At 48.4% G+C, this 129,680-nt stretch overlaps 5 protein-coding genes, 1 long non-coding RNA gene and 1 pseudogene across 10 annotated transcripts; 4 read left to right on the top strand and 3 right to left on the bottom strand.

Moving 5' to 3' along the window:
• Positions 1–11,186: 11,186 nt before the first annotated feature.
• On the top strand, positions 11,187–99,560 carry BRD4 (bromodomain containing 4). Of its 4 annotated transcripts, XM_084885829.1 has the most exons (20): positions 11,187–11,431; positions 66,981–67,299; positions 70,924–71,061; positions 72,334–72,469; positions 73,753–74,033; positions 74,639–75,001; positions 75,788–75,916; positions 80,864–81,073; positions 81,621–81,820; positions 82,109–82,404; positions 83,621–83,731; positions 92,678–92,730; positions 92,861–93,230; positions 93,818–94,402; positions 96,541–96,653; positions 96,753–96,921; positions 97,031–97,161; positions 97,268–97,473; positions 97,551–97,794; positions 98,041–99,560. In XM_084885829.1, exons 2-20 carry the CDS (start codon positions 67,015–67,017, stop codon positions 98,107–98,109), a joined length of 4,089 nt encoding a protein of 1,362 aa, XP_084741955.1. In that variant the 5' UTR covers positions 11,187–11,431; positions 66,981–67,014; the 3' UTR covers positions 98,110–99,560. The 4 variants fall into 4 exon arrangements, with proteins under 4 accessions (XP_084741955.1, XP_084741953.1, XP_084741954.1 ...); XM_084885827.1 differs by having other exon boundaries at positions 96,541–96,921; XM_084885828.1 differs by lacking the exon at positions 11,187–11,431 and adding an exon at positions 11,800–11,882 and having other exon boundaries at positions 96,541–96,921.
• Positions 59,517–60,469, bottom strand: LOC311623382 (glyceraldehyde-3-phosphate dehydrogenase-like; annotated as a pseudogene). Its single transcript has one exon. The product of its transcript is annotated as a glyceraldehyde-3-phosphate dehydrogenase-like (transcript).
• On the top strand, positions 83,740–90,353 carry LOC311623709. The gene is made up of 2 exons (XR_014795199.1): positions 83,740–86,123; positions 88,170–90,353. It is a non-coding gene; the product is annotated as an uncharacterized lncRNA (long non-coding RNA).
• Positions 99,561–102,858: 3,298 nt separating the features above from the next.
• On the top strand, positions 102,859–106,795 carry LOC311623631 (epoxide hydrolase 3-like). The gene is made up of 8 exons (XM_084885979.1): positions 102,859–102,950; positions 103,054–103,698; positions 103,895–103,980; positions 104,275–104,432; positions 104,524–104,652; positions 105,395–105,498; positions 105,596–105,732; positions 105,823–106,795. The coding sequence occupies exons 2-8, from the start codon at positions 103,321–103,323 to the stop codon at positions 106,046–106,048; spliced, it is 1,218 nt and encodes a 405-aa protein (XP_084742105.1). The 5' UTR covers positions 102,859–102,950; positions 103,054–103,320; the 3' UTR covers positions 106,049–106,795.
• Positions 106,796–109,832: 3,037 nt separating this feature from the next.
• Positions 109,833–110,802, bottom strand: LOC311623671 (ubiquitin carboxyl-terminal hydrolase isozyme L1-like). The gene is given in 3 exon segments (XM_084886045.1): positions 109,833–110,134; positions 110,137–110,148; positions 110,151–110,802. Coding segments are annotated over 3 exon segments (666 nt in total). The 5' UTR covers positions 110,758–110,802; the 3' UTR covers positions 109,833–110,087.
• Positions 110,803–114,595: 3,793 nt separating this feature from the next.
• On the bottom strand, positions 114,596–116,017 carry LOC311623665 (MSL complex subunit 3-like). Its single transcript, XM_084886038.1, has one exon. It carries the CDS (start codon positions 115,744–115,746, stop codon positions 114,634–114,636), a length of 1,113 nt encoding a protein of 370 aa, XP_084742164.1. The 5' UTR covers positions 115,747–116,017; the 3' UTR covers positions 114,596–114,633.
• A 4,525-nt stretch (positions 116,018–120,542) lies between these two features.
• On the top strand, positions 120,543–124,781 carry LOC311623637 (epoxide hydrolase 3). Its single transcript, XM_084885996.1, has 7 exons — positions 120,543–120,899; positions 121,119–121,204; positions 121,504–121,661; positions 121,753–121,881; positions 123,061–123,164; positions 123,262–123,398; positions 123,489–124,781. Exons 1-7 carry the CDS (start codon positions 120,657–120,659, stop codon positions 123,712–123,714), a joined length of 1,083 nt encoding a protein of 360 aa, XP_084742122.1. The 5' UTR covers positions 120,543–120,656; the 3' UTR covers positions 123,715–124,781.
• The last annotated feature ends 4,899 nt before the right edge of the window (positions 124,782–129,680 follow it).

Raw genomic sequence — 129,680 nt, 5'->3', positions numbered from 1 at the left:
TCATCCAATAGTGGACACGAGTAGTTTCCACCTTTTGACCATTGTGAAGAGTGTTGCTATTATCAGGACAAGTACCGGTAATTGTTTTCAGTTCTTTTGGGTAAATCCCTAGGAATGGAATTATTGGTTCAAATGGTATTTCTCTGTTTAAATGATTGAGGAACACCAAATTTTTCCACAACAGCTGCCCATTTTACATTCCCATCAGCAGGGTTCCAATTTCTCCACTTGCTTACCAGTACTTAGTTTCCTTTTTCTTTTTTACTCTAGCCATCCTAGTGGGTATGAAGTGGTAATTCTCAGTGTGGTTTTGATCTGCATTTCCTTAACTAATGATGGCATCCCTTCAGGTGCTTGGTCATTTGTTTATCTTTGGAGAAATGTCTATACAAGTTCTTTGCTTTTTTAAATTGGGTTGTCTTTTGTTGAGTTGTATATTAGACACTTATCAAATGTGATTTGCAGTGATTTGTATCTTCTCCCCCCCGCCCCCCCCCCCCCCCCCGCCCTGTCTGGGCTATCTTTTCACTCCCTTAAGTGCCCTTTGATGCAAAACAGTTTTGTTTCTTTAAGATTTCCCAAATATCAGATCAAGTCATCTATGAAAAATGACTGTTTTTACTTGTTCCTTTCCTACATGGATGCCTTTCATATCTTTTTCTTGCCTGATTGCTCTGAATGGAACTTCCAATACAATGTTGGAATTCTTGTAACATTTCTTTTTAAAGTTGTTTATATCTCAGTAATATTTCTCCTAACTGTAAATTCCATTAAGTTTACATGGAAGGAAAATATTCTAATTCCAACCAATACACTTGAGCTGTATTCTTTGAATAAAGAACATAAGAATGCCCTAACCGGTTTGGCTCAGTGGATAGAGCGTCGGCCTGCGGACTGAGGGATCCCAGGTTCGATTCTGGTCAAGGGCATGTACCTTGGTTGTGGGCACATCCCCAATAGGAGGTGTGCAGGAGGCAGCTGATCGATGTTTCTAACTTTATTCCTCTCTCTTCCTCTCTGTAAAAAAATCAATTAAAAAAGAGAACATAAAGTAGATAAAATCTTCTTTTGAAATCTACATTTATGAGTCACAGGTCAACAAGTTGTGAACTTAGTGCCTGTAAGGCCCAGGCAATGTGGGTACATGTATCACATCTTTGCTTAGTAACCTGTTCAAAGATACCCACTCAGGACAAATCCTCAGCTTCCCAATGGGAAATGCCTGGGGATTTTGGCTTCTCAGATGCTCACAATGATTTGGGAACATCTCTAAATAAATAGGAGTGAAGATAACTCACAAACGCGTCACAAATTTCCCTTATTTGTTGCCATAAAATTCTGTGAATTTCTCTTTAGAGATAACCCCCAAAGGGCCAATTTACACCTTGTTACTAACCTGAGTAACAAGATGTAAATTGTTTTCTGCAATGGTTCCCATAAGGAAAACTACAGCCTCCTTACAGAGACATAAGTCCCTAATCACTTGTCACTGGAGGACAATTCATCGCAAATGAACTAAGACCACAGTTTCCCTCAGTGTTTTACATACACTTTGTCTAGCTCAGCAATGACAAAACCAGAGGAAGCTAAGGAAATATTCTTGGAGAAAAAAGAACTTGTTGCTAATTCATCAGCTTCAATAAGGCTGAAATATGTCTTCCCCAGGAAAAGGTGTGAGAATAAACATCTCATCTTTTCTATTAAAAAAGAAAAAAAAAAAAAAAAAGTTTAGACAGCCCCATTTTAGCCTGTGTGACTTGGCAGCCACCATGTTGGCCCTATGACTTGCAGCTCCCCTGGGGGTCACCATCTTGAATGGCAAAGGCCAACCCCTCTCCTTGGATTAGCCAATCACAAAAGACTGTGCGCCTGATCTCCAATCAAGAGATTGGATCCACAGATTGAGAACCGCTAGCAGGGTCACCTAAAACCATTGGAAAACAGATGTTTACATTACGATTCATTAACAGCAGCAAAATTACAGTTAGGAAGTAGCAACAAAAATAATTTTATGGTTGGGGGTCACCACAACATGAGGAGCTGTATTAAAGGGTCTCGGCATTAGAAAGGTTGAGAAACTGCTATAGAGCTTTAGCTCCTTGCTGGCTATAGACCAGAAGCCACCCTAAGTTCCTTGCCATATGGGTCTCTCCTATATGGCAGCTTGCTTTATCAACATATGCAAGCTGGAAAGGCAAGAGCCCAGTGAGATTAAAGGCATAGTTTTTTGTAACCCAACCAGGAAAGTGACATCACTTTCATTAGCAGCAAGTCTCTAGGTCTAGCCCACACTCAAGGGGATATTATAAAAGTGTAAATTCTAGGAGGTGGGGAACTTTGGTGGCCATCTTTGAAAAGTGCCTGTCACACAATACTACTATAAATCTAGATATAGATGCTGTTCTTATAAACTATCAGATTCTTTTTTTTTTTTTTTAGTATATATTTTTTAATTGACTTAAGAGAGGAAGGGAGAGGGAGAGAGAGGACTATCAATGATGAGAGAGAATCGATTGGCTGTCTTCTGCACGCCCCCTATTGGGGATGGCGCCAGCAACCCTGGCATGTGCCCTTGACCTGACCGGAATCGAACCTGGGACCCTTCAGTCTGCAAGCCAACCCTCTCTCCACTGAAACTATCAGATTCTAAGAGCCTGTTTCATCAGTCCTTGCTGAAATCAGTTCTATCAAGCATCCTTCCGCAACATTGGCTGGTTTCAACTACAGTGAAAAATCAGTCAAGACAAGACACCCTTCCTTAACTCAGCAAATGCCACGGAAAATTTTCCCGCAGCCAGAGCAGCCTGATTGCCACTCATTCTGATGCTGCGATGATTCCACAACGCCATCAGTGACTCACTGTCAACATTTTACCAGTAGCACTTTTCATGCTTAACGTGTAGGCCAAGGGTGGGGGACCTTTTTTCTGTAAAGGGCCATTTGGATATTTATAACATCACTCATGGGCCATACAAAATTACCAAGTTAAAAACTGTTACTATGGAAAAAAGGTCCTCGCTTTATTGAGTTCTGAGTCCCGCCTGCAGTTGCCGTGGCAGAGCCAGACATTCCCCAACCCTGCTCTAGGCTCTCAAATCACCATTTTCTGTGTGATCCTCAAACTAGAAGATATCTTGCAATGCTGCTCATTTTCTAGTGATAAATTCAGAAATTTGTCTATTCCAAGTTCACAAGCCTTTTCTATTCTCTCTCAAGATAGTTTTCCTTAAGTCTAAGATTCCTTTTTTCTCAAGGATTATATATACTTTTTTAATATTTTATTGATTTTTTACAGAGGGGAAGAGAGAGGGATAGAGAGTTAGAAACATCGATGAGAGAGAATCATCGATCAGCTGCCTCTTGCACACCCCCTACTGGGGATGCGCCCACAACCAAGGTACATGCCCTTGACCGAAATCGAACCCGGGACCTTTCAGTCCCCAGGCCGACGCTCTATCCACTGAGCCAAACCGGTCCCGGCTCAAGGATTATATTTCAAAAATATGCATAAAGCATAGGTAGAGTGAATAATTAACAAAGCTAATGCATATTCAAGAAGCAGAACAGCCGAAATAGGTTTGGCTCAGTGAATAGAGCGTCAATCTGTGGACTGAAGGGTCCCAGGTTCAATTCCGGTCAGGGGCATGTACCCGGGTTGCGGGCACATCCCCAGTAGAGGGTGTGCAAGAGGCAGCTGATCAATGATTCTCTCCCATCGATGTTTCTCACTCTCTATCCCTCTCTCTTCCTCTCTGTAAAAAAATTAATAAAATATATATTTAAAAAAAAGAAATTGACCGCCTCTATCAAATCCCCTTATCCCTTTCTGATCACCCTCTCAGTAAACCAGTGGCAATTACTTGTTTTTCTTTAGTTTTTTTAAAAAATATATTTTTATTGATTTTTTACAGAGAGGAAAGGAGAGGGATAGAGAGTTAGAAACATCAATGGGAGAGAATCATTGATCAGCTGCCTCTTGCACACCCTCTACTGGGGATGTGCCCGCAACCCGGGTACATGCCCTTGACCGGAATCGAACCCGGGACCTTTCAGTCTGCAGGCTGACGCTCTATCCAATGAGCCAAACCAGTTTTGGCTATAGTTTTTTTTTTTTAAAGATTTTTTATTATTATTATTACTGATTTTTTACAGAGAGGAAGGGAGAGAGCTAGAGAGCTAGAAAGAGAGCCATCGATCAGCTGCCTCTTGCACATCCCCTACTGGGGACGTGCCCGCAACCAAGGTACATGCCCTTGACCGGAATCGAACCCAGGACCTTTCAGTCCGCAGGCCAACGCTCTATCCACGGAGCCAAACCGGTTTCGGCTTTCTTTATAGTTTTATGTCCTTAAAAACTTATCTATTTTTATCTGTTTTAGAAATCTACATGAAAAAGAGATGATCAATCACATATGTACACATACCTCTCTTCTCTGGTTTCCCATTACGTTTGTAAGATTCATGTGTTGTGTGCAGCTGTGGTTTGTTCATTCTCATATCTGTTCCACCATGGATGGATGTTTAGGCTGTTTTCAATGTAGACTCTTAGAAACAATGCTATTTTAAACCTTCTTAATTGTGTCAGTGAGAGTTTCTGTGGAATTGGAATTAGTGGGCTATAGAGTATGCAGAGCTTAAACTTCACCAAAAAGGTCAAACTGTTTTCTAAAATGACTGAACCAAATGATGAGAAGTATATGAGTGCTCCCACTGTCATTCTTTTTGACCTCCAGACTCCTGCCTCTTAACCACTTTTATCCCATGTGTGACATTTGCATTTTCTTTCCACTTTGAAATTTTTCATTTTTAAAAAATGTATTTTTTAATTGATTTCAGAGAGGAAGGGAGAGGAACAGAGAGAAATTTTTTTTTCCCTCTCATCGATGTTTCTGACTCTCTGTCCCTCTCTCTTCTTCCTCTTTGTACAAAATCAATAAAATATATTAAAAAAAGAAAGAAATTAAAGAAAAAAAAGAGACCAAGACACAGAAATAGATTCAAGCTGGGACCGGGGTGGGGTGCAGTCACTCTGATGGAGAGACAGTCAACACCCACCACAGACAACACACAGCATTTATTTCCAAAGTGGGGTTTAAGGTCAAAGAAGTTTTGGTTGTGCCCAGGTCCTATTCCTTCCTCATTCCAAGCACATGGATAAAGATAAGATAACAGTCTCCCACATTCTGGGGAAACACATTCCCAGGGCATGGCTCTGCCTACTCCTTGCCTTGAGTTCAGATGATGATAATTAAAGGTCATCCATGTGCATTCCCAAGGGGCTCTCTACAGGTAAGTTCTTATTAGAAAGTGGGCCTGAATCCAGGCCATAACAAATCAAATACCTTCAGCTTTTCCAAAGTTAATCCACGCTATTTAGATTTATTCTTGCTTTTAAGAAAACACTATAGCCCAGCCAGCATTGCTTAGTGGTTACGCCCAGGGAGTCCGATGCAATTGCAGAAAGCCTGAATTCCATGTTAGCATGGGCTCTGTCCCACTTACTCGGACAGCCTGGCGGAAGAGAGACCGAACTTCGACAGGTCAACTGCTTTGGCTGACCCTGATTGGTTGGGTGAGGGCTAGAGTCCAGTTACAAAATGGAGGATAGCTCCACCCTGCCCCACAATACAAAATGGAGTCAGGAGTTAGCCTTGCCCCGCCCCGCCCTCTCATTTGAGCATTGACCTATGAAGCACGAGGTCATGGTTGGATTCCTGGTCTGGGCACATGAATGAGTTGTGGGCTCCAGTGTGGAGCATGCAGGAGGCAGCCAAATCAACAATTCTCTCTCATCATTGATGTTTCTATCTCTCTGTCTCCTCCCTTCCTCTCTGAAAACAAGAGAAAAAAATGTATTTAAAAAAACCCACACTATATAATTTTTAACCTAGAAAACATCCTCGCAAGTATGAAAAGAAAACTAGAAATGTATAAGAATGTTCACTGTAATTCTGATTATGATGGAAAACTGGAAATAAATTAAACATACAAAATAGGAGAGTAGTTAACAAATTATCATATAACTATATGTTATCTCCCAAATAGGCAGATCTGCAAGTATCCACATGGAATGACTTCAAAGACATATTAAATAGGGGGAGGGGGGGAAGCATGTTACAAATTAACAGGTACAGAATGATCCCTTTGTTTTATAACACAACTAGTTGCCTGGTGCATGAAATTTGTGCATGGTGGGGGTTTCCCTCAGCCCAGCCTGCACCCTCTCCAATTGGAGACCCCCTGGGGGATGTCCGACTGCCAGTTTAGGCTCGATCCCTTGCAATCTGGGACTGCTGGCTCCTAACCGATCACCTGCCTGCCTGCCTGATTGCCCCCAACAGCCCTCCCCTGCCAGCCTCATTGCACCCAACTGCCCTCCCCTGCTGGCCTGTTCTCACCCCTAACTGCCCTCCCCTGTCAGCTTGATCACCCCTAACTGTATCTGCCTCAGCTCCCATCACCATGGCTTTGTCTGGAAGGAAGTTGGACATCTGGAAGATGGCTGGTTGAGCCGGTCTAATTAGCATATTACCCTTTTATTAGTATAGATAGATTATATAGGATAGGATTGCTTAAATGGGGGGAAATTTTTTTTTCAGCAGGAGGAGATGCTCTTGGCAGACAAAAATACATAATCCCAATATCTGGATCGATAGCCAGCCATATGCACTATACTGTCAAACGGTTCATTAAGAAATTGAACTGCTTTCTTACACCTTGCTTACACCAAACAGCTGTTGCCCTTAAAATCCCTCCTCAGCCCCCCCACCTTAGGTTCTGCCTTCACAGTTCACACAGATTAAGTTCTGACTGGTTGGTTACTATGCCAGTCAGCATCAAAAGCTCTGCCTCCTAGGCAGCCAATCCTTGCACTTCACCCAGATTTGGTTCTGATTGGTCGATTTCTATGCCAATCAGTGCCACTGACTCCTCACAACTCACCAAGAGTTGGTTCTGATTGGTCGATTTCTATGCCAGTCAGTGTCTCTGGGCCTATCTCCTGGCCTGATTAGAGAGGTGGGGTTGATCAGCAGCCCTCCTGGAGGCCGAAGAGAAAAGAGAGGCACAACTGCTGGCCAGGCCCAGAGAGAGAGAGGCAATGGCTGATCAACAGCTGCCACGGAGGCTACGGATCAGACCCTGCTTCTCTCTAGGCCTCTCTCTGGGCCTGATCTGCAGCCCGCTCAGCAGTCAGTGCTGGTTCACCACACCCACAGTGGTGGCAGTCAGTGCTGGGCCACCACGGCAACCCAGGACTGACTTCCAATCAGTCGAGCCTTCAGTTATCTTGGACGTAAGGGACCATGGGTTTTTATATATTAGGACTATTTCTATATGTAGACATATCAATACTAATAAAAGGGTAATGTGCTAATTAGACTGGGAGACCTTTGGTATGTCCTTCCGGACAAAGCTATGGTGGTGGGGCCAAGGCAGAGGCAGTTAGGGGTGATCAGGCCAGGAACATAGGGCAGTGGGGGTGATCAGCCCAGGGGTTGGAGGGGGCAGTTGGGTGTGATCAGGCCGGCAAGAGGGGGCAGTTGGAGGTGAGAAGGTCAGCAGGCAAAGTGGTTAGGGGCGATCAGGCAGGCAGGCAGGTGAGCAGTTAGGAGCCAGTGGTCCAGGATTGTGAGAGGGATGTCCAACTGCCAATTTAGGCCCGATCCCGATCTCTGTAAAAAATCAATAAAAAATATTAAAAAAGAAAACACAGTAATAGCAAGAGAAGTAAAAAAGAGCTTATTAAAATGTGAACCATCCTGGCTGGTGTGGCTCCGTGGTTGAACATTGACCTATAAACCAGGAGATCATGGTTCAATTCCAGGTCAGCGCACATGCCTGAGTTGTGCTCCATCACCAATAGGGGGCATTCAGGAGGTAGTCCATCAATAAATCTCTCTCATCGATGTTTCTTTCCCTTCCTCTCTGAAATCAATAAAAAATATTTTTTAGCCGAAACCAGTTTGGCTCAGTGGATAGAGCGTTGGTCTGCAGACTGAAGGGTCTCAGGTTCGATTCCAGTCAAGGGCATGTACATTGGTTGGGGGCACATCCCCAGTAGGGGGTGTGCAGGAGGCAGCTGGTCAATGTTTCTCTCTCACAGATGTTTCTAGCTCTCTATCCTTCTCCTTTCCTCTCTGTAAAAAAAATCAAAATATAATATATATATATTTAAATGTGAACCATTAAGTAATGAGAATATTAAACTGATTCAACTGAATAAACACTTTCTGAGTTTGAGCTATCTGCGAAGAGTTGGGCTATGTAAGCATTATGGAAGACAAAAAGAATGAGACGTTGTCCTAAAATATTTTTGGAGACAGCTTTGGAACTCCCTTTACAGCTTCCATATTATCTTCAGATTGGATTTGATTTCTAGCAATGGCAAAAACTCTTCAGTTGGGTCCAGTAAATCAAGCTAAATATTTATGGTTTTGTCTAAAATGAACTGTGACTCTAGAGTCAAAAGAAAAATTTTATTATGTAACTTGCAAACTGGGAACTGCAAATTACTTCCGAAGACATTTATTGTCGGTAATAATAAATTAAGTGGATAATGCCACAAGGCAACTGTGGGAAAGGGCAGCTTAAAATGGATACAGTCTGGCCCTAGGCGGTTTGGCTCAGAGGATAGAGTGTTGGCCTGTGGACATTCTGGTCAAGGGCTCGTGCCTGAGTTGCACACTCCATCCGCAGGAGGTAGCCCATCAATGACTCTCTCATTATTGATCATTGATGTTTCTCTTTCCTCTCCTCCCTTCTCTGGTATCAATAAAAATGTATTTTTTAAAAATGGATACATTCTGGTTTCTTTTAAAAAATAAAAAGTTGTTTTCCATATTCACTTAGCCCTGTGTACCTTCCTATTCTTTATTCCATCTCCAACTATTTTCTGCAAATTGCCCAGCATGCAAAGTTAGGAGCCAAAAGATATTCACCAGTTTCAATATTCTATAATGCAGAATTAGAAGGAAGATTACTAATGAACCAACCAATGACTATTACTGCCTTTATTTTTTACTCTTAATAATTTGTTATCTCATACTTTGTTAAAATAAAGAGTAAAATTAAGTCTTTACTTTGTTCAGGACTCATCAGTGATTTATGATTGCCCTTGATGAAGAGTGAGCAAACATCAGGATAGGGACAAAACTATTGACTACAATCCTAATATATTGATATATTTTGAAAGAAGGGGGCATCAAAAATTTTTTAAATTACCTATATTTTTTAGAATAACGAGTCTGCTATTATTATTACTATTTTAAACTATATTTTATTGATTTTAGAGAGGAAAAGAGAGAAAGAAACATCAATGATGAGAATCATTGATTGGCTGCCTCCTGCACGCCCCCTACTGGGGATGGAGCCTGCAACCCAGGCATGTGCCCCAATGGAACCTGGGACCCTTCAGTCCCCAGGCCGACGCTCTATCCACTGAGCCAAACCAGCTAGGACGAGTCTGCTATTTTTAAAAGATTGGGACTAAAAATGCCAAGAGTAGCCGAAACCGGTTTGGCTCAGTGGATAGAGCATCAGCTTGGGGACTGAAGGGTCCCGGGTTCGATTCCGGTCAAGGGCATGTACCTTGGTTGCGGGCACATCCCCAGTAGGGGGTGTGCAAGAGGCAGCTGATCAATGACTCTCATCAATGTTTCTAACTCTATCTCTCTCCCTTCCTCTCTGTGGAAAATCAATATAATATATTTAAAAAAATAAATTAAAAAAAAATAAAAATGCCAAGAGTAAAGATAAGAGCAAAGGGGAAATGAGGTTATGTTTCTTCCCCTTTGAAAAATTTCTGAGAATCATTTTAAAAAATATTTTTATTGATTTTTTTAGAGAGGAAAGGAGAGGGATAGAGCGTTAGAAACATATTGTAGATGAGAGAAAAACAGCTACCTACCGTATCAGCAGCCTCCTGCACACCCCCTACTGGGGATGTGCCCGCAACCAAAATACATGCCCTTGACCGGAATCGAACCTGGGACCCCTCAGTCCGCAGGCCGACGAAACGGTTACGGCTCATAGAATCATTTTAAGCTGCAAACTACCTAAATAAACAATGTAATTTTCTTTTTAAATATATTTTTATTGATTTCAGAGAAGAAGAGAGGAGAGGGAGAAACGCCGATGATGAGAATCATTGATCTGCTGCCTCCTGCACGCTCCCTACTGGGGATCGATTCTGAATCCCGGGCAAGTGCGCAGACCAGGAATCCACTGGTGACCTCCTGACTCAACCACTGACAACACCGGCCGGGCAAACCTAATGTCACTTAATGGAGCTGACCTGTAGCTGAGTCCTAAGGACAAGAAGGAGGTCAGCTGGGGAACTGGAGGGAGAGTGCTCTAGGCCCGCAGTTCAGCACCTTCCAGTTTTTTAAAAAAACGTATTTTATTGAGTTTTTACAGAGAGGAAGGGAGAGGGATAGAGAGCTAGAAACATGGGTGAGAGAAGCCAGCTGCCTGCTGCACAGCCCCCACTGGGGATGCGCCCGCAACCAAGGCACTTGCCCTTGACCAGAATCGAACCCGGAACCCCTCAGTCCGCATTGCCGACGCTCTATCTACTGAGCCAAACCGGTTTGGGGCACCTTCCAGTTTTTACTTCTATCTTAGCCTCCGGTGGCTAGCCAAGACAGATGCCACTTCAGCCTTGTGACAGCCTCCACTCCTTCCCTCACCGCAGTGCTGGCGCCCCAGCACCCCCAAACTCCTCCTACACCCTTCAGATCCCCCTCCGGGGAGGGGGCTCCCTCAACCTGGGTCTCTCCTCGCCTTTGCCGTCCGTCTTGAAGATTTCTCATCCCCGGCCTTCCTCTTTGAGGGCCGATCGTCAGAACCTTCCTAAATTGTGGACGTCTATCTCCGCCTTCAGATCTTTCCCCTGAACGCAGCCTCCGGTCTCCCCGCGGTTCCTTCCGTCAGTCAGTCTGCACGGGGTTTGAGGAACGTCTCCTCAGCCTCCTCCCGGTCTTCCGGGCCCCGCCCTCAGCCTGTGGGCCCCGCCCTCCATCGGAAGAGTCCCCCTCGCGGAGCCTGCGGGGTTCCCCAGCCCCGCCCGCCCGCCTCGCGCACTTACCTCGCGGCCGCGGGCTCTCCCGAGCTCGCACGCTCCGGGCGCCATCTCGGGGGCGCGCACGCCGGGCGGCGGCGACGCCGGGCCGCGCGCACAGCGTGCACGGTGACGTCAGTGCGCTGGCGGCGGCGGCGGCGGCGGCGGCAGGGCTGTTTGTTCTGCTCTCCCGCAGCCAAGGTGCCGAAGCAGTGGCTGCGACGGTGGCGGCTGCCGGCGGTGCTCGCCGGCGAGCGGGGCCTGTGAGCGCGGCGGAGCGGCGGGCGCGACGGGCGGGCCCCGGCGCCGCATAACAGCTCCAGGAGGAGGCTGCGGCGGCCGGTGGGGGCGGCGTGCGGCCTAGCGTTTCAGGTGAGGACCAGTGCCCTTCGGGGCGGCGGGAGGCTCAGGGCGGCCGGCGAGGGCTCTCGGCGCCGCCCGCGTCACCTGCATTGCGTAATGGGCCGGTGCGCCAGCCCCGACGCCATCGGCGCGAGGGTAGGAAGGCCGGGGCGACGCGGGCTCGGGCCTGCGGGCCTCCCGCGTCCCCGCGCCGCCCGCTCGCGCCGGGGTCGCCCGCGCCGTTGGCGTCGGGGCGTCGGGCCGCTCGCTCGCCCGGTCATTGGCGCCGACGCCCCCGGGGTCGGGCCGGTCAGCGGGGCGGGGGCTCCTACGGGGGGCGCGTGCGCCGCGCCGGGGCGGGCGGGCGGCCGGGGGAAGGGGGGGCGGGCCAAGGCGCTCAGCACTTCCTGTCGCCGCCATTTTGTCAAGTGAGGAGGAGGAGGAAGCGGCCGCTGCGGGGCCAGCGGCGCGCCCGGCCCGGGTAAGTCCGGGCCCGGCGAGGTGCCCGCGGCGCCGCGGTCCTTGGAGCGGCCTTGGCCTCGGCCCGACCGCTCACGTGGGTCAGGTCCGGCGCGCGCTCTGCCCACCCCGGCGCCTTGGTCCTTACGCCTGGGCTGGGGCATCGCGCCCCCGCCCCCATTTCCTCACCTTCCCGAGTGTCCTCGGAGCTCTGCGGAGAACGCGGCTGCTCCCTCCCGGGAGGAGGCTGCCGCTGCCCTCCGCCTGGGGGGCGAGCTTGGCCCTCTTCACCCAACTCCTTTCATCCTGGCAGTCCTTCGCTGGGCGCTTTGTTTTGCTGGGTCGGTGCTCGCTTGGCGTCCTTGCCACTGACTGTCCCGTTTATTTGGTGGTTTGGAGTTGGGATGTGATGGGAGTTGTGATTCGGAGACATAAAATGACACCCCCTCTCTCACCCGCGCATGGAAATAGCACAGCTTTACCTAACAGAGACGCCCCCGAAGCTGGCCTTGGACGAAGATGGGAAAGCCCACTTTGGTGTAGTGGATAGTGTTCAGGCCGGTGGATGAGTCATGTGCTGAGTGGCTGGCTGACTTCCCTTTTACGCAAGACCACGCACTGTTTTTTTTGTTGTTGTTGTTTTTTAAGTGTTTTTATGTAGTTGTTTACTCATTTGATGTTTCATGCAACCTGGTAGGGTTTATATTCTTGGCCCTTGGGTTCGTTTTTACCTGTGTGTTGGATGCAAGAAGTGACCACTTTGCATCCTGTGCCTAATGAGACTTGGAAGTGTCTTTGCTTACCTTTGAGAGGGCTGTGGATGTCCGAGTTTACAAAAAACCAAGTCTCTGTACCTCTAAGCCAGTGGCTCTTTGGTGCTATAATACAGTTGGGAGATTTTCATGAATGAGGCTGTCAGGTTCCTTAAATTGTGAGCCCCTTGGAATTTGTAGTCCTTAGAATTTGTAAGATAAGCGATAGTCAACAGGATTTATGAATGTGCTTTCAATTTCAAGGTTTTAGATGGCACAGTTTTATGACTTTGCCAGTAATTTAATAAAACATTCCTTTCGTTATAATTTGGATGGGGAGTATCTTCCAGCAAGGCATTGTAGATAACCAACTCCTTCTCCCCAAAAGCTTCAGCCTGGGGCCGGTAAAACTCTGAGCTGGTTTCAGTTTAACAAATCGAGAAGGAAAAGTCTGGTCTGAAACAAAATGCATCCCCTAATTATCCACCGTGCCCCCTATCTTGGTAGGAAACATACTTAAGGACTGAAGAGGTGGAGTAATTGAGTTTTAGACCTTTTTTCCAAAAGTTATCTTTTTTTTTTTTTTTTTCGGACCATTCACAGGTTTATTGGTGCCAGGAGTCCACCCTTCAGCCGGGGAGCTCCTCGATGAGAGTCCGGGGGGCAGGTGGTAGGGGGCCTCCCCAGAGCCGCTCCAGCTCCCCAGTGAGGGCCGCCACCTCTCCCGCCGCCACCGTGTGCGCTCGGTGGGCCCTGGCACAGTCCAGAGCCAGCGCCGGGAGGGCCCCCTCATGTTCGTTGGTCCACGCCATCAGGAACTGGCACCAAAAGTTATCTTTTTGAGCCAGTTGTGATCTTTGTACTAAATTGCACTTCTGCTTTTGGTGGTGGTGGATATTTTCATGTTACACAAATCGGATTATTGATTGCCTTCTCTTTTTTTCTATTTTTCGTGTTTTTTTTATTAAATTAATTTTAAGAGACAGTAAAGCAACAAGCAGACTGTCAAATTACAGGGGGAGGGTAGGGAGATCTGGGGTAGATAAGAGATCAACGGAAGGACTTGTATACATGCATATAAGTACAACCAATGGACACAAAACTCTGGGGAGGGAGGTCATGTATGGGAGGGAGGAGGCAATGGTATATGTACAAAGATAATAATTTAATAAAAAATTAATTTTAGAGAGAGGATGAAACATCCATCGTTTGCCTCCCCCGAATGCATCCGATTGGGAATGGAACCTGCCACCTTTCAGTGGACAGTATGTGGGGATTCCTTGCTGATGATGACAGTTAACTATAAGGCATGACTGTCCTCGCTTTTTCTTAAAGCAAAAGCTTTTGGTGCCTCAGTAACTTGAAGACTCTGGGCTGTTAAATTTCGAACAGCCCACTGACACTCTCACAATTATGTGCATGTAAAATGTTTTAGTTTTTTATACTAAATAAATTTGTGAAGTAGGTTGTTTGTCTTTATGTGGTAAAAGTATAAAAAGAAAGGCTTGTCACTGAAAATTGGTACTAACATTACTGGACATTCACATTTGCACATTGAGGAATGTGGGGATTCCTTGCTGATGATGACATTTAACTCATAAGGCATGAGTTTATGCTCTGGCTGGTGTTCTCTCTGATTAGAGTGTTGTTCCATGTCAATTCCTGGTCAGGACACAAGCCCAGGTTCTGGTTGGGCCACATATGTGAGAAAACCAATGGATTTTGTCTTTTACATCAATGATTCTGTCTCCCTCTCCCATTCTCTGGCTCTAGAATCAATAAAAAGGCATATCCCTGGGTGTGGATTAAAAAAAAAACACAAAAAAAACAGGAACAAGTCTAAAAATAAAATTGTCCTAAATTATTTTCTTTTTACTGGTCTGCTAAGTTCCATTAAGACAGGGTTTTGTTTGCTTCGCTTTGTCTAATTTTATTCTATATTGTATCCTTAATTCCTATAAAAGCACCTAAAATATTCTTTGAGTGAATAAACTGAAGAGATAATTGAGCAAGAATTTGGGATGTCCAAAATACCAGCTGCAAATAATTCCTTTTATGTTAATAAATTATTGTTAACAGGAGACATAGTCAGTAGGACTTACAAGGAATGTGAATTTTAACTAAGATAACATTAAGATCTCTAAAAATTGCAGTAAGCTTATTAATAGTCCAGGCATTGTGGAATGTAGTATTTCTGTGCACTGTCTACTGTATATTTACTACTTAGCAGTTTGAAATGTGGTGGGTGGGTTTAGGCTGTTCAACTCTGACCTGAGAAAAGTGTCTTAGAGAGTGATAAATCGTGCCACAAATAATAAACAGGTATGGGTAGCATTTCTTAATGTGAATCTCATTGTCAATAAAAACTTGATTGAAAAAAAGATTGAGCACTTTCTTTGTGAAATTCTCATTTCATGTGTATGTGATTGGCTAATCCATATCAACAATTAGTTCCTGAGCTCTTACTATGCACAAGGGAAGACAAAAAGGTATTTGCTTGATGACTTTTGTTTGGTATATATATTTATTAATGTATTCATCCCCAAAGTATTTATTGAATATAAACTGTGTATAATGACAGCTTTACTTACACATAATTTTCACATGATACAGTTCACCAATTTAAAATGTACAATTCAGCCCTGGCCAGTGGGGCATTGTCCCTTGTACCCTATGGTCACAACCAATCAATGTATTGCTCTGATTGATGGCCCTTCCTCTCTCTCACCTTCCCTCCCTCCCATTTCCTCTCTAAAACTCAACAATAATAAAAACATTTAAAGTGTACAATCCAGTGTTTGCCTATTTTGTACATTTCAGGAATTATATAACATAACTTTGTGTCTAGCTGCTTTGATGCAGTATAATGTTTTCAGGGTTTGTACTGTAGTATGAGTCAGTACTTTGTTCCTTTTATAACTGAATGCTATTCCGTTATATGGATATACTACATTTTATCCCTTCATCAGTTGATAGATACTTGGAATGCTATCAGTGTTCATGTGCACGTTTTTGTGTGGACATATATATTAATTTCTCTTGGGTAGATGCCTAGGCATGGAATTACTGGGTCATGGTAACTTTTTGAGGCTACACAATAACTTTTTAACGGCATTGATTTTCTAGCGCTTTTACGAAAAGCTTAATGGAATACAGTATGGCCATTTAAAAGAATAAGGAAATGAGCCCTAACCGGTTTGGCTCAGTGGATAGAGCGTCAGCCTGCGGACTGAAAGGTCCCAGGTTCGATCCCAGTCAAGAGCATGTATCTTGGTTGCTGGAACATCCCCAATAGGAGGTGTGCAAGAGGCAGCTGATCGACGTTTCTCTCTCATCAATGTTTCTAACTCTCTTTCCCTCTCCCTTCCTCTCTGTAAAAAGACAATAAAATATATTTAAAAGAAAAAAAAGAATAAGGAAATGAAAGTGCAAGGATGTTAGCATGTTGTACAGTCTGGGTAGTTTGATTCCCATTTAGTTTTTTTAACTATCCATTGTTGGAGAACAGTTTGAAATTCTAATAAGGCACAGAAAACAGTTTGGGCCGGGACCGGTTTGGCTCAGTGGATAGAGCGTCGGCCTGCGGACTGAAAGGTCCTGGGTTCAATTCCGGGCAAGGGCATGTACCTTGGTTGCGGGCACATCCCCAGTGGGGGGTGTGCAAGAGGCAGCTGATAGATGATTCTCATCGATGTTTCTAACTCTCTATCCCTCTCTCTTCCTCTCTGTGAAAAATCAATAAAATATATTTTAAAAAAAGAAAAAGAAAGAAAGAAAACAGTTTGGAAGATGTACCCCAACCTCATACTGTTGTTATGAAGGGAGATTTTAGAAACATTTAGTTTTTTTCTTTCGTCTAAACAGGCTTTAAGTTAGTTAATTTGGTTTTAAAAATCTGCATCTGTATGTTCCAGCATAAATCATGGATGTATTCCATTCTAAAGAAATATAGTTAGAGCAAAGCAACTATCTGTCCCATTCAACCCTGAAGGGAATAGACTTGGTTGGTCCACATTTGAAAATGAGATTGTAGGGTTTTGTTTTACTTCTTCGTTTATTTGTTCACTTGTCTTTTATTGATTTCAAAGAGAGAAGGAAGAGTAAGAGAGGGATAGAAACATCAATGATGAGAATCATTGATTGGCTGCTTCCTACACATCTCCTACTGGGAATTGAGCCCTCAACCCAGGCAAGTGTCCTGATAGGAGGAATCAAACTGTGACCTGGTTCATGGGTCAGTACTCAACCACTGAACCACTCTGGCTGGGCTGTAAGGATTTTTTCTTTAAAAACAAAAGTAGCACATGATTATTTTAAAGAATTTGGAAAATAGAATATTAAGATGGTGTTAAATGTGAAATCTTTTAAATCTATTTTTCTAGTCTTTCTACAGGAGTAACAAAATCGGATGTATTCTCTTAACTTTAAAAAAAAAAAAAATTTAAGAAGCCCCAGTCGCCTAATGGATAAGGCATTGGCCTCCTAAAAAAAAAAAATTTTTACATTGTGAACATTTCCAAAATGCTATGTTTGAAATATTTGCCTAACCCCTGGTTGGTATGGTTTAGTGGTTAGAGTATTGGCCCTCACACCAAAGGATCTCAGGTTCAGTTCCTGGACAAGAGGAGTGCTTGCGTTGCAGGTTTGATTTCCAGTGAATGTGGGAGGCAACCAATTGATGTGTCTCTCACATCCATGTTTCTCTCTGCCCTTCCTCCCTCCCTTTTGCTCCCTCTAAAAATCAATGGGGTGGAGGAGGAATCCTTGGGTAAGGATTAACAGAAAGAAAACAAAGATAAATGGTTGTCTAATCTAACATGAAATACTATAGTTTAATTCTGCTATTTTTGCATGTGATTTTTAAGTTTTCTCTTTTTTTTCATGTCTAGAGTGGGAATTGCTAGACAAAGGGTATGCATTTTTGAAAACTATACAAATTAGTCTTCTAGAAAAGTTCGATGAATCCCCCCCCCAGTTTAACACAGTGTCTTGTTTATAAGGGTGAGGTTTTTAACATTATCCCCCCACACATAGCAATTGTGTGAAAACAAAATGTGGTCTTGAGTTTGTTCTGAGAAGCAGAAGTGTCTCATCTTGCTCTGTGACCTTTCTACTCCCTTTTGCCCAGAGCTGGACTTTGTTTCCTGAATTCCTGATCCTAAACTAGGAGTTCAGTGTTATCTGAGTGCTCTGGAGAGAGAGAGTGGGAGGGCTTGAATGGACTCTTGGTGTCCAGTCCTATCTTCATTTTCTTCTGGCCTGCTCTAACCATTGTGGCATAATTAGACCCCATTTTGAATCCTGGATCTGCTGTCCCTCAACCTTCCCCAAACTCCATTTACGAATCTTTCAGGTGACAGTAAAATGAGGCAGTGCACTCTCAAGGTTAGCTACTTGCTTGCTGTCATTGACCATAGCCAAAATTGAAATGCGATTAGGTACCAGGGTAAGAGTCACATTGATGAGGGCTAGGAAAGTGTACTAGGTGACACCAAGATCGGCCAGGTGCCTTTCTGAATGGAGAGAGGGGGTTAAGGTTGTTTTTAAGTGAGAATTTGTTTTTATCTGATAGATTAAAAGTGGTGATAATGGGATTGGTGGAAAAGTGGAAGCTCTGGTGACTGCCACCCAGGGATCCTGGCTGAAGAGTTTGGGGAAGTGACCCAGCAGAGGACGGTGGTCCAGTGTATCTTCAGGCCTAAACTGTAACGTGTCTGTTTCATGAAAGCCTGGTTATCTGGACAAAGGCAATGGCCAGGTTGCCAGAGATTGCTGATGAACTGAGGTTTTTCCAGCATACCTTCATAACTTCTCTGCTTGCTTTGACCTTAATTTGAATTGTGTTGACATCTGGCTTTGGTGAAAAGATTCTGGTCTCCTGGAAGATTTGTGTCACAAGTCAGGACCTCCCTAGAAGGGGGGCAAGATAGCTGAATATTCCAGGGAAACACATTTCCTGGCTGGAAGGCTGAGATCCAGTTAATGGACTTTGGGCCTATTGACCAGAAGAACCAGTCCATGCCATTCACCATTTCTAGATGCTGTTAGGATCCATTTCCGTGTGGAGATTCCTTTTGTGTTAAACCCAATTGGAGAACATATTTCTTTTAGGGATTTATCAAATCTGAGTATTTAACTGTCAATTAGAGTACTCGAATGCATATGCTATTTCTTTTTGACCTGTGACATATTACAAATAAATACTTTTTGTTGTTGTTCATGCTAGGTAATAGGGTATTCTGTGATCTTTTCCTTGACAGTGTTGGCCTGTTCTCCCAACGTAGAAAATTCCAGGACTTTGGGCTGTGTTAGCAGGGTTGGTTGGGCTTGGGTGGAACCGTGTACCAGAGAGGGAGAACTATGGAGTCTACCTTCAGGTTTCAGTCCCAGATGGACCCTCTTCTGGCCTTGACCTCAGGCAAGTTATGTAACATGCCCCATTATTTGTAAAATGGGTTCTAATGTGGGGGTGGGGGGAGTAAGGGGTGGTGTCTCATTTTTATTTTGTTCAGATGGGGAGAATAAGCAGGAGCCTCTATTATATTCTGGTGGGGATAGGGAGTGCTTGCTTTGCTCTGCCTGAAGAGCTTTGAGAAAAGCTATCCAGGCCCCATTTTGCCTATGGTCATCTTCTTGGTCTTGTTGTCCATTTTACAGCCGAAACTTCTTGTTTGTTCCTAGTTGCTGTTATGTCCACAGACATTGGCACACTGTGAAGCAGTGCCAGGGGAGGCTTGGGCTTGGGCTTGTGCAATTCCCAGAAACAGGAATTAGTAATTCCTATGTCCTTGTGGATGGCTGATGTCCCCAGTTGTCTTACCCCAGGCAATGACACATACATGCCTGTGGGTGAAATGGTATTTGAGATTTTGTTTGGTGTAAAAGAAAAGGAAGAGTGAGATAAATTTATGATTTTATATTTGAAACACTTTCCACTGTGTTTGAGGAAACACATATTTCGTGGGAGCAGGTTATTGTGAGAATTGAAATGAGAGAACTGCATGGAGTATGGAACCTGCCAGCACAGGTGGGGGGCAGGGGTGCTGGCTGTAGGAAGGAGTACACTATACCTGTCTTGGAACAGTTGTATACCCTCCCAAGCCTCAGTTTCCCATATGTGAAATGGGATAATAGATTTTTGGCTCTAAGAACTTTGACCAGAATCTAGATTTTTAAGAGAAAGTAATTCTTGTTTTATTATGTGTTTTTCAAACTGTGGGTAATGGCATGAATTAGGTAGATTGCAGTTACTGAATTAGGTAGATTGCAGTTATTGTGTAAGGAAAAAAAGAGAAATGTTAAAGGGTGTCAGCCACTCAAGGGTACTTTATAAAAACTTTTATTTCATTTATTGTGTACATAATAAAATGTGTCTTTTATTGTGGGTCATGTCAGAACAGTGTGAAATAACATTGTGTTAGATACTACTCAGTGGTAACTGGTTACCTTGATTTCTCCTCCCTCTTTGGCCATTTTGCATTCTGTTCATTAATTGCTGTCTGAGTAGGGGGGTAGGCATCCCTTGAGATCAACTTAACTGTGCAGGTGTTCATACATTAAGTAGTTGCTAGCAAAGAGACTAATAAGCAAGCAAGACTAAAGAAAAATTAATATAGTTAAGACTGCTGGAGGAGTTATGCCACACAAGAATATGCATTTGCAAATCACACAGCACACTTGATTACTCACAAGGTTCCTGGTGCTGTCGGCTCCTCAGACTTAATGGGGTCCCCAGGGAAGAGTGGCGTTCTCTGTGGACAGTGGTGGATCCATCTTTGGGTGGCTGGCCATCTGGTTGGGTCAAGTGAGCGTGTGGAAGGCAAGCTACTTGTTCTGTAGATACTGTCCTTGGAGCGTGGACCAAGAGGATGATCGGTGTCTAAATTGGGGACCCGTTTTTAAGCCTGTTCTGACCCATGGCAATCCAGGTGGCTATCAGTCACATATGTCATCACACAAGTGTTAATCAGAATACAAGCTGCTTATCAATCACAGTGTCACTCAGAAGGTGTCTATCAGGTTTACATATGTCATTCCTAAGGATAAGCATTCAGCTATGGTCTTATCAATAGGGTGCAGCTAGGGCTTGGCTAGTGTGGTCATTCTCCATGCTCTTTAATATTTCACAAGAAATAATTTTTCTACATTTCTTATAACACTTTATTTTCTATTGCTATAACATTGTAATACTCTACTTATTTCCTATTATTATCACTGTTACTATGACATTTGTCCAAGGGTGACCCCCTCCTGGATATGCTTTTTAGTAGCAGGTGAACTGCATTGATTTTTTTCTTCTTCCTTGTACCCACTGCTTGCTAGAAGCTCTGTAGGAAGTGGGAGTGGTGGTGAAGTTGAGAAGTCATGTAGTGGTGAAGATTGTCAGTAGTTTGCAACAGGCAAAACAGGCATATGTGCACGTGCGTGAGCGTGTGGAAGGCAAGCTACTTGTTCTGTAGATACTGTCCTACCAACTTTTAAAATAAGATGTCAGTTCTTTTAGGAAATGGTTGTATTGGATAGGTCTCTTTAGTATAAATATAACAAATCTAGTTACAACAAGAGGAAGTTGGTTGGCTGATTTGTCAAGAAGTTTGGAGTGGGGCTAAGGCACAGCTGAATCCAGGGGCTCTAACAGGGACATCAAGAGCTTGTTCTCTCTGATACCCTGTCCTCAAGGTCAAGAGTGAGTCTTCCCCAGTAGTGCTTTCTGATGGCAGGAGACTCTGAATCAGATCATTGCTCATCCCTGACCATGTGCAGGATGGAAGGCCGAACCACCTTGCGTTAAACATGGCACTTGTAGCCTGTCTCTGCCCTTCACTTGTTCACCTCAAGTAATAGCTCCAGCAGTATATTGGTTATTATTATGAAACATGCTAGGTGGGATTTTTTTTTTTCCTTAAACCATCTGTCTTTTACTAGAAGTAGAATGTACTCCTTAAAGCAAGAAATTTTGGATGGGTGAAATGCAAGTTATTTTTTCATACTGAGGTGGTAAATCAGAATTAGCTGAAGAAGAAAAGGGTAGCCTGGTAGGTGTGGCAGAGTTGGTTGAGTGTCTTAACATGCACCAAGAGGTCGTCACAGTTGGATTCCCGTTCAGGGCACATGCCCTGGTGGTGGGGTTGATTCCTGGTAGAGCGGGGTGTGCAGGAGGCATTCCAGCTGATTGATGTTTCTCTCTTATCAATGTTTCTCTCTTTCCTCCTTTCTTCTCTTTCTAAAATCAATTAAAAAACACATGCTACCTTTTTTTTTTTTTTTTTTTTTTTAAAGAAAAGAGAGTAAAAAGATATAATATAAAGAAAAAAGAAAAGGGTGAAGTGAATATATGTTGTTAAGGATGAATGTATAGAATCCTATGCTAGCCCTAACCAGTTTGGCTTAGTGGATAGAGCGTCGACCTGCGGACTGAAAGGTCCCAGGTTCGATTCTGGTCAAGGGCATGTACATTGGTTGTGGACACATCCTCAGTAGGAGGTGTGCAGGAAGTAGCTGATTGATGTTTCTAACTCTATCCCTCTTTCTTCCTCTCTGTAAAAAGTCAGTAAAATATATATATATTTTTAAAAGAATCCTGTGGTAGAGGAATGAAAAACAGTTTTTCTTACCAGGTCCCAGGTACAGGGGGAGCTGCTGTGGGGCTCTGGGAGGAGTCACACCAAATCTCAAGGGTCTCTTGGGTGAGTGAGAGGGCTTGGGCCACCAGTAAAAGGGCCGGTTTGGCCAGAAAAACATCCCTCAGGAAACAGAGATAAGTTGGGTGGGGAACTTCAGGCCGTAAAAGCCCCACAAAATAATTTGGTTTGGCCCTGCCAAGGCATTAGGGGTGAGTTAATTGTTTGACTAAATATAGCAAGCTAATTTTTAAGTTGATAGTTTTATTTTGCCTTTTAATATAAATATCCAAATGACCCTTGGCAGAAAAAAGGTTTCCTCACCCCTGGCTTAGACCATCAGGGAAGCATAGGGTAAGACTAGGATAAGAGACCAGGTAGATAAATTTCAGTAGACATTTACATGAATGAAGTTGTAATGAACATTTCAGTAGGCTGACTTCATCTTTGTCCATGTTTGCAAAAACTGTTGTCATTTGCTAAGCTGTTTGTGTACTTGAGTTCTTGTAGTCTGTTGCTTGGCATTCTTCTAGTATTACTGAAAGCTACTCAGATTTCCTTAGTCAAAAACAAGTGTTAAGCATTGCTAGAGCAATAATTTTTCTACAGTTTATTTTGCTTTATTTAGTCCTTTAAGGGGCTCAAATAATGGAGAGTCCAGTGGCCAAGGAAAAAGTAGCCCTGCTTCTCACTAGAGCATCGGTTCTTAATTTGAGGGGAGGTCTGAGGTCTCTTTGAGGATATGATGGATGCTGTGGATTCTTTCTCCAGAAAAATGTATATGTGTGAACATTGAATAATATTTGGGGGGGGGGGGGTTGAACCCTAAAGCCCAACCAACGAGTTTGTACTACAGTGAATTAACTAGCATGTTTTTGTTTTGTTTTTTGAGAATGAGAAATGTCTTATGTTAATTAAAAGGCTCTTGATGGTTTTGGTCGAGTTGGTTGGAGCATCATTTCTTAAACCAAATAGTTGCAGAGTTGATTCCCAGTAGGGGCACATATCTAGGTTGTGGATACTATCTCCTGTTGGGGCACATACAGCAGGCAGTACATCAATTTTTCTCTCTCTCCTCCTCTCCCTCCTTCCCTTCCTCTCTTTCTAAAAATCAATAAAAACATATCCTTGGGTGAGGATTTTAAAAAGTAATAAAAGGTTCTTGATGGTTTTGAAGACTTTCCTTTTTGCACGCAACCTGATTTGTCGGATGTTTGCAAATTTATGAAGCAGAAACAAAGTGGAGCACCCATTTTGGTTTGTTCTTGTAAAAATCCTCCAGAGTGCTCAAGTAACCCATGTGCCCACAGTGGTACAAACCTGCCCAGGACTCCTGTGCACCCCTTTCTTAGCTTGTTCTCTTTTCCTGGGTGTAAGGAATGTCAGAATATGCCAGAAAAGGCCTGTGGTGGCTGCAGATAAAAAAAGATTTGTATTCTGGGGCTCTTCACTGAAGCTGCCACTCTTCATAAAACTGTCTCTCAGGATTTGGTGTCAGCCTAGTGTCTTTGCAATAAGTAAGGTAACACAATAGGTCGATAGCCTGATCATTTGGTGGTATTGGGTATGGATAGACATATAAAGATGATGGCTATGGCTATGGTTCCTTGTGTGACTTAACACCTGCTTTCTGCTATGAGACATTTGTTCTTGCACTCCCTTGAACCTGCAGACTGAGGGAGATAAACTATTCTCCCTCTCCCTTTCCCTCTCTGAAATCAATAAAAATGTATATTTTTTAAATGACTTGGGGAGAGTGAGACAGGTATTAAAGGGATCTTCATCTCTAGTGATTGGTAGAGACTCAATGCTAAAAAGGTGATATAATTCAGTTAATAAGTGTGCATCCAAGAAACATTTTTATTTTGTTTTTAAATTTAAAAAAAAAATGATTTTAGAGAGAGAAACATCCATTGGTTGTGATTAAACACAAAACCTGGGTATGTGCCCTGAACAGGAATCAGACCTGCAACCTTTTGATGACACTCAGCCAACTGAGCCACACCAGCCAGAACTTTATTTTACTTTTAAAACCTTTCCTTTGACTTTGTAAAATGACAATTGATCTCATTGAATATGAGTTTGGCTCTGGTTGACTCGGGGGTAAAATTTCACTCAAGAAAATGGTAGAATGTTAGACAAACTCCACGCAAAACTGGACTAGTAATCAGATTTGAGAGTACATGATCAAAATACACTAGATCAGGGGTTCTCAAACTTTTTAAAGTGGGGGCCAGATCATGGTCCCTCAGAGAGCTGGAGGGCCGGACTATATGAACTACTAATTCCTACTGTAACACCTCGGCTGCGCTCACTGCCCAAAAAACCTGGCGGGCCGGATCAGACTCCTCTGCGGGCCGCATGTGGCCCGCGGGCCGTAGTTTGAAGACCCCTGCACTAGATGGATTACAACATAATTCTGCTGTTCTAAAATACACTGTATATAAAATAAAACACAAACTCCTATTCTGGGTACTCTGGGCCCCTGGCTTCTGTTCCATTCTATGTCTTTGCTCTTTGTTTCTCCTAGAATCCCCCACCTCACGGTCTGTTTTGGATTTTACTTGTTTTAAAGTGACCCGTCCAATTTCTAAAGCATTGCTGTCCAGTGGGATTTCCTGCAGTGATGGAAACATTATGTTTTGGGTTATCCCACATAGTGGCCACTACCCACATGGGGCAAGTGAACTCATAAAGGTGGTTAGAAAACTAATGTCTTGCCTGCTTTGACAGGTTTTAGAGAAGAGGCTCCTGATCTCACAGAGCTCCTGGGGCATCCTAGTCAACATTGCCCTTGTAAGCAGGTGGACGTGCAGTTCTGTAATGCAAGGGCTGATCTAGCCAGACTTTGGGGGCTTTGGGCTTTGCCATGAGGGTGGAAGAGGTCTCCCTGGGGTTTTGAAGAGGAAAGAGAGAGGGGTCTGGGCCAGCATTTAGGGTGAAAAAATAGTCAGGGACTGAATCCTGATTTATGTAGTTGGGAAAATGCCCCCTCTGGCCCATCCCATAGAAGGTTGGAAATGGAGTCCCTGTAGGGTCTCAGATTGAGAAAGCCAGGGTTCTATGGAATAAGTCAGGTGGAGAATTGGTGTTCATTTGGGAAGGGCTTTTTCTTCTAAAACCATCCGTTCTGGAATGAATTCCTGTTACCTAGATAAGTATCATGTTCTCTAGTCTCTGCCCTAGAAAGTTTCCCACCCTCTGGAATTTGCTTTATCTGACATCTTTCATTGCATTTATTCCATACATTCCCTCTCCCACCATTTTGAGAATAGAGCTTTAGGGGCAGTACTGGCCCATTTGGCCCATTATCTTTGTGTATAGAGATGGTTCAAGCAGGGACTGCGGACTGAGTTGTGGTTCTAGAAGGTACTACCATTTGTGAGTCTGCCAGGAGTGAATAACTGAGTGAGGTACTAGTAGACCTAGTCAGACACTAATGCCCATTCAGTTTTACTCCATGATTATAGGCTCATGAAATGAAACTATTTTGAAAGTTAATACTGAATCATGACATTCGCTTTTTAAAAAATATATATATTTTATTGATTTTTTACAGAGAGGAAGGGAGAGGGATAGAGAGCTAGAAACATCGATGAGAGACATAGATCAGCTGCCTCCTACAACACCACTCCCCCCCCCCCCCCAGGGGGGATGTGCACGCAACCAATGTACATGCCCTTGAGCGGAATCGAACCTTGGACCTTTCAGTCCGCAGACCAACGCTTTATCCACTGAGCCAAACCGGTTTCGGCGACATTCACTTTTAATGACACGATTAATAGTGTTGTTGAGTTCTTACTTTCTGTTGCATTTCATTTGCACCTCATATCAGCAATGTGAGGGTATATGTGTTTCAGAGTTGAGGAAATTGTGCTGAAGCCATCTGCCTACTTTTTTTTTTTTTTTTTCTGGTAAGAAACACAACATGTAATTTTACTGTCATAACATTTTTAAGTAAAGAGTAGTGTTAGCTATATACACATTGTTGTTGTGCAGATCTCCAGAACTTTTTAATCTTGAGAAACTGGAAATATATCCATTGAACAACTCTCCTTTTCCTCCTCCAGTCCTGGCAGCTGCTTTTCTACTTTCTGTTTCTAAGAGTTTTGACTACTAGAAATATCCTACCTAATAGAGGAGTGGTATGCAAATTAACCATCACTCAGCTACATCCACAAGCCATGCCCACCAGCCAATCAGAGCGAGTATACAGATAAACCCAACCAAGATGGCTCCAGCCACAGAGAGCAGGAGGGAGGCTTGAGTTTCCCAGGCAATGGAAGAAGCCAAGCTTTCTGCCTGCCCTTGCTGATCTAAACCTCCACTCAAGGCTACAAAGTTTCAATTATAGAAGGTAAACAAATCCAAACAGAAATGGTGGCAACCACAGAGCTGCAAAGAGCAGGAGGCTAGGGTTGCCCCTGGCAATGGAGGAAGCAAAGCTTTCCACACACCCTGGCTAGCCCAGGCCTTCACTCCAGACTACAAAGTTTCAATTATAGAAGACACATAAATTCCAACAGAAATGGCTGCCAGCCACAGAGTAAGCAGGAGGCTTGGCTCCACTCTAGGCTACAAAGTTTGAATTGTAGAAGGTAAATAAATTCCAGATACCAGGGCCTCCACTTGGGTCGCCAGGGAGCATGGCTGGCCTGCAAACCACAAAGGCCCCTCACCCTTCAGTGTAGCCTTGAGTAGAGGCTTAGACCAGCAAGGGTAAACCAGCTGGCCCTCACCTGGGCACCAGGCTTCTATCCTATCTAATAAGAGAGTAATATGCAGATTGACCATCACTCTAAAACACAGTATGGCTGCCCCCATGTGGTCAAAGATCCTGCCCCTATGTGGACACAAGATGGCCAGCAGGAGAGGGCAGTGGGAGGGATGATCAAGCCTTCAGGGGAGGACAGTTATGGGTGACCAGGCTGGCAGAGGAGGGAAGTTGGGGGCAAACAGGCTGGCAGGGGAGCAGTTAGACATTAATCAGGCTGGCATGGGAGTGGTTAGGGGGTGATCAGGCTGGCAGGCAGAAGCGGTTAGGGGCAATCAGGAAGGCAGACAGGCGAGCAGCTAGGAGCCAGCAGTCCTGGATTGTGAGAGTGATGTCCGACTGCCGGTTTAGGTCCCATCCTACTGGGATTGGGCCTAAAGGGGCAGTCGGACATCCCTTGAGGGGTACCAGATTGGAGAGGGTGCAGGCTGGGCTGAGGGACACCCTCCCCACCCCGTGCACGAATTTCGTGCACTGGGCCTCTAGTCTGTATATAAAAGGTTAATATGCTAGGTGTCCAAACTCTCTGACCCATTGCTATGACATGTACAGACCATCAGGTGGCAGATGCTCAATGCAGGAGCTGCTGGGACACAGGCCCTGCCACCAGCCCAGAATGACACCCCACCAAATTGCTGCCAATGCTTCCAGGACTCGGTGGCCCAAAATGCAGCCCACAGCCAAGCCCAGCCTGGAAATGGTCGCTGTGGGCTCCAGGTAATGTCATTCACATAGCAGTGCCCAGCTTCCTCTCCCTAGCGACTAGCCTCCTTGGAGTTTCTTCAGCCAGGAACATAGGTGGAAACATTTTACACTTTAACCAAATTTCTGTGAAGCATTTTTCCTGTGCCTCATCTCATTTTCACCTCATTTGATCCTCATAGAAGTCCCTGGAATAGGTAGATAGGAGACTTGGTGGAATCCTATTTTCTTTTCATTATCCATAAAATGGAGATTGATTGGTTGATTGATTTAATTAATCAGTATATTTCATTGATTTTTTTTTTTTACAGAGAGGAAGGGAGAGGGATAGAGAGTTAGAAACATTGATGAGAGAGAAACATCGATCAGCTGCCTCCTGCACACCACCTACTGGGGATGTGCCCGCAACCAAGGTACATGCCCTTGACTGGAATCGAACCTATGACTCTTCAGTCCACAGGCCAATGCTCTATTCACTGAGGCAAACCAGTTTTGGTCGGAAAACGGAGATTTAGAAAACTTAGAAACTTGACCTGACTGAAAAGAAGTAAGAAGTGGTGGACCTTGAAAATGACTTCAGGTTTTCTCACTGTGCAGAATATAGTCAAACACTGCTACAGTTAAATATTTTACCCTTTGTTCTCCCTGTGTGATCTACAATAATAATCTGCTTTGTGTCGATATTTACTGCTGTGTTGCTGACAGTTACCTGAAAGAGAGTTGGGGTGTTTCACTGGGCTGAAAAAGTTTAGCTACATCGGGAAGTAGGTCTAATTAAGCAAGTTTATTCTCTATATATAAAAGGCTAAGTTGAGCCGAAGCCGGTTTGGCTCAGTGGTGGAACGTCGGCCTGCGGACTGAGGGGTCCCGGGTTTGATTCCGGTCGAGGGCATGTGCCTTGATTGCGGGCACATCACCGGTGGGGGGTGTGCAGGAGGCGGCTGGTTGATGTTTCTCTCTCATTGACGTTTCTGGCTCTCTCTCTCTCCCTTCCTCTCTGTAAAAATCAATAAAATATATTAAAAAAAAAAAAAAAAAAAAGGCTAAGTTGACTCACGCATGTGCGATACATACAAAGCTCTTGCTGATGCGAATCACACACGTCTGTTTCAATCTGTCATTGTCGATCATGAATTTGGTTGATACTTCTATTATAGAGAAAGGGCGAATCGCAATGTTAAAATATTTCTTTTAATTAACTTTCTATGTGCACGTTTTTTGTGCACCGGGCCACTAGTCTAATATAAATTGGAAAATGCATTATTTGTCCTTTTGTGACTAGCTTATTTCATTTAGCATACTATTTGCAGACTTCTGTCACTTTGTCATTTAAGGTTCATCCTGTGGTAACCATAGCTCATTAGAATTGTTTTTATTGGAGTAGGAAGGGAGAACAGAAGAAGTGCCATTAATCATGTTTTTGTGAGCGTTCTTTTGTGTGTGCATGCATGAGATGTGTGCAAGTGTCTTAATAAAGTGCCCATGAATGGAATTACTGGGCCATTGGAGTTGTTGTAATGCCAAATTATTTTAAAATCTCTTGCATAAGTTTACCTTCCCACATCCAAAAATGTTGGACTGCATTTTCACTAGCATTGGCATTAACAGATTTTTTTATAATTTCCCGGCCATGGTGAATATAAAATGTCATTGTGGCTTCATTTATCAAGGAAACCTAAATTAATGAGGTGAGCATCTTCTTGTCTCCTTCATTGAAATAGCTGCCCCTTGTCTTTTGCTTATTTTTTTTTAAGTTTGGTTATCTTTTTAAACTAATTTTCAGGAGTTCTTCGTAGAATCCAGTACCAGTTCTTTGTGGGTAATTCATTTTGCAAATATTTTCCCCTAGTTGGGTGCTTCTCCTCTTGCTTGTATAACATCTTTTGAGAAACAGAGATCTTTATTTTAATGTAGGTGAATTTATGGATCTTCGTTTTATGGTTGGCGAGAACACCACTACCTAAAGACACATGTTCTGTATTATCTTCTAAAAGTTGTCTAGTTTTGCCTTTCAAGGGTATGCCCTGAATCATCAGGAAATGTTTTTTTGGGTATAGTGTAAGGAGTCATGCAACCTTTTTATCCCTGCAGGCTTTGTGACCTCAGGTAAATACACTAAACGATTTCTTCTGGCATTAGCATCCTCAACTGCAACAATAAGTCCTAATTCCTACTATTTCGAGGTCAGAATATAATCTCCCAACACATGGAGCCCTGAGCTCAGTAGGCATTTAGTAATTGCTCCTGATCAGAATTTAGCTGCATTCCCTAAGGGTGTAAACACCCAGAAAAAACCTGGCACTCAACTGGGAAAGTTATTCCTAGTATGATGCCTGCCAACCACTACAGTCATCAGGGCCAAGCCGAGTTTGGCTGCTGAGTGAATCTCCTGATGGCACTGGCAGCTTGGAGGATGTTCAGCGGATGTAAAGCTTGCCTGGTTCGGACAGGTGCTCAGTCCTAGAAATGATTGCTGTGATATCAGATGCAGTCTAGAAATGACTGCTTCATCCCTGGTGCAGTCTTAAGGCTGAGTCCTGACAACTTCTAACCAGGAGCTTTAAGCCTTAAGAGCTTATTTAGTGAGTGACTGCCAGTAACACAGACACACAGTGTGTGTTCATGTTAGCAAACAGATGGCTGGGGATCTGGTGGTCTTTGGCATTTTTGTCACAGCATACCTTCTGTGAACAACTTGTGGAGGAATTGAATGGGCTGGGATTGTGTGGTGTGGTACAGTTAAAGATGTCCATAATCAGAGTAATGACTGTGAAGGTTGGAGGGACATTTCTTTGTGAGCTCTGGCCAGATTAAGGATTTGAGAGTCTTTTCCAGTTACTTTCTCTGAATGTTGCTGGTATTTTGGTCAGGAGCAATTCCCCCTTCATACAGGGAATTGCTGAGCAAGCAAGTAATAAGCCATCAAATGTTTGTTTTTAAACAAACAGTGGGGTGTTTTTTGTTTTTAAAATATATTTTTATTGATTTCAGGGAGGAAGGGAGAGGGGGGAGAGAGATAGAGAGAATCATTGATTGGGTGCCTCCTTGCATGCCCCCTACTGGGGATTGAGCCCACAACCTGAGCATGTGTTTGACCAGAATCGAACCCAGGAACCTTCAGTCTGCAGGTCAATGCTCTATCCACTGAGCCAATGCAGCCAGGGCCATACATGCTTTTGTTTGTTTATAAAATATTTTTATTGATTTCAGAGAGAGAAATAGAAACAATGATGAGGGAATCATTAATCAGCCACCTCCTGCATGCCCCCCACTGGGTATCGTGCCCACAACCCAGGTATATGCCCTGTCCGTGTAGGAGATGGACCTCTGTGGTTGGCTTTTGATGGAATTTGCTGATTTCCCCCCATGGCAAACAAGAATGTAGGGAGGAGGGAAGGGGAACAAAGAACTGTGCATATGGGCCAGTGTCATGGTGAAAACCCTGGAGGCGTTTTGCCACAGCTAGACGGGGAGGTGGAGGCAGCTAGAAAGGCCTCAGGCCTCTCCGCCCCCCCCCCCCTTTTTTTTTTTAAATGGCCTAATGGGAGATTGCAAGATCTAGGTGACATATGAGGTAACAGGTCACCCCATAGTACTCAGCCAGTGAGGAGCCGGAGGAGGGACTAAATAGATAGCCTATGTTCCCTGTCCCAGGTGTGCCTGTACAATGGAATGGTCTCTGAGTCCATTATTTGAATTCAGACAGGTGAGAATTTTCTCATACCAGGAATCAAATTGTGACCTTCTGGTTCATATGTCGACTCTCAACTACTGAGTCATGCTGTGAGAATAAACAAGTAATCGTTCATGTCAAAGAAGGGAGTTTAGGCAACCACCATTTTGAAATGACAAGGTCCGCCCCCTTTCCTTTAAATTAACCAATTGGGAAAAAATGTGAGCCTAAGCTTTGACCAATCAAGAGAGAGGGACAGACATCATGCATCAGTAGTAAAACCCGGAGTGAGCTGGCTGCTCAGTGCTTGTTCTGTCAGACCCTGCTTTGGTATGCACCCTTCTGCTGGCTCTCAAGTATCCTTTGTGTTCTTCCAGGACCCCTGGTTTTGGGGCTCACCTTATTTCTAACAACGCTGGCTGGGCTACACATGGGTTTTTAAACAAGCTCCCTAAACAGTCTTCTGTGTAGCTATAGATGAGAGCCACCACTTTAGAGCTCTTTCCAGAGCAGCAGTTGCATCGTATTTTTAGCTTGAGAATCTTGGTGGGTGAGCTGCAGGAGAGAGTAGCTGGCTGCTGTAAGGACAGATAGCACCAGAATTTTGGAGCAGTAATGGCTGCCTAGTGGCAGCATGTTGCTACAGCCTTGCTCTGGGGGCGGAAGGAGGAAGCATGAATGTCATGCCACAGAGTACATTCATACATGGAAATGTGTCCCTGCTCTGTGTGCCTCTCTACATTTGTGGGTATTGGGGTTTCTGCTTGAGGCTAGGGTATTGATTGCTAGGGCATCACAGAAGAAACTGCTTTTTAGCAAGAATTGTCCATAGCCCAGTTGCCCCAGACCCTGCCCCCTTGTCCCTGCATCCCATCCCCGACCCATACCAAGGCACTCTGAGTTGATCGCATTGTTACTGCAAAAAAGAAAATGTGACTTTTTGTGAAAGGTGCAGAATTTAAAAGTGGGATTCTTTTTTAAAAGGGAGGGAGCACTCTGCCTAGCTATCTAGCTATCAAAGGTTAATATGCTAAGTGTCCATCTGAGCAGTAGCTATGACACACACACACACACACACACACACACACACACACACACACTATCAGGGGGCAGATGCTCAATGTGAGCTGCAGTGATTTGGCAGTGACAATTCTTGGGTGACGCACCCAAAACCAGAGAGGAGGGAGCCTGATTTCTTGCAAGGCCATGAGTTATGTAGTTGCTGAGGCACTGTTGCCCTGGATCTGGTTTATTGCACACTGTGTTTGCATTTCACACTTTGTATGAAAGCAACTTTGCAGAGTGCCCTCTCGCACTCCGGGGCCCCTTGGGCAATATTGGGGATCCCCACAGGCCAGGCCCAGGGACCCCACCTGCCAGAGGGACTCCGCTCACTCCGCAATGCCCTTCAAGCCACGGCACCACCCCAGGTGTGGCTCCAGGGCATGTCCACCCAGTCCAGACCCACCAGCCACCTTCTAATTAATTTTCTTTCAATGTGACCAAGTCACTAGTTTATACATAATGATCACCTAATAAAGTGGTTGGCCCTTCTGTTGTAAAACAGACACGGTGTCAAGTAAGTAGTGCCCAGGCCAGAGCCTCAGGCATTTGTGCGGGCACATTTGCTCCCCAAGTGTCTACATCTGCAGGTGTTTGTGGTGGCCTGGGCTCTGTGCCAACAGAAGAGAGCTGTTGATACAGTGCCCAGGGTATGATCTATAAAGGTGACATTATGATCCAAGTACTGGAATCCCAGGAAATTAGCCTGGACTGCTGAGGAATCTCTTAGCATGGGACTGACTTTCTTTCCTTGAGCCTCAGGTGGGTTTGGATTGACTGTATTTATGGGTGAATGATTTGGCATTCTTTCTGTCAAGCCAGTTTTTTGGTTATAGGAAGTGGATTATTACAAAATTGTTTTAGCTCACAAGTGTTAAAGAAGCTGTATGGAAATGACTCTTTCATCTTTGGGGGAGGAGGGAGTTGTGGGGAGAGGAGTTATGTTACCACAGGCTTTTACAGTAAGAATGCAAGGAAAGCATTTTGCAGTGTTTCTTGACAGCCATTCAAGTTAACCACAGTCTTGTACACACTTAGCCAAGGTTCAGGCAAAAAAACAAACCAAATATTCTGGCAGTGCTTATAATAAATACTTCTATTTGTGGACTCGTACCCATTTGTGTGTTTTGTAGAGCCCACCAATAAACCATTGTTTAATAATGAAGTCCAGATTCGCCTGCTTGGGGCACCTGTGAGCCTTTATCACAATTGTTGACCACTGTGTAACTCAGTGTGTTGGCCACCTGTTATGCTGTGACTTGTAGGGTACCCTGCTGGGCCTTCAGCTTGAAAATGAGATGGTAGAAATGCCAGAGATTAGGGATGGGGATAGGCAGGGTGTACCCCTTCCTCCCTGCTCTTCGGTTTTTCTATGCTGTTGTTACAATTCCATCCTTGAATTCCAAGTGAACCTGCTGCTTTCTGCCTCTTACATCATCCCTGTGATGAGGGCTTGCCTCAGATAGATGACATGAGGATTGCTTGTTAAGAGTCCACATCTATATTCCCTTTGTCAGCACGCGGGGTATCTCCCACTAGACCTCAGCCCAATGCAGATGCAGATCCAAAAGATGAAATGTCATCATACTCTAAAGGAGTGCAAATGGAAAGTTCTTGTACTTGTCTAGTAGACAGAACAAAGGAAGGGGCAGGAATGTGTCTGGCTTTAATGAGCCAAAGGCTTGTAAAGCAACTTAAGCCCCCATCTACCCTCCCAAGGTGATGTACAGACTTTGTGAAGACAGAGTGGAGGGGCCATAAATGCTTCTGTCTTGCTTGTATCTTGCTTGTCTGCAAAAGCGAGGTAGTAATATCTTCAACTGATGTTTTTTCTTAATGGCAGAACAGGGAAAAGCTCTCAGTAAACTAAGAACTACAAAAGGAAGGCATAGCAGTCTGTGCAGTCTGGTCAGCAGGAGGGCAGCAGGTCTCTGGCCTTTCCAATATTTGAAGGTGCCGTGACAGTGATGATGCAGGACCTGGGTGCTATGCTGTCTTTTCTGTGACCTAACTGAGGGCTGCTAGTGTTTCATATCTTGGACTTACCTGTTTGTGTGTGGGGAAAGGAAGAAACACACACACACACTGCATTTATTTATTTATTTTACTGTTTGCTAGAAACTACTGTGTGTTTTTTTGTTTCGTTTTTTCTTTTTTTTTAGCCCTTGTGGAAACAAAAGGTAGGTATTACAAAATCTCAATGTAAATATTTGTGTTTTCCAATGGTCTTAGGCTCAATGGCAGCGGTTTTCAACCTGTGGGTTACGACCCACAGGTGAGAACTGCTAGCAGGGTCACCTAAGACCATCGGAAAACACAGATATTTACATTACAATTAACAGTAGCAAAATTACAGTTATAAAGTAGCAACGAAAAAAATTTTATGGTTGGGGGTCACCACAACATGAGGAACTGTATTAAAGGGTTGAGAACCACTGGTCTAGATCTTAGGAAAGAAGCTAGTTTCTCAGTATTAGGTACAATCTGTGATTGTGATAATACAAAATTTGGCCATAGGAACCTTGAGAATGCCACTATAGCAGACTTGGGGTGAGCAGGGGACAGGAACTCAGGGAAGGCTTCTTGAAGGAGAGGGGTTTGCCAGGATGCGGTATTGTGTAGGACAGGATATATCAGGTAGGAAAGACCTAGTTTATTGAAACAAAGGAATCAAGCCCTATCCTGTTTGGCTTATGGCCATAGCATCGTCCTGCAGACTGAAGGGTCCTGGTCAAGGGCACATGTCTGCATCCTGGAAATCTTGAGTGTCAGCAGGTCCTAGAGCCCCAATATCCAAAGAAATCAGGTCAAGGGCACATGTCTGTTTTTCAGAGTTGATCCCCAGTAGGGGAAGTGCAGGAGGCAGCCAATCAGTGATTCTCTCTCATTGGTGTTTCTCTTTCCCTCCCTCTTCCTCTCTGAAATAAATGGGGGGGAAATTTTTTTTTAAAGAAACAAATCAAGAGTGTTATAATGGTGCATGTATGAGCCATATGTGTTATCATCTTGGAGAGAGACAAGGAATTTGGCTAGAATCCTTGGGTTTTTGTCATATGCCCAGTGCCCTTATGTGCCAGAGACACCGTCTGCATAGACAGAGGACCGTGGCACCCTCAGGCTGTGCTAATTCTGATGTGATGCAGCTTCCTTCAGCAAGCTGGTTTTCTTGAGTGGACAGGCTCCACCAAGGTTAAGCTTCAACTGGTTTACTTCTGGGCCACTAGGTAGCTGTCAAATTCTAGACAGCACAAAGTAGTATCATGGGGTTGAGTGTTAAGGCAATTGGGGATACAATTATAACTGAAGAATAGTTTTATCTGTTCCCTTTTTTAAGTTCAGCTTGTCCATCATTCATGGTTTTTTACTCCATGGCACTTCACCATGCAGGACCCCGAACTCCAGGCCTCACCCCACATTTGCTGTCTGCATCCTGGAAATAAATCTTGGGTGTCAGCCAGGCCCTAAAGCCCCAAGCTCCAAAGGGATCAGTTATTCTGTTCATTTTGGATGAGTCCTGGCATCCAGCCATCATTTACAACATTCTTCCCTGAGAACCTGGCAGAAAAGTCCCAAGAACTGGCTTGCTGAACCTTTGGAACATGAGTCTGTCTTAGGTTACTAGTTGCCTGTAGTATGTTGTAAAGACTTCTGCAAAAATAGTGGGAAGGGGAAAATTTCCACACCTAGAAATTAACCTTGGGATCATAACTAGGTTTTTATTGTGTTAAGTGCCAGCTGCAGAATCATATTTCATCATTTCTCTTCTCATCCCCGTGGCTTCTGGACTGGGAAGAAATAAGTGGACCCAGGAAATCTGGGCATGAGGGTGTTTTTCACTGAGCTGATGAAGATCACAGAAGAGTTCAATGCCTGTGTGCCAGATACGTATTTCAGAGATCAGCATGTTTCCTCCACTCTGAACTGCATATCCAGACCTTTATCATTTATAGCTGCACAGATGCAAGGGAAGGAGAACATTGCGCCTTGGTGTTTTCATCTGTATTTTTACTACACGTTTACAGAAATGTGTAGTTTCATATTATGAGAAAGTTATTGTGAATTACGTTTGTACAAACTCATATAGACTCTTGGCACAGCACACCATTTCTTGATTGTGCAGTGGATCAGACTTGGCTTGAATGTTAGAACATGTGGGAAGCTTTTGAAACTCCTAATACTTGGTCCCCACCCAGAACCCTGTTCATTGAAATCTCTGTGGGAAGAGGCCCAGGCATCAATATTTTTAAGGTTTCCAAGGTGCTGCCAACTGTACAGTTCTGTAAAGCACTGTTTGTATCAAAATTTCACTCTGGGTCAGGTGCTGAGTGTTGAGAATCTGGGAAACTGCACTTCTCCGGAGGAGAAACTTACTGGGCAAATTGCAGGCCCTTCTGGTCATGTTTGACTGAAATGCTTTTGTTTATATCCACCCATAGATTTTTTTCATCTGCTCTCTTTATTGTAGATTACTACCTTCTTAGTCTGAGGACAGAGGAAATGGTGGTCTGGTTTATTATCAAGGCCCATTTGACTATTTTGGCTACATTTGGGCTCTGCTGAAATCGGAACTGGAGTCCTGACCATTTTAAGTGCTGAAGCTACTTATTAATTTGAAATGGAAGACTTTCTGAAATGAATTACCAGAGTCTGCCATGAGGTAAAAGGGTTGTGTTTATAGCAGCAGTACTCAAAGTGGCCAAAAGGTGGAAACAACCCAAATGCCCACTAACAGATAAATGGATAAACGCTGGCATATCCATATACTAGAACATTACTGAGCCTAAAAAAGAAGAAAATTCAGACGCATTCTATAACATGACGATCCTTGAAAACATTGTGCTAAGTGAAAGAAGCCAGATACCAAAGGACAAATGTTGTATCATTTTACTTATATAAGATACATAAAATAGTAAAATTTATAGGGATAGAAGAGTGGTTACCAGGAGTTGGATGGAGGAGAGTGAGAGTCACTGTTTAGTGGGAATGGTTTCAATTTTGGACGATGAAAAAGTTTTGGAAATGGGTGGTGGTAATGGTTGCGCAACAATGTGAAAGTATATAATGCCACCGAATTGTGTACTTAAAAATGGTTAAAGTGGTAGCCCTGGCCAGGTTGCTCAGTTGGTTGGAGCATTATGTACACCAAAAGGTCACAGGTTTGATTCCTGGTCACAACAAGATTGCAGGTTCAACTCCCAGGAGGGTGCATGTGTGAGGCAAACGATCAATGTATCTCTTTCTTGCCCTCTGAAATCAATAAAAACATATCCTCAAGTAAACTTTATGTCTTGTATATTTTACCATAATAAAAAAAATTTTAATGGGTGTATGTTTGCCACCTTGCTAAATATTGATGTTACTCACAGGTCAATGAGGGGTACCCAAATAGTTTATCTAAAGCAGTTTCCTTCTGTCATAGCAGTTAAATTGTTGGCTGATTTTCTTTTGGTAAAACAACATAGTTGTCTTCTTGCCTGCTATCGAATTGCCGGCTATTGCACCTGTTACCTGTGCATTCAACTGCTCCTTTTCCCTTTCATTCAGCTGCTTCTAACCTGGTGTCCTGGGAACAGAGATAAGTCTGCCTTCATCATGCCAGACAGATTCATATTAGCAAATCACTTTGTAATGGCCTTATCAGATGCTACCACTCTAGTGTAGCTAAGCTATTGACTTTCAGGCTTATTTTTTTGCTTCAGTTTTTACATTTGGCATCTGAGGGCTCAACTTGTCTCATTTTGAATTAAAGTTGAGTTTATTATTCACCAGAGGCCTGATGCATGAAATTTGTGCAAGGGGTTCGGCCCTAGCAGCCCTGGCTTTGTCCAGAAGGTCATCCAGATGTTTTCCTGCTGTTTGGTCTAATTAGCATATTAGCTCTTTATTATATAGGATTGTTTTTTCCATCTGGATGTCACTGTTTTGAGTGGTACTTCCATTGTCCTTGAATTATTAGCTTCAATGGTAGATGGGTGTTGTGAGGATCTCAGATGTACACTGGGTCGGTGGTAGTCCGGCATAAGCCAGCCCTTCCAAGGGCCCTGAACTTCCTAGAGAAGGTGTCCTGCCTGCCTAGTGATCAGCAGAGAGCTGCTCTCCTTCCTTTTCCTGGAGTCCTTTAGGGTCTAAAAGGATGATATCTAAGACCTAGGACATTTTCAGTTTGCAGTATTTGGGCTTAGAAGCATCTCTAGATGGTTTTATCATATGCTCAGAGTGCTTTATTAGGCAAGCAGCTTTCTATATTGGTCCATTAGAGTGTAGTCCAAATAATGCCAGAGCTTCTGGGTCCTTGTTTCCAGCAGCAAAGAGAGATCCTTGAGGTATAGATTTAGTCACCTGAGTCTGCAGTCGTGAGTAAAGGTCATAAAGGTACCTTGCCAAGACTGTTGTGACTGGAGGTCTTTTGTATTTGGCACATAGGATCTGTGGGGTTTCTGAGAATTCTGAGATAGAAAACCAGGAGATGGTCAATAAAAACAGTGGCTTGTTGTTATAACAAGGGACTCTTCTTGGCCTGCTTTCCTAATTAAAGGTGGAATATATTTGTGAAATGAAAAATTGGTTAGCAGAATAGCTGTTTATTATTCAGCATTACTTACAGTTGTGGCTTTTATTTAGGCAGTCATTCTGTGACTACCAGAAGGAATTGGCAATCTTATAGCTGTAACAATGTAAACCTAGGGTTTACTGTCATTGTAAACAACCTAATGGGTGGAGTCCAGGATAACTGACCAATCCTTGCCTCTCACACTTGACTCTCTGAAGAAATATGTACATGTGCTTGTAATAATCAATCAATATTTATGTAAAAAGTGAAGTTGTAGTATGGAACTGGCTCTACGAGCTGTAAATCCTTAAAGGTAAAAAGTAATTGTCCTTTCTCATTATCTTCAAGATGACAATGTAAAGGTGCTATCACAAATGGAAGCTGCTATTTTAAGTAAATCATATGCCACCATGTTCAAAACAGAGATGTATGCCAGGGGAATGGTCTTCTGAGTAAATTACACATGAATGAGATGTTTCAGGGAAGAAAGTTTGTTCTCTATGTGGACTGTTACCCATTTGATACATAATGTAGAGGAAATGAGAAGAGATTAAAAACCATAGAGCCTCACTTGTGAAAATTTCCAAGAAGTGGTACTAAAAATGTCCAGGCTGGAATGTGGAACCCATAAGGGCAGGTGCCTTTGTGCTGAATCCCAAGAGCCTGCAGTGCTACAAGATATACAGTAAGTTTGTTGAATGATTGAATCAGAAATCCAGAGTTTTCACCTAAATCAGGAACATCTGAAATGACAGGGATTGCTGCTGCTTGACCAACCTGGACCAGTTGATTTTCAGCCTCTTCATTTCCACACGGTCTTACAGACCCATGCCAGACAGATACATATTAACACATACCAGTGAAGAGGGCAGCAAAAGGACAAGCCAGATAGATGCTTGATAGTGAGAAGAAGAAAGCTGTAATCAGGCCAAAACCGGTTTGGCTCAGTGGATAGAGCATTGGCCTGTGGACTAAGAGGTCTCAGGTTCGATTCTGGTCTAGGGCATGTACCTTGGTTGCGGGCACATCCCTGGTGGGGAGGGTGCAGAGGCAGCTGGTCGATGTTTCTCTCTCATCGATGTTTCTAGCTCTCTAGAAACATCGTAAAAAAAAAAAAAATCAAAATATATTTCTTTTTAAAAAAAAAAAAAAAAAAAAAAGGAAAGAAAGCTATAATCGGATCACAGGGACACAGTTAACAAAAGTAGGAGCAATCTGGACCCTTATCAGAACCCCTTGATTGGTGTCTTGCAGGTTCAAAAGTGCCATATGCCCACCTCTTTCAATCTAGGTCCTGCCTGGGACCATTACCTCTGTAGACTTTTTTCTTATTCATAAATACTTTTCTAAAACCTCTCAAGTCATATTTTTGGTTGAAATCTATCTTAATAGCTTTTATTCTCTATCTTTACTCACGAGAGAGAGTGAACCTCACCCACAAGGGATCTTATGTCTGTTGGGGTGGTGCTTGCATGTTTTTTTGTTTTGTTGTTATTTTGTTTTTTGTTTGTTTCTTTTAAGAGAGAGTGGAAGGGAGGGGGAGAGACAGAGAGGAAAATCAACATGAGAGAGACACATGGACTGGTTGCCTCCAGTACATGCCCCAGCCAAGGCTGGGAAAGGGAGCCTGCAACCTGCTCTTGACCAGAATTGAACCTGGCACCCTTCATTCTGTGGGCCTACGCTATGCTTTATCCACTGTGCCAAACTGGCTAAGACAGGAGCTTACATTTTAAATATGTAAACGGAACGAATCAGTAACATGAAAACTGTAGGCTCAAGAGAGAGAAGGGGGTTGTGTGTGCTGTGAGCTTTGTTGCCTCTGAATGTGCGTTGGTTGAGGGCAGAATATGTTGGATCTCAGCCTTGAGGGCGGTGGCCCCACAAACTCAGTTGTGTTTCCCTAGAGCAGTGGTCAGCAAACTGCAGCTTGTGAGCCACATGCAGCTCTTTGGCCCTTTGAGTTTTTAGCAAAGGCCTGCTTAGGAGTACCTAATTAAGTTAATAATAATGTATCCATCTATATAGTTTAAGTTTAAAAAATTTGGCTCTCAAAAGAAATTTCAATTGTGTACTGTTGATATTTGGCTCTGTTGACTAATGAGTTTGCCAACCATTGGCCTAGAGGACCCTCCATAGGGCTAGGTGTCTGTATAATTGTGTTGAGTGAAATTGCCACTGAGAGTGCTAATGTTGGTAAGGGTATGAAAGAAGTAATGATCACTGGCAATAGAAGAAATTGAAAAAATTGTTGTTGATTTGGATTAAAGAAAGGCTGTTAGCCAGCGACAGCATTTCGGAGGCATTGATGAATGAACACACGAAGATGCTGCATGCTGACCTGAAAGACACCTTTGGAACGAGTGCTAAAAGTGATTCATTTAAGGCTAGTAGGGGGTAGTTTGATAAATTTTAAAAAAATATGTATTTTACTTATTTTTTTTACAGAGAAGAAGAGAGAGGGATAGAGAGTTAGAAACATCGATGAGAGAAACATCAATCAGCTGCCTCCTGCACACCTCCTATTGGGAATGTGCCTGCAACCAAGGTACATGTCCCTGACTAGAATTGAACCCTAGAGCGTCTGCAGGCTGACGCTCTGTCCACTGAGCCAAACCAGTTAGGGCTGGTTGGATAAATTTAAGAAATTTTTATTTATAGATTAAGCAGTACATTAGACACATGCTGTATATAAGAAAGGTTAAAACGAAATTATTTGGGGCTTGGGAACAGATTAATTCAATGGTTTTTAATGGGGAAAAATGATTTGGTTTTTAAACAAATCACTTCTCTAAAAGCCTTCCAGAGCAAATTAGATTCTAGAACAGAGGTTCCACTGTATTTTTACAGAGTTTGAACTGGATTGAATTAGATGAAGATTTTTCTTCAACACCCATGGTGTGCTTCTTCACCTGAAGGTAGAATGCATTTTGAAGCCATTTCTATGGCAATCAGTGAACTCGAAGGGAACAAATTATATTTTTGTGTTCTAACATAACAGGATTAGTGAAGCACATTGAAATACCATTAATACCAGTGCAGCATTTTGAAGAAAATTTAAATAGTCCAATACTAATTTTTTTTTTTAATATATTTTATTGATTTTGTACAGAGAGGAAGGGAGAGAGATAGAGAGTTAGAAACATCGATGAGAGAGAGTCATCGATCAGCTGCCTCTTGCACACCCCCTACTGGGGATATGCCCGCAACCAAGGTACATGCCCTTGACCGGAATCGAACCCAGGACCTTTCAGTCCCCAAGCCGACGCTCTATCCATTGAGCCAAACCGGTTTCGGCCAATACTAAATTTTTGACATCGACTCCATTTGAGTACACTTCTAATAATCTGCATGTCACTCAATTAGTCTCCGTTTTGAATGTCATCAGGGAGGGGGCTGCTTAATCCCAAATAGGTTTGCTCACACACCTCTATCACTGGGAATTCTTGTGTTCGAGTATGTAACATCCTACCCCTACCCATCCTGGAGGTTTTTAGTTATCCATTCTTCCTTTAAACCCAACCTCCCCATGAGACCAAATAATAAGACAAAATATGAATTCCTTCTTTGTGGATCTGCAAAAGGTTACTTCTCAGAAGACTTCCTTGATCTGAGTCCCTTGCTGAGGCACCACTGGCACCCTGGGAGGTAGCCTTTTTTGCCTGCCCTCCTGTCTGAGAGAGCAGGGTCCTAGCTGTGGGTGACTCGGGGGGAGGGGGAGGGAGAGTGCCCAGTGTCCTTGCAAGCACACTTTGTTCATGGCCATCCCCCATGGTTCACATCTTTCTCAGCTTCCATTCTCATGGCTTCATCAGATTGAGCTATCCTGACACCAATTTTAATTCGATAAGAAGCATGGTTTTCAACTCGAGTAATTTGGAGACATTTTGAGTGAGTCACCTTAACTCAAGGGATATGGGAGACAAACATGAAGCAGTTCTGGTGTGGTTCTGTATTTTTGCTTCTCCCTATTATTATGGACAGTGAGATAGCGCATATGGTTTACATTCTTGTGCTCATGCCTTGCAGCCACCAGTGGGGACCAGGGCTGAGGATTGTTGCCCCTTTCTCTGACCTTCCTCTCGCCTCAGCAGATGGTACTGTTGCGTGTTCTTCTTTGCTAGTGAAAGAGCTTATTCATGCCATTCACTGAGGGTGGACTCAGAGCCCTGCCCTCCTCCATCTGCTGGGGATGGCACCCACCATCCTTCTCAGAGGCTACCCTCATGCATTGACTTCTTCACATTGGCCCAGCACCCTGCACTGTCCTGAGCAGCACCAGCTGCTCTGAGACCAGAACAAGGAAAATGCAAAGCTTCCCCAAGCTCTTTACACCCTTAGGGGGAGCCATCCCAATTTGGGGAAGGGGGCTCAGTGCAGCATCACTGCTGAATTTTTCATGTGTCTTACAAAACAATGTCTGGGAAGGAGCTACATTTGTAACTAGATCCTGTGTTCCAGTCCCCACCTTTGCCATGTGAGGAACCTGGTGCCCAGCCAGCTCTCAGCTCAGGCTCTAGAACCTTGTTCAGAAGTTCTCATCTCAGCCCTCCCTTTGGTGTGTCCACCTTGGTCCAAAACTCTCCCTTCAATATCTAATGCTTATGTACCTCACCTCATGGTTAATGTTTTCTAGGATAGTTCCCACTTCCTTCCCTTTGACACCAATTATTTGATTCTTGGAAGACAACTTACGTTTTCCCCAGTCCTCTAAATTGCCAACAGCCTGATAGAAAATCCAGGGAGTAGTCATGATACCATAAAGCCATGTGGCCCATATCTGTCACCTATAACCTGGTCTGTGGTGTCAACAACCAGGAGGCTACTGGTTCCCTGGTCTCTTTCTGCCTACCTTCCCGGAAGGGACTTTGGTTGGCATTTTTCTGGGTGTTCTCCCCTCTGGGTATACAACTTTCTTAATGGTCCCAGTCAGCTCTGTTACTCAGTTCTGTTCTGTCCTGCCCTTGTTCCTAGATAACCAACATTTTACCAGATGGTTTAGCAGTTGATTTTAATCCTAGGCTCCCCTTCAGGGTCAGCTATCAGGATTAAGCCTCTTAAATTATATTTGAATCTGACTCTGTCCTCCACCCACTTTTGGGATCTTACTGTGATCCTGTAATAGCTTTCATTCTGTTCTTGTTCTCTATTTCCCTCAATAATGTTCCCAAATTGTTGGATGCCTAATCCCTAACTAAGGTGACTTCATCTAGTCCTGGGACCAGCAATCCTCATGGGAGAACATACTTTTACCCTTAGTTTCCCAAAGTCCTTCTCACTTTGATATCTCATTAGACACTAATCTCCCTTTGTGCAAATCAAGCACAGCTTCAAATCTTGGGCCAGGAGTCATGCCAGCAACATTATTTTCATTGAACTTACTTTTGCACTGGCTTTCTCTTCATAGCAGCTGGTGCTAGTTTTTAAGTTACTGACTTTTTTTCTTTTTTTAATTTTGAAAAATTAAAAATTTTAAATCTACAGAAAGTAGACGCACCAATGAACATTTAGCCCTCTCTGTTTTATTAGTGCTCAGGATTTTTATCTAAATCCTTTGAAAGTAAGTTGCAGGTGTGATATTTTACCTCAAGTGCTTCAGCAAGCATCTCTTTAAAAATAAGAGCATTCTCTTGCCCTGACAGAGGTGGCTCAGCTAGTTGGACCCTCGTCCAGTACACCAAAAGATTGAGGGTTTGATCCCAGGTTGGGTACATACGGAAGGCAACTGATGTTTTTTTCTCGAATCAATGTTTCTCTCTTTCTCCTCCCCTCTAAAATCAATAAAAACATATCCTTGGGTGAGAATTTAAAAACAATAATAAAATAAAAATGAAGGCATTCTCTTGAAAGCAGGGTCTCCAACAGCATTTGTGCACCCATGTTAATAGCAGCATTGATCATAGTGGCCACAAGGTGGAAGCAGCAAACGTGTATATCCTTACAGTGCAGTGGTAGGCAAACTGCGGCTCTTTGGCCCCTTGAGTGTGGCTCTTCCACAAAATACCATGTGCAGGCGCGCACTTACAGTGCAATTGAACCTTCGTGGCCCATGAGCAGAAGTCAGTTTTTTGGCCTGGGCAAGTCTATTTTGAAGAAGTGGTGGTAGAACACTCAAGGGGCCAAAGAGCCATGTGGCTCACGAGCCATGGTTTGCCGACCACTGATACAGTGGAATATTATAAAAAGGAAGAGAATTCTGACATGGTTACCACATATGTAAACCCTGAGGATATCATGCTAAGTGAAAGAAGTCAGTCATAACGAGGACAAATAATTTCACTTCTATGGAATTAGAGTAGTTCAATTCATAGAGACAGAAAATAAAATGGTGGGTGCCAGAGGCTAGGGGGAGGGGATTTGGTAGTTAATGGGGACAGTTTCAATTTTATAAGATTAAAAATGTTCTGGAGATGAATGGTACTGATGGCTGCACAACAATCTACACTAATAAAAAGAGAACAATAAATATTGACCTGCCTTTGCAATGCCCAATCAGGAGTCGGTATGCAAATTAACAAAACAAAGATGGCGGGTTAATTTGCACAGGTAGGCACTGAGCAGCCAGAGGTGGGTGGGTTGCTTGCATCACCACCATGGCAACGATGCAGGCACTCCACACCACCCCAGCAGCTCAGGCCTCTTGGCAGCTAGGAAGGCTGAAAGGCAGCTCCACAGGAGCGAAGGCAGTGCTGGCAGCCAGGGGAAGGAAGGCCCATTCTTGCATGAATCTTAGTCCTCTAGTGTGGATATACTTAATGCCACTAAACTGGTCATTTAAAAATGATTAAAATGTTAAGTTTTATATGGTGTATATTTTATCACACTAAAAAAAGATAAAAAATAATTGAAGGGTTTATTCATTTAAAACAAAAAGGGCATTAGCCTTAAAAACCCACAATAAACTTTTTGTTATATACAAGAAAATCAACAGTATTTGCATGCATATTATATTTTTTATGTTGACTCCCAAAATGTCTCTCTTCCATTCAAACAGGTTCACACATCTCATATGATGTTAGTGTTTTCTTTTAAATAATTATATTTAAGTTTATAAAATGCAAGTTGATTTATAACACAGGTGGATCACTGGGTGATGAAGGTGGAGTAAAATGAGAGGGAGTAAAATTTCTTTTATTATGACTACATGTTGAAATGATATTTTGGGTATATTGGGTTGAATAGCATATACTATTATATATTCAATGAAATATACTCTTAACTTGACCTTTTTCTCATCTTTTGCCCTCTCCTAATATGAGAAATGCTTACCTGTTCAAATTCAAATAATGGACTCAGAAACAAAAGTATGGCAAAAAACGAAACTTTTAATACATTCTTCTTTTTAAAAAAATATATATTTTATTGATTTTTTACAGAGAAGAAGACAGAGGGATAGTTAGAAACATCGATGAGAGAGAATCATCGATCAGCTGCCTCTTGCACACCCCCTATTGGGGATATGCCCGCAACCAAGGTACATGCCCTTGACCAGAATCGAACCCAGGACCTTTCAGTCCGCAGGCCGACGCTCTATTGAGCCAAACCAGTTTCGGCTTTAATACATTCTTGAGAGCAGATGTCCGTCCAGGTGTACAGGTACACCTGGGGTAGCAAGCAGCCTATTTATTCAGTCCCCCCTCGGGTTTCTCATTGGCTGAGTACTATGGGATCACTTGTTTCCTCATACATTGTTTAGGGGTCTTATTGTCTCCCATTATACCATTTAAAAATACTATGCCGAGGCCTTTTCTAGTTGTCTTAACCTCCCCCTGTCTAGCTGAGGTGTTGTCTCAGGGCTTTCCACCATGAAGCTGGCCCAAGTGCATAGTGCCTTGTTCGTACATCCTCTTCCCTTCTCCTTACATTATGCTTATTTTGGGGAAATTCAGCAACTAGTTCCATCAAAAGCTGACCATGCTGGAGATGGATCACAGAGGCCCATTTCCTACACCTGTTGAAGCCGTATGCCTATGAGCTCTTGAACCCTGGGCATGCCTCTGCTCCTACACTAAATGTCAGGCCTGTGGAGGGGAGGGAAGGAGCTTGGTTTGGACCGGAGGAACATGCTGACTGTGTTACTAGATACATAGGAGAAACATGCTGACTTTGTTACTAGATACATAGGAGAAGACCTCTCCGTTTTTTTCTTTTTCTTTTTTGTATGTTTTTATTGATTTTTAGGGAGGGAGAGATAGAAATATCAATTATGAGAGAGAATCATTGATCGGCTGCCTCCTGCACGTCCTCTACCCCGGATGGAGCCCATAACCCTCATGTGCCTTGGCTAGGAATCAAACGAGCAACCTCTTGGTGCTTGAGTCAATGCTCAACCACTGAGTCATACTGGCCTAGCTCTCTCACTTCTGTCTAGTAGTTCCTTGCCCCAGGCCCTCAGACAGTTACAGAGGTGTGGGAATCATTGGTGTGAGGGCATTAGAACCCCAAAGAAGATAATGGGGCATCAGCTCAGCACTCTCAGAGATGTGGAGTCTGGGAGAATTCAAAATCCCAAAGAGGGAAGTGGAGAGCTGCAGAAGGGTCATGGGCTCATACTGCACAGTGGATGTGGGTCTCCCCAGCTTTCCTCAGCATGGCTTGCAAAGTAGTTATTAGAAACCACTTTGCTGCCCTGGCTGGTTTGGCTCTGGATAGAGCGTCAGCCTGCAAACGGAAGGGTCCCAGGTTTGATTCCAGTTAGGGGCATGTTCTTGGTTGCGGGCAAATCCCCAGTGGGGGTGTGTGTGCAGGAGGCAGCTGATCAGTGTTTCTGTCATCAATGTTTCTAGCTCTCTGTCTTCTCCCTTCCTCTCTGAAAAATTCAATAAAATATTTTTTAAAAACACACACAAAAAAACTATAATACTTTGCCCTTTTCACTCCAGGATATATGTGTGCGCATTTTTATTAATTCCTCTATATACCAGACCCTGGTTTGAAGCTTCATGTGGTGAATGTAGGATATTTTTGGCAGCTTTAATACAAAGGCATTGAGGAATTTCAGGGAATGCTCCAGGTTCATTGGGAATATGATTGTGCACTGGGGCAGCGGTTTCAGTTTCTGGTGGCCTGAGAGCTCCTCACCGAATGGTGCTAAGGACAAGCTTACAGAGTCAGCCAGGTAGTAAACTTGAACTGTAGGACAGAATCTAAAATCTGCTACTTCCCTGGGGCATAGAACCAGGGTTGGCTTTGCCAGTGGTTACCATCTGCAAGCAAGCCCTGGGCTGCTGAGAGGAGAGTGCAGGGAGCCCTGCTAGGAGATACATCACACTTTTCTCTCCAGTATCTGCATCATCCCCCTCCTGTCAAGCTTAACTTCTAAGTCGCTTACTTCAGTGGAAGCTAGGTGTAATTAATGACAAACAGGAATATTCATTCTCACAAGGCAGTTCTTTGCTTCCTTAGCTGTTCTTGAGAGGAGAATGATTATTTAAACCTAAGCATCCACCTCACAGTTAGATTATGAGGCAGAAGTAGACACTGAATATTTGGCCTCCCTGCAGTGCATGGAGGTAGCTATCTGAAGGCCTGACCCTAACATGACAGGAGAGGTGCCTTAGCTGTTTCGCTGGGGCTGCTTGACTGTCAAAGGGCCGATTTTTGCTGTACCCTTGGAGTCTCTCTCTAGTTTAAATGCTGTCATCTCTCACTGGATGGTTGTCTTTGGGCCTTGTGTCAGTCTTCCATTTCCTAGTTTGGAAAACGGGGACTCGGTCTTGGGTTCTTCAAGTTCTGACATTAACTTTGTCACTTTCTATGTTCCCTTTTCTTTGGGAAAAATAATGCTCTCCCTTCTCCCATCCGTTATTTGGGTTCTGAACCCAGTGGAAGGTGAGGCAGGCCCTGGCCAGTGTGGCTCAGTTGGATAAGCATCATCCTGTGCACCAAAAAGTTGTTGGTTCGATTTCCAATCAGGGGCCATGCCTAGGTTTGGGGCCTGCAGGACACAGCTGATTGATGTTCTCTCTCTCTCTCAAAGTCAATAAACAATTTTTAAATATAGTTTATTGATTTTTTTACAGAGAGGAAGGGGGAGAGAGGGATAGAGAGTTAGAAACATACATGAGAGAAACATTGATTAGCCGCCTCTTGCACACTCCCTACTGGGGATGTGCCTGCAACCAGTGTACATGCCCTTGACCGGAATCAAACCCAGGACCTCTCAGTCTGCAGGCAGATGCTCTATCCACTGAGCCAAACCGGTTTTGGCAACAATCTTTTTAAAAAGAAAAGAGAGAAAGGTAAGGCAAGGTGAGAAGAAAAGTCAGTCATCTTTCCTGGAGCCACTTCTTGAGAGGGCCTGATACTGACAAAAGTAACCTTCATTCTCTCCCCCCCCCCCCCCCCATCTTTAAAATTTAGCTCAGTGAAGGTCAGAGGGTAGGTAATATCTTTAAAGGGAAGGTCACTTCATTCATTAGCATGAACTCTTCATTAAGGTAACCAGGCTCCTGCATCTCTAAACCCTGAGTCAGTGTGTATTCTTATCCATCATGGATATGTCTGTTCCTGGCTCCTTGGAGTGTCTCCATGTGTCCTCTTAGCCATTGAAGGGCTGGTTTTAATTTTCCTCTCATTGAGGGCTTTTGGTGGTGATAGCTGAAGTGGTGTTCAGATGTCAGAGTTGTGGTGTCTCTCGGAACCCCTGTTGTTTCCAGTGAGCATAATTGGGTCCCAGGGAAACCTTTAGTTTCACTCTCAGCCACCACTCTGCTGCTTAGAGGCACCACATGCTTTTGTGGAGATTCTGCCCACGTTAGCTCTGCTTACTTGTTGAATGTTGTTTTCACTTATATCAGCCCTGTGTACCCAACTGATGCATTCTGCAACATTTCAGCCACAGGCAATGGACTGCTTCTCCCGGTGTACAGCTAGCCGTTGGCTGTGCAAGTTGTTGATTGCACTGCTCACCTCCCTCTACTTGGCCTTCCAAATCTCCAGACAGCTTAACCTAGATCACTTGCTTGGAGGTTGACACTAAAATGTTTCCCTCTGTATTTGGTGTACGGAAAACATCATAGTTTTTATTTTTACAGTTTTATATTTTGTTCATAAGGATTATCAACTTGATTATTATCTTTTTGTTGGAAATGGGGAGGGTCCTAGAGAACCAGTGTGCTTATCATCTTCAGAAGCTTTCCGGTCTACAGCAGGGCAGTCCCAAGACTTTTGTCAGCCTAATTCTAATTTCTCTCTCTTAGTTTTTCTCCTCATAATGTAGTTTCCTCCTACTGGGAAATTCTCATCTAAGTGGAGGAATTGCTTGTCCTTCCTGACCATCTCAGCTTTGTGATCTGCAAGGCTCTGTAGCCATCTTTGAGTCCACCTATCAAAGTAGAATTTTTCTTTATGAATTAACAGCCCTGTTACATTGCAGTTCTTATTATAGATTAATATCAGTGTCAGCTTTTTAAAAAAATATTTTTTTTATTGATTTTTTTTACAAAGAGGAAGAGAGGGATAGAGGGTTAGAAACATTGATGAGAAAGAATCATTGATCAGCTGCCTCTTGCACACCCCCTACTGGGGGTTTGCCCGCAACCAAGGTAGATGCCCTTGACCAGAATCGAACCTGGGACCTTTCAGTCCACAGGCCGATGCTCTGTCCACTGAGCCAAACCTGTTTTGGCAGTGTCAGCTCTTTTGAAAAATTAATAACTAAAGATAAAAAGTGAAGATAAGTAAAGGACTAGAGTAAATAACTTGAAAAAAGGCTATCAGAAGACAATGACTTATGAACCCAAAACCTAAATTAATGGCATCATAAATGGATATAAGTCCTCCACAGATCCACTACCATATCCCACATCGTTTTATTGTTCTGTGTACCTGCCTACTTGCACAATTTTACCTAATCTGTGATTTTTCTTTTCTTTTTTAGATATTTATTTTATTTTTTAAATCTTTGTGTGTTTTTTTTAATTAAATACATCTTTATTCAGATTATTACAATTGTTTCTCCTCCCCCCCCCCATAGCTCCCTTCCACGCGGTTCCCAACCCAACCTCTGTCCTTACCTGCCCCCCCCCATTGTCCTTATCCATAGGTGTACGATTTTAGTCCAGCCTCTCCCTGCACCTCCCACAGCCCTTTCCCCCTGATAATTATCAATCCACTCTCTTTCTTTGCCCCTGATTCTATTATATTCATCAGTTTATTCTGTTCCTCAGATTTTTAATTCACTTGATTTTTATATTCACTTATTGATATATATGTATTTGTTGATCATAATTTTTATCTTTACCTTTTTCTTCTTCTTCCTCTTCTTAAAGAATACCTTTCAGCATTTCATATAATATTGGTTTGGTGGTGATGAACGCCTTTAGCTTTTTCTTATCTGTGAAGCTCTTTATCTGCCCTTTAATTCTGAATGATAACTTTGCTGGGTTGAGTAATCTTGGTTGTAGATTGCTATTCATCACTTTGAATATTTCTTGCCACTCCCATCTGGCCCTCATAGTATCTGTTGAAAATCAGCTGATAGTAGTATGGGTGCTCCCTTATAGGTAACTAACTGTTTTTCTCTTGCTTCATGTAAGATTCTCTCTTTGTCTTTTGCTCTTGGCATTTTAATTATGATGTGTCTTGGTGTGGTCTTCTTTGGATTCCTTTTGTTTGGGGTTCTGTGCACTTCCTGTACTTGTAAGTCTATTTCTTTCACCAGGTGGAGGAAGTTTTTTTTGACATTATTTCTTCAAATAGGTTTTCAGTGTCTTGGTCTCTCTCTTCTTCTGGCACCCCCATAATTCTGATGTTGGTATGTTTGAAGTTGTCCCAGAGATTTCTTACACTATCTTGAACTTTCTGGATTCTCTTCTCTTCTTGCTTCTCCAGAGAAGTGTCCTTTGCCTCTTTGTATTCCAAATCTTTGACTTGATTCTTGCATTCCTCTAGTCTGCTGTTGGGTCTCTGTATAATATTTTTTATTTCCATCAGTGTATGTTTAATTTCTAGTTGGTCCTTTTTCATATCCTCCAGGGTCTCATTAAATTTATCAGCCTTTTCTAGGAAATTCTTGAAAAGCCTTATAACCATGGTTTTGGACTCTATATCCAGTCTTTTGTTCTCGTCCATTTCTTTTGTTTGAGATCTCTTTCCTTGTCTTGGCATTTTCGCTGCTTCCCTGAGTTGGTAGGGTGGCTTTGTGTGTTTGGTGTCCTATATGTTCTCGTGGTTCAACCTCCCCAGTTACCTGAGGTAGACACTCTTGGTGCTCCCCTTTGTGTACTGCATGTACAGCCTTGTTGTAGTTGTCTTGAAGTCTTGATTGTTGTTGGTATCACTGGGAAGAATTGACCTCCAGACCTCAGCACTTTTGACTCCTGATCTGATCCATAAGCCTCTCCTTCTTTCTAGTTGTGGATTTCCTGTTCAGCCAGCTTTCCTGTGGTTTTAGATGATGTTTGTTCTGTCTTTTAGTTGTTATTTTGAAATTGTTGTGCCAGGCAGCACTATAGGCGCTTACCTAGGTCGCCATCTTGGTTCTCCATCTGTAATTTTTCATTCTGCTTTACCTCACCTTGCCCCAAAGTCTAGAAATGGGTTGCAAACCACAGGCCAATCTCAACTTGATTGGCACCGTCATATCATTTGTCTAAGGATTTTTAGGGGGCTGCTTTCCTGATATAGCAACAGCAGAATGCAATATTGCAACAAACTATGTCTCACACAGTTGTCTTATGTTTACTCTCTGGCCCTTTATAGGAAAAATTAGTCTGCCCCTGCTGGAGATATACTTTAGCCTAGCACCGTGGTCGGCAAACTTCGGCTCTCGAGCCACATGCAGCTCTTTAGCCCCTTGAGTGTGGCTCTTCCACAAAATACCACGGCCGGGTGAGTCTGTTGTGAAGAAGTGGTGTTAGAAGAAGTTTAAGTTTAAAAAATTTGGCTCTCAAAAGAAATTTCAATTGTTGCACTGTTGATATTTGGCTCTTTTGACTAATGAGTTTGCCGACCACTGTCCTAGCACATTTTATCTTGTCCACATTAGAGTTGTTTTTGTTTTTGTTTTTTAAATTCTTTTTTAATATATTTTATTGATTTTTTACAGAGAGGAAGGGAGAGAGATAGAGAGCTAGAAACATCGATGAGAGAGAAACATCGACCAGTTGCCTCTTGCACACCCCCTACCGGGGATGTGCCCGCAACCAAGGTACATGCCCTTGACTGGAATCGAACCCGGGACCTTTCAGGCCGCAGACCAACGCTCTACCGCTGAGCCAAACCGGTTTCGGGTGTTTTTGTTTTTTAAATATATTTTATTGATTTTGTACAGAGAGGAAGGGAGAGAGCTAGAGAGCTAGAAAGAGAGCCATCGATCAGCTGCCTCTTGCACACCCCCTACTGGGGATATGCCCGCAACCAAGGTACATGCCCTTGACCGGAATCGAACCCGGGACCCTTCAGTCTCCAAGCCAACGCTCTATCCATTGAGCCAAACCGGTTTCGGCCACATTAGAGTTTTGTTTGTTTTTATTGTATGTCTATCACAGGAACATTTTACAAAACCAGATGTACTTGTCAGCACCAGTGGAACACCTTTTATTGTACCCGAGCTACTCAGTCCTCTTATCTTTTGGCAGCTTTCTCAGGGAAAAGATGGTATAAAATTTTCAGTGCCCCTATTTTTTATTATTATTTTTTTTTTTAATCCTCACCCAAGGATTTACTTTATATTGATTTTAGAGAGAGAAAGAGAGGCGCAACCGGTTGCCTCTCATACATGCCTGGTTTGAGGATTGAACCCACAATGGTATGTATTCTGATCGGGAATTAAACCTTTTGGGATGACACTTCAACCAACTGACCCCACCCAGCCAGGGATCAGTGCCCCTAACTTAATGACCCAACAGATCATTTTTATTGGTTTCTAAAGCAAAACGACTGGAATTCTGATTGGCAGGGTTGGGGCTTGCCTGGGGCCTGGCTCCTAGCCCTCCTAGCTGCAGGGTCTTTGTAGACTTGGTCCCTTCCTTGGGAGACCGAGAGCTTTGAGTGTATCTGTACTCCCCTATCAGGAAGACTGGCTCATCTGCACCATGAATCGCCTGGGTTAAGGCAAGCTGCTGGGTGGAGTCCAAGGTGTAATAGGCCCAGTTGGCAGGTCTTAGGGGTGTGGGTCAGAGTGTGTACAAGCATGAGGAAAAGGAGGATTAAGACTTCTAAGAGCAGCTTCGGCTCACAGCCACTGGCTAGGCTCCAGGCAGTGCAGTCTGGCTGATAACATGAGTGCTGTTTTCTCACCAGCTGCCTGAGCTGGTTAGATGGACAAGAATCCTGTGTGTGTGCTTCCCCACTGACACAGATCACACAGTGAAGCAGGCTGTGGTCCTGAATGGGAAGTAACTTCTGCTCTGGGACCATGAGGGAGCAGACCTTCTGATACTCATATTTTGCAACCAGTGTAACCAATGGTTCCGAGAAAGGTGTTCTTAGAACAGGGTAAGAATGGCTGCAAATTAACTAGCCTTGAGAAATTGGTGAATTTTTACCCCAAGTTAGAGTTCCCCACTCCCTTTCTTTTTTTCCAGGTATAATCTTGCATTTCCCCCAAATGATTTTTTAAAAATATATATTTTATTGATTTTTTTACCGAGAGGAAGGAATAGGGTTAGAAACATCAGAGAGAGAGAAGCATGGATCAGCTGCCTCCTGCATCCCTTTTCCTCCCCACTGGGGTGTGCCTCAACCAAGGTACATGCCCTTGACTGGAATTGAACCTGGACCCTTCAGTTCTCAGGCCAACGCTCTATCCACTGAGCCAAACCAGTTAGGGCCCAAATGGTTTTTTATAGTAGAGCCTTGTAGTGGTGGGGAGGTGACTTCTTTTTTCTGAAGAGTGTGTGCAGCTGTGAACTTACAACTTCTTTCCGGACTGGTGTCACCTGGTATTACCAGCATTTTGCTTGGCATGAAACAAGTTCAGGCCACAGCCCTGTGGGCCCCTTACTGCTTGGGATGCATAAATAACAACTTGGCTTCTGCTCCCCTCCACCTTGCTGCTATGGCATCAGCAGGACGTGTACTTCAGATTTCACCTGTGATGTGGGCCAGATAACATTGCAAACAGATGCCAGGTACTATGAGTTATCTTGGCTCTGATTTGTGTATGAGAGTGAAATTCCTTGGAAAGATCACTCCTGAAATCTCAGAGACTCAACTCAAGGGTCATGTGGTATTCTGCAAAGAGGGTAGGTCCAGTAATTAATAAATGCTGGGACTTTTTTTTTTTTTTAATATATTTTTTGTTTAAAGTATTACAATAGTAGTACATAGCAGCTCTGGTGCGGCCAGGCCTGGAGCAGCGGCTGCCAGGCTGGGAGCGGCCAGGCCCGGAGCAGCCGGGTCTGGTGCAGCCAGGCCTGGAGCAGCGGCTGCCAGGCTGGGAGCGGCCAGGCCCGGAGCAGCAGCTGCCAGGCTGGGAGCGGCCAGGCCCGGAGCAGCCGGGTCTGGTGCGGCCAGGCCCGGAGCAGCGACTGCCAGGCTGGGAGCGGCCAGGCCCGGAGCAGCCGGGCCTTGTGCGGCCAGGCCCGGAGCAGCGGCTGCCAGGCTGGGAGCGGCCAGGCCCGGAGCAGCCGGGTCTGGTGCGGCCAGGCCAGGAGCAGCGGCTGCCAGGCTGGGAGCGGCCAGGCCCGGAGCAGCCGGGTCTGGTGCGGCCAGGCCAGGAGCAGCGGCTGCCAGGCTGGGAGCGGCCAGGCCCGGAGCAGCCGGGTCTGGTGCGGCCAGGCCAGGAGCAATGGCTGCCAGGCTGGGAGCAGCCAGGCCCGGAGCAGCGGCTGTCAGGCTGGGAGCGGCCAGGCCCGGAGCGGCCGGGACCGGAGCAACCGGTCCCAGAGCAGCCGGGTCGGGTGCAGCCAGGCTTGTAGCAGCAACAGCCAAGTCCAGAGCAACTAGGTCGGGAGCGGCAGTGACCAGACCCGGAGCAGCTGGTTGTGGAACGAACCAGAGCAACAGAGGCCAGGCCCGGAGCAGCCAGGCCCGAAACAGCTCGCTCCTCGCCTGTACCTGCCCACGGCTGCCTCTCAGACATGGCTGGAAACTTTTGCGGGAACTTGAGGGTCTGCTGAATCAAGTGATGAAGGCTTAGATCTGGATGTGTTGAGTTAGTGTAGCGCTGGGGTGTTGATCTGTAAGTGCCTTGGGTGGGGCCTGGATGAGGCTGGTTGACCTATTTGGAAATGTCTTTTGTGTGAAGTGTATCATTGGGCATGTGGAGGTATTATTGATATGAGATAATGCAAAGTAACAGATTTACTATCTGAAAAGGGATTTACTATCAGGGAAAGGGAGGGAGGAAGAGACTGAACATAAACTGTGCACCTATGGATGAGGACAATGGGGGATGGGGAGGGGGCGAAGGGTGGGGTGGGAACCTGGTGGAGGGGGGAAGAAATGAGGAACCTTTGTAATAATATGAACAATAAAGATTGATTTAAAAAAAAAAAAAAAACAAATAAAGTATTACAATAGTAGTACATATGTCTCCTTCCCCCCCCCCCCCCCCCCCGTCTTCCCCTGGCCACTCCTACGGGCCCCCCCCCCCCCAAATGCCCTCACCCCACCCCAGTGTCTTGCAGTCCATTGGTTATGCTTGTATGCATGCATACAGTCTTTGGTTGATCTCTTACCCCCAACACTCGCCAGCCTTCCCGCTGTAATTTGACAGTCTGTTCTATGCTTCTCTGCCTGTGTCTATCTTTTTGTTCATCAGGTTATTTATTATCCATAAATAAGTGAGATCATGTGTTATTTTTCTTTCACTGCCTGGCTTATTTTACTTAGCATAATGCTCTCCGGTAAAAAGCCCGGCTGGGCCGAAACTGGTTTGGCTCAGCTGTAGAGCGTCCGTCTGCGGACTGAAAGGTCCCAAGTTCGATTCCGGTCAAGGGCATGTACATTGGTTGCGGGCACATCCCCGGTAGGGGGTGTGCAAGAGGCAGCTGGTCGATGTTTCTCATCAACGTTTCTACCTCTCTATCTCTCTCCCTTCCTCTCTGTAAGAAAAATCAATAAAAGATATTAAAAAAAAAAAAAAAAAAAAAAAAAAAAAAAGCCCGGCTGGTGTTACTCAGTAGTTGTCAACCCATGAACCAGGAGAGCACATGCTTGGGTTTTGGGTTTGATCCTTGGTAAGGGCAGCGTGCAAGGAGCAGCTGATCAATGATTCTCTCTCATCATTGATGATTCTATCTCTTTTTTGAGATCAATAAAAAACATTTTAAAAATAGATAAGTAAATAATAAATAAGTGTTGGGACATGAAAATGGGTGTCATTGGTCAAACTGCAGACCCACAAGGCCCAGCAGTGCTGGTCAACTGCCTCCACCCCTGGGTTTGGTTAGTGAGCAGAGGCTGCTATGGAACAGAGCACTCTAGACAAACAAAGCCCCAGGCGACCTCTGACAACCAGGCCATCGCTATTCTGCTTCCATGTTGCCATGGCGATGAGGATGATGAGGCCACCACAACAGTTTCTGTTGAAATTTGAAAAACATTATAGTGTATTGTCTGCTAAATAATGTCTGTCCTTAAAATGTATTCAGGTCACTTAAATGAGTTGGTATTATAGCAACCAATGTCCTTGAAACAGAAGGGTCTGTAAATTTAGGGAAATAACTTAATTTTCATTAACCCAGAAGTTACTAAACTTTTGTGGTTCACAACATTCTTAAGTATCTCAATGTTTTGCTTTATTCCTAGGCCAAAGCGTACAAGTAAATAAGTACTAATGTCCCAGCAGTTTGAAAAAAAAAATAAAGCACAGAAGTTGGAAGGAAGACAATACCTTTGGATAATCATAGTTACTTCCTAATGAAATGTGTGTGCCTGTTGCACAGCTCCTCACAGGCTTAGAACCAGATTGACCATCTGCTACCTGCATTTCTTATACCATGTAGATTTTTACATGGTGTCTGCTTTTTCTTGCAGTAACTTCTGAACAACAAGCTTTGTAAGATGACATTGTCAAAAGGAATATGCCATCTGATGTTGAAATGACTGATTGCCTTAATTCTCTAAACTGTGAACATGTAAGAATCTTTTGGAAGTATATTCAGAAATGGGGACACCCAGTTGAATCATACAAACTTCTTTGGGTTGGAAATAATAAGTGAAATTCTCTTTCCTTTGTCCTTAAACTAACTCAACACATGGTGGCTCCTGCCTCTTGGCCACAGGTCATTGTGAAAACAGAGGAGACAGCATTTTTGGGTCTTTTAGGTGTAAAACTTTGATTGAATTGGTTGAAGATTCTGTCTACTCTGTCATGAGAATCTAGACAATAAATTCCTCCATATATCTGTAGGTAGATTTATAAGTTTCTGCATTTCCAGCTTCTCTCACTATTGGGTCCAGGTGCTGAGAGCCATTTATTTCCTGCAGGACTCATACCCACAGAGAGCAACTCTGGCACTCACCCTCACTGATGTACCCTGTTTCTAAACATCCCTTCTTGGGTTCCCCATCTTTTGCATCTGTGAACAGCATGTTGAATGTGTGCAGGTATATAGTTGAGTATGGGATTCTCAACTATACGGTTGAGTCAGGGATGAGATTCTCCTATTGTCTACTTTCAGAATGTCCCTGGAATCTAGGTCCAGTGCACCTTCCAAGCCTGCCCCTCACTCCACACTATATTCCCAACCCTGCAGTTAGGGACTTGTGAAGGACAAAAAACCAGTGTGGTCACTTTGCCCCCTGACTGCCATCCCACCTGCCCTCCTTTCAGCTGCCTGTGTGCTCTGGTGTCTGTCCTGCCTCCAAACCTGTGTTTGTGTTACTACATTGGTCTTGCCCTCTCCTGTCCTGTCCCTCTCTGCTCCTCTCTGCCTCATCCTCCACAGGAGTGCACACAGTCCCTGTTTGTGGCCAGAGCAGCCTTGTCCTCCTCCCTTGCAGTACTCATCCAGGTATTGCTTAATCACTCACAGAATATTATTTCAACTGCAGTTTCCAGTCCTGGCATGGAGCTCAGATGGAAAGCATTGGTTGAGTGAGATTTCCTTATTCGAATGTGAGAGCTGCTTTCCTTTTCCAGAACTTTGGACTTGAGCTGAAAGGCCCAGGATGACAATCTGGTGTGGTCACTGTGGGATGCCCTTTATCCCAGGGTCATTCACTGATTACCTGCTTTGTACTGGGAGGACAGAAATGAAGTAAAGATGTCCCTGCTCTGGGGCTCCTGGGTGTGTGTATGGGGGGAGGCTGAGCTTCAGAGCCACAAAGAGTTCAAGGTAGCACCAGGTAGAGCAAATGTAAGTTCTGAAGGTGAAGGAAGGAGTCTATTGCGGCCCTTTGTGTTGTTTGGCGCGTTGATGGTAGGGGCTTGCTGGGGTAGTATGGAACGAGGGCGACAGCTGTGGAAAGGATTTACAACATTTAAATATGCAGCCTTTTGGATCTGTGCCTTAGTAAAGTCATCCTAGCTCTTACATAGAGGCTATCTGGTGCCTCTGTTCTCTGGCCTACAATAGACTGATTCTTTTCTTTTTTTTTGGGGGGGGGGGGGAGGTAGGGGAAGCTGAGTGCAGTGAACTTTATTGATGGTGGACGATACAGTAGGACTCCCTTCACTCCTCCCCTTCTTCAGGGGGTCTGGGATGGAAACGGTGGTCAGGAGATTCTCAGTGTGTTGGGAATTGATCTGGGCAAGGACTCCTCAGCAGCTGAGGGCCTCTCTTCCTCTTGCTGGGGCTGGTGGTCCAGGGGGCTCTTACTCCTTGGAGCCCATGTGAACCATAAGGTCCACCACCCTGTTGCTGTAGCCAAATTCATTGTCATACCAGGAAACGAGCTTGACAAAGTGGTTATTGAGGGTAATACCAGCCCCAGCATCAAAGGTGGAGGAGTGGGTGTCACTGTTAAAGTCGCAGGTCCTCAGTGTAGCCCAGGATGCCCTTGAGAGGGCCCTGTGATGCCTGATTCACAACCTTCTTGATGTCATCGTATTTGGCAGCTTTCTCCAAGTGGCAGGTCAGGTCCACAACCGGCACATTGGTGGTGGGGGCACGGAAGGCCATGCCGGTGAGCTTCCCGTTCAGCTCTCCTGACAGTGCCAGTGGAAGCAGGGATGATTTTCTGGGCAGCCCTCGGCCAAGATGCCACAGCTTCCCAGAGGGACCATCCACGGTCTTCTAGGTGGCAGTGATGGCATGGACTGTGGTCATGAGTCCCTCCACAATGCCAAAGAAGTCATGGTTGACCTTGGCCAGGGGGCCAAGCAGTTGGTGGTGCAGGAGGCATTGTTGACAATCTTGAGGGAGTTGTCATACTTATCATGGTTCACACCCATCACAAACATGGGGGCATCCGTAGACGGGACAGAGACGATGACCCTCTTGGCTCTGCCCTTCAAGTGAGCCCCAGCCTTCTCCATGGTAGTGAAGACACTGGTGGACTCCACAACATACTTAGCCCCAGCACCACCCCTTTTGATCTCACTCCTGTAAGATGGAGATGGACTTTCCATTGATGACAAGTTAAAAGCAGCCCTGGTGACCAGGTGCCCAATACGGCCAAATCTGTTCACTCTGACCTTCACTATTATGTCTCGGGGTTGTGGCTGCTGGCACTGGGAAGGAGGAAAGGCTGTCTGACGAACAGGAGGAGCAGAGAGCCTAGACTGATTCTTACTGGTTTCTCTTATGTTTGCTGAGTAGGATTTTTTTAAATTTTTTTCTCTCGCTTTTAAAATATATTTTTACTTATTTCAGAGAGGAAGGGAGAGGGAGAGATAGATAGAAATATCAGTGATGAGAGAGAATCATTGATCGGTTGCATCCCCCCCACTGGGGATCTAGCCTGTAACCCCAGCATATGCCCTGACCAGGAATTGAACTGTGGCCTCCTTGTTCCTAGATCAAAGCTCAACCGCTGAGCTCCACCTGTCGGGCTTTTTTCTCTTTTAAATGAATGGCTTCTTGGCCTTTTCTAAGGATTTTACTTGCCTACAGTCATGGGAGGGCTGAGCTGCAATGTGCAGGTTTTCTGAGCCTGGCATCTCACAGAGATCCCCCTGACTCAGTTGTTGCAGATGCAATCTCTGACATCAGGGTCATGGGTGTCACCTGTCACTGGTTGTCCTCAGTGCCTCTTTAAAAGAAACTTTGAGGTACTTGTGGCTCCCAAGTCCATCTCATCTGTTGAACACAGCTTTCTCCACATATCATGCCTTCATGCTTGAATTGAAAACCTCCAGCAGTTTCTTTCTTTATGGAATTGACCTTAGGCATTACAAGTGTGTGAGTTTTGTGCCTTGATTTTTTATGCCCCTAGACCCTTCTTTGTCCACTCTCCAACTGTTTGCTTTGGACCCTCTTAGGGGTGCATATTCAGCTCACAAGTGGTTCAGAATCATGTGTCAGATTCTTGGCCACCCTGGATAGTTAGGCCTGATCTTTGCACATCCTGTTTAATAATCACATTGCGGACCAATAGTTTTATTCCTAGCTTTACCCAGTGGCCAGATAAGTTTCTGTCGAATGAGTACAAAAACGTTTTACATAAATGTTAAAGGCACACCTTAAAATTAAACACCCATTGCATTGTGAAGTTATTTATTACATGTTCTTACAAGCTAATATCTTTTTAAAGTATGATACTTTGTAAAATACAGTGTAATATGAAAACACTGGTGATGCTTCAGCAATGTGTTTCTTCTCTGTGCCTTGGTTTCCTTGTCTTTAAAGTGGGGATGAGGCCAGATGCAATCTGAGAGATGTTTTAAGGATTTAGATATTACCATGTGTCAGATCTGAGCCAGCTGGCTAGGAATGGGGTTTTGGCTTTTGTGGTGGAGGTACCCTGTTTCCCCGAAAATAAGACAGTGTCTTATATTAATTTTTGCTCCCAAAGATGCGCTAGGTCTTATTTTCAGGGGATGTCTTATTTTTCCATGAAGAATACAGTACACATTTATTGTTAAATGAAAATAAAGGAAATTTATTACCTGTATATGGTTCGATAGTATGGTAGTTGTCAACACAAACCAGACAAACTGTGAATCATTATTTATTCAATGACAATCATGTCATCATCTTCTGTAACGTCATCATAACAATCCAATTCCTGAATTTCCTGGTGAATTTCTTGTGACTCCATTTCTTTCAGAATCAGTGGACCAAATCTCTCATGTTTAGCCTGCTCTCATGTTTAGCCTTGGGGGGGGGGAGGGCTTTTTTCGGGGGGGGATCCCTTATATTACACTCAGAAGGGAACCTGTAAGTAGGTCTTATTTTCGGGGAAACGGTAGGTAGTTTAAAGCACAGAGATCAAGCAGAATTCAGGATCAGGTTTTCTGTAGAAAAAGCTCTGTTCATTTTGTGAACGGAAAATTCAGTTTCTTTGCCCTTAAGGGCTTCCCATCTGGCCCTGGATTAAAGGTGAAGAAAAGTGGTTAGGACCAGAGCCCTTTACCCCTTGGCTTCTCCGCAGGTTTATTTGGAAAGAGAAAAGGTACAGTCTAGCCCCAATGCTCCAGAAATCAGTTACCTTGATGACATTTTGCCTTAGGGCATTGCTTAGAGATTTCCAGAATATCATTACTTAGTGGAAAATGTATGGGACTGCTTCATCCTCATGGGACTTGCGAGGTAGGGATCTGGTGTCCTTGTGGCTGACAGGGCTCCACTGCCTTGAGGCCAGAATGACTCCTCCAGGGTGGGGCCGCCCACTGCCCCTTGCCTGCAGGTATTCTATGTTTGTAATTCCTAAGCTTCTTTCTAGGGGGGAATGTAATAGTGGAAACGAAAGTGTACATCATTCTTTATCTTCATTTAATGCCCTCTCCCTCCCATGTTCACTTCTCTAGCACAAACTCAGGCCTTCCTTCATGATGGGGCCACTTGTCCCCTTTTGTCCCTTTAAGCACATTGGTCTGCTTTGTGGCCAACTATAGGCATTTTTAACCCTACTGACAAACTACTTCTCCATGGTGCTGCCCCTCTGTCAATATAAGCACTCCCAAAGGCATGTCCTGTACCTCTCTGTCTCATTTGCAAGCCGTGAACCAAAGGCTCCTGGCCAGCTGGCAAGTTGCCTAGTCATTCATCCGTCTCCTCCTGTCTCACTGGCCTGGATGTTATCCAGTAAATGATTACCCCATCCACTTACCTAATCGTGGAAGTCTGATGTTCTATGAATGCTTTTCTGTCATCCCTCTCTCTTCCAACAGTTTCCTACAAACTCTCCTGGCCCATTGGCTTCTTCACTTGTAGCTTTCAGTCATGCAGTCGGTCTTGGCTGGCTCCCCTCTGGAGAGAGTCACAAACTGAGGCCACAAGCCAGAGGCCTGTGCACATGGCCAGCCCTCCATTTCCCCCACAGCTCTCCTGTTGTCTCACCACTCTTGCCTCACCCATCTCATATTGCGTGCGTGCGTGCGTGTGTGCGTGTGTGTGTGTGTGTGTGTTTAATTTACTGTTTTATTTATAGCCCCTTTTTCTGAAAGAAAACCAAATCAGAACACACATGGATAGCAGTAAATGAAACCATGAGAACAAGACAACATTATTTTTTAAAATGTATTTTATTGATTGATTTTCTTTTTACAGAGAGGAAGAGAGAGGGATAGAGAGTTAGAAACATCGATGAGAAAGAATTATCAATGAGCTGCCTCTTGCACACCCCCCCACTGGGGATGTGCCCACAACCAAGGTACATGCCCTTGACCGGAATCGAACCTGGGACCTTTCGGTCCACAGGCTGACGCTCTGTCCATTGAGCCAAACCGGTTTCGGCAAAACAACATTAAGTTCTGTTCAGATAATAGTCTGTAAACTCTCCCCCGGCCTCACTCAAACCCTGGCGTGTCGCTCTGCAGATGACTGTAGACCCTGTTTCTTTGAGGTTGAGGTCCTATTCTTGATCAACTAAACCTGAGAACTTGGAGAAACCCCTTTCCTTGCCGCTCACCTCAGGATAAAGACACGCCTTTTGCCTGCAAGGTTCCTGCCCTTCCAAATGTAGCTTTCAGGGTGCTGCTACTCCCTCTCTCCCTTTCTCAGGTTACTCACGACACCCTGCTGCATCTTGCTTGGGTCACCAGTATTTGTTCTCTATTCTCTGAGCAAGCTTTTTCTGACAGTTCCATCCCTTACTCCCCGCCTTTGGGTGCTTCTCCCTGCATCTACCTGTAGGCATTTTTAACTCTACCGGCCCCCTTGCGGCTTTCATTGGAGTGCATTTTATTCAGGTCTTGGCTCTGGGGCACATCTCTTCTTGCCAAAACTCCCAGTCAGGTGCCTTCATGTGTCTCCTTCCTACCAGTGTCACCTCTTTCCTCATTGCCCTGCATTGATTTATGCTATAGCCACTATTTTTTCTCTATGTCACATGTCCATTAGTTCTAGCCACACTTGTACCACCCCAATGGGTACTTGCCTTGTATTCCCAGAGCCTGAAGCAGGCCTGCCCAGTTACATCTTCCTTTGGAAACTATTGTAGTCCAAATAGTGTTCCTGGGGCCCTCTGTCAGATAAAGTTATTTAATAGCGGAATGCCTTTCATGATTCTGCACTTCTGGCACACTGCTCTCTTAGTTTGGAGCTACACCCCACAAGCTGCTGCCCAGCTGATCTTCACTTCCAGTCTCAATCACATTCTCATGCCAGCACGGAGTGCCCCTTCCTTATCTCAAGCACCGTATGTGCAAGAGGTACCAGAAATCCTGGCACCCACAAAGGCCTCCCTGACCCCTCTTCCTCTAAGTGTACTGTCTGAGGTCTGGGCTCTGTTCTCCAATAGAACCCACACTTCTTAGAGATCAGCTTAGGAGCCATCCCTCCCTTCTTGAGCCTTAGGAGTACTCTGGGAGGGCACATACTGTAAATTTTTGCCTGATGTCTTAGACATAGTTAGATCTCATTAAATACTTAAGTTCAGCATGGGGTACAAGATTCCTTAGAGCAAGCAGCATGATTGATGAGAGCACTATGGAAGAAAAGCTATCTCTCTGGCCATGTCAGTTTTGCTAGCCTCAGACTCATCCTGTAACCAGAACCCCGCCTGCCTGCCTCAGGAAGTCCAGCTCTCTATAGCCCCACCAAGTTGCTTTTACATAGCAAGCTCTCTCCCCCTGGTGCTTTTAAAATTTGATCATTTACCAGAATTGCATTTGCAAAAATCTTTGTGGGAACTTTGGTTAAAATTACATGTGGACTGGATTATAAAGTAATTAACAGAGTGCCTGGCATGTGCTAAGAGTTCCAGAAAGAAAGTTATGACAAAGCCAGTCAGTTTTCCCTGTCTTGTTTTGTCCCCTGCCTACCAGAGTCCTGTGGTCCTAAAATAGGTCCTCTTTCATAAGCCCTTGCCTGACTTCCTCAGCCAGAGTTCTTTTATCTCTAGTAACTCTTGGGTTTACTAAAGGAGATGCTCCTGTGATGTAGGCAGCTGCTAGCCAACAAAGTCTGTCTTGTGCTGTCACTGGGTTTAAAGCTGATCATTCCTTTGTCTTGCTAGTAGGAAAGTGTCAGAAAATCAGTGTACAAAAAGAATGCAAATGGTCAGCACATGTTTGAGCAGTGTTTCTTCTCATTAATAGAATCTGGGAACTCTCAGCACTATGAATAAGGGTGCGTTTGTGTGTCTGGAAAGCGGTTTGGCAATAAAAACGTGTAATGCTAGCCCTAGCTAGTTTTGCTCAGTGGATAGAATGTTGGCTTGTGGATTAGAGTCCTGGATTCTATTCCGGACAAGGGCACATGCCCAGGTTTCGGGCTTGATCATCAGTAGGGGGTGTGCAGGAGGCAGCTGATCAATGATTCTTTCTCATCATTGATGTTTCTCTCTCTTCCCCTCTCCCTTCCTCTCTGAAACCAATAAAATATATATATTTTAACATGTATCCCTGCCCTAGCCATTTGTCTCTGTGGAGAGAGCATCAGCCTGTGGACTGAAGGGTCTTGGGTTTGATTTTGGTCAAGGGCATGTGCCTGGATTACAGGCTCAATCCCCAGTGGGGAGCATGCAGGAGGCAGCCGATCAGTGGTTCTCTTATCATTGATATATACATATATATATATATATATATATATATATATATATATCCTTTTCCCTTCCTCTCTGAAATCAGTTTTTAAAACAAAAACATATACCCCTGACCGGCAGTTGTCTCTTTAGAATAACTTCAATAGGTACACAAAATCACCCTTGTAAGGATGCTTTTTACAGAATTTGGTGTGGCTTGAAGCAAGGGTCGTTCAAGGATCCACAGGACAAGGCGTTTAGATAGGCGCTGGGCGAGGGTGGTGATAAATAAACTTTAAAGTCAAGTTAATAAAATGTTAGATCAAGTATGGATTCATTATTGTGTTATCAGCAGTTCCTTGTGGGATTCTTTAATCAACAAGCACATGTTATTTAAGTTGCCAGAAGATGTTCTTAGTAAGCATGAGGCTTTGCCTGGAACACTCAGTAATGGACAGTGGCCATCCAAGAAGGGCAAGCCAGCCTTTCTACTTCTTCCTGCCTGGCCTCTGCTTATCAAATGGAATTACTGACTTGGTTTCATGATTCATGAGCCATAAATACAAACAAGAATTTTAATATAAATGACATATTTGGGGCGCTCTCATACATGGGCAATGCCCCCTAAAAGCTCTCAGATGTTATAAAACTTGGTTTGTCTTTTTTATTTTGTGTTGGTTTTTTTGTTTGTTTGTTTGTTTTTCTAAAAACCTGATTTGTTGCTCATTGTCCCTCCTGCATGAGCTCCATAGAGCCACAGCTCCTGCCCCCTCCTGTTTGGCTTACCTCCATGCCCTGTTTCTCCCCGTTGTTACCTGTTCTCTCTTTCCTTTTGGATGACCAGTCTTTGAGAAGAGCAGGCCTTGGAGTCCTTTTAGTCAGTGCATGGAGTGGTTCCTTGGCTTAGCTGATCAACCAGTCTCTGTGAGAGGAGCTTAGTCCTTGGTCGTGGTGGTGGTGTGGAGACACATGTCATCATGGTGGTGCCTTTTCACTGACTGTGGCTTTTCTTTTCCCTTTTAGAGTGCCCAGTGAAGAATGTGATGGGATCAGTAGCATGTCTTCGGAGAGTGGCCCTGGGACGAGATTAAGAAATCTGCCCGTAATGGGGGATGGACTAGAAACTACCCAAATGTCTACAACGCAGGCCCAAGCCCAACCCCAGCAAGCCAACGCAGCCAGCACCAACCCCCCGCCCCCGGAGACCTCCAATCCCAACAAGCCCAAGAGGCAGACCAACCAACTGCAATATCTGCTCAAAGTGGTGCTCAAGACACTATGGAAACACCAATTTGCGTGGCCTTTCCAGCAGCCTGTGGACGCCGTCAAGCTAAACCTCCCTGTGAGTAGTTTGAGCAGGAACCCAGAGTAGCATCTTCCAGGGCGCTTTTTACGCTGCTCCTGGGGAGGATAGACTATACGGCAGGGTAGAGATATGCTTGAATTGTGAAAGCATGAGACCCAGCTCAACTCCAGCACCCTCGGCCAGCAATCCTAATGAGTAGTAATGAGGAAGAATAGAGGACGTGCTTATTGGCTTAAGCAGATTAGGATTCCAGGAAGTATTGTGTAGAGAGCAATTGAAACAAAGGTAAAGGAGTGCTTGCAGTTTTCCTTTCATTCCATGGGTAGCTGAAGTGAGAGCACTTCTCTGTCCCCTCTCTTCTCGGGTGCTCCTAACCTTCCCAGAAGTAGAAGCTGTTGGTCAAACCATGCAAGAGAAGGCTGGCTTGCTACAGGAGCAATCCTCTTCTGGTACTAGCACCATCATTGTCACTCAGAGCGTAGGGCAGGAAAGGTGGTTGATTATTTCCCAGGGAGCAAGTTCATGGAAGTGGCCTGGCTGGAGGCCAGATATGGGTGCATCTTTGTCCCAGCTGCCTCTCTGCATGCCCTCATGCCTACCCACCCCTTTGTGGCTATACCGCACTAGCTCTTGGTGGTTTTTTGTTGTTGTTGTGTGTGTGTTTTATTTATTTATTTTGTACTCTGCCTCTTCTCTCTTTAGAGAGGTTTCTGTTTGTCCACATTCCTAGCAAATGGTTCTGGAAACTCGACTTAGAACCTTAACTGAACCTCAAGGAACAAATGAGATAAATGCTTTAATATTATCTTTTCTTCAAATGCTTTAATTGTTTTTTTCTTCAAAGCATCAAGGACTGAATGTCTTTTAGTTGCCCTCTGCTGTTTGCTAAGTCCCATCCCTACACCTGCAACCCCTGAACCAGGAATTGGAATTAGATAACCCAGGCAGCGGTTTATGAGTGCTAGAACTGTATACACTAGGACCTCCACCTTGAAACAGGCATCCAGTCTCAAGTAGGATGAACATACTGGCACGATTCTCCTGGCTTAAAGGCCACTATATCTGGGACAACTGTCCAGTGCTCTCGCTGAGTACATGTCATGTGCACTTGAGAAGAGGGCACTGCAGGCCTGAGTCATGAACTAGCTCAGGAAAGAGGCTGGAGGCAAAAGAGGGTCCTCACCAAATTTGGACTTCAAAGGCCACACTTTTCATTGACGATAACAAAGGGTAGAGGCAGCTGACCTGTCAGTAGAGGGAAGCTCTTGGAAGAGCTTGCTACTCTGGTCTCTGGTTGAGCTGGTTGTGCAGTGTCCCTGATAAGGGTGATCTTCCTAGAACAAATACAAAAAACGGGGAGAAGAAGCCCTGGGGTGGAAACCAGGGAGGTGGAAGCTTGCAGAGGGGAGCCAAGAGACCTATCAACAGAGAGCAGTCCCCCATGTCTCCACATTGGAGGCTACAGGGGGGCCAGAAATGAGGATTCCTACCTGACCCTCCTGTTGGCCTTTAGGAAGGCATTGGTGACCTTAGGAAGATGTGACGCAGAAGTAGAAACCAGATTCTCGACGGTGTGAATGAGAAGGTGAGGACACGAAGCCATCATTCAAAGAAATTTGGCTTTGAAGGGAAACGCGGCAGGGTCAGAACAAAGAAGGGGTTGGTTTGTATAGGGTGATGCAGAGGGCTGAGAGGGTGAGGCAGAAAGGAGAAAGGACACTGGGGGACTTTTATGCAGCAGCATCCTAGCCACTGGGGGACAGCCACAGGAATGGGTTGTCTATTAGGTCAAGGATTTCCACTTGTCTCTGTGACTATTGACATCACCCTCAGCAGCTCTGATATAGGAAGGAGAGGCGGATAGACAGTGGCACTGATCCAGTATCTTTAGAGAGGTAGGAATATTGAGAAGTAGATTCAGAGGGGCGTGGGGGGGTGGTGGTGGTGGTGGTGGTGGTGGTGGGTGGTGGTGGGTGGTGGGTGGTGGTAGGCTGGGAGCAAGGTCATGCTAAAGCCCAGTTTTTCGGGGGACTCAATCCCCCACCCCTCCATCTCCCGCTTTGGGGGATATTAATAGGCTCACCCAAAAAAGGTTTCCTTTCCTTCTTTTCCTGTTTGCTTATACCTTCCAGATCTTCACCTCCATTTTGGTCTCTGGTTCTTGTTGGACATTTCACTAGAATGCCTGCCTCTTTCAAATTCAGTACACATGTATGGTTGGATTGTCATCCCACTAAACCCACTGCCTCCTTGTCAGACCCTTTTCCCTACCACCCTCTTTTTGTCTTCATTTCACCTCCTACCATGTCCTCTATCCTCAACCACTGTCCTGTTTGCCCTTGAGTCACTTGACACACTGTGGTCACTTCAAGCAGCTGAAACCTTCTAAGAGACCTCTGACCATAAATCTGAATTTCCATTGGGACAGATATATCTGGACTTGATTCTCTTGGGAGAGGTGATCAGAGCACAGTATAATGTAGTAGAAAAGTCTGGTTCAGTCTCCCCTTTGAGGCCTCTTGGCCAAGATGCCTAGAGCTGGGATCTATGTGAGCTGGTGATTTTTGTTCCTTTTCTCCTGGGTGTCAGAGCAACTCAAAACCTCACACCCTCAGCTTGCCTTGTCAGTACTGCCCACCACTGTTCCCAGCTAGGACATTGGCACATGCTAACAGGCCTTCCTCTGCCATAGGCTTCCACTTGGACTTGGTTCTGTTACCCCATTCAAGCCTAATTATGGGGTTCTTGGTGGGGCTAGGTGGCTGTATGCAGGTCCCCTGCCTGGCTCTCTGGTCCTTCCGCCTGGAAACCTAGGTACTGCCTATTCTGTCCCCAAATTCCCCTATGGTTGGTTTTTTGTTTTGTTTTGTTTTAAACATTTGGTTTTAGTATTCTAGACTTAGAAGAAAGCTGTGACGATATTGGTGTTTAATCCAAAGGGCTTGTGGACATCTATTCCTGCCATATGGCTCCTTCTAGAAGTTTGGCACTTGTAGAATAAGATCCAAGGGTTTGAGGAGGGTCTGTAAAGGCTGTGCAGATGCCTCATTTGACAGTTAACCTGCTTAGTGCTTACTTGTATCAGATACTAATGGTTCCTTGGTGGTAGACTGTGTACAAGTAAAAGAAGTGAAAGTCCGATGAATTTGACTGAAAGTAGAGGTCTGCTCCATGATTATTCAGTGTGACAAGTAAGGGATCCAGTTGTTCGGGGTGAGCTCCACTACTGGTTCCATTGGAGTCTGCATTTTATGGACACATAAAATTTCACATTGTGGAGAGAAAGTAGGACCTGCCACAAGTGGTTTTACTAGATAAGGATTGCTTTTGTAAAGGCTGTATGTTCTCCCCTTTCTTTATTTAAAATGGAAGATCACTATAACATACAAAAAAAAAAAAAAAACACCTCAGTAAAGACAACCTGTTCCCAGATAGGGCAGTTAGCAAACTTGAATGTTTTTCCTCCAAATTACCACCTAGCATTTGGGAATCCTTCCCTGGTCTCCTTTATCTTAGGGTCCCCTTGAAATTGTTCACTGACACCATGGAAGAACTTCAGGCTGTGCATCTGTGGAGTGACCTGTGAGATCTGTAGGCCCAGCTATGAGTGCTGTGTGACTGCAGAGGTGACACTGGCCTTTTACTCTCTCTGCTCTCCAGGATTACTATAAGATCATTAAAACACCTATGGATATGGGAACAATAAAGAAGCGCTTGGAAAACAACTATTACTGGAATGCTCAGGAATGTATCCAGGACTTCAACACTATGTTTACAAATTGTTACATCTACAACAAGGTGAGATGTTGGGGCCAGTGTCCAGCTGCCCTACGGGGAGGAAGAGGCGGATATGTCTGAAGCACATAGGTAGGGCTCTTGGAGTAGATTGGAGTCTGACAGAGGGCATTGTTAGAAGCGGGGGTAATGGAACCGTGGTTTTGCTTATGACTGTGTTTCTTTTTCGGGGAAAGGGCTGCTGTGTTTTCATTCTGAGCCGTCCTTGTTAGCTTGAAGCACATGCTTCTTATGCCCTTGGGATTTGGATTCTTGAATATGTGTAGTAGAGAAGGTGTGAGAAGAACAATGAGGACTTGCTAGAAAGTTCATTTGGATGATGTAAATTGTCAAGAAGAAATCTACAAAATGTATGCTCAAACAGAAACCTCAATGTGAGAGAGGGGGCAATGGGGTCCTGCCTCATCTGGAACTGTGAACATGACTATTGTCAACTTGTAGCGATAGAAGCAAGCGTCCCCCAGTCTTACCTGTAGACCTGAAGATCACTTCTTAATTCAGTAGCCAAACCTTAAAGCTTGGCTATGCCATGAAGCCGGATCATTTGTTTACAGTTCAGACCACACATGGGATTAAAACCAATCCTTTAAAATAGAACGACCCTGGAGGGAGACACTATACAGAAATCACCCTTTGACCTCTACTGGTATAGTGGGTAAAATTGCCCAGAAGAGATGGGTAGGTGAGTTTTTTGAAGTTTACCACATTTTTTAAAATTCTCAGCTCTCACTATTGGATTTAAGTTTAGATTTAAGCAAAATGTGCACAGATGAGGTTCTCAGTTTAGAGCTGAGTGGAAACAGCATATTACTGACTACGGGAGATTGGGAGTCCGTAAGGCAGTATGAGATGGTCATTGCCCAGAGCCCCAGTGAGCTGGCTTGGAATACACCGAGGAACATGGTTGGAGCTCTGCTAACATCTGCAGCAGAAAACCATGTGTAAATCAAGTACATCTAGTGAAGTTGAATAGTATTAAAAGAAGGGCCCCTGTGTCTGATTGATAGATTGCTAGATGTTTAAGGCATAAGGATGGTTTTTCAGATGGGCCAGAGCTTAAAAGGCTAGAGAGGGAGGTGCTGATTCATGCAGGTACCTGAGACTGTGATGCCTAGTGGTATAGCTGTGTTGTGGGCCTTTGGGGTTCATCTCGGGGAAACTGAATATGATGCTTCATACTTTGGTCAGAGGTGGTGGCAAAGTGTGTAGAATTCTTGCTCTGCTTAGACATTGGGGGTGTGAGTTTCTGATCCTCGCCCTACATGTCTCTTCCAGCCTGGAGATGACATAGTCTTAATGGCAGAAGCTCTGGAAAAGCTCTTCTTGCAAAAAATCAATGAACTGCCCACAGAAGAAACAGAGATCATGATAGTTCCAGCAAAAGGAAGAGGACGTGGAAGGAAAGAAGCAGGTAGGGGCCCCCACACTGAATTAACGAGGAAATGGCTTCATTTCTGACCCTTTTTTGCCCCTCTCCACTCCAGTAGGAGACTAGGAGTGGTAGGAAGATGGCTGCTGGTTGGATACGGTTGGACCAGGTTCAGTGGTGGACCTGCCCCAGCAGGTCTCATGACTGTGTAACCCTCCCCCAAAGGAACCCTGCCTTTTTTGATGGACTTCAGTTAAGAAGAAAGTATAACTTCTTTAAAATATTTTTAAATTATGTTCATTTTTTGCCCTGCCAGCACCATAGATAGGGTCTGCTTTTTCATTTTAGAGAAAAGAACTTAACCTGCCCAAAGGCATTTTTAATTAAACCCAATCTTAGAGTCTCGGGAGTTTGTTATCTGAGTTATCTTAATGTGCTTGTGTTGGAGCCCTGCCTGTTTTTTGGTGCCCGAACTTTTAATCTGCCTTGCCTATCTCAATGCCTATCCTTGCCTTCTGCATCTTGCCGTTCATGGTGATGCAGAATGGTGATGCTTGCTATGAGCTATTTGCTTCTTGCAGGAGCCAGCTATCACCTGGCTTCCCACTGCACTCAGAAGTGGTGATTTCATGGGAGCAATCAGAGTTAGTACCCTGCAATGCTGAGGGGTAGCCAAGGAGAGATGGTCTCAAGTCACCCCTTAGCCACAGAACCTGCCTGTGTGTGGGGGCAGACATAGGGCTTTGTATATCCAGGCTCACCCGCACAGCTGTAGAGAGGCAGCAGCTGGTCAGTCTCTCTGTGGCTCTGGAAAGTGGGAGCTTGCCAGTTTCCAGAAGCCTTGGCCATGGCTTCTAATGCCCGCCCCTTACCAGGAACACTTGCTCAGAGGAAGTGCTTCTGGAAGTGAGGACAGCACCCCCCAAAATTGCCAATAAACATTTTTCTGCTCTTGAGTTGCAGTCCTGGTGCTGACTCTCAATGTGTGTTTCCTCCTTCAGCCCAGGCCTCCCTGCTTATGAAGGGTCTTTGTGCCCAAGAGAATACTTGCAGCCAAGATCCCCAGGAAGTGTGAATGCAATGCACCCACCACTACTGAAGCAAACCCTCTCTCTCCACCCCATTCCACCCCTCCCCAGCAGGTTGACAGACTTAGCTGAGGTCTATGTTGTTTGAGATGTTTTCTCTTAGGCAGATTGCTATGGTGGCACTGTGTGCCACATATATGAAGATCTGTGCTCACCACATGTGGCAATGTCCCCAGGAGGTCGGTTTGCATGTGTCAGGTACAGCTTCTAACCACCTATCCCTTTTATGGTTGGTAGGGCCGGCAAAACCTGGCGTCTCTACGGTACCAAACACAACGCAAGCATCGACTCCTCCGCAGACACAGACCTCTCAGCAAAACCCTCCACCTGTGCAGGCCACACCTCACTCCTTCTCCACCATCACCCCAGACCTTATTGTCCAGACCCCTGTCACAGTGGTGCCTCCCCAGCCACTGCAGACTCCCCCGCCTGTGCCCCCTCAGCCCCCACCCCCGCCAACTCCCCAACCTGTACAGAGCCATCCACCCATCATTGCGGCCACCCCACAGCCTGTGAAGGTGAGTGTCCCTTATGTGCTTGTGTGTGGCCCAGCCCAACCACTGGTGGGCTCCTACCACCCCCTACTCCTTGATTTGTAGCAGTGAGCCTTGCAGGAGATAGCTACCCATCCTTGCCGGTGCTTTATGAAGAGGGTGTCCTGGCTCCCAAGGGCACTTGTGAGTGTTGGGGGATGGGGGAGAAGATTAAGTCAGCATAGTCCAGAAGCTACTGACCCAAAGATCCCATAATGGAGGCAGTGTCTCTTTAGGTTGTTGACTCCTCCCATTTGTGATTTAGACCATACATGTTGACAGAAGCTAGCTAAATGGTTTCTGAAACGTGCCTTCCAAGGTGGCCTACTGGCAGTCTCGGATCTGAGAATCCTCCAACGAGTAGGAAGCTGTGGTCAGAATGTTTTGTTGGCCTTTGATGAGCAAATACAATGAATTCTTCTACCCCTAGCAGGGCCTGTCCTAGCTGTAGAGCAGAGTGGTGGGACACGGACTCCTATTCCTTGGGAGGGTTGGGACTATAGGAAGGACCTGGTCTCAGCAGTGATTTTGAGGGCTCGAAATGCCAAGCACACCCTTGACTGTGCTTATCTCTTCTGTGCTTTCTGCAGACAAAGAAGGGTGTTAAGAGGAAAGCAGACACCACCACTCCCACTACCATCGATTCCATTCATGAGCCACCTTTGCTGCCCCCAGAGCCCAAGACCACCAAGCTGGGCCCACGGCGGGAGAGCAGCCGGCCTGTGAAGCCCCCAAAGAAGGATGTGCCTGACTCACAGCAGCACCCAGCACTGGACAAGAGCAGCAAGATCTCAGAGCAGCTCAAGTGCTGTAGTGGCATCCTCAAGGAGATGTTCGCCAAGAAGCATGCGGCCTATGCTTGGCCTTTCTACAAGCCCGTGGACGTAGAGGCGCTGGGCCTTCATGACTACTGTGACATCATCAAGCATCCCATGGATATGAGCACAATCAAGGTGGGCCAGCAGGTGTCCATGAGGCCAGGGAAGACCCCAGAACTGTGCCCCAGCAGCTCTATAGCCGCCTCACCAGCCCAAAGGAGTGCAGCTCCCCCTTCTGGGAACTGTAGGGACATGCTTCTAGACAATGTGGCAGTTTTGGTCTGACAGCAGTGCTGCTTCCTAGTCTTAGGAAAAGAGCCCTCTTTGGCCTTGGGGCCCAGTGCCACTGATACCTTGCATATAGTAGATGCTCCAGAGAGTGTAGGGGTTGTTGACTTTGTCAGGCTCTGTGTCATGGGGAGGGCCTTGCTGTCTTTCCTCAGTAGGAGGCACATGACAGGTGCTGTCATATTCTGAGGCCTTCTGGTTTTATTATAAGCGTTTTTGCATTTTTCTTCTGAGAGTGGAGTAAGCCTACCCAAACATGGGGTGGGCACAGCGGGGACAACTGTGTTCCTTTAGACCAATGTTTTGTCCTGTCACCAAAACAAGTTTTATACACCTAGTCAGAACAGGGCCCAGCCCCCCCTTTTCAATTCTGGCTTAAGCTCTGCCTCTGTGGATTCTATGTCCACTTCTCCCTTATCCTATGCAAAACCACATAGGTGGGTTTGCATCCTAACGGCAATTTCCAGCCCTGAGAATTGCTGTTGAGTGTTACCTTTTCCACCTGGCACTGAGAACTAGGGTAATGACCTCTCTCCATGGTCTGGGTTAAATCCCAACTTGCTCCTGCTAGCAGCCCTCCCTGTTGCTACCTTCCACCAGCAGGGGCAGACACAACCTGTCTTCTCTTTCCAGTCTAAACTGGAGGCCCGAGAGTACCGTGATGCTCAGGACTTTGGTGGAGATGTCCGGTTGATGTTCTCCAATTGCTACAAGTATAACCCTCCTGACCACGAAGTTGTAGCCATGGCCCGAAAGCTCCAGGTGAGGCTCTGGGAAGCTCCTGGGCAGGCCAGGCCTCTGTTGGCCTCGGCAGACTTTATCTCTGTCACTTGCTATTCGCGCATGCCACATTGCTTTGGAATAGTGGACTCTGGATAACACCTATATTTCATATTGAGATCGTTTCATTATGATTAAAGCAGGGGGCTTGGTTGGGGTTTGGATCTTGGGCATTTTGGGGTACCCACTGAAAGCACCCATCTCCCTTGCACTTGGTTGACCTTGATTAGAAGAGTGTGTGTGCTGTTCATGGCCAGTCTCTTCTCCAAAACAGACTTGTCTCAGGAGGGAGGTGAGGGGGGTGACACTCTTGCAAGGTAGACACTTTGTCACAGTTGTGAGCTAAAGTAACTACTTGATCTTGGGCATTTCTTTACTATAGTCCTGAAGCCTTGGCCTGCCTTCCAACTGCAGAGCCTCTGCTTTTAGATGTCCCATGTGTTCACAATGCCCTAATGGCATTCATGTTCCCTTCAAGTGGATCCTGGGCTGTGCACACTGTAGATGTGCGGGGAATGGAGGAGCAGATTACAGCATAAATGTGTGTATCACGTTGTGTGTGTTTAAGGGGAACATATGCACAAATAGCAACAATTAATCTTTGGTTAGAAAAATCAGAGGTTAAATTGTGAAGAATAAAGTCAATATTTAGTACTGTTATAAGCTGTCTTTTTTTTTTTTTTTTTTTTTTTTTTTTTTAATCTTTAAAATTACACATATAAGGCTCCAGGTTGCTTCTGCTTTTAGGGATAGACACAGCAGACCATGGGTTAGGCCACATGCCAACACAAGGTGCAAGTGTTCAGGTCCATCTCCCATCCCATGTCCAACCCTCATTTGGTGGCTGGATGGGGCTTCCTCACACTTGGCTTTTCTAACCACTTGTGAAATACTTTCAGGGCAGAAGTCAGGACTCGGAACTACTTTTGCGTCCTGTGAGTCTATTCCAGTTGAAGGTCACCTGAGCCCTGCTGCCACCTGCCTCCCAGATATGTTAGCTCCACATGTTGTTTCACTGGAGCCAAGGCACAGTCTCCCCGGTTCTTTCACTTAGCCCCTGTCCTAGTCAGGTGCTGCCATGGGTTCAATGTGTCCAGAACACTTGGGGTAGAAAAAAAAACACACGTATTAATATGGACCTGACTGGTTTTATTTTGTCTTAGTTTTGGGGAGGCAAAGGGACTCTCTTTATTGGTGGTGTTGGCTTTCTTCACATTTCTACTGGTTTGCTCTTTAGCATTTCCCAAGGCTTTATCATTTTACTGCAATTCTCACACGTGGCCACCAGATGGCAGTAGTGGCCGCAGTTTTGCACCATAGACAAACACCTCACCCTCCTCCTGGACTGGGGCAGCTTTTTCCCCAGATTGATTCCCACACACTTTATTTGCCTTCATGCAAACATAAACCCAAACAACTTCTCTGCCAGTACCAAAGGTTATCTTCCTAACTTTTGTGCCTGTTTTAAGGTTGGTGTTTTCTGTATTGTGCTTTTTTTTTTTTTTTTTTTTGCTTTTTGCTTTTTTTCCCCAGGGAGTGGTATAAGCATGCTTTCAGGGCCCGGTTTTTTGTTTGTTTTCCCCTAATATATATTTTTATTGATTTCAGAGGGGAAGGGAGAGGGAGAGAGAGAGAGATAGAAACATCAGTGATGAGAAAGAATCATTGATCGGCTGCCTTCACATCCCACACTGGGTGTGGATCGAGCCCACAACCCGGGCATGTGCCCTTAACCGGAGTGGAACCTTGACCCTTCAGTCCACAGGCTAATGCTCTATCCACTGAGCCAAAGCAGCTAGCATTCAGAGCGGGTTTTACCCAAGTAAGGCCACTGATATGTTTGCCACACAGCAGCCTCTTTCTAAACATTGATTCTAAGTACCAGGCTGGGCTTACAGTACACAGATGGGTAGCTCAACACAGGACCACCTCCACCCCCAGCCTGCTTTGTCTGATGCAAGGTATGGGTCACCTTATTGAAAGTAATATACCAGGAGGAGGGTGGGGTCTCTGCTGAATGGCAGAGTTGAAGTGCAAGCTCTCTGACATCTCTTAGAAAGGCAGTTGCTATTTGTATGGCATTGTGGGCTTTGTTTTATTTCTTTCTCTCGAAGCTCTTCTGGATCAACATGGTTTAGATCACTGGGTTTCTCAGCAGGGAGAGAGAGGAGAGAGGAACAAAGCCCAAACCCTTGTTTGCCTCTAGAATCGGTCTTGAGACCTTTATCTCTTAGGCTGTGTCCAAGGACTGGGATATACCTGGGAAGTGTGATATGGAAAAGGATCTTCTTTGTTTTCCTCTTCCAGCCTCTTAATTCTGGGCTTGGCAGCTATTGTCACAAACCTCTGGGCTTGAGGTTTCTCAGGAGCCTGAGGGTGACTTAGGACCAGAGCTATTAGTAGTACTGCCCTCTCTTCTCTGTTATGAAATACGTAATTTAGGACGTTTAGTACCCATGTGGATTATCTGTTTATTTCAAGAAAAAGTGCAAAATAAAGTAGAATGCAATTGTGTTTATAGTAAGAAAAAAAATGAACTGAAACCTGTTGGTATTCTATGTTAGATCCCAGAAACAGAAAGCTTTTGAGGGGTGTGTGTCTGAGGACTCACTCATGGCTGCATCCCTAGCACCTGGCACCTAGTGGGTCTCCCGCTGCCTGTATTCTGTTTCTCTCTTTGTGCCCTCTGTGCCTTGGACGTAGCCATACCCCACAGCACTATCCAGACTTGGCTGAGATGGAGCTGGACTATACTCTCCCCCCCCCAAGGATCTCCAGCTGCCTGGCTTTGAGTCAATTCACTTGGAGGTCTTTGGGCACTGCGGTTTCCCAGCATCTAAACATCTCTGCTTCATTAAAAAGGGGGATGGGTATGCTTCCTCCATGAATCTGATGCAGCCCGGTTAAGTGATCCTGGTCAACATTCTAGCAAGAGGAGGCACTTGTTCTGAAACTAGTGTGGTTTGCTGATGCAAAGAATCACAATGTGGTCCAGATTCATGGGGTAGGGTGCAGATGATGGCATGCTGGGCAGGGAAGCTGGGTCCACCTTGAGACAAACCAGGACAAATGCTGTCTCTCTTCCTGCCCCCCATTTCCATAGCAGCCAAAACCTGTGCGGAAGAACAGGGACATCCTTATGGCAAGAGTAATGCTGCCTGGCAGCTGCAGGGGAGTCTGGCCAACAGACAGGTGGCATGAAGCATCTCCCATTTGGTAAAAGGTTACCTCTTAGTAGCACTGGGTGCGGGGCCCTGCATGCTGCTCTCCCCATTTCATGGGGTCCTGATGCCCAGACACCTTGTTGGACACAATTCTCTCACCTGCCCCTACTTCTTGGCAGGAGGCCTAAATCTTCCAGATGTTTGTGCAAATCACTCAGGGTCCTGGGTAGAGAGGATCTTTCTCACGCCACAGGGGTCTCTGCTCTTGTGTGAAGCCCCCTTTCCCTGGCAGCCTGGATGGTGGTCTCTGTTTATTCATCCTGTTTTCTCCATATCCTTTAGACCTGCTTCGGGATAGTTCAGGCCTTCCTGGAAAAGGAGCTGCCTCGGGGGAGGCCACACTGAGTAGTCTGGAGGGGAGATGACAGCACCACAATTGTGTGGGATGCCTGCCTGCCCTGCTGCCCAGGGGGAGGGGAAACTGGAGCTGTGTTTCCAGAGACATGAGATGGCTCTGTCAAGTGCGCTCCAGTTTGAAACAACAGTCTTGGAGCTCAATCCCATGGCCCTCCTGGGCCACACTGCTCTCTGGGGGATCATTTCACACTTAGGGAAGGCCCCTTCCATCCTGTGAGATACCATGTCTGTCTTATTCCGGGCTTAAAGCAGATCCCAATATCCTGCTTCCATTGCTGTCCTCTGTCCTGGGTCATCACTGGATTTATGATAATGAAGCCCTCAAGGTAGGATGGGACCTGCCAGCTAATTAGTGAGGCAGCATGTGCTGGATTGCTAGGTGCTCAGGGAAGGCTGCTGCCCCCCCGAGCTATGACCTCATAGTCCCATCAGATTCCTGGATCTTTGGATTGTAAGGTATCAGAGTCTCCTGAGGTGTGATCTCAAGTTTAGCAGTCCCATGGTTTCTGCTCAGGTGCTTACACCTCACAAAGCTGGCACCCTCCTGTAACTTATCCTCAGCATGTCCACATCTACTATCTTGTAACTTTCTTAACTTGCCTGGCATACTCGAGACACCTTAGCCAGTGGCATGGATCTGCTCAGTTATGTGCCCCAGAGGTGATCTGATGAGTGGGGAGGCAGACCCAGCCATGTGCCTTCTGCAGCAGGGTTTGACCTCCTCACTGGCTGAGGGCTCTGCTGAGTGCACTTTCACTGCTGGACCTTTGCACATGCTATTTGCTCTGTCCGGTACACTCCCTAAAATTTCGGGTCCCACACCCTCCCTGCAGGAGTGTGAACTAGAGGTAGGCAGAGCCTCCTGCGCTGGTCACTGTTGTGTTCTGGTGCCCAGTCCCAGTATTTAGAAGGCTCCCTTGGGATGTGCTGACTGAGTGCCAATCTGACAAGAACCTTAAAGCACTCTTTCTGTGGGTCCTGGTCTCAGCCCACCATTTATCAAGGATCCTCAGTGGTTGTCTGCTTCCTGCAACCTATGTCCCTTGTCCTTACCTAGACTGTGTGCCAGGCTGTGTCAGAAGCACCTTTCTCCTCAACATGAAATTTGAGAGAGGAGTATTGGAATTGGTGTCAGGGAGCCCTAGCCAGCGTCTTGCCATAGTGGCAGGGAAAGGGTTACCATCGATCTAGCTCTCTGATCTTCCTGCTCACTTCCTATTGAGTTGTCCCCAGCAGCCAGTGAAGCTATGGTCACACTGGGCCACAGCCTGGCTATCCCTCCATGCCTGGGAACCCAGCAGCCCTGACGGGCTTGGCTTTCCCCCATCCCCACCTCCCTACCCCTCAGGATGTATTCGAGATGCGCTTTGCCAAGATGCCGGACGAGCCTGAGGAGCCTATGGTGGCTGTGTCCTCTCCTGTGGTGCCACCTCCCACCAAGGTTGTGGCTCCACCCTCATCTAGTGACAGCAGCAGTGACAGTTCCTCCGACAGTGACAGCTCAACTGATGACTCTGAGGAGGAGCGAGCCCAGCGGCTGGCCGAGCTCCAGGAGCAGGTGAGGGCACAACCACTTCCATCCCTAATTCCCCCAGAGTCCGTGGACCAAGCCGTCTCCCGAGAGGTCTCCATGAGATGATCATGGCTCTGAGTGCTGGCAAGAGCAGAATTCCCAGTGGTGCCATTGTGCCAGATCACGGGCATATTGAAATATACACATGTATGTCACCGGGAGAGATGGGGAGAGATGGCTGCTCTTCGGGCAGAAGGGAGGCTCCTGGACCCTTTTATTGTGTAGAAGGAGGCCAAGCCAGGAGCTGGATGGTTGCTCTGCAAGCTGGCCATTGGGCCTTTATTGCCCAGTGTGTCTGCACTCCTGCCCAATCTCCTAGGGATCCTCCTCCTGGGCCCAGTCAGTTTAGGTGGTTGCTCTGGGCACCTTTGGAGTCCAGGGCCTGGGTGGGCATGGGCACTTTAGAAATCTGATGGGATGGCAGGTCAGCGAGCTGTGTACCAGCTCCCGCCCTCGTCCCCGGGCCCTGATACCTGGGAGTCCTCGCCAAGACCGGTGTGATGGGCATGTGTCTTGCCTGTATGTTCCATAGCTCAAAGCCGTGCACGAGCAGCTTGCAGCCCTCTCGCAGCCCCAGCAGAACAAACCAAAGAAAAAGGAGAAAGACAAGAAGGAAAAGAAAAAAGAAAAGCACAAAAAGAAAGAGGAAATGGAGGAGAATAAGAAAAGCAAAGCCAAGGAACTTCCTCCCAAAAAGACCAAGAAAAACAACAGTAGCAACAGTAACACAAGGTCTGTGCCACCCTAATGCCCCATGGGGACCTAGCCTGCCCCAGTCAGAGGTTGATTACCTCTGCTCTTCTCCCAGGGACAGCCTTTGGCATTCTCCAGGTTTGGGGGGGAGAGCGTGACAGGTAGCATGGTGCAGATGGCACGGACAGGCCACAGCAACTCCCCTGTGCACAGTGAAGACCAGCAGGGTGGGGGTATAGAAAGGACCCATTCCAATGAAGGAGTGGAATAGGTCCCCAGCTTCCCAGGGTACCCATTCCTGACAGTGTCTGCATTGTCCCTACATAGCAAGAAGGAGCCGGTGCCCATGAAGAACAAGCCTCCTCCAGCGTACGAGTCAGAGGAGGAGGACAAGTGCAAGCCCATGTCCTATGAGGAGAAGCGCCAGCTCAGCCTGGACATCAACAAGCTCCCTGGTGAGAAGCTGGGCCGAGTGGTACACATCATCCAGTCAAGGGAGCCCTCACTCAAGAACTCCAACCCCGATGAGATTGAGATCGACTTCGAGACCCTAAAGCCATCCACCCTTCGGGAACTGGAGCGCTACGTCACCTCCTGTTTGCGGAAGAAACGGAAACCTCAAGGTGCCCTTCGGTTCTCCCGGGGCTTGAGGGTTGGAGGGGGGTCCCAAGTTAGAAGAAGGTTGGCCAAACTGCTTTTTCCTGCCCTTCCACCAGGGAGGCCCCTGTGGGCACCTCAGGTGACTCTCTTCCAGATGTGGCTTTTGCTTTGACATAGATACCTCTGGGGGATTGTGACATGGCCCTCGACGCTGGGCTCAGTGCCTTTTTTTTTTTTTTTTTTTTTTTCTTTTCTTTTCTTTTTAATATATTTTTATTGATTTTGTACAGAAAGGAAGGGAGAGAAATAGAGAGTCAGAAACATCAATGAGAGAGAGTCATCGATCAGCTGTCTCTTGCACACCCCCCACTGGGGATATGCCCGCAACCAAGGTACATGCCCTTGACCGGAATCGAACCCGGGACCTTTCAGTCCCCAAGCTGACTCTCTATCCATTGAGCCAAACCGGTCCCGGCTGTCGGTGCCTTTTTTGACCTCTCTGGTTGATGGTCACCTGGGGCCCACCTGCACCTTGGTATTCTAAGCCTTGCTCTGAGCAGCAGTTGTTTTCATCTTCGGCCTTTTGAAGTCTTTTTCCCCAAAAGCCACACACACAGTGCCCTTTCACCCCACCCTTTGGTGCCTCTGAGGGTTGAGGCTGGGAGAGTCTTAGGGTAGCTCTGTGCCTGCCTGCCATTCTCTAGCTCAGCATGGCCCCCTCTCTCTGAGTCTTCCAGGCAGCTCGTTCGTGTTACAAATGCCTTGTCTTGGCTCAGCGTTTATCTGAAGACCAGTAGGATTTAGGATCCTTAGCAGGGCTTTGTATGCAGTCTTCATTCCGTCCCAGACTGACTCCAGGGGTCCTTGGGCTGCTTCACTCACTGTCAAGAAAGTTAGTGAGGAAGCCTGAGCCTGACGGACCTTCTCATAGGGAATTCCTTCCTTCCTGTTTCTTAGTCCTGATGAACACTGCAGAGGGGATTCTGAGAGATTGGTCAGGGGCAGGGCAAGCTTTTTGAAATTCCAGTATAAACTGAGTTTTTGGCTAGCAGGCAGTAGGTTAGCATCTTATCGCTGGGGAACATGGGGCTGGTTGGGGACTAGGGTGCTGTCAGGAGCCTTCTGGCTTATGGGGCACAGACTGCCCCTGGCCCTTCCCCCAGGCAGCAGAGTAAGTTTGTGTTAAGAGCAACCCCAGGTTGGGCCTTGCCTGATGCCATTCTTATTGTTTTACTACAGCCGAGAAAGTAGATGTGATTGCTGGCTCCTCCAAGATGAAGGGCTTCTCTTCCTCTGAGTCTGAGAGCACCAGCGAGTCCAGCTCCTCTGACAGTGAAGACTCCGAAACAGGTTAGGGTCCTCCTCAGCATCTTGGCCCACTCCTCCCTGTGTTGAACACCATTTGTCCTATGTGACGGTCATAAGAATTGCCTGGCCACTATTGTAACTCTAACTGGGGTGTTGGGTAGCCTGGCATCCTGGTCTCCTCATGGCCTGGGCTAGGAGGACCCAAGTGGCTGAAGGTATTGGCAATGCAGAACTGGGGTGGGGGGAAACTGGTGAGGATATTGGGTGTTGGGGCCCAGGTGTTGGCCTTGATCCTAGTGTGACCCTACACAGCTCCACAGTCTTCCTGCATCAAAGTCACATACAGTGTGGCCATCCCAGGTAATGTGCTTCATTCGGCAGATGTGGAGCAGCCTACTTTCAGCCCTGCTGTCCCCAGACCCGGGGCATTGCCATCCTCCTCAGAGTGTGCTCACTGCCATGTTGGTGGCTCCTAACTGCCCACACTTGGACATGGGAGTCCTGTGCCTCTAACAGTCCTCCTCTTTATGCTCCATGGGCCTGCACATGTGCCCAACCTGAGCAACAGTTTCAGTATGGGAGGTGTGGGGCAAGTGGAGAAGCTGGGAGCTGCACAATGGCGGGAGGGAGGCCCTCTTCCAGCTGTGTGCTTTCCTGATGATGCTCAGGGGAGCAGAAGCTCAGACTTACCCAGAGAGGCTAAGGAAGAAACCTGGCAACCAGCCTGTGCTGTGAGATGGAGCCAGCTGTTTCCTTGGGGTGGCCACTGCTGAGCAGACAATCTACAGACTACCTGAGAGCTGGTCCTGGGGGCCTCAGCATGTCCCACCAGGCAAGCAGCAGTGTACATGTCCACAGTGGGGAACGTGTGTTTGGACAACAAAGCATTTTCTTTTGTGGACCTATCCTGTCTCTGGTATTTTATTCTAACTGGAAATAAACCATGAGCTCCACTTAATCAGTTCATATAAATAATGTGACCTTATTTTACGAAGGAGATTTGAGGATCATTCACAGCATCTGGGAAGAGTGATGCTGCTCTCAGGCTTTGTATGCACAGGTTCCTCGTGTGGGCTCAGCCTGTTTCTGTCAGGACCAGGGCCTCTGGTCCTTGTCACTGTCCTTCCCTGTTTAAGTAATGGCACCAGACTTTCCAAGTGAGTGGAGAACTGGCCTGCAGGGAAATTAAGAGGGTGCTGAGGGCTTTCCTGAGGCTCCAAATGCTGAATTACCTCATTTTCATTGGGCCCAAATGAGAAGGAATTCATTAGGCCATGTTCTGTATTTATTGAGGTATTACTGTATGCAGAGGCTAATGTGTACAGCTTGCAGGTCACCTTTGTCACCATCCTTTATTTTACTTTATTTTTTCTAGCCATCAACCCCCCCCCCCCCCCCGTTCCATTTTTATCCATTTACCAGCAGGGGGCGCCCACAGCCCATGCCTGCCCTGGAAAAGGCTGCCTAGCCAGGCTGCTGCCCTCTGCTGGGTGAATGGCTGTATTCCTGGGCCCAAATAGCATTCCCGGTAGCAGTTGACTTCTCACTTTGGGTGCCAGTCACACCTAGGGTTTGCCTTCACTCTGGGGTTCCTAGCAGGCTGCTACTCTTAGGGGTTTCTCATCCTTTCTCCTAAGGATTCAAGTGGTCAAAAGAAAACACTAAAGGCTAAAATGGTATGTGGCCTGGTCATTAAATCAGCCAGCTTGGCTGAGTGTGAACTACTTTGGTTGATGTGGTACCTTAGGGGGCTATGACTGGCCTTTGCCCTTGCCCCTCAAGCTTAGCAAGACCACTCCAAGGCTCCCGAGTTGTCCTGCTGCCGTCTTTATGGGGTGACCATGACGGCATTTTCAATAGCTCTCTCCTGTTGCCAACATGTTTTTCTTTCTTTTTCTTTTTTTTTTTTTCCCCTTCACATTTTCCCCTCCTTTAAAGAAAGTGGAAAGATTGTGCAACAAGTAATCTGAGAATCCTGGGAATAGCTGTCTTGGCGGGAAGGAAGATGAGATTTACAGTCTCCGAGCTGCCAGCCTGCAGGAACTCGGGCTCTGGTTAACCAGCCTGACTCCAGCTTATCCCTCTTCCCATGCACCCTTCCCACTTTGGGTTTGTGAGTCTCCATTTTGCCTTAATGGTCCTGGCTTTCCTTTTCCACAAGTTTGTACTGGAGAGCTCTGTTCTGGGCCAGTAGGGGCTTCTGCTCTCAGGAAGGACCCATCCTGTGGGTTTGTGTTCCTGTGGCTCAGATGTTCCAGGTCCCAAGATGGGATGAACCACTGAGTACAACCATTGCCACCCATCCCTCACAGGAAACTGCACTCAATTCCCAGGCAGCTCTTCCAGCAGCTGCTCATGATGGGTCCACGGAGCCGGACAGCCCCGGTTTCTGCAACCAGTTACAGGTGGTTTTGCCGGGGCAGGCATATTAGAGGTATTTTACTTGGTCTTTGGGGGCTTAAATTGGTTTTCCCTCCTTGTGTTTTTATTTGTATTGGAGCTAAAATTCCTGAAGGGGCCTATATTTTGTCACTTGTATTAAGAGTTCTGCCGATACAGCCCTGAGCAGAGGCACTAACTTGGGGACCCTTGCTCTGGCTGCTGTTCACAGATAAGGATGCTGAGGACAGATCAGGGCATGGCATTGGTCCTCGGGGTCATTTTGCAGTTCCAGGAGGTGGTGTGCTCACAAATAGGGGAGGAGGGCAGGCATAGCTTTCCCAGCCCAGTCCCGTTCTGGCACATGATCTCCCACTCAGCAGCACAGCTTTTAGCCTCTTCCACCACATTTTCTGAGCCCAGCTCTAACTTCAAGTGTGAATCTGCTTGAGAGTTCAGTATTGGGAAGACAGAGTGAGTACAAGTGTCAGCATCCCACTGCCCTAAGGTTGCTATCTGTAGACCCTTATCTAGGCAGGCTCAAGGTGCCCCAGTTCTCCCTTTCCACTGCTGTCCCGGGTGGCTGCGGCTTCCCTGTCACCAGTGCTATAGGATCCTGTCGAGAGAGTTCATGGGGCCCGGGATGTCCCAGGATTCTTCATCCTGTTTCCCTCCATTATATTGCTGATGTCTGGCTCCTTTTGGGTGGGGGTGGACACACAACTTGTGTCCCTCTTAGGAGCAACCCTTGGCATCGACTACCAGGGCTGGGACCTAGGTTCAGAGTTGTGGGGTATTTCTTTTGGGCTTGGCCTGGTCTTCTAGTTGCAGCTGGAGCACACTCTAGCTATTTTAGTCTCCTCTTTTCCTTTTCCCAGGATTGAAGCATGTGGGTGTTTTTTAATAGCTCCAGGGGGAAAGGAATGCTTTATGTTTTGGAAAGATTTGAGCTGGAAAGTGCAGGCAGAGGCCATGGGGCATTCTTCCCAGACAACCAGCCTCAGCTTCTGACCCACAGAGTCTCTGAGGGACTTGGTCCCAGTCTGTTCTTGGGACCTGCTGTTGCCTGCTCCAAGGGTGTGCCGCTTGCTCTCAGGGCAGTGGAGAGGTCCCTGGTGGGGGTAGGGGTGGGGGCGGGGGAGTAGGCAGAGACCTGGAGGACTGGGCTGTAACCAGTCTGCCCACACTGCCAGGTGACCCCTCACACACCCACATGCAGCTGTCGGGATTCTGGGGCTGGGCTAGCCTTGTGGAATGTGCCCTGGGTGAGAGGCTGAGCCAGTGGGCGGGTTTTTCCCATGCGTGCACTGGGAGGCCATGGGAATGCAGTCAGTGTCCGTGCATCCGGGACTCTGGCAGAGGCATCTGCTCTGCTGTTTGGGTGGGAATGACCCTATGCTTCTGGCTGGTCGAGGGGAGTTGAATCCCACGTCCCAGAAAAAGAAAGGACGACTTTCCTCCTTGGCCTGTTTTTATTTTATTCTTCGCCCCACCCCCCTTAACAGTGTCTGTAACTGATTCTCTTTTTATAGTTCACTTTTTTGTTTCTTGGGGTTTGTAGGAATGCAGAAATGAGATGTTAGTTGTAGATGCTACCTTCGAGAGCCCCTATCTTTTCTTCCCTCTCCCCAAGTCCTGAGTAGAGCCAAATCACCTTCCTGAGATGGACAAAGTGCAACAAAGCAGGCCCAGGGGAACAAGCTCAGAGTCAGTGGGGCCTGATGGCATCGAATACCAGGCTGGTAGGACAGGCAAGTAGAATAGGAAGAGACCTCACATTAAAAGACTGGTAAAGTAGATGCTATTGTACATTCAGGGTGTGCATGGGACCCAATCCTGGAAGCAGTTTTATCTAAAAGCATAAATGTGCATGGGTGGTTTCAGAGACGTCCATGGCCCTTGTAACGGGCAGGTGGGTCTGCCCCTGCTCTCAGCTGGCCAGGCTGGCAGGGCTCCTAGTCTCCGGCGCCGTTCTCTGGTGTCCTGTCAGCGAACAGGGCACAGGAGGCTGGCTCGGTCTGCAGTTCTTCTGTTCTTGTGACTTGGAACGGTACATTCCACACCATTTCTCTCACACTGGTTTCTCTTTCCCTCTATGTAGGTCCTGCCTAATCATTGGACACGGACTCTTAATAAAACGGTCTTCAGTTCCAGATTCCTTCCCAGCAAGCTCTAGCTTAAGTCCATTTTCTTCTGTGAAAGGGACAGGACTCCATCAAGTTATGGAATTCCTCAGAGCCCTGGGCCTGTCCCCAGGGTGCATTAGTCATGTCCATCAGAGCAGCACACGCCTAGTCCCGCCTCCGGGAAGGCTGCCTTGCCTGGCTGGCCGCCCGGGCCTCCTGTGTACAGACTGCCCGGCTGTCCCGCCCAGCCTCCCTGGTCGTCTGGGTTCCTCTGGGTGGGTGGCATCTCCCAGAGTGATGACAATCTCACTGCACACGCATGCGTGTGGTGCTGCTCCATGTGCAAGGCCCCATCACAAGTATGTTATCTCTCTCTTCATCCCTCTGTCTCTTTCTGGGATTCTGGATCCTAACCACTTCCCTCCTGGACCTGGCAGTGACATGTAGATCCCAGAGGAGATCTCATTCATCCTATGGAAGAAAGAACACACTAATACCTAGAGCTTTCCCAAGTGAGGAATGGGGGCTGTCCCTCGGCACACCTTTTTTTAGTGGCCCCTGCAGCTCCATCAGCCGAAGGCTATCACCAGCCACAGCTGACTCACAGCCCCTGGAGGCCTTCCATTTTTGTGTTCCCGTGGTTGCCTATTGGGCATTTTCCCAATTTCTTCAGCCTCTTCTAAAGTTGCGTAGGGAAAGGACCTCCTGGGCTGCCTTTTGTCCTTTCCAGGTGAACAGGAGCAGGCTGCAGTGCGGTGGCCACTGGTGAGGGCATTCGGGGAGGCGGCTGTGACCTGGCCCCTGGAGCCCATCAGCTCTGCCCCCAGTAGTGTCAGCGTCTGGGTTAGTGGGTGAGAAAGGGCTCTTAAAATCCAGGGCACTGAATGGTCAGTGGTAAGGGCATCAAAGCCCTTAGAGCCAGCTCCCGGCACATCTCTGAGGGACATGGCCAGTGCGAGCACCCTCCTGTTTAGTCCCCTGGAATAACGGCTTCTGCTGGGAGTTGGGCAGGACAGCGTGGCCGCATCATATAAGCCCTCTGAGAGGCACTGACGAGGCTTTTGTGCTCTAAAAATAAATATTGGCCCTTTTTTGGTCATGAATCCAGCATCTTAGCAGAAAGTTGCCTGGTGTGAAAAGTCCCCTGAGGAACAGCATCAGCCTTAAAAGGAATTTTATTTTTTTTTTAATATAGTTTGCGCATACTTCAAGACCTTGCCATCTGCTGGCATCTTGAGGCCAGCCTTCTGGAACTGGAGCTGGCTTGAAGAGGTGCAGTTCACCATCCACAGGCCCAAGCAGCTCTTGCTGCCTCAGACTGGCCTTGGCCTTGGGTTCTAGCTCTAGCCTCCCACCCGCACACCCAGCCTCTAGGGTCTTGCTGTAATGCTGAGAGGTCTAGGCTGCTCTCTGGTCCTCTGGCCAGTCAACTTCCAGTCAAGCACTCTTTGCCAAACAGACTAATTTGAGTTGCCCTTTGGCCTGTGCCTGATGTGTTCCCAGTACAACTTGGTCTAGCTGAGGCCAGGGGTCTTTATGCCCAGAGATTCCCAAAGGACAGTTGGGAAGTGGCTGGCACTGTCTTTCTGGGAAGTTTCTTAGAACAAATGGAAGCCGGATTCCCACAGTGTCAGCCATGTGCCACCCCACCCCTTCCCACACACTTGTACATGGACTGTGGTCGAAGATTACGGAGTCCTCACACCCTCCCTGTTCAGGGATCCTGTTCTTCTCGCCCGTGGGTTTTCATCGGGCAGAGAACATGATCTTTAAGACTCCAACTCTGACCTGTGCCCAGTGCCCCAGGCACAGAGCAGAGCCCTCTCCTTACTGAAGACCCTGTGCTCGGGCAGTGGGAGGTGCCAGCCGGGCCTCAGCTCACCAGCTGGCTTCGGGTCCTAGGGACTTGCTGAGGGGAGGGAGCCCACTGTGCCAAGACACTACTTAGTTCAGTTTAGGGCTCCTTACCTTTCCCTGCCCTTACTCTCCATCCTGTCTCCTTCCCTTGATTTGGGGGGTGTGGGAGGAGGAATCAGTGTTTTAATCAGATTTTACAAAAACGTTTTAATTCTTTGTACAATTACCATCCTATGTAAAGATGACATTTGTGTTCAGTTCAAGATTTTCATGGAATAAAGATCACACAGTACTTGAGGCCATCTTCATGTAACCCTTTCTAGAGAGTGTTGTGTGGGGGTGTCTTGGGGCTGGTGTGTCGTGAAGCCGTGCACCTCTGTTTTGTCTTCCTACCAGTCACTCCAACATGAGGCTCTGGCCACATGAGCCAGATGCACTCTCCCAAACTGGCTCCAACACCCTTGGTCCCCGCCGGCTCTCTTAGTCCTCTGGTCCTGAGGGTATGCTTTGTGCCTCCAGCCTCTCTTCCACTCTAAGGCTGTCCTACCCGGCACTGCCACGGAGCCCTGAACTACTCCCAGCGACCTTTCCAAGGCAGCCAAGACCTGTTCCCTGGAACCCCCAGGGTCCCATTGCACTTTGCCCCCAAGTGTTCTCATAGGGGCCTCTCTCCCCACACAGCCTATGGGGAGAGAGGACTCGGAGCCATTCCTCTTGTATGGTGGCAAAAACAGTGTTTCCCCAAGTGCATAAGGTGACAGGCCACCCCCACTCTCTTCCCATGCCACAGTGTCTTCCGGTCAGAATTTACCCACTGGCCCTCTTCCCCCAGTTACACACACACCAGGCTCCCCAAAAGCATGCCCAGTGTATGAACAACTGTCCGCAGCCTCCCTCGACATACAGTTTCTGTCCATGGAATTGATGCTGGGAGAGGATCCTTTCTGGGAGGAACAACCAAGCCTCTTCCACTTCTTTGGTGGCCACTCAGCACTGAGCTTTCCCCCAGCACATGCAGGTCCCTTTGGTTCTGGGCCCTAGCATCTTCAGTACAATGCTTCCCCCATTCCCCACCATGTAGCCGCCAGAACCTATGGCCTTGGTCCTCAAATCACCTACACTGTCCCCTTGAATGTCTCACCCACAGCAGTATCCCTTTCCCCAGGTGTCCTATTGTGACCCAGAGTCCTGAGCCCCGTCTCCTGGAATTTTGAGTGTCCCAGTTTGGGGCTAGGCCTACAGTTCTCATGTCCCAGGTGTGCCAATTGCTGCCATTTGTATGAGGATGTGTGTCTAGCTGCTGAGGTCTGTGTCACTGTCTTGTCTCGCGCATGGAGTGGTGAACTCTTGCAAGGCATCAGATCCCTTAATCCCTTTGGGTGGCATATGGCACCCTGAGGCTGTGCACCTCACAGAACCTTTGCATGGCACTCCGTGAAGCAACTATGTGAAGAGAGAGCCCTGCTTTGGGCAAAGCCTATGTCTTCTGACCCTAGCAGCAAGAGCCAGCATCCTGGCAAGGAGCCAGGGGATGCCAGGCAAAAGAGATGTGCGTCCAAAAGGCGCTGTGGGTCCCAGCTTTCCACCTGGTGGTTAGCAGCTTCATCATTTCGCAGCCCATGAGCACCGGCCTGGCTTCTCTCCTGCCCTCTCTCTGGGGTTTGCATACCAATGGAGTTTGGCGAGGGGCATTCAGCTGACTAGTTCCTTAGAGTGGGTAAGGGGGGCATGCTGGCTCTTAGCGCACTCCTCACAGACGTGTCCACACAGTGGCGGCACCGAGCTGTTGACCTGAGGACCCAGGGCACATGCTGCCTTCTCCCTGCAGCACGTCCACTGCCTACCAGCACAGCTTTGCCGAGGCCACTCTCGAGAGGAAGGAGAAGCTGGCCATGGCATTGAGCATCTCCCTGTTTGCTCCTGGTGGTTCCTGGGAGGTTTGCTGGCTGGCCTGCCTTCCGTCCCTCCCCCCTCCCCTTAAAGTACTCACACTGTGGCCTTCCACGTGTCAGCACTCTCCTCACCTGTACCATGGTTCTGTGGCCAGACTTTGGCTCAAGCCTGCACCACACCTCTCACCCTAACTTAATCTATTTGCCTCCTGAGGGGATGGGAAGGAGTACACCTCAGTCATTGGAGGCAGCTGTGTGGCTCCTTTACACTTGTGTGATCCAGGGCAACTCCCTTGACTTCTGAGCCCCACTTTGCTCATCTGTCAAATGGTTATGATCATTTCCAACACCATAGATATTCCAAAACAGTGGGTAAGGGTGTAGACACTCAGACTGCCTTAGTGGCCTGTCACCGGAAAGTAGGGGGAGATGCTGGGCAAGAGGTCTACAGAGTCCAACCCCCAGTTCCCTGGTGTCATTCTTTAATGCAGCTAGGGGTCGGGAGGGGCAGGGGGCCTTCCGGGCGCGGTCCCCGCTGAGAAAAGTGGCAGGCAGATGGGTAGGTGACACTCCCACATTGTCGTCTTCCCATAACAGACTCTCATACCAGACAGTCCAGCCACCCCGTCACTGTCACTGGTCCTCCTGAACTCACCCTGTTTTCTCCTGGTTCTACATCCAAGGCAGCTTAGTCTTCTCCCCTAGACCTCACTGCCTTCTCTTTTCCTTCACAGAGATGGCTCCGAAGTCAAAAAAGAAGGGGCACCCTGGGAGGGAGCCGAAGAAGGTACGTGATCATAGAGGTGTCTTCCTTTAGGGGAGTGGTGGTCACCTGCCTCTCTGGGCCCCGGGGGACCCTGGGGCTGGCCCGGAGGGTTCTGCCTGCCTGACATCAGCCTCTGTCTGTCTGTCTGCAGCACCATCACCACCATCACCAGCAGCTGCAGCAGGCCCCAGGCCCTGTGCCCCAGCAGCCCCCACCACCTCCCCAGCAGCCCCCGCCACCCCCACCTTCGCAGCAGCAGCAGCAGCAGCCACCCCCACTCCCCCCACCCTCCATGCCACAGCAGACTGCTCCCACGATGAAGTCCTCGCCCCCGCCCTTCATCGCCGCCCAGGTGCCCGTCCTGGAGCCCCAGCTCCCAGGCAGCGTCTTCGACCCCATCGGCCACTTCACCCAACCCATCCTGCACCTGCCGCAGCCCGAGCTGCCCCCTCACCTCCCCCAGCCACCCGAGCACAGCACTCCGCCTCATCTCAACCAGCACTCAGTGGTCTCTCCTCCAGGTGAGCTGTGGCCGTGGCTGCCCAGGTTCAGGGAGGCCCTTTCCCACCCTGGTCTCACCATTCTGCCACTGGGCACTCGGGGCAAATTTCAGAACCCATCTCAGCTTCAGTTGTCTCTAAAGGGATGTCACCAGCTTCTCGGGACCATTGTGGGAATTACCCAAGACACCCCATAATAGCCTATGCAGACAGTGCTTTGGTACAGAAGATTCATTTGTGCTGGGTCAGGCAAAAAAATATGTGACCCCTCTGTAACTCCCAGTTACAAATGGGGACACACACACTCATCCCAGATAGGGGGGTCAGATGGGGGCATTTAGGACATGCCTGCTTTGAGACTTAAAGACAGGGACTAGGTGGAGGAAGGGAGGGAGGTGGGAGGCACAGGCCACCTGGCAGGACAACACTGGTGAGGGCCGGACCCCCCCGTAGACCTTCCTGGCTGCTGTCTTTATTCTGGGGATGGTGAGAACCTGAGGAGGGTGGGGGAGAGTGCTTGTCAGAGGTGGGTGGAAGGTCAGGTTGGAGGAGAACGGCCGGGCTGAGGACCACAGGAGTCTCACTGCCACACTATTGTGTCCTTCTAGCTTTGCACAACGCGTTGCCCCAGCAGCCATCGAGGCCCAGCAACCGAGCTGCCGCCCTGCCCCCCAAGCCTGCCCGGCCCCCTTCTGTGTCACCTGCTCTGGCCCAACCACCCCTACTCCCACAGCCCCCCATGGCCCAGCCACCCCAAGTGCTGCTGCAGGAGGAAGAGGAGACACCCGCCCCACCCCTCACCTCCATGCAGATGCAGCTCTACCTGCAGCAGCTGCAGAAGGTGCAGCCCCCCACACCTCTACTCCCTTCCGTGAAGGTGCAGTCCCAGCCCCCGCCACCCCTGCCACCCCCGCCTCATCCCTCCGTGCAGCAGCAGTTACAGCAGCCGCCACCACCACCTCCACCCCCGCAGCCGCAGCCGCAGCCACAGCACCAGCCGCCCCCCCGACCTGTGCATATGCAACCCATGCAGTTCCCTACCCACATCCAGCAGCCCCCGCCACCCCCAGGCCCACAGCCCCCCCACCCGCCCCAGGGCCAGCAGCCACCCCCACCGCAGCCCGCCAAGCCTCAGCAAGTCATCCAGCATCACCCTTCACCCCGGCACCACAAGTCTGACCCCTACTCAACCAGTAAGTGGCCTCTGGTTTCTAATCCTTACCTTAACCCTAATCCTAACCCAGGGAGGCTGGGACTGGGTCTAGGGTTTTGAGTAGCCAGGCAGGTCAGCTCATGCTTCAGGCTGAGGTTGGAGAGGGGTGGCTGCCTTGGTGTGGGTGCTTCTTGTAGTGTCTCTATCAGGTATGTCTTGCGTGCAAGCTGCGATGGCTGAGAATAAGGGCCCCACTGGCCCTCCTCTCGGCACTCGGTCAGGAATGTTACAGTTTATGGAGATTCCTGCTCTGTGGGAAGCCTGGAACCTGGAGGCACTCCCGTCTGGTTAGAGCAGGCTTCCAGAGGATGAGCAGCAGTTAGTTTAACAGGTAGGGGGGAGGGGGGTTTCCAGGCAAATCCAGGGGCAGGTGTGGGCAGTGGGGGCTGTTTGAGAACCTGCAGGAATGGGTGCTCTGCTCTTGGTGTCTGAGGCCCATCCGGTGGAGCCAGGACCATGTTGGGGAGAATTGGGCTGAAGATCAAAGATAGTGTGCCTCCCACCTTCCCCTGAAACCATTCCTGTCTCCTGCTGCTTGGTCCAGGCTGTCATATTTTCCGACAGCATTGGTCAGGTCACGCTCTCTTGCCCTTCTTGGGCATTTGTTATCTAAATGTCTGTAAACAAAACATTCTGGCCAGCCCAGTGTGGCAATGTGGCATCGATGCCTCATGGTGTACTGACGCACAAGGGTCAGAGTTGAGGTCCCTGTGGGGTGCAGCATTGCTCACAAATTGAACAGGCCATAACTTTATGTTGTGACTGCTGCCAAACCCAGCAAAAGCTGCCAGGTACCGAGTGGATTGCTGCAGACCTGGGCCGAGAACAGCTGGCTGTCCTCCCTGGGAAAGACGGGTGCTGGTCCTGGCAGCCATGCAGCTCTGCCTCTTCCCATCCGTGAGCAAGGCCAGGCTTCCAGTAGTGAGTGGTGATAGGCGATGAGACCTTTAGAAGAGCCGGGGGCAGGGGGGAGGGGGAATTAGAACCCAGCTAGGGCTTTGGGTCTAAGGCCAATGCATTGGAATCCTAAGGAACGCAGCAGTGTCCTTGGGTGCTGAGCCAGCTCTCAGGCACCACCACGGGGCCTCCCCTCTAAGTGTTGGTAGAGGAAGCCACCAGCCGGCAGGCGATTCCTACAGATCATAGGAATTGTGCCTGGGCTGGGGGCCAAGGCACAGGCACAAGACTGGTCCTTGCCATCGTGTCATCTCCTTAGCAGCTTTTCTGACTCGAGAGAGAGTGTAGAGCAATCAGTTGTGGGTCAACTCCAGGCCCACTAAAATGGGCACCTGTGCCCAAGGGGCCTGTAGAGGGCCTAAGGGTGTCTGTGCTGGCAGAAGAGGCAGGGCGGTACACAGAGCCTGGGTTGGGTGGTTCAGTGTGAGGACGGACCAGGAACACAGACCCTGCAGAGCGGTGTCTTTTGTGGATACTGTGGCGTGTCCCATGGTGGAGCTGGCCAAGACATGTGGGATTCAGTCTGGAGGGTATGCCCTTGCTAGGGTGGATGGAAAAGTTTAGGGCAGGACTTGGTGTCTCCTCCACGGCCCAGTCCTGAGGGGCTGGCCCACTTGATCTAGGCTATTACCTCACCAATGAAGCTAAGGTGTCAGGCTTCAGTGCCTAGCCACACCTTTCCCAGGGACCAGGGACCAGTATGGGGCTTTCCAGGCGCCTGTCCTATATAGGTGTTTGTACCCTATGGCCGCCTAGGTCCCTGCACCATTGTTGGGATAAAGATCGGTGGACTGGCCCACTTCCTACAGGAACCACAAGCTCAGGACCTGTTCCCTAACTCTGCTGTGGCGCAGGCCTATTCCAGGCTATCGTAGGCCTGAAGCAGCTGTGTAGACAGGCAGGGCAGGCCACACGGGAACAGCCAGGACCCAGGCTGCCTGTTCTGTGCGGTAATTGATGTGCCTTACATTTAACCCAGGCATTGCCATAGAACTGAGAGCATGGCTCCACAAAGCCCTGCTCCACGCTGAGTCAGGCCCACAGGCCCCATGTGGTGGAGCTCCCTGGTGAGGCTCTGATTGGATTGGGGGGCCAGACTGGGCCCAGAACTAGCAGCCTCCACACCAATCCGGCTGACATGCTCCTTGTCCCCTTTCCTAGGTCACCTCCGGGAAGCCCCCTCCCCGCTTATGATACATTCCCCCCAGATGCAACAGTTCCAGAGCCTGACCCACCAATCGCCACCCCAGCAAAGTGTCCAGCCGAAGAAGCAGGTAAAGAGCAGGGCTGGGCCTCGGCCCCCAGGTCCAGGCACGGGCCAGGGCCAAGGCCGCCTGCCTGCCTCACCGGTCGCCATGCCTGTGCCGTCCCAGGAGCTGCGTGCAGCCTCTGTGGTCCAGTCCCAGCCCCAGCCCCTGGTGGTGGTGAAGGAAGAGAAGATCCACTCACCCATTATCCGCAGCGAGCCCTTCAGCCCCTCGCTGCGGCCGGAGCCCCCCAAGCACCCGGAGAACATCAAGCCTCCCATCCACCTGCCCCAGCGTGAGTGTCCCGTCCTCTCTGCAGTGCTGAATGTGAGCTGCTTATTGGCGGCCAGTCCGCCATGCCTGCCCCATGGGGGATCCAGGCCCACAGGCTATTTGTGTTCCAGGGCCTGAGATGAAGCCCGTGGACGTTGGAAGGCCTGTGATCCGGCCCCCTGAACAGAATGCACCCCCGACAGGGGCTCCCGACAAGGACAAACAGAAACAGGAGCCGAAAACACCAGTTGCCCCTAAAAAGGTAGGGTCCATGGGCCCACAAGTGCACCTCACTCCCCTCACCCCAAGGAGACCTCCATATGGCAGCAGGGCCCCCTCACCCACCCGGTGGTCTCTCTGCCTCACAGGACCTTAAAATCAAGAACATGGGCTCCTGGGCCAGCCTGGTGCAGAAGCACCCCACCACCCCGTCCTCCACAGCTAAGTCATCGAGTGACAGCTTTGAGCAGTTCCGACGCGCTGCCCGTGAGAAAGAGGAACGGGAAAAGGCCCTGAAGGCGCAGGCTGAACACGCAGAGAAGGAGAAGGAGCGACTACGGCAGGAGCGCATGAGGTGGGCGCGGGCTCCGCGGGCGGGGGCTCCTGGGGCGCCCCAGGCCCCAGGCTGACCTGGAGCCCTGCTCTGCTCAGGAGCCGCGAGGATGAGGACGCACTGGAGCAGGCCCGGCGAGCCCACGAGGAGGCACGCCGGCGCCAGGAGCAGCAGCAGCAGCAGAGACAGGAGCAGCAGCAGCAGCAGCAGCAGCAACAAGCAGCTGCAGCGGCCGCCGCAGCCGCCGCCCCCCAGGCCCAGAGCTCCCAGCCCCAGTCCATGCTGGACCAGCAACGGGAACTGGCCCGAAAGCGGGAGCAGGAGCGAAGGCGCCGGGAAGCGGTGAGTCAGGGGCCCTGCTGGGGAACCCCAGGGCAGGAGTACAGCCCTGGAGGAGTGGGGACCTGAACTCGGAGAGGGGGTAGGCAGGGAGCCCTCCAGTGTGTGCTTGGAGCAAGGAGCCTGCTTGTCCACACGAGCTGGCCTCGGAGCCATGGGGTTCCAGGGAATGGGCCCTAAGGGAGCTGCCGATGCTGGAGGGGAGGGGGGTCCTCTCACTCTCTGACTCTTCCCTCCTCTTTCCTCCAGATGGCAGCTACCATTGACATGAATTTCCAGAGTGACCTATTGTCAATATTTGAAGAAAATCTTTTCTGAGAGCACCTAGGTGACTTCTGACTTTGATTTTCTGGCAAAAAGTTGACTCTCCATAGTGTTAGGCGTGGCAGCGGAGGAGGTAGCAGCATCCACAACCTGTCTCTGGGCCTGGCCCTTGTGCATGCTATGCCAGGGCAGGCCTGATGGGCAGCTAAGGACTGTAGAGCCCGTCTGCCTTACAGCCAGCCGGACGTCCTGCCACCCTCACAGGACATCAGTTCAGAACACGTCTCACTATGAGCAAGTGTCGGCCAGACCCAAGTCCGCGTCCCCGCGTGTGGGCAGAGACCCTACTCTCCGCCAAATGTCTACACAGTATACAGAGGACATCGTCGCTGCCCTCAGCGTGACTGGTTTTCCGTCCCCGAGAACGTGACGCTCATGACGTCCTGCCTGCCGGGAGTCCTTCCCCACCCCAGCCTCAGATGCCTGCCCCGGGACAGCAGGACAGGCCCACGTGAGCTGGAGGCCAGAGAGGGCACCGGTCCACCCCCTTGCTGGCACTGACTTTGCCTTGAACAGATAGATCCCACCCCAGCCCTCCCCCAACAAGCCTTTAATCAAGAGCCGCTCTCTGTAAGTGTTTGCTTGTGCAAAAGGGAATAGTGCCGTGGAGGTGTGTGTGTCCATGGCAATCCAGAGCGAGGTGACTGTCAGGCGCGTGTGGGCCAGCCTCGCCTGGTGAGTGAGGCCACCAACCAAAGTCAGTTCCTTCCCACCTGTGTTTCTGGGTTTTTTTCTATATATATATTTTTTGTTGGATTCTATTTTATTTTTAATTCTCCTCCTCCGAACAATGGCACTGCTTATCTCTGAAATGGTGTAATCCTCTCGTCATTGGGCAGCAGCTGCCACTGCGCTGTGGGTAGTGTGTGACTGTGGCTGTATAGTGAAACATAGTTGGCATATCTTTGTTTGAAGTTTGTTGGTGACTCCACCAAACTGGTGTAAAAAAACCTCAAAAACCCACAAAAACAAAACAAAACACAAAACACAAAAAAAAAAAACTGCCTACATTGTACTCAGTTTCAAACTTTATTAGTCTATTTTTAATTACAAAACCAGAAAGCTGTGTTTTCTTTTCCCAACCCCATTCATTGGCTTCTTTGTTTTTAATGTCAAATCTGTTTTGAGTTGTTTTTTTTACCAGAAAAGGAAGGGTCGGGCTAGGGGACAAGGTGAGTGCCAGGGCCACAGACTGAGGCAGAGGCTCCTGGCCTGGCACCCGCTTGGTGCCACCTGCGGGCACTTCCCTCACTTTTTTTTTTTTTTAAGTTTTATAATTGGAGCCCTTGGTGAGGTTACACGTGCCATGATAACCCACTCTACACCACAACACTGGTGCCTCAGTGTTGGCCATACTCTGGAGTCAGTGACTGGTTTGACTTTCATACAGTGAATATGCATTTGGTCTGTATTGATCATGGAATAAACACATCTCTCTTTTTTAATGCTGGTGTCTCCCTGACATTTCTTTGTGAACCAACTGTTATCTAGGCTAGGCCCAGGAGTCTCCAGAACCCAAATCACGTCTCTATAACTCCCACCAGGGGCCACCGAGCCCATTTCCCGTGGTCTTCCCCTGCCATCCCAAGCCGAAGCTGTGACAGGGAGCCCAGGTGCCCGTTCTCCCCTCCGCGGCAGGTGGTGTGCTCCGGGAACCTGGCCAGATGCCAGACAGTATTCTCCTGTGTCCTTGTCCCCTACTCACCAGGGGACTTGGGCCACCTCTCCCACTTTGTCTCCCTCTACTTAACTCTTTTCATTTAAGCTCAGGGTTAACCAGATATTCTTCGATAAGTGTACATCCTCCCAATAGGATCCTCCCTCCCATGCACACAGATGCACACCCACACATTCCTGCCAGAGAAAGTCCACCAGGTGGCCACCCTTGTCTGTGTGCCCATCAGGAGTCACAAGGCAAGCGGGGTACCCAGGAGCAGCCCCTAGGATGAAAGATGAAAGTATATCATTTATATGTATGCAGAGACACAAACGGAAACGTTGCTAGCACTGTTTATTAATCCACACCCCCCATGACCGGTGTATTGTGTTTGGGATCTCCCAAACCTCCAGAGAGGTGCAGTTCCGGCATCTAGCCAGCCCCGCCACCACCACCTCTCCTGCGCCCCTGCCCCATCCTCCAGGCTCTTCCTCATAAACACTGTGCTGGTTCAAGTGTGACGTACATTTTGGTTCTTTGGGGTTGCTTCTGTCTCATCCCACACCCTCCCTCGTTTTATGTTCTGTGTTTTGTTCTGACACTTCCCCAGATGCACACAGATCCGGCTATTTAGCTGGAGAAATGGCTGTCTCCACCTTCCTTCTAAAGAGTGAATTCTGCCATAGCCCTCTCCACACCTCCCTCACAGGTGTTTCTCTAACTGGGTTATGATTAAAACTTGGATCTATCTATTTAATTTCTCTGGCCATTTCCCAGTCCCTCCCACAGTACTAGAAATCTTAGTCCTGTACAAGAGTGAGAGGTGTGTACAAGCCCCCACTGTACTGTATGCACGGATCGCTTGGCCAATTATTATGTCAGTGAATCTGAGACTTGTATTAAACACTTTAGACATTTGTAGAAGGGAATTCGTAGACTTTTCACTTATATACTAAAGGTTTTTTTTTTTTTTTTTGTGCAGTTCTCATTGCAAAAATAAACATTTGTACTGAATATAAAATTACTATCCTGTGACGACTGCTGTCTTTGTTTGAGGGTAGAGCTGGGGTTAGGGGTGGGGGAGTGAGAGTCAGTATTGTGTACTAGGAGCAGAGGAAGAAGTGATGTCCCCAGAAGCCCAGTCATGCAGCAAGATGAGAGAGCTCGGGGGATATCACGGTTGTCGAGTGGTCAAGAGAATTGATTTTATAGAAAATGTAAAAGAAACTAAAGCTATGACGGTCTAATCATACAAGAAAAAAAAAGGAGCAGGAGAAACAAACATTTGTACAATACAGGCAGAGTCGTCATGGACAACTACTTGACTGAGTGCATTGTTTACTAAGGCCCAACCATGTAAACCACTATTCCCTTTAAGTAGCAACTCAGGGACTTAATTACTGTCCCAGGACAGTAGAGTGTTCGGCAATGACAATACAAAGGTAAGATGACCAGTGGAGGGTGGGAGGGAAGCAGAGAGATGACAAAAAGGGATGAGTGGAGTGTTTCAAATGAGAGGAACCAGTAGAAAAACTACAGATGGAAAAAGCATGTCCAGGGGTGATGATATGATCGAGTCTATGGATGACATCCCAAACTGATAATAAAGAAGTAGGCCCAGCCCAGCCAGCATGGCTCGGTGGTTGAGCATTGCCCTATGAACCAGGAGGTCAGTTTCATTCCCAGTCAGGGCACATTCCAGTGTGGGGAGTGCAGGAGGCAGCCGATCAATGATTCTCATCGTTGATGTTTATCTCTCTCCCTCTCTAAAATTTATATATATAGCCAAAACCGGTTTGGCTCAGTGGATGGAGCATCAGCCTGCGCACTGAAGGGTCCCGGGTTCGATTCTGGTCAGGAGTATGTACCATGGTTGCAGGCGCATCCCGGGTGAGAGGTGTGCAGGAGGCAGCTGATTGATGACTCTCTCATCAATGTTTCTAACTAACTATCCCTCTCTATTCCTCTCTCTAAGAAATCAGTAATATATATATATATATATATATATATATATATATATATATATATATATATATATGTGTATATATGTAAAGAAGCAAGCACATAAGCACACTGAGGCACCCAGGATACCAACAGGAAGCCAAAAGCATTCCTATGGCTGCCAAAGGCTGGGAGGTGGAACTCAACACAGCTGCTTTTCTCAGAATCCTGGATTGCTGTTTAGCCAGTTGTATGACTTCGGGCAAATGACTTAACCCTCAAATTGCAGGTTTGTGATCTGTGATGCAGGAGGAGTGTGGTATTAGCACTTACACGTAATAGGGTTGTTATAAGGGTTGAATAAGGGACCGTGAAATATTCAGGGTCTTGGGGAAAGGTTGCAAAACGAGGAAGAAGTCTCTAACCAGGGCCCAGGCCCACTTCCTTTCGGCCACAGTCCCGGTGACGCCACAGGCCAGGTCATCCAAGGAGTCAAGGGTATCCTGCCCTCCACTTGCTGCGGGGCCCGGGCCTCAGCACCTGCTGGGCTCTCGGGCGGGATCTGTCGCCTGCACGTCAAAGTGACCGGCAAAGTCCAATCACCGCTGTGCAGGGGCGGGCCGAAGGGTCCCCTGGGCCAACTGGAGGCTAGCGCGGGGTACCCGGCCGATGCTGTTAGATCTCGAAGGGTGGGTCGCGCGCTCCCCGGGGAAGGGAACTCCCGGGAGATGGCGTCCGGGGATTCCTGAGGGAGGCCTTCTCAGTCCGCAGCAACAGCCCCAGCCGCCCTCCTCACCTCAGCGGCGGCGCGGGCTACCCCCTCTTCACACCTCTGGGTCCGCCTGGCCCACCATATTGGTTTCTGGCTTCTGGCCCCGCCCCCTCGCCTCATTGGCCCGGGCCCAGGCATTGGCCCAGCTTTCTTGCTCAGTCCTTCCCCGCCCAAAGTTAGACCCGCCTCCCTCCTCTGGGCTCCGCCCACACATCTAAGCCACGCCCCCAACCTTTTCCGGGGCCAGGCGGGGTCCACCCTTCCGGTTTGTTTCCGCCCCTTCGGCCCACGTTCCGCCCCTTCGGCCCACGTTCCTGCAGGACTCCTTCCTCTTCCCTCTTCTTTTAAATATATTTTATTGATTCAGAGAGGAAGGGAGAGGGATAGAAAGTCAGAAACATCAATGAGAATCATCGACCAGCTGCCTCTTGCACACCCCCTACTGGGGATGTTCCCACAACCAAGGTACATGCCGTTGCCCGAAATCGAACCTGGGACCCTTGAGTCTGCAGGCCGACGCTCTATCCACTGAGCCAAACCAGTTTCGGCCTCTTCCCTGTTCTTTCAGGACTCCGGTCTCCCTCTGGAGTTAAACTCTCCACTCACCTGCCAAATCCTCCTGGCCCCGCCCACCTGCCAAGCCCCGCCCACCGCTCTGGTTCCTCGCACCCCTTTGCCCCACGGTTCCTCCCCGCCCACCGGAGCCTGGTACCCGCGGGCTCCGCCCTTGCACCCTAGTCTGGTCCCCCATGGCCATCGCGCCCAGGGAGGTAGGTGTTCAGCTGGCACTCAGGTAAGTCGCGTTCTCTCCGCGCGCTCCCCGCACCCCGACGGCATGGAGGGGCCCCAGGCTAAAGGCGGGGGGCCCCGCAGCCCGGACCCCGCCTCGCCGCCGCTGCTGCTGCGCGCGCCCCCGGCCCCGAGTCCCGACGGCGGCAGCACCAGCACCGTGGTGCCGGACCGCGGCGACATGCCCGAGCAGGTGGTGACGGCCCAGCAGGCGCCGTCGCGCCTCACCCTGAAGCTGCTGCGCGCCTGCATGTGGAGCCTGGTGTACTCGGCGGCGCTGGTGGCCGCCGCCTTCTACGGCTGCATCGCGCTCACGCACGTGCTGTGCCGGCCCCGGCGCGGCTGCTGCGGGCGCCCCCGGCGCACGGCGCCCGTCTGCCTGAGCGACCCCGAGCTGGGGGAGCACTGCTTCCTGACCCTCAGGGTGAGCGCGCGCGGGGCCGTCGGGGCTGCCATCGGGGCTGGAGCAGGCTGGGAGGCGGGGCTGCGGCTTCCTGAGCTGAACGCTAAGCATTGCATCCAAATATAAGGCCGAAATGGGGGAGAGAGGGGTGTTGGAAGGGAGGGTTTCAAGCATAAGGAAGCGGGGTTCCTCAGATCTTGGGCTGTACCTCCCCCAGAGCTCGGGCCTGCGCCTGCACTATGTCTCCGCTGGACGCGGCAACGGGCCCCTCATGCTCTTTCTGCACGGCTTTCCCGAGAACTGGTATGTCTGCGGCCCAGGGGACTGACTGGGTGCATAGGACTCGGGGGTGGGGAACTCAGACCATCAGGATACCCAGGAGGCGGGACCAGGGCTGGGTACACTGGGGGCGGCGAACAGATCTAGGGCTCCGATGGGATGCTGTGTGACAGGTTTTGTAGGAGGCCCCGAGGAGATGGGCCCCAAGGAATGAGAAACAAGAATGAGTTCACTCTGCCCCGGATGGGCCTCTGCTAGGTGTGGATGGAGGTGCAACCTGGGGACCCTGACAACCTTCCTCTTCCGCCTGGTCCCCAGGTTCTCCTGGCGCTATCAGCTCCGGGAGTTCCAGAGCCGCTTTCACGTGGTGGCTGTGGACATGCGTGGCTACGGCTCCTCTGATGCACCAAAGGATGTGGACTCCTACACTATGGACCTGTTGATGGTGGACGTCCAGGATGTCATCCTGGGCCTGGGTGGGGATGTGTCCCCATCCCTGCCTTGGCCTTCCCCACCCCTGTCTCACCTCTGCCTGGTGCCTCACTTCTGTTTCCTCCCATCCCTCAGGTTACTCCAAGTGTATCCTTGTGTCCCACGACTGGGGTGCGCTGATAGCCTGGAACTTCTCCGTCTACTACCCATCCCTGGTGGAGCGGATGGTGGTGGTCAGTGCTGCCCCATTGTCCGTGTACCAAGGTGTGTCCGGGAGTCCAGGGGGCTGGGATGGGTCTGTTTGAAGGAGCATGTGTTTGTGCCCACACCTCTCTGTCCATCCGTCAACACTCCTGGGGCTGCAGGGTCAGCCTCGAGCCTGGGTCCCTTCCCCTGTGGCACTCCCAATCTGCCATCGATGACAGTCCCTTAGGAGTAACTCACTGTGACAACCTCTCTGACAGTACAGTTCCTCGTACAATAACCTTCCCAAGCCCCCTCGGCTTAGGAAGGTGTCATTATCCCCATGGTCCAGTTGGGGAAACTGAGAGAAGTCAAATGGCTTTCTTCTGGCAGTGAGGGCATAGGTCACTAAGCAACCGCAATAGCATAAGATGCCATCTCTGGCGACCCAGTGCTCACCACGTCACTGATTTTAATTGCCAGCATTGTAGTCAGAGCTGAATACTTGTTCTTCCCCTCTTTTCTCCCCCCGCCCCCTCTCTCTCTCGTTGTTGCTTCTTGCCCATTTCCATCTCTAGACTGTCAGCTCCCTGAGTGTAAGGGAGTTTTGTCTGTCCTGTTCACCACTGTGTCTCCAGAGTCTAGAACGGGGCTTGGCACACAGTAGGTGCTCAATATGTGGTGGTTGGACGAAGCAGGCCTGGGCAAGGAAAGCACACAGTGGAGCGTTGGTGCGTCCGTGTGCCTGACCAGGGTGTGTTTATGGGCACAGGCATGTGGAGCCGCCCAGGCCCAGGCCTCATGTCTGTTCCCCTCCCCCTAGATTACGCAGTGCGCCACATCGGCCAGTTCTTCCGTTCCAACTACGCGTTCGCGTTCCAGCTTCCCTGGCTGCCCGAGAAGTTGCTGTCCATGTCTGACTTCCAGGTGAAGCAGAGGGAAGGCCGGGGGTGGTTGTGGGTGGAGGGAGGGCAGGTGGTTGGGTAGATGGAGCACTGAAGCCAGAGTCTGGCTTTGTCCTCAGATCCTGAAGACCATCCTCACCCACCGTAAGAAGGGCATCCCACGCTTGAGCCGCGATGAGCTGGAGGCCTTTCTTTATGACTTCACCCAGCCTGGTGGCCTCAACGGGCCCCTCAACTACTACCGGAACATCTTCCGGTAAGTCTGGGCCCAGGCAGGAGCTCCGGAGCGTTGGCGGGGAAGGGGGGAGGGGCTGCCATCCTTCTCTGCCTGCCTTGTCTGTCACAGGAACTTCCCCCTGGAGCCCCAGGAGCTGGCCACGCCCACCCTGCTGCTGTGGGGGGAGAAGGACCCCTACTTCGAGCAGGGGCTGGTCGGGGCCATCGGCAGGCGCTTTGTGCCCGGCCGGCTGGAAGCCCACACCCTGCCAGGCGCGGGGCACTGGATCCCGCAGAGCCACCCTAAGGAAATGCACCAGCACATGTGGGCCTTCCTGCAAGACCTGCTGCACTAGCGGCCCTCGCTCCCTGGCCCGCGTGCGCCTGGGAGACCACACGGCGAGCGTTCTCAGGCGCTCTCTGGGGCCGTGCCTGGGGGCGGAACCCCGAGATCGCACACAAGAGCGACGGTGGGTGTCCCGGAGCACGTCAACCCGTGTGTTCACTGGCCTGAGTGTGTACCCGTGAGCAAGCACGTTGACTCCAGGAAACCAGGGATGCCTCTGCTCCATGGAGCTACATGCTGTGTTCTCTCTCCCTTCCCTGGGGCCCCAGTTTTCTGGACAAAATCAGCACCCTGAGACCCTGAAGTAAACTTAGCCGAAACCGGTTTGGTACAGTGGATAGAGCGTCGGTTTGCGGACTGAAAAAGTCCCAGGTTCGATTCCGGTCAGGGGCATGTACATTGGTTTTGGACACATCCCTGGTGAGGGGTGTGCAGGAGGCAGCTGGTTGATATTTCTAGCTCTCTGTCCCTCTCCCTTCCTCTCTGTAAAAAATCAATAAAATATATTTTTTTAAAAAAAGAAAGAAAGAAAGTAAACTTTTACTTTCCTGTCCCTGGCTCCTGTCTCCATCCGGTCTGGGTCTTCAGCTACATGCTGCTTTGTCCAATACAGTCCCCGTAGTCACATCTGACTACTCTGATCTAATTGCTAATTAATTAAAATTAAATACAATTAACAATTCAATTCCTCAGTCACACTAGCCATCTTTCCAGGGCATCAACATAAAAAGTTCTAGCCAAAACGGGTTTGGCTCAGTGGATAGAGCGTCGGCCTGTGGACTGAAAGGTCCCGGGTTTGATTCTGGTCAAGGGCATGTACCTTGGTTGCAGGTACATCCCCAGTGGGGTGTGTGCAAGAGGCAGCTGATCCATATTTTTCTGTCATTGATGCTTCTGACTCTCTGTCTCTCTCTCTGTAAAAAGTCAATAAAATAAAATAATAAAAAATAAGAACATAAAAAGTTCTATCGGCCTGGCCCGTGTGATGCGGTGGGTGAGCAGCAGCACATGAACCAGGTCACGGTTTGGTTCCCTGGTAGGGCACATGCCCAGGTTGCGGGGGGCATATGGGAGGCAGCCAATCGATGATTTTTCTCTCATCATTGATGTTTCTATCTCCCTCTTCCTTCCTCTCTGAATCAATAAAAAATACATGTTTTTTAAAAAGTCCAATCAGACAGTGCTGATGAGGATGTTCCCAGCGGAGGGGCCTCCTGCTTGGCTCCTGACCGCCTCCAACGAAGGACCCCCCGGGGGGCAGGTGGGTGCCCAGAGTCCTCCCCAGCGAGGCCGTGGGCAGCACCCTCCATGATCGTCCAGTCTTAACTCCAGGCCTTGAAAGGCCAAGGTCTCTCGCAGCAGCCTGGGAGAGACGCCTGGGGTCTTGTCTCAGGTCCGTGGGAAAACAGCTCTTGGCTCCCTTAGGATTGGGCACAGGAAGGGACCAGCTCGCTGAATGGCCATCCAGGGTCCGAGGCCTGCTTCTCCGGCTTTTGGAGTCATCTGTTCCAAATTCACCGATTTCTGTTGATAACTTTTGGGGCCCCAGGCTCCAACCTCCCACTGAGGGCGGTACAAGTCAAGGGTGGGTTACCCGCCTCAGACTGGTCACAGCATCAACTGCTGTCTCCCTAACCTTTGTCTGGCCTTCGGGGGCAGTACCATGACCCACAGCAGGACAAATCTCTCTGGGGATCCAGCGGACCTCATCCATACACTCTCATCTCTTGGTCACACCAGTTGGCCCTCCCTTGTCTCCAATGTAACAAACATCCTTTAAAATATATATATATATATATATATATATATATATATATATATATATATATATATATATATTAGAAACTTATATTGGGTCAATTATTTGTTTTTTTCCAACATGAAAAACACTTATCCTACAAAGCAAAAATGACAGAGAATATGTATATATATATATCTCTTTTTATTTCAGATAGATAGAAACATCAATGATGAGAGAGGATCATTGAGGGGCTACCTGCTGCACACCCCCTACTGGGGATCAAGCCCGCAACCTGGGCATGTGCACTGACCAGGGATCAAACCCTGACCTCCTCATTCATAGGTCGATGCTCAACCACTGAACCACACCGGCCAGGCCCAATGTAACATCCTTTGGTTGTGGGTGGCAGAAACAAGCATCAGGTGTTTCAGCCATGGGGTGAGACCGGAGCTGGGCTCAGCAGCCTCGGTACTTGAATTCACTCAGCAGGAATTCAGAGCAGTGCTCGCTTCGGCAGCACATATACTAAAATTGGAATGATACAGAGAAGATTAGCATGGCCCCTGAGCAAGGATGACATGCAAATTCGTGAAGCGTTCCATATTTTTAAGGAACTCACTACAGACTGATTCATTTGCCTCTCAGCATAACCATTATGGCTTGTTGCAGTTTAGGTTCTTATAAGGGTATTTCTTGGATCACATGATCTCACACATCTAGAGGAAATAATGAACAACATAAACTGATGAACAAAAACAGACCCAGAGAAAGAGAAGCAGCGATCAGACTCTCAAACCTCAGAGGGAAAGTAAGGGAGGATGGGGATAAGGGAAAGAGATCAACCAAAGGACTTGTGTGCATGCATATGGGCCTAGCCAGTGGCCATGGACAACAGGGGTTATGGGGAGGCATATCTAGGGAGGGCTTTGGGATGGGAATGGGGGAATAAGGACAATTATGTGAGACCATAATCAATTAAAAAAATAAAAAATAAAAATACAATCATCTCTCAAAAAAATAAAAAATAAAAATAAATAAGAATTCAGAGCAAGAGCAAAGGCTTGAAACTATAAGAGAAAGTTTATAAAATCACAGAGAAGAAAAGGAATTTGTAGGAGGAATGGGCTTAGGAAACAAGTTATGCGGGCAGAGGAAGGGACGTTGGAGCTCAGAAGTGAAGGTAAAGGAGATCCCCTGGGGGGAAGGGGAGGAGAGAAAGGCACCCGCATGCTCCCGGGAGGGAGAGCACACCGGATCCTCTGTCCTAGGGTTTTTGTGTGTGTGTTTTTTTTTAAATATATATATATATTTTTTTAAAGTATATTTTATTGATTTTTTACAGAGAGGAAGACAGAAGGATAGAAAGTTAGAAACATAGATGAAAGAGAATCATCGATCAGCTGCCTCTTGCACATCCCCTACTGGGGATGTGCCCGCAACCAAGGTACATGTCCTTGACCGGGATCAAACCCGGGACCCTTCAGTCCGCAAGCCAGCGCTCTATCCACTGAGCCAAACCGGTCTCAGCCCTAAGGGTTTTAAGGGTGGAGGTTTCAGGAGAGGTTCCAGGGGGAAATCTCAGTAGAATATTCAGCAGCTTTCCAGGTGTGTCCTTTCAGGGCAGGGATCATCCTTCGATGCAGCTGGTCCTGAGGTCAGAGGTGGTGTCACTTGTCTGGTTTTGCTGCTTTTCTGGGCCTGGAGCTGAAATACAACTGAGGCCTGTAGGGAGGAAAGGCCAGGGGGTCCAAACCCAAAGCGCAGGAGCAGCAATACGCTAGGCTAGGGGGAGAAAGGTCACCCTGGGGAGGAGGTCCCACCTGCCATCGTCCTTTGCTGGGCACCCAGGGCCTCCTGCCCTAGTGACCTTCTGTGTCTGGCCCATCGTGCTTGCTCTGCTCGTGCCTGTCTGTGTCCCACATCCCCCACTCGAGGATCTTGGCTCTGGATTCTTTTTTTTTTTTTTTTTTCTTTTCAGCAGAAAAGTTTTATTTCTTATAAGGACAAACAACTGAAACCACAACCAAGGCCTTTACAGACACAAAACAAAGCAGCCATTTAAAGCATTATATATTGAAGGACAAGACGTATAATGGGGAAATGCTTCGCCATCTGAAGCTTACATCAAACTCCTCAACCGACAGCTGAACTCGGCTGGCGCTTGGGTGTGATCAAGAGGGAATACAGCTACAGAACCAAAGGAGAACAGCTGTTGTCTACAACACAAGCATTTTCAGACTACACTGGCAGGGGTGTGTTTCGATAGTGAAGGGCGGAGGGGAGAAGAGCAGTGCCTTCCCACAGGACCTCAGGCTGCCTTGCACAGGGCCACGGCCGAGAAGCAGACCTCCCCTGCTCACGCTCGGTGATTCTCGGCAGACCTTGGCAGCATCCTGCAGCGGCGAGTCCTCTGCGCTGGTGCCGTGATTCACCGGGAAAGGCATGCGTCCATCAAGTTCATAGAGGTGGCCGTCCACGTTGTTGAAGAGAATAAAGTGAAAGTTCACTTTGTCATCTACCCGACACTGGCCTTCCTGGGCCACAGCGTCATGGGCTGTCTGAATGGCCTCATTCTTTTCAAAGCATTTTGCTCTGTCTTCGGGGGACAACTTCTCCGTTTCTGAAAGAAACTGTTTCAGGACCGACCCATCCTCAAATTCCAGTTTGTCTTGACTGTTGGCCACGGCGTGTATGAGTCCGATGGTGCCACAGGAGTTCCCAATGGTCTGCCTCATGAAGTACACCTTAGGGCTGACGTCTTGTCCCTTCAGTTCTTCGATCTGTTTTTTCCTGAAGTTCTCATGCTGGTTGGTGAGCGGAAAGAGCAGCAGCAGCGCGCAGGCGGGCGCGGGCACCGAGCGCGGCGCGTCGTCCTCCAGCCCCAGCACGTCCACGAAGCGCCACTGGCCGGCCACCCCCAGCCGGGCCAGCACTTTGTTCAGCATCTCGGGGTTGATCTCCATGGGTTTGAGCTGCATCTTGGCGGAGCACAGGTGAGCAAGGCCGCAGGAGGGGAGGACAAACAGCCTTGGCTCTGGATTCTTCCAGAGAAAAGGGGCGCAGGGTCTCTTCTGTGGCTGCTTCCTGCTGAAGAGGGGTGACGTTTCCTTCGGAGCTAAGTGATCCTGGCTCATTGTCACAGGAGTAATGAGACCTGAGGACAGAAGGAGGGGACGGTGGTGATTAGAGGTGGTATTCCTGAGTACGAGTAGGGTTTGTAACATGGTGCTCTGACTGGGAATTGAACTGTGACCTTCTGGTTCATAGGTCGACACTCAACCACTGAGCCACACCAGCCAGGCTCTCTCTCTCTTTTTATTTTTTTTGCTTTACTTTTTTTTAAAATAAATTTTTATTGTTCATATTATTACAAATGTTCCTTTCCCCTCACCCCACCCCTCCATTGCTCTCCTCCACCAGGTTCCAATCCCACCCTCTGCCCTTTCCCCACCCCCCATTGTCCTCATCCATAGGTGCACAGTTTATGTTCAGTCTCTTCCCACATCCCCCTCTCCCCTTTTCCCCAAGAATCGTCAGTTCACTCCCCTTCCATACCTCTGATTCTATTATATTGACCAGTTAATATTGTTCATCAGATTTTTTTTTTAATTTCCTTGGTTTTTAGATTCACTTGTTGATAGTTACATATTTGTTGTTCATAATTTTTATCTTTATTTACTTTCTCTTCCAAAAGAACCCCCTTCAGCAATTCATATAATTCTGGTTTGGTGGTGATGAACTCCTTTAGCTTTTATTTATTAGTGAAGCTCTTTATCTGGCCTTCAATTCTGAGTGATAGCTTTGCTGGGTAGATTATTTTTGGCTGTAGGTTCTTGCTATTCATCACCTTGAATATTTCTTGCCATTCCCGTCTGGCCTGCATGGTTTCTGTTGAGAAATCAGCTGACAATCGTATAGGTGCTCCTTTATAGGTAACTACCTGCTTTGCTCTTGCTGCTTTTAATATTCTCTCTTTGTCTTTTGCTCTTGGAATTTTAATTATGATGTGTCTTGGTGTGGTCCTCTTTGGATTCCTTCTGTTTGGAGTTCTGTGTGCTTCCTGGATTTGTAAGTCTAATTCTTTCACCAGGTGGGGGAAGTTTTCTTTCACTATTTCTTTCAGTATGTTTTCGATATCTTGCTCTCTCTCATCTTCTGGGACCCCCATAATTCTGATGTTGGTTCGCTTGAAGTTGTCCCAGAGGTTTCTTACATTATCTTCAATTTTCTGGATTCTCTTGCCTTCTTGCTTCTGTGGAGGACTGTCTTCTGGCTCTTTATGTTCCAAATCTTTGACTTGATTCTTGCGATCTTCCATTCTGTTTTTAGAACTCTGTATAATATTTTTTATTTCAGACAATGTATTCTTTATTTCTTGTTGATCCCTTATCATTTCTCGTTGATTCCTTATTAATTCTAGTTGATCCCTTTTCATATCCTCATAGGTCTTATCAACCTTTTCTAGGAAATTCTTGAAAAACCTTATAAGCGTAGATTTGAACTCTATATCCAGTCGCTTTTTGTCCTCCATTTCTTTCGTTTGTGATCTATTTCGTTGTAGCATTTTCGCAGCTTCCCTAATGGGGTGGAGTTTCAGGGTGGAGCCTACAGCCTTGGCTTCCGTCAGCCCCGCCCTATGCGGCTCCTAAGTCTCAGGGTCCTTCAGTACTCGCTGCAAGCACCTCTGAGAGAAAGGTGCCTCAATTTTTGCCTAGACCAGAGGTTCCCAAACTTGTTTGTGCCGTAGACCCCTTGCCATGTTTTTCGGTTTTGGGTAGACCCCCTACTTACCGGATATTGATTTTTTTGTAAATTTCTAACTGTAGTGAAGTTTAGTGTTAAAATTTAATAAAAAATAATGTACCTACTTTTCTCCGGCATTGTCAAACAAAATAACACTGATTCACTATAATTTGTATGATAAACTACCAGTTTATATTTTTTTAAATATTTTCTCAGCATTTTCCTATTCAAGATTCAGGAAACGAATGAACGTATTTTTCTCACATTCATATTTATAGAGTGACGGATTGAACAAGTCGGTGCAAGTTCGCAAAGCTTTGAGACAAAAATTGGCAAGAATGTTTACTGCGCGTATGCTTGTAACAAGATGATACTGGTATATCATTATGTGCAGGTTTTTATCCTACAACTTACACAATTTTACAAACATATATAATAAATTTTTTACTTCATAGGTACTTTTATAAATAATTTATATGTTTTTATAAGATAATATGATGTAAGTAAATAGGTACTATCAGTGTATGTTGAGATCCACTATCGTGGACCCCCATTTTCATTCATGGACCCCCAAATTTTTTTTTCGCTGATGTAGACCCCTTGCAGGTTGTCATAGACCCCTGGGGGTCGATAAAGACCACTTTGGGAATCACTGGTCTAGACTTTCCCCTAATAAGCCCAGAACTGGGGTTCAGTTCAGTTGGAAGTTGGATTGGAGGTGGCGTTCAGAGCAGACTGGAGGCCAAGTCTCCTTCCCACCAGGAGAACAGTCCCTTCTCTGTGCCTCTAAGACCTCTTTTCGCCGCTCCCCCAGGGTTCTGCCTTACAGCCCAGCTCCCTATGAATGAGCCTGGGTCCCCGGGGTCTGGCCTAGAACTGGGATTCAGAGCAGTCGGAACTGGGGCCCAGCACAGTCGGAGCTTTTATCTCCTTCCCGCTAGGGAACGCCAGCCAGGCAATCAGCCACCCCACCCTTCCTCTCAGGCTTCGTCCTCTCCGCGCACCGCGTGTCTCCGTACCTTAGGCTTTTACAGCTCCTCCGCGCTTCCTTCTGGTTTTCTCCTTGCTTGTCGTTGTAGAATTTCCAGTCAGTCGACTTTCCTGTAGTTCTGGGTAATGTCCATTTTATATTTTAGTTATATTTTATTGAAATTGTTGTGTGCGGCTGCGGCTAGGTATTTACCTGTGCAGCCATCTTGGCTTCTCCTCCCCCAGGCGCTCTCTTTAAAAAAAAAAAAAAAAAAATTATAGCTGAAACCAGTTTGGCTCAGTGCTAGAGTGTCGGTCTGCGGACTGAAAGGTCCCAGGTTCGATTCCGGTCAAGGGCATGTCCAGTAGGGGGTGTGCAAGAGGCAGCTGGTCGATGTTTCTCTCTCATCGACATTTCTGGCTCTCTCTCTCCCTTCTCTCTGTAAAAAATCAATGAAAAATATACTTTAAAAAAATTATATATATCTCCTTACTTTTTTTTTTTTTTTTCCTGGCTCTTGCCACCAAGCCGGGCGGCTTTCTTCAGGCCATCCGAAAGAGCATCTCACAGAGCGGGAACCGTACGTTACACAGCCAGGCAGGGCCGGGACATCTCAAACAAGTCAGGAGACGCTTTCCTCCGATCACCAACGGCAAGGCTGTGAGAAGAGGAGCCAGCCGGCCAGGCCAATGCCCGCGGCCCCTCTTCGTCCGCCTCCACCAGCGATTCCTCCTACAATACATGGGGACTGCTATTTCCCGAGCCAAACTCAGCTTTGTTAGGAGTTGCTCGGGGTCATCTAAGAATAGAAAGTGGGCAAAACCATTCTGCTCAGTGCTAACGAAGAACTAAAAAAAGGGGATTGTTGCTAACGATGCCGATTCCTACGGAAACAGCCTGGCCGCGCACACGTCCCCCGACGTGTCCCCGGGGACACGGTGCTCTCTCTGCCCCCCAGGGGAGTTCTCTCTGCCCCCAAGGGGACACGGGCCATGGCTGGGCCGGATGTCAGAGGCCAATCAGGCATCGGGAAAGTACTACTTAACAAAAAGAACTACAGTATGGAGTAACTCAAATAACTGGGCCCCCGAGGGCGGGGGAGCCGGCCAGAGAGGCTGTTCTTCAGAGCCCTGGGCGCTAGCTAGTACATGGCCCGGGGGTTCTTAGTGCTGCAGTGCGCCTCGCAGGCGGGGACGTATGCGGCCTCTGGGAAGAAGTCCTCGTGGTACTCGGCTAAAAACCTCAGAAAGAGATCAAAGTGCTTCAGTAAAGCCTTCAGGTTCCTCTCAGAAAAGGCCATCTTCCCAAGGATTTCCGGAAGTTTCACAAACAATCTCAGCAAGTGTTGGGCCCCGTAAATGTACGAGGGCGGAGGCGGCTGGTCGCCTGGCGGGTAGCTGTCGGGCACGAGCTTCCAGGGGAGGTCCTCACTGATCTCCTTGGTTCTTCTGCCTTCAAAGCCGGCGAACACGGCGCTGCCGTCCTTGCTGGGGGTCACGGGCGCAGGTGAGGAGGATCCGCTTCGCACAGGCGTTTTCTTCTCCGGGTGCAGGAACAGCTTGGGCTCGCTGGCCGCCGCGTCCTGCTGCCGGCGCTTGGGCTGCGGTGAGGCGCTGCTCCCGGACAGCCGGTCGCTGTTGGCGGCGTGGCGGGTGGAGCGCCGCAGCGACTGCAGGGCCTCGGGCCCCGCTTTGCGCCGCTTGGGGGTGGCCGGCTCCCCGGTGGTCTGGCTCACCCTCTCCGTAGACTGCGGGGTGGACGGGTTCCACAAGGGCGGGCTTGGCGAAAGCTCCTCCTGGCTCCTGCTGGAGCTGGTGGCACTCTCCTTCCTGGGAAGGAAAACTTTGGACGAGGTCACCTTTTTGTACTGAACTTGTTCGTACGGATACAGCAAGAGCAACGGGAGCGTATAATCAAAGGTTATTCGCAACCCGTCCACCATCTCCTTGCAGAGGTCCACGTTCTTTTCGGCCGGGATGTAATCCGCGTCCACGCTGGCCTGGGCCGCGGCGTGGTGATGCCGGGGCCGCTCATCGGCCGAGGAGGCTGCGTCGATGGCGAAGTGCTTCACGTAGGATTCCAGGATGGTGAGGACGTTGGTCTGGCACGGGAGCTGCACTAACCGCTTCCTCCGGTTGATGTAGTAGCAGTCGTCCTCCAGCTGCTTCTTCAGCACGTCGGGGATGTCTACGGTGATGGCTCTCTCTTCCATCGCCCTCTTCCTGCGCGGCTCCAGCACGACCTTAGTTCTCATCGCTTTTATCTTTTTCTTCCACGGGGAGGCTTTTGAAGACAGAATCAACACCAGGCAGCCGGCAGTGCTTCTTCTTCCTTCCTGTGCTTAGGCGAGCTACAGCTTTTCTGGCCAATTTTCGTGGTAATCTCCGATTTTCATCAGTATCCCGGAGGACAGGATCTTCAGCTGCCCACCTATCCCAGCTTCCGGTCCAACCTTTAAAATGGATTAGATATTCCGGGATCTTCTGCCTTTTTCGTCTTTCCCAACAATAACATCCACAGTCTGGGTCGGTCGATCACGATGTCACACGGAAGCCCACGAGGCGCTCCGCGCAGGACGCAGGGACTTAAGGATCCATTCTGCGAAAGGTTTCCGGGACACGCAGCTCACGCTGCGGTCACGTGCACAATCGACGCACGGCGAAAACCTCGCGACACCTCAGACGCGAGCTTTCAGGCCGCGCGTGCGCAGTCCCGTCCACCGGCCGGAAGCCTAGCTCCGTACTTTTTATCAAGGTTGGGAAACCTTTTTTTTCTGCCAAGGGCCATTTGGAGATATATATATATATATATATATATATATATATATATATATATATATATATATATATATATATATATATATATATATATATATATATATATATATATATATATATATATATATATATATATATATATATTTCTCCCAAACCTTTATTATGGAAGTATAAATTTAAACATATATACTATATATTAAAAATATATATATTTAAATGAACATATATTTAAATTTGTAACACATATTTAAATGAACATATATATTTAAATATATAACACATATTTAAAAAACAGAAGTCACTTTGTATTTTTCTGTGATTTGCTTTTCATTTTAACTTTATCATTATTGCCGAACATAATCCTGCCCTCGTTTTAAATCTGGACTTGCTTTGGTTCAACTTCAGAGTAATCTGTGATTTAAGTATGAAAGAATAATTCTTCCTCTTCTTTTATAGTCTTTTGAGGGGGCATGTTTGTTAAATTATTAATAGTGATCGTTTTCACAGAAGAGATGTTTTTAGACCATCAGAGCCCTCCGTGCCTTAATGATTCTGCTGATTAAGTGGAAAACACATGAGGGCATGTCAACCTGTCAAGCAAAAAAAAAATGCTATCTCTCTGTAATGTAAATGGATTATATAAAGGCCTAGATATTTATAACATTCTTCATGGGCCATACAAAATTATCAGCTTAAAAATTAGCCTGCTATATTTGGTCAACAATTAACTCACCCTAATGTCTTGGCAGGGCCAGACCAAACAATTTCTTGGACTTTATATGGCCTGGGAGCTGGATGTTCCCCACCCCTGCTTTATACCTTCTATCACCAAAATCATAATTTTTTCCCAATTAATTAGAATTCTTCATTCTTGGGAAACCTTAATTTTTAGTGACTACTAAAAAGTAAGCAATTAGCCCTAGCCAGTTTGGCTCAGTGGATAGATTGTTGGCCTGCATACTCAAGGGTCCCAGATTCAAGTCCAGTCAAGAGCATGTGTCTAGGTTGCAGGCACATTTCCAGTGGGGGCGGTGCAGGAGACAGCTAATTGATGATTCTCTTTCATTGATGTTTCTAATTCTCTATCCTTCTCCCTTCCTCTCTGTAAAAAAAAAAAAAAAAATCAATAAAATTGCCAAAACCGGTTTGGCTCAGTGGATAGAGTGTTGGCATGCAGACTGAAGGGTCCCCCGTGTTTGATTCGTGTCAAGGGCATGTACATTGGTTGTCGGCACATCCCCAGTAGGAGGTGTTCAAGAGGCAGCTGATCAATGATTCTCTCTCATCAATGTTTCTAACTCTTTATCGCTCTCCCTTCCACTCTGCAAAAAATCAATAAAATATATATATTTAAAAATATAAGACATTACCAGCTCCAAATTCATTTTAAGCCTCTCTCTATATAAAAGTCTAAGAGACTGTTAGGATGGAACAACCAGTTGCTATGATATACACTGACCACCAGGGGGCAGGCACTCAATGCAGGTGCTGCCCCCAATCCACAGGCTCTAATTGCCGATGGGGCCTGCTGGCCACTCTTCTGGTCCCTCCCTGCAGCTGGCAAGTCCTGATCACTCCATCAGAGCCGGGCCCCATGCTGGGACAGGGAACTGGGGGTGGATGGAAACAGAGGAGGGAAGAAGGAGTAGAGAAGGTAGGGAACCTGATTTTGTGTACTGAGCCTCTATTTTTTTATAATAAAGGGCCAAAAGTGGGTGAACTTAAGACTTGTCTAGCAAGCAATATGTTACAGCTGAGATGAGTTAATTGATCTGATTAAGTGGCTAAGGTTTTTTTTCAATAAGATTACCTCCCAGGTGGGCAGGTGTTGCTCAGTGGTTGAGCGTCAACGTATAAACCAAGAGGTCACAGTTCGATTCCCAGTCAGGGCACATGCTCAGGTTTTGGGTTTGATCCACACTGGGGGGTGTGCAGGAGGCAGCCAATCTATGATTGTCTCTCATGTAGGTGTTTCTATTTCTCTCTTCCTATTCCTTCCCCTTTGAAACCAATAAAAAATTTTTTTAAAAAATAATTACCTCCCAGAAATGTGCATTTTAAAAGATGGCTAAGATAAGATTTGGTGGGCTTTGAACTGTTTCTGGAGACACACCTCTGGCCCTGTACACACTTCATTTATAAAACAAGGAGAGTCTTTTTTTTTTCTTGTCTTTTTTTTTTTAATATCGCAAGGTTTGGCAAATGTTGGTGAAGGGCTGACAATTTCACTCATCCATCTTTGGAATGTTTCTTTCCATTTGGGCATATTTTCCTTTTAGGCTCTGTAGCCATTACAGAGAGATCTAGCTTTTTAGGCAGTTCATGGCTGAGAGTCATTCTGAGAGCCATGAAGATGTGCATGTATGGAAGAGACATTGGCCTGTGGAGGCTCCATCCTCCATTCACTTCCCTCGGGAATGGCAACACAGGTCTGGCTGCAGCTTATTCTGCTGCTGCGTTGGTGGTACAGTGGTTAGCACGGCTGCCTCCCAAGCAGTTGACCTGGCTTCGATTTCCGGCCAACGCAGCCATGCAGTTCTTTTGCCCCATGCACCTGCGAGGGGTGTTGGACTCCGGACCTGCGACCTGGGCCATGTTAGTGCCAGGAGGAGGCGTGTAGTGTTTTGAAGGTGCGCGGGCAGGAAGTGGGGAAGGGCACATGTGGGTAGGGGAGAGAGGGCATCTATACTTGGAAAAGCAAGGAAAACTGGAACTGTGGAAGCTCCGCATAGGTGGCCCAGGAGTGCTTTAATACATGAGACACTTGCTCACATACCAGTGTGCTAATCCTTGGTGGTCTAGTGGTTAGGGTTCTGCACTCTTAGTGCTGCGGCCCAGGGTTCAATTCCCTCTCAGGGCAAATTTTCTTCTGCCTCTCCAGCATGCGGCCCAGTTGATGCAACTTGGCTTTTTGCACGTTGGGTGTGAATGGTGGAGCAGCGGCCCAGTGTTTGAAAAGGGAACGTGGGGGAATGCTGTGAGATGAGACTGGAATCATTTCCCACCTACTTGTGCGCCATGTTGACCTGTGGTCTTACAGGAGGACACGGTGTCTCCATCTCCTAAGAGAGGTTGGGGTAGTTTTGCCAGCGTAGGGTGGGGGAGAGCTGGAGCGTGATGAAAGGTAGTCAAAGGGAGTGCGCAGGTGCCAGCTATGTGCGGGCCACGCGTGTTCCTTTGTAGTGAATGTGTTCCTTTGTAGTGAATGGCGAGCCTCAAAGGTATCTGGTTGGTGAAGAGAGACCAGGGTGGTGTCCGGCATTGAGTTGCAATGGGAACAGAGGGGTGGGACCAAAAGTGAAACTAACTGCATGGGCCGGGAATCGAACCCGGGCCTCCCGCGTGGCAGGCGAGAATTCTACCACTGAACCACCCATGCAACCTGTTCCTTTTGAGCAGGCGCAGCCCTGACCTAAAACTGAGGCTGCAGGTACCTCTGTGACCCTTGCGCGGGGCGCAGAGCCAACCAAGGACCAGGACCAAGAGACCAAGGCGGACTCAGCCGGCCAGTGCTGTGTGTTCGCAGCGGTCCAGCAGACCCACCGCTGAAACCCGGGCTGGAGGAATGTGCTGGTAGCTCCCCTGGAGCCAGGCCGAAGGGTAGGTCGCGCGCTCCCCGGGGAGGGGAACTCCCGGGAGATGGCGTCCGGGGGACTCCTGAGAGAGGCCTTCTCAGACCGCAGCAACGGCCCCAGCCGCCCTCCTAAGCTCAGCGGTGGTGGCGCGGGCTGCCCCCTCCTCACACCTCGGGGTCCGCCTGGCCCGCCATATTGGCTTCTGGCCCCGCCCCCTCGCCTCATTGGCCCAGCTTTCTTGCTCAGTCCTTCTCCGCCCAAAGTTAGACCCCGCCCCCTACGCCGGGCTCCGCCCACGCGCCTAAGCCACGCCCCCAACTCTTACAAGGCTCCCGGGCCAGGTGGGGTCCACCCTTCCGGCTCCGTGGGCCACACCTGTCCTTCAGTTCCCGCCCCTTCGGCCCAGGTTCCTCGGGTTTCACGCAGGACACCCCCTCTTCCCTGTTCTTGCAGGAATCCCGCCTCCCCATGGAGTTAAACTCTCCACCCACCTGCGGCGGGAATCCTCCTAGGCCCCGCCCACCTCCCAAGCCCCGCCCACCTGAGCCTGGTACCCGCGGGCTCCGCCCTTGCACCCTAGTCTGGTCCCCCATGGCCATCGCGCCCAGGGAGGTAGGTGTTCAGCTGGCACTCAGGTAAGTCGCGTTCTCTCCGCGCGCTCCCCGCACCCCGACGACACGGAGGGGCCCCAGGCTAAAGGCGGGGGGCCCCGCAGCCCGGACCCCGCCTCGTCGCCGCTGCTGCTGCGCGCGCCCCCGGCCCCGAGTCCCGACGGCGGCAGCACCAGCACCGTGGTGCCGGACCGCGGCGACATGCCCGAGCTGGTGGTGGAGGCCTTGCTGGCGCCGTCGCGCCTCACCCTGAAGCTGCTGCGCGCCTGCATGTGGAGCCTGGTGTACTCGGCGGCGCTGGTGGCCGCCGCCTTCTACGGCTGCATCGCGCTCACGCACGTGCTGTGCCGGCCCCGGCGCGGCTGCTGCGGGCGCCCCCGGCGCACGGCGCCCGTCTGCCTGAGCGACCCCGAACTGGGGGAGCACTGCTTCCTGACCCTCAAGGTGAGCGGAGGCCATCGGGGTGCCATCGGGGCTGCTATCGGGCTGCCATCGGGGCTGGAGCAGGCTGGGAGGCGGGGCTGCGGCTTCCTGAGCTGAGTGTTGAGGATTGCATCCAAATCTAAGGCCGTGGTGGGGTTGGGGAGGTGTGAGGTGTTGGAAGGGAGGGTTTCAAGCATAAGGAAGCGGGGTTCCTCAGATCTTGGGCTGTACCTCCCCCAGAGCTCGGGCCTGCGCCTGCACTATGTCTCCGCTGGACGCGGCAACGGGCCCCTCATGCTCTTTCTGCACGGCTTTCCCGAGAACTGGTATGTCTGCGGCCCAGGGGACTGACTGGGTGCACTCCAGAGTCTAGAATGGGGCATGGGGGAACTCAGACCATCAGGATACCCAGGAGGCAGGACCAGGGCTGGGTACACTGGGGGCGGCTAACAGAATGGGAGGCTAACAGGTCTATAGGAGGCCCCAGGGACCAGGCGCCCCAAGGGATGAGACAAAGAAGGAGTTAATGTTCCCACAGCCCTGGGTGGGCCTCTGCCAGGTGTGGATGGAGTTGCAACCTGGGGACCCTGACTCAACCTCCCTTCCTCTTCTGCCTGCTCGACAGGTTCTCCTGGCGCTACCAGCTCCGGGAGTTCCAGAGCCGCTTTCACGTGGTGGCTGTGGACATGCGAGGCTACGGCTCCTCTGATGCACCAAAGGATGTGGACTCCTACACTGTCGACTTGCTCACAGCGGACATCCAGGATGTCATCCTGGGCCTGGGTGGGGATGTGTCCCCATCCCTGCCTTGGCCTTCCCCACCCCTGACTCACCTCTTCCTGGTGCCTCACTTCTGTTTCCTCCCATCCCTCAGGTTACTCCAAATGTATCCTTGTGTCCCACGACTGGGGTGCGCTGATAGCCTGGAACTTCTCCATCTACTACCCATCCCTGGTGGAGCGGATGGTGGTGGTCAGTGCCGCCCCCATGTCCGTGTACCAAGGTGTGTCCGGGAGTCCAGGGGGCTGGGATGGGTCTGTTTGAAGGAGCATGTGTTTGTGCCCACACCTCTCTGTCCATCCGTCAACACTCCTGGGGCTGCAGGGTCAGCCTCGAGCCTGGGTCCCTTCCCCTGTGGCACTCCCAATCTGCCATCGATGACAGTCCCTTAGGAGTAACTCACTGTGACAACCTCTCTGACAGTACAGTTCCTCGTACAATAACCTTCCCAAGCCCCCTCGGCTTAGGAAGGTGTCATTATCCCCATGGTCCAGTTGGGGAAACTGAGAGAAGTCAAATGGCTTTCTTCTGGCAGTGAGGTCACTAAGCAACCACAATAGCATCAGATGCCATCTCTGGCGACCCAGTGCTCATCACGTCGCTGATTTTATTTTATTTTATTTTTTAATATATTTTATTGATTTTTTACAGAGAGGAAGGAAGAGGGATAAAGAGTTAGAAACATCGATGAGAGAAAAACATCGATCAGCTGCCTCCTGCTAGGGATGTGCCCGCAACCAATGTACATGCCCTTGACCTGAATCGAACCTGTGACCTTTCAGTCCACAGGCCGATGGTCTATCCACTGAGCCAAACCGGTTTTGGCACGTCACCTGGTTTTAATTGCTAGTGTTGTAATCACTGCTGAATACTTGTTTTTCCCCCCTTTCTTTCCCACTTTTTTGTCTCTCTGTCTTCTCTCTCTCTCTCTCTCTCTCTCTCTCTCTCTCTCTCTCTCTCTTTCTCTCCTCTCTCTCTCTCATTGTTGTTTCTTGCCTGTTTCCTTCTCTAGACTTTCAGCTCTCTCCTTGAGGACAAGGGAGTTTTGTCTGTCCTGTTCACCACTGTGTCTCCAGAGTCTAGAACGGGGCTTGGCACACAGTAGGTGCTCAATAAGTGTTGGTTGGACGAAGCAGGCCTGGGCAAGGAAAGCACACAGTGGAGGTGGGCGTGCCCAGGAGCTGTGAGGGAGGGGCCCCATTCTGTAGGTGCAGTGCCTCCTCAGCAGGAAGGGCAGCTGGTGCCAGGGTAACGGGGAAGTCCGGTGTCTTCACGGCTCAGACGGGCTGCGGTCGCGTGCCTGAGCGTTGGTGCGTCCGTGTGCCTGACCAGGGTGTGTTTATGGGCACAGGCATGTGGAGCCGCCCAGGCCCAGGCCTCATGTCTGTTCCCCTCCCCCTAGAGTACTCAGTGCGCCACATCGGCCAGTTCTTCCGTTCCAACTACGTGTTCCTGTTCCAGCTTCCCTGGCTGCCCGAGAAGTTGCTGTCCATGTCTGACTTCCAGGTGAAGCAGAGGGAAGGCCGGGGGTGGTTGTGGGTGGAGGGAGGGCAGGTGGTTGGGTAGATGGAGCACTGAAGCCAGAGTCTGGCTTTGTCCTCAGATCCTGAAGACCACCCTCACCCACCATAAGAAGGGCATCCCACGCTTGAGCCCCGATGAGCTGGAGGCCTTTCTTTATGACTTCGCCCAGCCTGGGGGCCTCACCGGGCCCCTCAACTACTACCGGAACATCTTCCGGTAAGTCTGGGCCCAGGCAGGAGCTCGGGAGCGTTGGCGGGGAAGGGGGGAGGGGCTGCCATCCTTCTCTGCCTGCCTTGTCTGTCACAGGAACTTCCCCCTGGAGCCCCAGGAGCTGGCCACGCCCACCCTGCTGCTGTGGGGGGAGAAGGACCCCTACTTCGAGCAGGGGCTGGTGGGGGCCATCGGCAGGCGCTTTGTGCCCGGCCGGCTGGAAGCCCACACCCTGCCAGGCGCGGGGCACTGGATCCCGCAGAGCCACCCTAAGGAAATGCACCAGCACATGTGGGCCTTCCTGCAAGACCTGCTGCACTAGCGGCCCTCGCTCCCTGGCCCGCGTGCGCCTGGGAGACCACACGGCGGGCGTTCTCAGGTGCTCTCTGGGGCCGTGCCTGGGGGCGGAACCCCGAGATCGCACACAAGAGCGACGGTGGGTGTCCCGGAGCACGCCAACCCGTGTGCTCACTGGCCTGAGTGTGTACCCGTGAGCAAGCACGTTGACTCCAGGAAACCAGGGATGCCTCTGCTCTGTGGAGCTACATGCTGTGTTCTCTCTCCCTTCCCTGGGGCCGCAGTTCTCTGGCCAAAATCAGCACCCTGAGACCCTGAAAGTAAGCTTTTACTTTCCTGTCCCTGGTTGCTACCTCATTCAGTCTGGGTCTTCAGCTACATGCTGCTTTGTCCAATATAGGCTTGGTAGTCACATCTGGCTACTGCGATCTAATTGCAAATTAACTAAAATTAAATACAATTAAAAGTTCAATTCCTGAGTCACAATAGCCATCTTTCCAGGGCATCAACATAAAAAGTTCTGTCAGCCTGGCCAGTGTGATTTCGTGGGTGAGCATCGACCTATGAACTAGGAGGTCACGGTTCGATTCCCCGATAGGACACATGCCCGGGTTGCGGGAGGCATATGGAAGACAGCCGATTAATGATTTTCCTCTCATCATTGATGTTTCTATCTCTCTCCCTCTTCCTTCCTCTCTGAATCAATAAAAAATAAGTATGTTTTTTAAAAAGTCCAATCAGCTGAAACTGGTTTGGCTCAGTGGATAGAGCATCGGCCTGTGGACTGAAGGGTCCCGGGTTCGATTGCGATCAAGGGCATGTACCTTGGTTGCGGGCGCATCCCCAGTGGGAGCTGTGCAAGAGGCAGCTGATCAATGATTCTCTCTCATCGATGTTTCTAACTCTCTATCCCTCTCTCTTCCTCTCTGTAAAAAAAAATCAATAAAATATATTAAAAAATAAATAAACAAATAAAAAGTCCAATCAGACAGTGCTGATGAGGATGTTCCCAGTGGAGGGGCCTCCTGCTTGGCTCCTGACCGCCTCCAACCCGCCTCCAACGGAGGACCTCCCTGGCCTAGGACTCCAGCGAGGCCCTGGGCAGCGCCCTCCCATGATCATCCAGTCTTAACTCCAGGCCTTGTCAGAAACCGGCTTGGCTCAGTGGATAGTGGATAGAGTGTCGGCCTGCGGGCTGAAAGGTCCCAGGTTCGATTCTGGTCAAGGGCATGTACCTTGGTTGAGGGCACATCCCCAGTAAGGGGTGTGCAGGAGGCAGCTTATCTCTTTCTAACTCTCTAACCCTCTCCTTCTCTGTAAAAAATCAATAAAAATATATTTTTAAAAAAATTTGAAAGGGCAAGGTCTCTCGCAGCAGCCTGGGAGAGACGCCTGGGGTCTTGTCTCAGGTCTGTGGGAAAACAGCTCTTGGCTCCCTTAGGATTGGGCACAGGAAGGGACCAGCTCGCTGAATGGCCATCCAGGGTCCGAGGCCTGCTTCTCCGGCTTTTGGAGTCATCTGTTCCAAATTCACCGATTTCTGTTGATAACTTTTGGGGCCCCAGGCTCCAACCTCCCACTGAGGGTGGTACAAGTCAAGGGTGGATTATCCGCCTCAGACTAGTCACAGCATCAACTGCTGTCTCCATAACCTTTGTCTGGCCTTCGAGGGCAGTACCATGACCCACAGCATGACAAATCTCTCTGGGGATCCAGCGGACCTCATCCATACACTCTCATCTCTTGGTCACACCAGTTGGCCTTCCCTTGTCTCCAATGTAACAAGCATCCTTTATATATATATATTGATTTCAGATATATAAATAGATAGATAGAAAGAAACATCAATGATGAGAGAGGATCCTTGAGGGGCTACCTGCTGCACGCCCGCTACGGTGGCTGGTGGCTGGGTGAGTGGGCAGGGCGGCAGGGCGGTAAGTGTGGCGAGGTGGGCACACTCGAGTGGGCAGGGCTAAGTGATTTCCCACACTGGGCCTCTAGTATTTCTAATAAAATATAAGACATTAGCCCTAACTGGTTTGGCTCAGTGGATAGAGTGTTTGCCTGCAGACTGAAGGGTCCCAGATTCGATTCCGGTCAAGGGCATGCACCTTGGTTGCAGGCACATCCCCGGTGTGGTGGTGGTGGTGGGGGGGGGGGTGCAGGGGGCAGCTGATTGATGTTTCTCTCTCATCTATGTTTCTGACTATCCCACTTCCTACCTCTCTGTAAAAAAATCAATAAAATATATATTTTTAAAAATATAAGACATTAACAGCTCCACATTCATTTTTAAGCCTCTCTCTATATAAAAGTCTAAGAGACTGTTAGGATGGAACAACCGGTTGCTATGATATACACTGATCACCAGGGGGCAGGCACTCAATGCAGGTGCTGCCCTCAATCCACAGGCTCCCATTGCTGATGGGGCCTGCTGGCCATTCTCCTGGTCCCTTCTTGCAGCTGACAAGTCCTGATCACTCCATCAGGGCTGGGCCCCATGCTGGGACAGGGAGCTGAGGGAAGGGCGGGTAGCAGCAGACACATATGCCATGTTGACTTGTGATTTTACAGGAGATTATGAGTCTTCCATCTCCTAAGAGTGGATCAGGGTAGTTTTGCCAGCGAGGGGGGGTGCGGGGGGAGAGCTAGAGTGTGATGAAAGGTAGTCAAGGAGTGCACAGGTGCCAGCTATGTGTGGGCCACTCTTTTGTAGTGAATGGCGGGACTCAAAGGTATCTGGTTGGTGAAGAGAGACCAGGGAGGTGTCGTGCATGGAGTTGCAAGAGGTATGGCGGAAGGAGTCCGCAGGTGCACAGGAACAGAACAGTGGAACCAAAATTGAAGCTGACTGCATGGGCCGGGAATCGAACCCGGGCCTCCCGCGTGGCAGGCGAGAATTCTACCACTGAACCACCCATGCATCCACATGAATTGTACCAACACCTGTTTCTTTTGAGTAGGTGGCAGCCCTGATCTAAAACCAAGGCTGCAGGCATTTCTGTGACCCTTGCTCGCGGCGCAGAGTCAACCAAGGACCAAGAGACCAAGGCGGACTCAGCCGGCCAGTGCTGTGTGTTCCCAGCGGTCCGGGCTGCCGGACTGTCAGTGTCACCAGAGGAGGCCAGGAGCGGGACCAAACCTGGTCCCAGCCCCCCGGCAGACGACGTGTGGAGGCAATCGCTGAGCGCCCACGGCGTCTGGGTTTTCTGCCTATTTGTGGTGAGGGTTGGGAGCGGACGATGTACGAGGGTGTAAGGTGGAGGCCAGAGTTTGCAGGACCCCAAGGTTGCTACTCAGGAACAGGCTGCAAGGAGGGAAAAAGCTGCGATGGGTGTAATGCGGCCCGGGGGAAGCTGGTGCAAAAGTTTGAACAGCTGTCAGAAGTGGGATTCGAACCCACGCCTCCAGGGGAGACTGCGACCTGAACGCAGCGCCTTAGACCGCTCGGCCATCCTGACGGCAGGTTTGGCCATGTCGGCCCTCACAGGGCTGACACTCAACTGTGACACCCCCTCCCCACCACGTGGCCTCCCCGCTACGTCTTTCCGGTCAGGCGGCTGTCGGGGTGCCCAATGGACGGCCCGCTAACGGGGAGCAAGGACAGCCGACTGGCCTGGCTGGGCCACCCACGGCCTCTCGCCCTTCCTGGGCCCGGGCACGCCGCGCGCCAACCGGCGGGGCTTCGGGCCTCATTAGTCCTCTTGGGCCTCCCCCTCTTGGGCAGCGCGCACTCGGGGGCTCAGTGCCTCCGTGCGGGTGTGGGGCGGGGACAGGCTGCGCTCACCGGCCGCTTCCTTGGGAGCCGCAGGTTTTCAGGTGGAGCTTCCACATCAGCAGGGCGTCGAGGGCATGGGTAGGCGTGAGCCTCACTTACTACAGGGCAGCCTCGGAAGGAGGCTCCTAGCCGTCCTCGTTAGTATAGTGGTGAGTATCCCCGCCTGTCACGCGGGAGACCGGGGTTCGATTCCCCGACGGGGAGGTGATTCATCTTTTTGTGCTCACTGTCGCAGGTTGGACATGTGGGCCCTTCTCCGCCCTCTGCTTGGGGCCCAGACCCCAACTGTTTCCCCTTGGGCCCCAGCAACCCCTTCCCACCCACCGCATCCTTTTCCCGCCTTTCCGCCTGTTCCTGACTGGGGCACCCTTGGGGCCCCGCAAACCCCGGCCTCCACCTTACACCCTCGGCTCACCGCCCACTCCCAGCCTGGCTTCCCGCCGCCGCAGCTCCTGCCCTCGGTGCTTTCCGTGCGGCGGGAACGGCCTGGCGACGTGAGCACCGCTGGGCCGCGGGTGATCGGCGGGAGCCCCGTCGGTGCGGGCGGTGTCCCGGGCGGAGAAGGGCTTTGGGAACCAGGGCGCTGGAGACGCCGCGGCAGCGAGGAACCCGGGGACCAGGAGCAGCCGGGCAGCGAGGGGCGCCGGGGCGGCGGGGCCTGCGGAGGAGAGCTGCCTGCACTCCCCGCTCCGCTCCCGCCCGCGGCCGAGCGCGGGACCCGGGGCTGCACCGGGCCGTGGGCCTCCCGCAGGGCGCGGCTGCGGGCGGGCGTGGGAGCGGGGCTGGCAGTTGCTGAGGGCGCGGCGGGCGGGGAGAGGGGCGGGCACGAAGGGCCGGGAGACAGGCAGCTGCCCTGGGAAAGGCAGAGGCGCCGGCGCCGGGGCCCCTAAGGGCACGGAGGCGTGTGAGCAGGAGGCGCAGGGCAGGCGCTTCGCCTGTCGCTCCCTGGTGGTCTAGTGGTTAGGATTCGGCGCTCTCACCGCCGCGGCCCGGGTTCGATTCCCGGTCAGGGAAGCTTTCTTCTTGGTCCTCAGCGAGCCCATTGCCAACTTTATATTGGGGCCAGGCTATGTTATAAGGAAGCTTGAGGGACTTCAGATTTCTCCCAGTTGGCGAATGTGCTTCCCAAAGGGCTTATCTTGAGGCACTGTGGACAGGTTCCCCCATCTGTGAAGAGACAGGTAAACTCCCCGCTGAGAGTTAGAGGCATTCCTACTGGTAGCCCTGGGCTGTGGAGTGCATACCCTGTACCCTGAGGGTAGACTTACCAGCGACCTCCCTGATGGCCAGCATGGGGAGGAGGACTTACTCTGCTCAGACAGGTGATTCCATCCCGCAGGCATTTCCTGACATCTGGCTTCCACCCGGCTGTAGTCTTACCCCATGCCCTGAGGGCAGACTTACCAACAGTGGGTACAGTGATGGCTGGGCACTGTAAGGATGGACTCACTCCGCTCAGACTGCTGGACTTCACTCTCCACGAAGCCGGTCCCAAGCGAGGCATCCCTGCTTGTCTGCCTCTGGACTTTGCCGGCCTTCCCAGAGGTCTCCCCTCCCAAGTCTGTCCATAACAGGAGTGCCTGATGTCTCCGTGACCTCCGACGGAAAACTCGGCCTACAACTCCAGTCTCCAGTTGTTGGGCCAGTGACCTGTTGTCCTGCCTTTCCTGGTCCCTTAGGAGGTCTAGGAGAGAGAGCAGCCACCATTCAGAGAGAGAGTCCCTTTTAAGTTATCCCTGAAGCTTTCATATTTTGTGGGGCAAAGTCGACTGAACGACCACTGGGGTCCAGACCAAATTAAAATTTAGGGAGCCTGCCGAAACCAGTTTGGCTCAGTGGATAGAGCATCGGCTTGGGGACTGAGGGGTTCCGGGTTTGATTCCGGTCAAGGGCATGTACCTTGGTTGTGGGCATATCCCCAGTAGGGGGTGTGCAGGAGGCAGCTAATTGATGACTCTCTCATCGATGTTTCTAACTCTCTGTCTCTCTCCCTTCCTCTCTGTAAAAAATCAATAAAATATATTTTTTTAAAAATTTAGGGAGCCTTTATGAGCTGGCCGGCCAGCGACTGCTCTGCCTTTCTCCACGCAGGGAGTTCTTTGTGCAGGACCACGTTTAAGCACATTAACTACAACCCAAGACAAAACAGTTTTTCCTAAGCTACGTCAGGGTCATGCCATTGGCGGCCATGTTGTTCACAGGGTCATCCTGTT

The sequence above is a fragment of the Pipistrellus hanaki genome (assembly GCF_964339955.1).
Source record: "Pipistrellus hanaki genome assembly, chromosome: 5".
Lineage (NCBI taxonomy): Eukaryota > Metazoa > Chordata > Mammalia > Chiroptera > Vespertilionidae > Pipistrellus > Pipistrellus hanaki.
Note: the sequence above shows the minus strand (reverse complement) of the source record. Positions and strands in the feature narration are given on the sequence as shown.

What these genes read in the sequence shown, in the direction of transcription:
- BRD4 (XM_084885827.1), top strand. Translation starts at nt 67,015, where the DNA reads ATGTCTTCGGAGAGTGGCCCTGGGACGAGATTAAGAAATCTGCCCGTA. An exon ending in CCGTCAAGCTAAACCTCCCT is followed by an intron (nt 67,300 to 70,923) that starts GTGAGTAGTTTG and finishes TCTGCTCTCCAG; the next exon opens with GATTACTATAAGATCATTAA. An exon ending in CACCAGTTGCCCCTAAAAAG is followed by an intron (nt 97,162 to 97,267) that starts GTAGGGTCCATG and finishes TCTGCCTCACAG; the next exon opens with GACCTTAAAATCAAGAACAT.
- LOC311623631 (XM_084885979.1), top strand. Translation starts at nt 103,321, where the DNA reads ATGGAGGGGCCCCAGGCTAAAGGCGGGGGGCCCCGCAGCCCGGACCCC. An exon ending in GGATGTCATCCTGGGCCTGG is followed by an intron (nt 104,433 to 104,523) that starts GTGGGGATGTGT and finishes CCCATCCCTCAG; the next exon opens with GTTACTCCAAGTGTATCCTT. An exon ending in CCCATTGTCCGTGTACCAAG is followed by an intron (nt 104,653 to 105,394) that starts GTGTGTCCGGGA and finishes CCCTCCCCCTAG; the next exon opens with ATTACGCAGTGCGCCACATC.
- LOC311623665 (XM_084886038.1), bottom strand. Translation starts at nt 115,746, where the DNA reads ATGAGAACTAAGGTCGTGCTGGAGCCGCGCAGGAAGAGGGCGATGGAA.
- LOC311623637 (XM_084885996.1), top strand. Translation starts at nt 120,657, where the DNA reads ATGCCCGAGCTGGTGGTGGAGGCCTTGCTGGCGCCGTCGCGCCTCACC. An exon ending in ACTGCTTCCTGACCCTCAAG is followed by an intron (nt 120,900 to 121,118) that starts GTGAGCGGAGGC and finishes TACCTCCCCCAG; the next exon opens with AGCTCGGGCCTGCGCCTGCA. An exon ending in TACTACCGGAACATCTTCCG is followed by an intron (nt 123,399 to 123,488) that starts GTAAGTCTGGGC and finishes TGTCTGTCACAG; the next exon opens with GAACTTCCCCCTGGAGCCCC.